Below are 112478 nucleotides of genomic sequence, written 5' to 3'. Positions count from 1 at the left end.
AACAGCCGCTAGCTCCCACTTTACAGCTTGAAGGGTATGTGTTGCCAAAGCAAAACAGTTTGGCATGGTGTCGTGGTTTTAGGCTGATCCAGCAACTAAACTCCAGTAAAGGGGAGAGGAGAAAAATATAATAGAAGGACTGAGGGTCGAGATAAGAACAGAGGGAGCACCCACCAACCATGGTCCAGGGCAAAAGCGACTCGGCTTTCTTTAATAAATTGTTTTGCTTTATGGTTACTTAAAAGGACAAAGGGAAACAAAACTGGTTACTTGAGATGGTAAAAAGAAACAAAGCCAGATCTTAAAACCGACACCTTCCTTCTCCCCCCCGCTTCCTTTTCCTCCCGGCTCTACCTCCTCCCCCCAGCAGCATAGGGGGGCAGGGACTGGGGGAGTGCAGGTCAGTTCATTCTGTGCTGTCACTCCTGCTTCTCTCTTAAAGGAGGAGGAGTCCTTACACCCTTTTCCCTTGCTCCAGTGGATCCCCTACTCACAAGGGAAAATCCACAAACTTCTCCAGCGTGAGTTCTAACCGCAAGATGCAATCCTTCCCCATCGGATTGCCCCAGTGTGGGCTTTACCACAGTCTTGGATTCTTAGGGAGTTGTTGCCACTCACTCTGGCGTGGGTCGTCACGCAGACTCCAGATGCCTCTCTACCTTGTCGTGCATCCCAACGCAACCGTTCTCAGGCTCAGGCATCGCATCTCCATGGGCTGCAAGTGGGTCTCTGCTCCACCGAGGCCGTCCTGGTTGCAGGGGGGCTGCCTGCCGTCTCGCCACTGGCTGCAGAGGAAACTCAGCTCCGGCACACCTCCTCCTGCTCCATCCTCACTGACCTGGTGTTGATGCAGCCGTTTCTCTCAGTCCTCTCCAGATGAACTCAGTCCAGTGGGCACCCCGGGAGCAGGGTGCTCCCTGAGTTCCCCAGCCGGCTCTGCCACCGCCATTCTCATTGGGTGGCGCCAGCCCAACACAGGCAGCTGCCCGTCCGGGAGCCAGGGAGTGGGAGCAGTACCCTCCTCCCTTCTCTCCTGGGCAAAGCAGCTTTTTTTTTTTTTCCGGTTCCTTTGTCCCGTCTTAAATAGGGCAATTTGCAGAGGTGCCGATTGGCTCAACCCTGAGGGGGATGGGAGTTCTGATCTGGTGGCCAGAACCAGGTCTGACCCGGTTCCAAAACCAGGGAGGTCACAGGGAGCAAAGCCCCTCTCCTGCCACCAGATTCCCCCCCCCCACCATCAAACCATGACACATGGCTATTCCAGGGTATGTCCTGTAAGCAATATGGAAAATAGGCAGAGCAAGAGCACAGAAAGGTACAGTGCTACTAAAGAGGCCTCCAAGTCCAACTCTAGCCATTGCTGGGAGGAGCAATATCTTGTGATAGGACCATAATTTAGCCATAACTATGTAACTATATTCAGTAACACAGGAAGGTGATGTCACTGTTGCCTTTGGTCTGTCCCCTCAGCTGATGAAGGTTACACGAAAGGTCTCTCAACAAAAGCAGAAGGCTTCGGTAACATCAGTGTAAGTTTTTGTAACTAAAAAAAAAATAAATTTCCAAAGCCCCAGCTCTAATCCAGCTCAGGATGGAAGCTGCTTTAGCTTGTTTAAACTGAGAAGATCCAGCTAGGTCCAGTTTTCAAATGGTATTATTACCTAAATTGTTTTATTAGGAACTAGCCACTGTCCAGACTGAAAGGAACTTTTCTATGCTTATGCTGGCATTGGTACTACACCCTGTGTTCCTCACACATGTAAGGCAGGTATGGCACAGCTGAGCTGTCTTTAAAGTTTTAAGCAAGCCAAAAGCTCTAGGGAGGTACCTTGGCTAAGGCTGTTAGGAGCTCTAAACCAGACAGTATAGACTACAGCACTTGGGCCTAGTTCTTGGGTTCCCAATGCTCCCTTCTAAGGGTAAGTAAGTGCACAAATGAGAGCCTGTGGGATAGACTCAGAAGCCAAGGTCTCTGCAAGCCTGCTGAAACAGGAGGTGCAAGAGTCAGCAAGTACAGCTGTGAAACACTGACAGGTCCCAGAACTGCCCTGACAGGAAAGCAGCCACTTTCCCCAGCAACCAATTACCAGCTATCTTGGAAAAAAAAAATCTGGAAGCAGGGCATGGGTCTGCAACACAGTAGAGTGACATAGGACAGGCTGGGATTGTAGCCTGGATGCCAAGCGTACCTCTTCCCTACAGCATATCTACCCTAACACTTGTAAGGATATTTACAGTGTAAGTAACTATATCCCAGTGAAACTGGGATAGAAAAAATACAATTTGCTACACTAAATTCTAGCATTGGGAGTGAGGGTTAACTTAAGCAACTGGGACACACCAGTACTCCAAGCCATTCTCTGAAGTTCCAGTTGCTTCGTCAGCTTGTCAAGAGAGACTTTCACAAGCCACGACCTACCCAGTGCTAAAAGTAGTGCTCACCACTGAGGCTAACCTGCAAGTTCTCCCAGACTTCCCTGAGTAGAAACAGGCCTTTGACTGTCACTTGCCCTCCACCATCCGGTTCTGCGTCAAGGTCAGCCCAAAGTACATTCAGTCGCTGAAAGGGAGAACAGAGTAGTCAAATTTAACACCTGGGAAGAAATGACTTACCTTGAGATATTTAAGAAGGGATAGTAAGTCCTTACAGAACATGTTTTTAAACCCCACCTTTGCACAGGGAAGCCCAGTACTTGCATCATAGAATCGTTTGGGCTGGAAGGGACTGTCAAAGACCATCCAGTCCAACCTCCCTGCTGTGGGCAGGGACATGTTTCACTAGATCAGGTTGCTCAAAGCCCAGTCCAACCTGACCTTCAACATTTCCAGGAACAGGGGCATCCACAACTTCTCTGGGCAACCTCTTCCAGAATCTCACCACCACCCTCATTGTAAAAAGTGTCTTAAGTCCCATCTGAGTCTCCCCTCTGCCAGTTTAAAACCGTTGTCTCTTGTCCTGTCACTACAGGCCCTGATAAAAAGTCTTTCTCCATGCCTCCTTTATATAATCAAAGGCCACAATAAGGTCTCCCTGTAGCCTTCTCTTCTCCAGGCTGAACACCACCAACTCTCAGCCTTTCTTCATAGGACAGGTATCCCAGCCCTCTGGCAGTACAGCTTTTTATCTACCACATTAACTACCCTGGAGCTGGTTTGGGACACCTGGAAAACAGTGCTGCACTGATACTGACTTGTTAAGCCTCACTGACCTGCTGTAAAGTGCTTTGCTACACTGCCACATCAGTCCTCTTCACATAATACGTACAATCTAAACCAAATACTGTTATTCAGCTTTAGACCTTCTGCCACTTTCTTCTCTGTGTATTATGGTCTCACAAGTGTCAACAGCACAGAAGGAGACAGCTGTAAAGAAAAGTCTTTATTTTAGTGCATCTCCTCACTGAGGCTCATTACCAACGGAAAAAAATTCCAAGAGATGGTCCTAGGACTCTTAACAAGCCCATCTCAAACCTCTTGTCTATGGAAGAGGAATCACCCCTGCAGGCAGGTGCGGGAAGCCCAGAACAGCAGTGCAGGGATATGCTTCCCAGCTACAGCCTGGTCACTCCATAGGCACAGAGTCCAGCTCATTCAGGAAGCGCTGACACTTTCCCATCAGGATCTTGATGGCTTCGCTCACCAGCACATCTGGAGGTAAGATACCCGTCGACTCCACTGAAACTGCACAGAGACACAAGTCAGCACAGCCACTGGGCAGCTGCAGCCTACACCTGGCTCCAGCATTTCTGTCCCTCATCTTCCCTTACACCACACTTCTGACAAGCCAGATCCTCACAGCCAGAGGAGAAGAGGTTACATTTGCCAGCAGGAAGCACAAACACATTCAACCCCAAAGCAACACCAAACCACAACCTAAGTATACACTGGAAAATGAACATATGAATGCTGACGATGTGGGGGGAAGGGGTGGGGGCCGAGACCCAGCTATACAATGCTGGCCAGTCTCTGCTTGTTTGCACAAACCACAGCAGGGCTCTATGTTCCGTGGAAAATGAGGCACTTACAGATGTAATGGTTTCGTACTCTCGCCAGGCGAACAAGGTTTTTCAGACCGTCATGACGGAAAACTTCTCTGCTGAATGTGTCCAGCCGTGCATTGGCTACTCTTGCCACCTTTTTTCCTAAAGGAGAAAAGGTGAAATGAGATGGGCCCTTGTCATCACAGCACGTGCTTACATCTCAAATATGCACTCCCCCATCAGCAAAGGCAGTGAAGTTACCAATATAAAGAACTAGCACATCCCCAACACGAAGCTCCAACTTGACAGAACTGGTCTTCTTGAACAGTTCCAACCCAAACACAAAGCTTGTACGTATTCCTGGACAGGACCCAAGAAGCCTTCTCCACGCTGAGGTGCTGCAAAGAGCAACCTTGCTGCCCAGACTTACAGACAGCTGAACAGCACTGGAAGCTGCAGTCAGTAGCTGCAGAGCTCTGCAAACAGTCACCCAATGCCTTAGCATTTCAGGGAGGTCCCAGTTCATCACCCAACACATCTGCATGTGACAGCCACTCATCCATAACACAAGGCTTAGAATAGCATGAACAGCTGCTGATCAGCAAGGCAACATCACAACATGGTTTTGCCTCTACAGGGTTTGGCTCTAGTCTCTAATCAGTCTCTGTTAAGGCTTGTAACGAACAAGGTGCTTAAGAGCAGGGGAAAAGTACCCTTGATATTCTGGATCTCAATGACTCCAGGGGAAAAGCACTTCTGCAACAACTCAGCTGCCTCATCCTCAATAGGCTGCAGGAGAGTAATGTCAGGAAGCAGTCGATAACTAGCTGTGGCCACAGGAGAAAACTTGGCATGATCTTTACCTGCACGAAGAGTTAAGAGTCAAGGATGAGCGCAGGCCTCAGGGAACGAAAATGCAAGAACTACAGCCTGAAGTTTCAGGGGAAAGCCAGTTCTCCACCCTTCCCCTTCACAAAACTGTGCCCTAGTCCAAGCACTTAGGCTCTTCCTCCCACTGCCCCAGGACCCATGACTCACCTATACCCTTGACACAGTGCATAAGCACATCTATCTCCTGGCCAGGTCGCAACAGTGCAATAAGGATGTCATCGTGAACAGGTCGGAAGTCAGCATCTGGAAAGAGGTCTGTCTGATTCCCCAAGGGCACCCATGTCATATGTTTACTGTACACTGCAAAGAGAAGCCACAAGCATCAGTCCACTGTTGTCTCAAAACAGGTTGTTGACATGTACAGGAATGGAGATGGCAAAAAGTAAGTTTAGCAGAATGAGGGAATTGGCTCACTCTGCTCACAGGGCTGAGAGAACAGAATGAATCCTGTCTCCCAAGACCAAAAAAGAAAAAACCAGCGCACCTATGTTTAGGAGCGATCTCACCTTTGTGATTGAAATATAGTTCATTAGGATCAGATGATTCCTTGGCTGCCTGAGGGTTTCGGCTGCATTTTATTTTCAGCTGGAACTGCAGAGTATCAATTTCTGTGCCTTCTTCATCTCCTGGGAAGGGGAGAACAGCATGAGCGTCTATGGAATCACACTTCTGCTCAGTTTACGTGACCTTGATTTCCTGCTTTGGGGAAAACCTTCAATATTTCTATTTGATCCAATACTCTCACCTTGGTTTCTATATTCAAAGAGTCGAGGGTCAGCTCGGATAGGGATGAGGCCCAAGCGATGAGCCAGAATTTCATCCTGCACAATGGATGTGTTGTTGTACACAAAGACTTTCTCTACAGCCATCGTTGGCACCTCAGGGAGACAAGATCAAGTCAGCATAAGATGACAGTTGAAGTACGTGTCTACAGAACATCCAGCTAAGGTGTCCCTTCTCTCCCATAAATATTTTCAGTGGCGTTTCTGCCAAACCAGGCTACCCAGTATACTCTTACACCCAGTATACCCCCTTCCTGTTGTAAACAAACAATCACAAGACGTGAAGGGCAGGTTGACCCACAAACACTACCAACAGCACCCTTAAGAGCAACAAGCACTATCGCTTGTGCTGCTAAGGCCTTAACTCTCTTGAGGCTCCTGGCGCACGTGCAGAACGAATTTGCGCTTCTCTTCCAAACCCAGAAGCTGCCTGCGAGGGCTGGCATCAGGCAGGACCCTCCCCACCACCCTCGGCCCCCTGCTCCTAGGCCGGCACCCGCGGGCCCGACCCGCAGCTCCCCGCAGCGCCTCGGCGACCCTCGGTCCCTTCCCCGCCCCACGCACCCACACCGGTACCTCAGCGAGCAGGATGCGGCGGAAGGCGTTGGCGATGGCGGCGTCGATGCCCACCATGTCGAACTCCAGCGCGCCCTCCTCCTCACGGATCACGTCCACGCGGAACGCCTGCACGGGACGCGCGCCGCGGTCACGCCGGACTCCGCGTGCGGGCGGACGGACGGACACAAACACACACACCCACACACACCCCCTCCCTCCTCAACGGGCGGCCCCCCACCTCCTCGAAGCGCCGCTGGTCCCAGGCGTCCTCGTAGCCGGGGTAGTTGCCGGGGAAGTCGGTGGTGTGGACCTGCGAGGAGGCAGACGGGCGGAACCGTGAGGGGGGCCGGGGCCGGCAGCGGGAGGCCCCGGCCGCCTCGCTCCGCTCTACTCACGTTGCGGACGCCGAACTCGCCCAGCACCACGCGGTCCCGCATCTCGTCCGTGCCCCGCTTGGCCGCCATGGCCGCCGCCGCCGCCAGCGGGGGGCGGAAGGGACGGCGCTCGCCGGCACGTGACGGGCCTCCGCCCGCCCACGCGTGGCGTCGCCGCTGCCGGGGAGCGCGGCTCTTCCCCGCAGCCGGCCTGGCCGCAGCCCCTGCAGCAGCGCATTCCTCCTGCCCGCCCGCCCCGCCGCCCTCCCTCGTCTTGTAGTTCCTCCATCCCGCTTGCGCCCTTCCCCGCCCTGCGCCACACACAAGATGGCGGCGGCGCCCGCCCTCCGCCCCCCCCGCAGCCTCGCGAGATCCCCGCCAGCGCCAACGTCACATCCGGGTGCCCCGCTGCTGGCGAGCGGCAGGAGCCAGCGCGGCGCGGGCCGGGTCGGGCCGAGCGCGATGTCCGCGCCGGGGGCGGCGGCGGGGGGCGGCAGCAGGAGCGGCGCCGCTGAATGGGGCGGCTTCGAGGACAACATGCAGGTGGGGCCGGGCCGGGGGTGGTGGCGGCGGCGCTGCGGGGCCGATCCGAGCGGGCGCTGACGCTGTCTGCCCCGGCGCAGGGTGGCGGCTCCGCCGTCATCGACATGGAGAACATGGACGACACGTCGGGCTCCAGCTTCGAGGACATGGGGGAGATGCACCAGCGCATGAAAGAGGAGGAGGAAGAGGAGGCGGAGGGCGAGGCGGGGGCCGCCGAGGAGGAGGACGGGGAGTTCCTGGGCATGAAGGGGCTGCGGGGGCAGCTGGGCCGGCAGGTGGCTGACCAGGTGAGCGCCGCCCCCAGCCGACCCCGGCCCCGGGGCGCCTCGCCTGCCCGCCCGCCCGGCCGCTGCCACCTCCCTTCTCTCCGCAGATGTGGCAGGTGGGGAAGAGGCAAGCCTCCCGGGCTTTCAGCCTCTACGCCAACATCGACATCCTCCGGCCCTACTTCGATGTGGAGCCCGTCCAAGTGCGTGCCAGGTAGGCGGGGTCCGGCCTGAGCCATCTCCTCCGAGGGGCACAGAGGAATGGGTGGCCGGCAGCTTCTTGCCAGCGAGAGGCTGGCGACCTCCCCAAAGTCGGCAAGCTGGGGTGGGCTCCCAGCCTTACAGCAAAGCTCAGGTGTGGGGAAACACACTGTGCTTTGTCCCACTGTCCTTAATGAGGTCCCACAGCCCCAGGTAGGCTGGCAGCCCTGTCATCCAGCAGAGCTGCTCAGAGAGGAGAAAAAAAAAAACAAAAAAAGGGGGGGCTTTGAGGTATCTTCAGCCTTTCACTACTTAGCTGCATTACGTGGCTTCTATTGGGTTTGTGATATAGCTATGTCTAAAAAGGCAAAGTTATGTGAGGCCGGAGGAAGAAAGGTGCTTTTCCTTCCTGTTGCTCTGTCGATGATCTATCATCCCTGAGTGGCTCCCTAAACGTTTTCATTTAATTCCTCCAGAAAAGTTAACATATAGACAGTAAGGTTTGTTTTCTTTAGTTACCTCGTGTGATGTTTTAGAAGGAATCTCTGTCCCCCAAGGCCTATCACCGCAGTAGAAAACACTGATGACAGGTGTATGGGATCTTTTACTTTTGAAGCATTTTGTTAACCGTCCTGTTGTCCTCTTTGCTTCTGATGTCATTCCCTGCTTTGCCGTGATGCAGACTGCTGGAGTCTATGATTCCCGTGAAGATGATTAACTTCCCACAGGTGAGTTCCCTTTCGCTGAATCAGACTCCGTGGCCCAAGCGAATGTCCCACAGACACCTTGTAAAACTCAATTAGTCCATGTTATTAAGGACGTGAGTTCGTTAGATTTTTCATCTGTCTGAAAATGTTAATAAACCCTTTCCTGTGGTTGTTCCAAACCCCAGTGTGCTATCTTTAGTGCTAGTACAGTTCTAGACCTGTAGACTTCACACAGCCCAGACTCTTCATTACACAACTTGTTCCGCCTGGCTCCTGTCAGCAGTGGCCTTGCTGTTACTTCACAGGTGGATGGGTGATAAACTTCATCCAAGGCACTTCTTGCATTGCTTGTGGTGGGGACCCGGTATTCAGGACCACTAACCAAACCTTCTCTGATCTGTCTCCTGTAGAAGATTGCAGGCGAGCTGTATGGACCCCTCATGCTGGTTTTCACACTGGTGGCCATCCTTTTGCATGGGATGAAGACCTCGGACACCATCATTGTACGGCGAGTCTCAGTGATAAGTTTGGGGTTTACTGGGCTCTGGATTGCTATAGTGACACTAGAAAGGAAGAGGAAACCTCTTCCATGACTGAATAGCATCTTGCTGAAAAGCAGATTGATTTGAGGGAGAACCGGTTGGTTTGCGGATGAGACGAAGGATGCGTCAGAAAATCTTGGTGTTCTGCTGCTCGGAGAGCTGAGATGTCTGTCACATGGCACCCTGGATGCTGCTAGTCAGCTATTTGATAATGCCTGGAAGGCTCTGGGAACTCTCTGTGGTGGAATTTGGGCACTAGCAGGTCACTTAGAATCATAGAATAAAATAGAACATATCTCGAGTTGGAAAGGACCCATAAGGATCATCAAGTCCAACTCCCTGCCCCTCACAGGAATACCTAACAACTAAAAGCATCATCCAGATACTCCTCCTTACTTCTCTGAGTCCTCCTCATCCTGACACTGTCTCCACAGAGGGAAGGCACACTGATGGGCACAGCCATTGGCACCTGCTTCGGTTACTGGTTGGGCGTCTCCTCTTTCATCTATTTCCTGGCATATCTGTGCAATGCCCAAATCACGATGGTGCAGATGCTGTCACTGTTGGTATGTACAGATGGGGATGCCCAAGATGTGGGTTGGCTGCCCAGTTTCAGCACGAGGGTGGCCTGTGAACTCTTCCCAGAGAATGAGAAAAGTCCTTGTAAATTGGTGGTCCCAGGTAATTGCACTGGGACAACCTGGAATTCCAGGATGCTCTTCTGACCATCCCCGGGTCACAGTGATACCACAAAGCAGCAGTGCCTTTGTGCGGGTCTCCTGCTTTGCACTTGCTGATCTGAGAGCCTGGTCATAAAAAAAACCCAGGAGATTCCAATTTCTCTGGGATCGAAGGCTCTTTCCTCTGTTTCCCAAGTTGTCACAGTCTCTGACATCTTTGTGAATCCTTCAGACTGAGTATCTGGGTGTGAGCTGCTGTTAAAATCGTTGTGCTGGTTGACTCTTTGGATTCAAATGAGTGGTTTGTTAAGCTTTGCCTTGATGAAGCGTTGCAGGCGTAGGCTGTTCATGCTCTTGATCAACAGCCCTTTGTGTGGGGCTGACGCTTGTAACTTGGATGTTTTTGTTTCATCAGGGTTACGGTCTTTTTGGACACTGCATCACTCTCTTTGTCACCTATAATATCCACTTCCACTCCCTATTCTATATCTTCTGGTTGGCTGTTGGTGGACTCTCTACACTACGAATGGTAAGAGACGGGCAGCCTGGGACCCTCCTACTCTGGGAACAAAAAAAAAAGGGAGGGAAGTGTCATTTGCTTTCTGTTTCTTGAGCCAGGCAGTTCGTTTCACAGTCAGGCTGCTGTGAAGAGCAGCCTGATGCTTCTGGGTCATTTGGCCATGGTGTATGGAGGTGACACTTGGCTTAATATCCTCGCTTGTTCTAAGAGCTGCAGGAGGTTTGCTTCCTTACAGCCCTGGCTGATGTGAAGCGCCATGCCTGTGCATCCTGAACTCCTTTTAAAAAGACCAGGCAAGGTTCACCTACGTGAAACAAAGATTACTCTGAATTTGGTGATGCAAACTGCAAAAAGGCTCTGAGCAGTGTTTCCACTGGCCCGTCCTCCTGTGTGCTCCTGACTGCAATGCCAGAGGCTCCGGTAACAGCTACCTTGCCTCTGCTCTCCATCTGTCTCCTAGGTTGCTGTGTTGGTGTCACGCACCGTGGGACATACCCAGCGGCTCATCCTGTGTGGGACCCTTGCTGCTCTGCATATGCTTTTCCTCCTCTACCTGCACTTTGCTTATCACAAGGTGGTAGAAGGTAAGCGAGGTTGATACGAAGACGTATCCTCTTAGATCTGGTGGAAGAGGAGCTGCTTTTTGTTCTGTCAGAGAGAAAGCATAGACCGTTTGGATCTGACCTCAGGGCATCTGTGCTAGTTTCCAACCCAAGAGTGACTAGAACTAGCTTTATTAGAGGAAGCTTTTGAAGTAGGGCAGCAGGTAGATGTGGGGTAGTCTCTGTGCGCTGAGTTTTAGTACTTGCAGTACTTAAGACCTAAGCTGTGAAGCAGGATGCTTGTTCTTTCCCCACAAGTGAAGTGTTACAGCACTGACTGTTATTGCATGCAGATGTCCAGTCCTTTCCTGAATCTTGCTGAAGTCAGGTTGCTTTTCTCTGGTCAGGAAGTGTGTTGTAAAAGTCTTTTTCCTTCTTTGCATAACACCTTTCTTATCTTGTATTGTACAATGCTGATAGTGGAAGCTGCATCTTCCCCAGTCAGTACCATTTACCAGGCTATACCTAATCAGGTCCCCTTTCTGTCTCTGTTCTTTCTGTCTCTGTTTCTTCACTCCTAATAAAGTCTCACTCTCTTTTTTTTCTTTTTTTTTTAAAAAAAAACTAAGAAGCAAGGCAGCCAGACCTGCACATAAATCTGCATAATTTGGGGATACAGCATCGCATTACAAGTCCTTTTAGATGTAAATACTGTTCTTTCCTGGATCCATTCTTAGGCCAAGGTTCTGAGCCCTGACCTGCAACTTTTCAGCAGGTGAAATAGGGTGGAACATATTCCAAGCAGTTTTCAAGGATGTCCAGGACTGATTATCTGTCTTGAGAGAGTAATTGACAGGGACTGGAAGACATCTGCATCAGTATGTGCGTTTTCTGCAGAAAACACCATGGTCTATGTTTGCGTTGCAGTGATAAAAATTCCATACTGCACCTTCACCTGCAGCTCCTGATGTGAGTCTGCAAGTGTATCTCAGGATGAAATGGTCTAAGAGCAGGGTCTGTGCTGGGATGAGATGGAGAGAAGACTTTATCAATCTGCCTTGGCAAAGCAGCATCCCTGGCAGTGTCTGCCTTTGGGTCAAATGGCAGAGGACTGGATTACCCTCAAAGTGAAAGGATCTCTGTTCCTCTTGGGAACCCGCAGTTTCCCTGCCCCAAGGACAAGCTCTGATATATATACCCTGTGGTCTCTGGATGGAGGTGTTCACTGGTGTTCATTCGTTGGGGCTAGATGTCTCCTCCCATTGCCTCCAAGTGCTTTGCATGTCCTGGGCCCTGCCACAGTCAGTCACTACCTGGCCAGAAAGAAAAGCAAGAAGAAACATGCCATCTGCATCTGAACTAACTCTTGCCGCTCTCCTGTTTTTTCTGTTCCCTGCAGGTATACTGGACACATTGGAAGGACCCAACATGCCACCTTTTCAGAGAGTTGCCAGAGACATTCCAGTTGTTTCCAATGCTGTATTGAACACAACAGCCAAAGCCCTTGCATTGACCCTGTAGTTTCACAGACTTGGACTTGCTTCTTTCACTACTTTCGGGACTACATAGGGCCTCTTAGGAACAGGACAGAACAGCAGGAAGAAGACTTGGTGTTGTTTTCCTGGACCTGTCCTTTGGGTTGCAGTTTTGGGAACCTGAGTGGACTGCACCTCAGTGACTCGGAAGAACTACACTCTTCCCTCACCCAGGTCTGGACTGTCTTGAGTAGCGTGGTTCTGTTGCCTGCATGATTAGCTGGGATTTCCCAGCACAGTATGTCCCTTACCCCTCTTTCCGCTTGCTGATGTAACCCCAGGGCTATCTGCCCTGTCCCTGTCCTGAAGAGGGAAGAATTAAATTGATGTTGGTGCTGAGTGATGTCTTACGCTTGAGCCTACTTGTGTAGGAGAGTGACGTTGGGTCTCTCTGTCTTTATCTGACCCGTCCTAGACTCAAAGCAGGATTCTTTGCAATTTTTTGCTGTCCTGCTTCAAATGTTCTGTGATACGTGGCCTATCTTGGGCACCTTTTCCGTATGGCACAGGAACTTGAGTTTCTGTGGAGATTTTCAGGAACAGCACGATATTTAACTACATTGGCATCCAATGAAAGGACAAGGGGAAATGGATATAAGCTGGAACATAGGAGGTTCTGCTTAAACATGAGGAAGAACTTCGTCACAGTAAGGGTAACAGAACACTGGAACAGGCTGCCCAGAGAGGTTGTGGAGTCTCCTTCTCTGGAGATGTTCAAAACCCGCCTGGATGCGTTCTTGTGTGATCTGATCTAGGTGGTCCTGCTCCTGCAGGGGGATTGGACTAGATGATCCTTTGAGGTCTCTTCCAATCCCTAACATTCTTTGTGATCTGTGTGTGTGTGTGTGTGTGACATTCTCTTCCTTGTCATGTTCCAGATGGATCCCTCTCTTTTGACTTTGTCCAAGCTGCTATCTCACCTCACCGTCCCTTCTCCTGTGTATGTCAGAAATGTATCTGTCCCCGTGCTTCCACAGCACCTGTTGTTTTTACCACCCTTCTGCCCATGTTGCACTGTAGGACAGCAGTTCTTATTGCAGGGACAGCGTGTTTGTGCATGGTCTTCTGTGGATTTTTCTATTAAAAGCCTAGTTCAGCCCACACTCACACAGCTTGCTCTCATGTCTCCCAGCTGTGGGAGTGTCGCCTCATTGCTCTGAGCAGGAGCGGCATCCTGCTCCCCGAGACACAGTCTGCTGTGTGCTGTCTGGCCTTTCAAGCTGAGTCTAGGCCTTATTTTTGAGGGGACTCCTGGAGCCTTAACAGAGAGTCTCTGGCAAACTTTTCTCCAGTGTTTTCATTAAATGAGGGGAGAAATGGGAGAGTACAATGGTAATAGAGTTTGGCTCGTTTATCTCCAGCATACTGATGCAGGAAAGCTCCAGTAAGGATGGGGAAGCAGAGCAGCCCAGCTTAGGCTTACTTGCACTGCAGTAACTCACAATTGCATAATTCATATGTAGCCTTCCCTCACTGCTCTAACTTGTACTGGTCGAAGAGTGGAAAGGTGCTAGCTGATACCTGGCTTTCACCTTCTCTCTCCCTGTAGCTCTGGATGACTGGGGGAGAGCAGCCACCCCTCTGAGAAGTTCATCCTTATGCTCAGGCTGAAAAAAACAACAAGATGTTTCCCCGTATTCCTGGAGTACCCACAAGTTAGCTGTGCACAAGGCAGATAGCATGTCAGAAGTGCACTTCTTTGGTCCCTTGCTTATGTTAGTGGGAGAGGATGCAGCTGTAGTGGCACTTGGACGAGTGCCAGGGTGCAATGAGAGACGAAGTTAGCACCAGCTACTGTCATCAGGCTGGTCATCTGCTTCAGTTAAAACAAAAATGTCACTGGAGAGGACTTGAACATTTTCAGTCACAGACCTACTTTCCACTGTTTGCATATTCCTGGGTTCATAATTTGTTCCCCTTCCAGCAGCAAGAAGCTTGTCTGCTAACAAACACATGCATAATAGACATGTTTTCTCTCACTCTCTCTCCCTCCTGCCACCTCCTGCCATGGGAATCTTACTTTGGCTGAAGAACACCACTCAGAGCAAGTTATTTGGGGGAATCAGATTAATTATTTGGGCTAGTAGTCTCCATATTCCTTTGGACCAACTTAACGACTTTAAGCTCCTAGAATTTCCATGACTCTCAAACTTGACAAAATGGAAGTGTTAGTTTGTGATGCAGCATGACTCTGGTACTTCCCTCTTTATAACTCCATGGGAGGTCAGTTTCTAATTCGCACTTCTTGCCCTGGCAGCCTAAAATGGGACTGTTTCTGTTGGTGCAAACTCTTCAAGCACAGGCAGGGGAGAAGGAAAGGAGAAAGAGACAATTGTCACTAGAATAAGTCCAGCTAAGAAGAAAAATCATGCTGTCCCAAACTGTCACTACTGATCTATGGACACTGTTGGAGAAGAGCTGTGCTTCTCTCCCACACCTAGCCATTTAGCTAAATCAGAGGGATGAAGCTGTGCTGTGTGTTTTCACTCAAAGCACAGAAGAAAGCAGCGAGTAAACTCTTCATCTTCCCCTGCAGAGCTTGTGTGTCGTGTCAGCTGGGGACAGATGACCAGGGTGACAACCAACCACCCTCTTGAAAGCTGTGGGGCTTTCTCTGTTCCAGTTCTTCAGCCCTGATTAATTCTCTGTGCAGCAGCAGCTGGAAGCTGAACTGTTCTGTACTGCCAGAAATTCAGTACTCGGCTGAGAGCTTCAGCATCTCCTTTTGCTGACAGAGAAGGATGGACTTTTGCAGGGAAATGCATGCATGCTGCAGTTCCAGGGAGCATGCTGAGCATGCAGCCTTAGTAAAGTCCTTGTGGCAGGGCATCTCAGTGCTTAACTCAAGTCCTCTAGTTATCAGGACAAGCCTTACAGCCCTATCAAACCAAACTCTCTCTGCCTTTGTTTCTTGCCATGGTTCTTGCAGCAAGTCTGAAATAATTTTCTCCCTCCTCCTCCCTTGCAGCAAATCTGAAATAATTCCCTCTCATCACCTCCCCTTTTGGGGAAGAGGAGCTCTGTGAGAACTGTGTAAGCCCCTTTTTATTAAATATGAAATAAACATATAAAGCTGTCAAATTAGAAAAAGGAAGATAAAACTGTATAGTAAAGCATCTATGACCTGCTCCTCTCCTCCGCAATACCCGGGAGTCCAACCCTTCTTACAGTCCATCCTTGTTGCACTAATTGTCACCTTAGTTGTGTTTTGGGTTACAGGTAGGTTGTTTCTTCTCCCATTTGTTCTCCTTCCTGCATCTAATCTTGCTCTAGCTGCTCCTCATCCACTGGTTTTCTCTGGTTTTGTATTAGCTCTTAATGGAATCAGCCTAGAGAGTCAACTCTCATTCCTTGTGCCGCGAGTAGGTAAACAGTAAACTGCCTTCCTCATACCTGCTGGGTAACCGCACATGACAAGGCAGCAATGTCTGGTTCTTCACAAAATACCACTGCCAGATTCCCCTCTGCATGGCCCTTACTTAGGTTTAGTGAGGCAAGGCTTTGAACCGTTAGCTCCTGTGCCACTTTTCCCAATGTATTTGAGCATAAAGCAAGGTAGGATGCTTGTCTCCTCAGTGTGCTCTTGCTCCTGAGAGCAGGCAGTGAAGAATGCTTCAGGGCTGCTGCTGTCAATTGAAGTGGGACATGTCCCAGAGGCTCTCCTCCAAGCACCTCTCTAATAATAGGCTGTTTAATGAAACATGGGTTAATTAGTGCCTGCAGGTAATTGTGAGGCGAGACTGAGTGTAGTCTTCCAGTCGACCTGTACAGATCAGCAGCTGGTGTTTTCTTGGTCACCCTCCTGCTCACCACTCTTGACATCCAGCCTCTGCCCGTCACAGCCCTGCAACACATAGAATGTCGTTCTCATCTGTACCGTTTAATGTGATCTTGGAGATCAGTTGCTTCTTTTTTGAAAGCCATCACCTGTATCACAGCTGGATGCTCATGGCTGCTGCTCATATCTCAGTGCAGATGTGTTGGTGAGGTTTGCAGGCACAGTAGCAAGCCCATGCAGCCCCGTGCAACAGGAAAACAGAAGTGTGTAGATAGCTCTAGAGAAAAGCAATGGTTTATTCAAAGGGCATGGTGACACCTACACTGAAAGTTAGATGCTGCAGCCAAAGTCTTAAAGCTGACGTCCAAGTCCAGCTTTTTACCTGCTGCTCCCCTTGTATCATTCAGAACCTAACGTGCAGCCCTCAGCTCAGGTGACCTGCTCCTCCGTTGCGATGGAAGAGAATTGCTTCACGTCACCCTCCACATCCTATTTTTCCCCTCACTTTCCATTCCCTCTCTCTTGCCTTGCTCTGCAAACGAAGCAGAGGAGCCTGGGTTTGTGCCAGAGTTAGTTACCCACCGGACTGGAATTCACTTGAGCACTGCTATATGCAGCAGCCAGATTAGCTACGTGCAGAAAGCTGCCTACTTAGGCGGTTTAACCTAATTTCCACATCACTGGCTTCCTTTTTCAGCTCAGTTGAGTTGAAAACACAGGGGCCCTGCTTCCTATCTCTCCAAGTACAGGATTACCCGACAGGGGAAGAGAAGGGACAAATCCCTCTGATCCATACCTGCAAATTAGCAGAGGGTGAGGTACAGACCAGGCCGAGGGTGCGAGCTGCATGCTGCAGGGATAAAGAAGCCTGCAGCACTTCCCAACCCCTCCACCTTTCACCAGCCACCTCCGAGCACCGGCTCTGTGAGGCTTGGGCCATAAGGAGCAGTTCACACCGATCTCGCCTTTAAGCCACGGGTTCAAGTTTGAGGCATAATAGCGGGTTTAAGCAAAAATGTGGCCGAAGTCAGCAGGAGGCTGCTGTTCCTCAGACCAAGAAACACCCAGAACTACACCATGGCCCAATGGCTTTGGCCCCTTCCCCAGGAAGGAGCGGGCCCAGCAGGGTGAGCCCTCCCGGGACTTATCCCACCCTCTCTCCCTTTCCGCACTCTGCAGCGCTGGGAACGCAGCCCCCGCCGACCTCGGCCCCGCCATCGCCTCAGTGCGGAAGGCAGGAGCCGGGCACCGCCGTCGCCCCTCACGGGCTTCGAGTGCCGCCGGGGCCCAAGATGGCGGCGGGGACACCGGGGCGGGATGGGGGGTTCCTCCACGTTCGCCCCTTCCGCGAGGAGACGATCCCACCCGGCGAGGGGCCGAGGGGAGGACGTCGGGCGGCGGCGGCCCGCCCCGCCCCGGGCGGCAGGAGGGCCGGTCGCGGCGGCAGGGAGGAGGCGGGGCGGCCCGGCAGGTGCGCACGGAGCTGGGCGGGGAGCGGCGGGGCTGCCCGGCCCCCGCCCGGCGCTGCTAGCGCAGCGAGGCGGTGCAGTCCGGTCTCACGGGGCTCGGAGCCCGGCGTCGGTCCGCATTAGCCCGCGCCGATGGCTCCCTCGGGTCTCGCCGCCCGCGGAGAGGTGGCGGCCCCGCCGGGTGGAGCGGGGCGGCCCGGCGGCCGCCGGTAAGGCTGCGCGGTGACGCCCCCGGGGCCACGGTGGGCCGGGCCGGGACTGCCCGGCAGCGGCGGCGGCGGCGTTGACGTCTGCCCCGGCCTGCGGCGCGCAGCGCGGCTCCCCCCCGGCGCCCAGCCGCCGCGACGGGACCGGCGGGCGGCGGCGGCGGCGGCAGGCGGCGGCTCCCCGAGCGGGGGGAAGATGCTGCCGGGGTCCATCCAGATCTCCGGGGAGACGCTGTCGGGGGCGGAGATCCGGGACATCTGCGAGAGCCTGCGGGAGAACTCGGTGCGGCTGCTGTCGCTGAGGGGCTGCCAGCTCTCCGAGCGGGACTTCGGGCACGTCTGCCGGGGGGTGGCCGAGTCCCGCTCCCTGGCCCAGCTCAACCTCAACCTGGGCATCGTCTCCAACATCAACCGCGTCAAGCAGCTGGCCGAGGCCCTGAAGACAAACCGCTCCGTCCAGTCGCTCTTGTGAGTACAGCGGGGTGGGGGGCTGCGGGGGGTGCCCCGGCTCCCTCCCGGGCGAGGATGGGTCTTTCGGGGGCTCGCAGCTCCAGGCCAGCCCCTGCATTTAAAGCTTGTCGGAGGAAAAATGCCCTTGACGTTGTGGAGGGTAACCTCTCGCCCTTCACTCGGCTGGGAGGGAGCCACCTCAGCCCCCACCAGCTGGGCACGGCCCTGGCTTTCCATCCCGGCCTCTCGAACCCATATTGCCCCAGTGGCAGGGGCTCCTCCTGCCCCGCTGATGACCCCTGCATCCCCTTGTCCCAGCTGGGAGAGGAGGGCTGCCGTAGTGGCTGGTTGACCCTTGCAGTAGAGGCTTTCCAGCGCTTTTTGCCCACCTGGGGTTAGAATTTGTCGTCCTCATTTTGTCTACTTCTCTCTCTCTGTTGGGTTAGTTAGCCCACAGGAAGAAGGCTGCTTAGTAATTTTCCCTTTTACCTGCACAGCCTCCATGGGAGTCCCCTGACAGATGCAGGCTTGGCCCTCCTCAACCCTGCTCTCTCCATCCACCCCTCACTGGTGGCTCTGGATCTAGGAGACTGCATGCTGGGTGATGAAGGCATCAACCTTATCTGTGGGCTCCTGCCACCTGACGGGGCCAAGTCCGGTAAGCACCAGGGGCTATGGGCTGCACAATGACCAGCGGAGCTTGACATGGAGCAGATACATGCAGCAGTAAACCCTCAGCCCTGGAGGAGGCAGGCTCTGTGGTTTGTCTGGGCTGAGGAATTTCTTTCCCCAACTTAAGCAGAAAAGCCAAGCAACAGGGGAGCAGTTCCCTTGGGGAGACGTGGGCTTTCTGCTATTGATCTGTCCTGCTGGCAGTTTGGAGCTCAAGGGCCAACAGGTTGCTTGTGTTTCATGATGGGAGCATTTGAAACTAGAGGAGGGGACAGCTTGGACTTTGAATTTATTATCTTGCATTTGCTTGTTGATAATGACCTTAGATAAATATATGGTGTGCCCCCACCTCAACACTTGGCTTTGTTGTCAGTGCCTGGGAATTGTCCCTGCTTGTGGATGTGCTCTCTGAGGGTGTAGTTGCATGGTCATAGCCTTAGTGCCAAGACTCTAATCTTTGTAGGAGATGATCTTTTGTGGTCAGAGGCCAGTGGGCCAGTTAAGCTGAGCTGGCATGTGCTGAGGTTAACACCACCCCTTTCTCCTGATTCTCAAAGGGCTTTCCATCTCTCCCCACTGTGTGCTCGCAGTGCCACTGATGCTGTTATCCCTGCTGGCCACCTCTCCCAGGTGCAGGATTCAAAGCCTACTGTCCCTGTTATCCTCTCTCTAACCTGTCACCTTGTGCCATGTCTTTCTCCTGGTCAGTCACCTCACACACCCCTTACTTGTTTCCGTTGTGTTTGCTATTTAAACTAAGTGGGACGCAGGTTGGGAGAGCAGAGAAATGGGGCAGCCACAGCAAGGGGAAATGAAGGGCTACTGACTTCAGTGGTGAAATATTTCACTGATCAGTGAAATATATGATGACGGTTGTCACAGCAAACCAAACCCTTTAGCCTGTCAGAATACAGGGGACATGACTCAAAACTGTCCTGGTTAGTTGAACTAGTTCCCCTGAGACTGCTTTGGTGACCCTAAGACTCTGGTTTGGCTTCTCTCTCTTCTCCAGGCCTCAAAGAGCTAACGCTGAGCGCCAACCCAGGCGTCACAAGCAAAGGCTGGGGACGCTTGGCCATTGCAGTGGCTCACAGCTCCCAGCTCCGCGTGCTGAACCTGGACTACAACCCCCTAGGTAAGCTGGAGGTGAGGGAGGAGGAGCAGGGGATGCTGCACTCCTGACTGATGGCATTTGTGTGATTTGTGCTGGTGGGTGACTGAGGACCAAGCTCTAGAAGGGTGGCAGAGCTTCACCAGTAGGATAGAGAAGTTTCTTGCATAGGGCCATTCTGATCCCAGCAGCGCGTTCACCCTGCCAGGCACTTTTGGCTATAGGGAAAGCCAGCCTTGCTGCTCTGCTTGTGCGAGGTGGCCACGTGCCTTGCAGGGAGGTGCAGAAAGGAGGTTGTCCCTTGCCTGCTCCACCACCTTTGTGGTCATGTTTGCTCCTCCACGTCTCCCCTGTTCCTGAAGCCCTGAGTGCTGACGCTGGCTTGGCAAATGCTGTACGTCCCCACGCTCCCTGTCATCTTCCCGGTGGAGCAGGGAGGAGGAGGAGGAGAGCCTGGCACTGGTTGCCATAGAAACCAACTCTCTCCAGCTCTACTGCAAGGTGGTGAGGAGGAGACCAGGCCATGCCTCCCTGAGCATCAGCTGGGCGCTCCCCTCCTCACCCTGGGCTCCTGTTTTGAAATGGAGCCTCTCCTAGGCTGTGTCTGTCTGCCCAGGTACCTCCTCTTGGGCAGGAAAGGCCCCAGGGTGTTACCTGGTGGCAGCCTGCATTTTTTTCCCCTGAGAGAAGGTGTTGCAGTCATACAGTATCTTGGAACTCCTCAGGGAATGTCAGGATAACACGCTGGAGTCTTGTCTCTTCACCGACATCAGTCTCTAATGCTTCTGCTCTTGCTGCATCCGTCTCCAAAAGTGCCCCCTTTCCAGGGCAGCAGTCTGTCAGCTGATGCAGGGTCCTCTGTGCAGCTCCAGCCTCCCCCTGGACTGAGGCTATTCAAGTCCTTATTCTGCATTGGGGATGCCTTGTAGGGACTGTTAGAGGTCCTCGCATCCTTGAGCATGAAGGAGATTTGGAAAGATATGTTTCCTTGGGGAACAAAACCAATTTTGCTGTGTTCCTTCATGTTCCCCCTGATAATCAGCGACTGCTCCCATAATCACAAAATGATGCATTTTTACCTTGTCTCTTTTCTCAGTTAACAGCTTTTTTCCACCCACCCCCCCAAGGTAAGTGAGATTTAGAGATTGTCTGATGGCAGAAATACTCAGAAGAAGTTTCCATGACAGCCCCAGGCGCAAGAGGTCATGTGGTATAACACGAGGGGAGGCAGGCCCTGCTGATAGCCCTGGTTTGCTTCTCCCACAGGTGACCAAGTAGCAGGGATGCTTGCCGTCGCTGTGGCCTCCAGTCGAACCCTCGAAGTTCTGGACTTGGAGGGAACAGGACTTACCAACCAGTCAGCCCAGGTATGAGAGCCTACAGTTACTCTACAGCATCACTATGTCTGAAGGGTATAGGTCTTGGCTGTCCATAGAGGCCCTAGGACCTATACCTGCCTCCATCTCCCTCTCTGAGTCCACCAGCTTCCCCCTCCCTCCCTGCACCCAGGGCTGCTCTTGCTTTCTCCCCCAGCCTGCTACGTTCAGCCACAGGAGGAGCTCATAAGCCACAGCTCTGACCTAGGGCTCCCGGATCTCCCTCAAGTCAGCAGGGAGGAAAACGTGGCTCTATATGTAGTTTGGTTTTCTTGGAAGAAGTAAGGGGTCAGACTTGTGACTGAGAATCAGGGCTAAAGCTCTGTGGGCAGATAGTGGCCAAGGCTTGGTAGCACAGGCTCTTCCCTCAGAGCCCCAGCTCCCAGTGGTAAGAGGGGACTAGCCTGGATATGTGGGAGCAACAGGGTGTAGAGCAGTCCGTTTAGATTGAGCCAGGAAATCCAGGCTCAGCTCTTCCCACAGAAAGATGAGAGGTCCTCAGACTCTCAGAAAGCCTGGCAAAGGGAAGTCAAAGCCAAAGGAAGGTAGAAGTAAGAAGAGGAGGGCTGGAGTTTGCAGGGAGACGCAGCTTTGAACCTCTGTCTGCTCAGTCCAGCTGCTGTTTGTGCTGCTTGTCAGCCTGTTTCTCTCTCTCTCTGCCCAGACCTTACTGGACATGGTAGAGAATTACCCCACAGCCCTACGGACACTCATCCTGGCAGAGAACAACATTAGTCCTGAGCTGCAGCAGCAGATTTCTGACCTGCTCTCAGAAGGTGAGGAAGAGGAGGAGACCGAGGCTCGTGAAGTCACAGCCAGGGAGAAGAACCCTTGGATCTGCCAGAACAGTAAGAGCTCTGGGACTTGGGCTGGGGGCAGGGGCTGACAGGCAGGATGTCTGGGGTGTTTCCAGCATCACTGGCCTCCTGTGGTGGGGTTGGTGAATGGGATCTGTCCCTTCTCCCTGTGAACTGGAATTCAGACAGTCTCCAGGTGTGACCTTCACGTTGAATAGTGTTGGGCTGAGCTGCCCTTGGAAAGGCAGCCTTCAAGGACAATGCAGTTGCTGCAAAGAGTGGAAACGGTACTTCAGAGGCATTTTCCCTGATGCTGCAGGAAGAAAATCTTTGTGCAAAGTCTTAAAACTCAAGGACAGGAGCATTAAAGATCTCGGGGGCCTTTGCCAGGTATCCTAGCCAAAACTCATGTCATTCCTCACTGCTTCCAGAACCTCCCTGCAATCCACATAGCTTCGGCTATTCCTATCTCTGCATCCCAAATGTGTGAAGGGTTAGCCAGGTGCCACAGCCTGTCTGTGTAGTGGCTCGTAACAGGAAAAAAAGGTATATTACAGAGATAGCAGTAGCATGTTGTGTATTGTTTGTATATATGATATTGTATATTGTCAGGTGTACCTTGTCATACTGCTGGTTTGAGGTTTTGGGTTTTTTTACCTTTAGTTGTCTTTCCCCCCCCTTCCCAGTTCTCATATCAGACTAGCAGCAGACAAACACAACCACTCCCTGGGCCTCAAAACATCTGGTTCCTCATTTATTAGAGCCATAAAAATCCTTTACTGACAGCTCTGGCTAAGTTTTGGATGCAGTTTCCAGATGTTGATCCCCAAAACAGAGATCCCACGCAGCAATTTTGAATATGTTAGGACTCTGGATCTGAAGCACATGGGCACTGAAGATGTCCTCACTCATATCCAGGAAAAAAACATTTTTTTTTTCTGTTTTAAAAGGCTTCTGGATGGGAAACTGGTACCCTGCTGAGTTTCTTACTTGCTATGCGTGCCCATCGTCTTTGCAGCTGATTCACTGGCTGTGGGGAGAGTCGTAGCGTTCCTGGCTAGTGCTCTGCACTGTCGCAGAGCCAGCAAGCTGCCCTCACCTTCCTGAGGCGGGCAGGGGAGAGCTGCACAAACCCTCCATTCATGCAGCACAGAAAGTCAGGGTTTCCAGGCTTCTGCTGCCATAAAATGGCTGCTTGCCTGCTGCATTCCCTGCTCTTGGGAAGGCACCACCACCACCACCCTACGCGGGTTTGGTTTGCTTGCAGCCTGCCAGCCCATCCCACCTGGACACTGTCTCTATAGCTGAAAGACACTTGGTGAGTGCAGATTTAGAGGTCTGCACAGGGGTGGGTAAGGGCATGGCTGAGTCAGCACAACCAGCCTCACCTGCGAGGGTATGTGAGGAGGGTTCAGAGCTGGTTTTCCTCTAGACAACCGAGATAACAAATGCAGATCCTCACCCTGGCTCTTGCTGCTGTCGCTGCCTTCCCCCCTCCCCGAACATCGATTCTGTTCTGCTGTGTGGCCAGAGTAGACCTAGTTACTACTTAATCTCACAATCCTCTCAGCAGTTTGCAGTGCTCTAATTCCTCACCCTCACCTCTGGAGCTGGAGTACAGCTCTGCGCTCTGCGGCAGCCCAACTGGCTAGTGTTTTTCTCCCTCTCTCGACACAGATTCCAGCTCCCAGATGGTCCTGATGACGTCAGGCCTCGGTGACAGCCTCTTAGCAGAAACAGAAATGTAGCTGGGCTACCCTGCCTGCTTCTGCCGAGGAGAGTGCCGGGCCTGCTGGGGGAATGTGCGTCTGCCAGCCCTGCTGCCTCCGGTGGGCTGCCCCAACTGTCTTCTCACGCCATTTCACGTCTTGTTGACACCTCCCGCGGCATTCTGAGCGCTGGAGCCTGGTCCGAGCGAATTTCTACACGCGCCTCTTGTCTCGTCACGCGCCCCGTCAGCCGCTTGTGATTGTCCCGTTGCTGCATGTGTAGCTCACGCTGCCCTGCCTCCCCCCCGGGCCCAGCTGTGCCCGCCGGGCACCGGCTGTATTTATTCAGATGTGTATAAGAGATGTTCTTTCTATTGCTCGTCCTGCTGTCGCGATGAGAGTTTTACGAAGGTCACAGACGTGGCACCGCTCGTGGTGGCGTCGGCCCCCGTCACTCCGCGCCCCCGAAGGGGGCAGGCGCCGCTCGGTACCGGCAGCCGCCCGGTGGCGGGAGCGGCGCCGGGGGCTCGGCGCGCCAGCAGGGGGCAGCCGCGCGCCGCCCGCCCCGCGCGCTTCCGCCGTCCTCGCCGAGGCGGGTTCTGCGCGGCGCCGGCGCGGCCCCGGAGGGAGGTCGGTCACGGCCCGGTTTGCTGCCCCCCAGGCATTCCCTCTGCCCCCCCCAGGCATTCCTCCTGCCCCGGAGCGTGAGGGCTGGGCTGGAGCCCGGCTGCGGGGAGTGCGGCGCCAGCTGTGAACCCTCTGGTGAAGGCTTCAGCCCGCTCCAGCACCGCAGGTTTCACTGCGCGCTGCCCAGTGCCCCTTGCCGGAGCCAGGCAAGCAAGATCGTGTTTCAGGGCTCTGATTAGGCCGGAAGATTAAATTGTGGCAGCAGCTGCTACTCGAGGGATCACAGAATAAAATAATTAACTACAGGGACAAAGGAACAAGAAACTCTTCCTGCGTTACTCTCTGCATGCACCTAGGTCAGAAGGGCACAGGCAGCGTAACTTGGGAGATGGAGCAAATTTCATCACAGCCCTCTGACCTCTGCAGCACCATTCAACATTAAAAGGAAACACTTCCAAATGCCTGTATCAGCATCCTACAGGAACTCCCTCTCTCTCATGTTTGGAGGGCTTCCTGTCTGGGGTATGTCCAATCAACCCCAATCCTCCCTCCGCACACAAAATAAAAACACAAAATACTGACACTATAGTGAATTACAGAACTCTTATGAACTCCAGGGAGGGGGTATGTTACATGTCCCCACATAACTCAGTTTCTGAAACGGAGAACTGATACTCTCAGAGCTGGGGCTTCAAGAAAACCAACAAGTAATAAAAGAATTAGCTACACCTCATCCTACTCCAGATTATCACCTGCCAAGACACAGATCAGACAGAAGGACAGCTAGCAAAATGCTTGAAATGGGGCAGACAGAATTTTACGAGTTAACACTGAGACTGCTTCACTGCAGAGGTTTTGACAAGCCTAGCCTTTACGTAATGTGAAAATTGCCCGCATTGTTTTTTAATGTTTCTCAAAGTTGCCTGGTTAAATAATCTGCCCATTTTTTAAGCCGCTGTCAGCTTCCAAGCCAAAGTGACACAAGTGCTGCTGTGAGCAACAGATTCCAGTCTACAGGCTCAGATCTTGGAGCTGACAGTCTACATTCAGGCCCAGAGAGCAGTTTCCAGAGCTTGGATACGATTACAGAAGTAGAACGCTGCTCATCCCACACATCTTCTCTCCCTGCCTGGGACTGCGCCTCTTCTCCAACACAGATGACCTTATTTGCACAAACACCTTGAACCAGGCTGTTGCCAAAGTGGGCACTGAGGATGACCAGTGAATTCACAGCCACCTGGAAAGCTTACAGGTCACAGGATCGCTCTCCCTGGTAGAGCGAACAGGTGGCACAAAGCAGTTCAGCAAACTTGGGACATTGTACCATAAGAAGCTCTGCTCCCTCGCATGCCAAGGATCAGTTTAGTCTAGGTCTTAACCAACAGAGAGAACACTATAGCCATCGCCACCTACTTTTAAAATAGTTTATTTCTGGTCTTAAAATATACATCAGTTTGAAAATTTCAGAAAAAAAACACATTAGTTACAGATTAACAGTCTGGAGTTGGGACACTAGAAGTGGGGTGAGCTCAAGGCCCCAGAGCCAATACTGCTGGAGGTGAGCAGGAGTGCAGAGGGCAGGCACCGTGCCCCCTGGGAGAGGGCTCTGCTCCTCTTGAGGCCACCATTCCCACTCAACCTCTGCCAGCAGCCTAATGCTGCGAAGCAGAAGTGTCTGGTGAAGCCTTGGGCACCCCTCTGCCACCCCTCCATTTCTCCACTGTTTTGCTTTTAAGTCTTCCTTAACCAAAAGCAGAGGGAGGCTGGCTCTGCCCAGCACCATCAGCATTAGCCACTTCAGCAAGAGTGGGTTTTATCCCCTGACCAGCATGCCAGGATTCAGGGCTGAGCCCTGAAGGACAATGCCTCTCCTACTGCCCAAGTGGCTGTGCTGTCCCACAGGCAGGCCACCAGCATCCTCAGAGCCAGAGGAGCTTGCTCAGTAAGCATCCAGCCACAGGTGATGTCCGTGAGGCAAGAGCTGGCAGCCACTGCAGGTGCAAGCCCTGCAACACTGCAGAAGAACAGAAGAAATGCAGCAGTGGAGCGGCTGATGAGAGCAAATACAAGGACACCACCACCACGTTCAGGACAGGGGAGATGAACACTTTGCAGGCTCAGAGGTGGCTCCCACTCTCGGTACCAGCCTGTTTGCACATGTGTTGAGTGAAATACTGTAGTGAAATACTGAGTCCCACCTCTCCCTCAGAGGGTGGCATCCAGCTCCACAAGCATTCGAGGTGGGAAACAGGGCGAGCGTGTAGGCAGCAGCTCTAGCCAGGGTACCTAAAGCAACCTACACAGCCGCCAGAGAGGCCTGCAGCTCCCTTTCACAGGCCCTGGAGCCTCCAGGCTGGAGCTGAAGCCCTGGCTGGCCCCAGCTGCAAGCCACAGGCCCTTTGCAAACAGGGGTTTGGGGAGGGCAGCAGGGCCCGCAGGCAGTTCTTTGCTGCACATCTTGCTGTATGCGTACGAACGGGAGCTCCCTCCTGGACAGAGGGCTGCTCTCCTACAGCCCAGTGAAGAGCCCTCATTGAGTAGGGTGGGATGACAAAACAAACCTAACTCAAAAACCAGACAGCGAGGTATGAAGGGAGTCATGGCCCAGGGAACCAGGCTATTCTCTGCCTCACACCCCCAGGGGAGCCAAGAAACACCACACAGATGAGGGCACAGGACAAAATTAAAACAGGATGCCTGGGCTTTGTCAGCCCTCAAAAAAATACCTACATCTACAGACCTCTCCCCTCCCCTCCCCCCCCAACGAGACAACGAGCACACAAGACTGAGAAGAAAAATCACACATCACGCTACACTAGGAAAAACACGGAGAGAGGCCCCAGGGAGGTGCCAGAGCCAGTCTGGAGCCCCCCGGAGAAGGGGGCCTGCGAGAAGGCTCTGGCAAAGGGCTGCTGCCGAGCCGTGAGGTAGTGCATCTACAGGGAGCAGCTCCTCAGCACACTGCCCTTGCATCCCTGCACCCAGCCCTGCCCAGAAAAAGCCCAGTAGCATCCCTCATGCCTTGTTCGCCCCGGGCGAGACCTTGTTCTCGAGTCTGGAGGCCAGGATCAGAGAGAAGCGCAGCTCCAAGAGCTGGGCCTCCTCAACACACGCACCTTTGACGCAGGCATTGGACTGGCTGCCAACGGCTGTGTCTGTTTATGCAGGGCGGGGAGAAAGAAAAAACAATACACCCCAAAACCAAAGGCTTGGAAAGAAGAAAGAAGCCCACCCAAGAGCAAAGCATCAGCACCGTTCAAACGAAACAACAGCACGGAGAGCGGGGGAAGAGGTGTAAGGGAGGAGACACACAAACACAAACCCCAGCGCCCAGCAGGCAGTGCCTCCCCGAACCACCCTGGCAGACGGCATCCATGCGTGGCCTCAGCGGGGGCCAAGTGCTGAGCCCGACGCCCGAGCCAAGCGACAGGGACCTGCAGAGGCAGATTCTGGAGAAGTACCCAGAGGGCAGCCAGGGAAAACAAAACCCAGCAGGAAAATGAGACACCAGCAATCCCAGCACATCCCCAGGGGCCCACAGCCATCTGCTGGGATAGTCCTTGCACCCCACTCACGGCCCCTGCAGGCTCCCAGGAATCAGACACCACCACACAGGCGCTCTGCCCTGTTGGCACACGTTAAAAGAGAGCAGAGCAGCTGCGGGCAACCAGCATGAGAGCACCCAAGGCCTCAGGTACCTGAGTGGGAAGGAAGATGTGAGCATAAAGAGGCACAGGCACCAGGACGAGGGGTACCAAGAACGAGCTCCGGTACAGGCACCAGTGTGAGGCTGTGAAGAGAGCTGCGAGTGTGCCAGCGCAGTGGGTGTGCTTCTGCACACTGTCCATGCTAGTACAGTGGGTCTGTGGTGCCAGAGAAGGGGCACCTCAGCTCTTCCAGGTAGCAAAAGAAGAGAATAAATACAAAATTTCAGAGCAGAGCCGCCCAGGAGGAGGGTACTACTGGAGGTTTCTCCCTCAGAAGGTGGACAGATGGAGGCATCTCACAGCTCTGCAGCGTGTGGTTGCTTCTTGCCCTGCCTCAGCTGAGAAGGTTGCCCTGCTCCTGGGCTTGTGTCAGGCTGTCCTTGCGATGCAAGTGGTGGACCCCCATTCTCTTGGGGCTGCGGTGCGGCCGACTGAAAGGAGGCTTGACCCTGCCTTCTCCACCTTCCTCTTGGGCACCTCCTTGGTTGCTGTCCTTGCTTCCCTGGAGCAACGTTTCTCTCTCCTCAGCTGGGCTCTCAGCCAAGACAAGGTCCACGTAGTCCTTGTGCTTCTCCGGTGAGGGGCTTCCAGGCTCAGCATTGCCTCCGCCACTTTCCTGCAACAGCTTCTGGGCTTCATCCTGGGAGAAATCTGTACCATAGTCTGAGGAGAAATGGCTCCTGCGGGCTCTGGACTCAGTGCTGTCTGTGTCTACGCTCGAGTCCCGGCTCACGGTCCAGCTGCAGCTCTGCGCAGACTCCTCACCATCTGAGTAAGCTGAGGCTGCCCTGCCCAGCTCCTGCATGGAGCGACTGAACCTCTTCTGGAGCTCAGGGGCCGTGTCACGGCTGAAGGCCGTACGGTTCATCAGCACCCGCTCCGAGGTAGGGGGTGCCTTGTCCACAAACATACGCTGCCAGTTGGCCAGCAGGTCCTCCTCAGAGCTGGCAGAGCTGGCGAAGGCGCTCGGGATTTGGGGAGGGCTGCTGAATGGGCTGCTCTGGGAAGAGCCATGAGCCCTGGCTGCTTTGGGGGACTGCTGACAGGAGCAGCTGGAGGCTGCCGAACGGCGCCCTTCTGAAGCAGGGCTGTTGGGGAGCGTCCGGTGCCTGTCGCAGCTCTCATCTTCGCTCTGTACCAGGCTGAGGGAGATGGCCTGGCGCGTAGCATATGTACAGTTGGGCAGGGGGCTGTTCTTTGGGATCCTTACCTTGTCCTCAGAGAACTCAATTACTTTGCGCCCAGGGTACATAGGATGGGGAGGTGAGGGTGTAGGGTAGGGGCTTAGTTTCTCAAAGGCAGGCACCTCCTCTGGCACGCTTTCCACACTGCTCTGTGGCTTGCAGCCACCATTCTGCTGCTTCCCCGCATCTCCTCCCTCCTTCCCCATCTGCCCCGCACTGTTGCAGGCATCAGGAGGGGCTCCGCTCATGTCCACATGCACAAAGACATCCTCAGCCATGGGACAGCTGCCACTGCTAGACTTGGCTGAATTCAGAACCAGAGATTCTGGTTTCTCCAAGACTCTGGCAATGACTGAGGTGGGCACAACATCAGATGGAGCCAAGGTGTGAGTTGCCTCTTGACCAGGGCCTGAGGACTCCTGTGTGCTGTGCAAATGCTTATTGACCATGTCCTGCAGCTCATAGGGAAGCTAGGGAGAAGGAAAAGGACATTAGAAAGGGGCTGTTGCACAAGCCATTTAGCTCCAAGTAATCTGCCTCTTCCAAGCAATCTGCTTATGTACTTTGTACTCCTTATCTTGACCCTAATAGTCACCTACCTTGCCTTGAGAAAGGTACCTCTTTTCAAAGTAAACCTGCCCTATGAGGGACTAACAAGGCTCCCTAGCTGTCACACCAGTCACGTTTCTAAGACATGGTCCACAGCCCCCATTTTGCAAAGAGAACAAGAAAAGATGGCACACGGGCTCAGTCTCCCATGCCTGTGAGCACAGAGACAAGGCCCAGTCAGTGCATGCTAGGAAGGGGTCTATTGATCTGTGGAAAATCAGCTGGTGGTTGCACTGAAGTGACTCAACAGCCCCCAGTGCTGGGATCTGCAGTGCTCCCCAAACGCGGTAATTGCAGCCACGCTGCCTTGGCAGTCTGCCCGCAGACCAGAATCAATGCCTTCCCTTGCTCCCACCAACTCCACCACCTCATCCCACTTCCTCGCTCTCTCAATTTCAGAGAGGCAAACGCAGGGTTTATTACCAAAGTTGCAGGACTGGGATCTCAGCAGAGGGTAAGCACTGCTCCTTGTTTTGCAAACGGGCACTACTGCTCTCCCCATCACCCTGCCAAGCTGCTCTCACCTTGGTCACCACACCCATGCAGAGTATGACGTGGAGTGCAGAGCTCCACAAGCCACTCAGTGGCACAGCAAGGTCTGTCTCATCACAGCCAGAAAGAAACGGCATCCAAAGCTGGGGAGGCAGGGTACACTGCACCACAACAGCTGGCTGTGAGGCAGACTGTCTGCACAGCTGCTCAGCACCAACCCCCCTCCAGCGGCAGCCACGTGGGATGCAGAGCTCTGGGGGGCAGAATTCAAAGCTCCAGGGAGAGGAGACAGCTGGGAGAGAGGTCAAGGTTACCCCAGCAGTAACTGATACACTGACCTCAAGAGTGCTAATTTGAGACACAATGGGGGAGGGGGAGGATGACATATTGGTCATCTGCTAATTTAAAAAAGACAAGCGCATGGTTTTGCTGAGAGGAACATAAGAAGGGATGGAGACTAGGGGTACAGTAAAGAGAGAGCCGAGCTAAGGGCCTGAATGATACTTCCCACCAAAGAAGTGATGCTACGAACGTGAAAGGCCTGAACTCTATCTTTGCTCATCCTGAGGCCAGGATGAGCTGAACAGACCCCTCAATATGGGGTATATGCATTGGTAGCAACTTCTCCTGTTCAGGAGGCTTAAAACACACCCTGAATGCTGCCTCCAACACTTCTCCTGAGAGTTAAGTAGTGAAGCAGGGCCAGACTACTGCTGCTTGACTCCTTATCTGGCAGCGTGGCCCTTCCATGTGGCCAGGTGAGGAAGGGAAGAGGACAGAGCAGGGTAAGAGAGAGGTCTGTCCTTTTGCCAGCTCCCATCAGGCACCCAGCAGGCTATCAAATTCAAGGTTATTGTGCTTTTTATAACAGCTCCTGGCTGAGCTGTGAAATGGAGCTGGCGTGAAAGAGGAGCTGGCAGAAGCTCTGTGCTGCCTTCTCAGTGGGAGTGGGAACAGGAGCCCCCCCACACCTCTATCTTGAGGCTGAAGGATGAGAGGCCAACAGCCCTGCAGAGAAAGCAAGATGCAGGCAGAGACCATTCTTCCCCACCTCAGCAGGACAGCTACTCACATCAGCAAACTTGTGGTTCCTGAAGTGGGACTTGTTACACTTGAGCAGCTGCACTGCAAGGTTACAGTCCTGTCGATAGCGTTCCTGCAAAAAAGGGCACAGGTGTGCAACAGCGTCAGACTGGTCCGATCTCTTACCCAAAAAGGCACCACCTGACCAGATGCTGCTTGAACAGAAGCAGGAGGAGGCATCTGATGAATCGCTCATGAGGGCACCTGCCATTCCCTCCTCTCCACACCCCTGTGTATTTTCTTACAACCCAGCCAAAGTGTCCCTTTCAACTCCAGCCCTTGCTCCAGGCATATACTCTGTCAGTGTATCAACCCCTTCTCTCTGTGGGGAGTTTAATGATCTCCAGAAGTCCCAGCAGATTTGCTATCCCATCCCAGAGCTCTCAGCCATGCCTGAAGACACTGCCTGATATCAGGCATCTTGCAGACAGACTGGAGGGAGTTGAGAGCAGTTAATAGAAACAAGCACCAGATCCAGGAACTTCTGTATTATTGGTGTAGGAAAGGCATGAGCTCCCTCCCAGCTCTAGAATAAATGACCCCTCCATTGGCACAGCCTGGACTCAGGTCAAACCCTAAGCTCAAAAGACCAAATACATCAAACTTGATGATCAGTTCTTCCTTGCTCAATCCCTTAGACTCTTTTCTGTTTGTCTGTCCCAACTGTTATGTATAGCTCTCACACTTCTCGTACACACTGAAGTCATTCACATGCTGCTCTACACTAATGACTTTGAACAAGAGGAAAACCCCACACCTCACACACTTCCATAGCCATTTGCAGCCCAACACTTACATTGAGTTCCTCCAGCTTATTGATGGTGGTTTTGGCATCAAGTAATTTATTAGTGAGCTCTACAATCTCCCAGTCCAGCGTCTTGCGGTCCATCTCTGCCTTCTTAATCTGGGATGCAAGAACACTAGGTGTAAATCTCCACAGCACAGAAGAACCTGGCTTCACCACCCACCTCAGCCCAAGCATAGCACAATGACATGTTCAGCTGGGATACAAAAACTTCCAGACAGACAAGGGAGACAGCCTGGCTCTTCACCAAGGGAGCAAACTCCAAAGTCCAAATGGAATCAGCCACTCTGCTAGTTACAGAGACAACAGGTTGAGTTTGAACCTCTTTAAGGCAGTATCTCTTCTTGCAGCACAACCATGTTTCCTCTCTGCCTTGGTTCACATGGTGCCTGGTGGAAAGCCAGTAGTTTTGAGCAATCGATCCCATCCTGCCACTGTCAGCAAAGACCTCTGAGCTTGCGATACCCAGCCCTCTTCTCTGGGGCAAAAGAACGAGAATACTGTCCATATCCAGCAGTCAATGCTGAACGGACAAAAGGGGCTTTCTGGCAGGGAGAGGGCACCATCTGGAAAGAGTTTAAGCCTTGCTCTTGTAAGAAAAAGGAGCTGTGTAGCTTCATCTGGAGCTCAGTTAAAGCCCTCCCTACAGCAGGCAATCCTGCCTCTTTAGACTCCCTAACAGTTCAGGTACAGGGCTGATAGACACCCTGATGAAACAGCAGAGAGGGGCAATAGCTCAGAACAACCCAGCCATCCCCTTCTCAAGAAGTTCTTCCAGCGCTGCCCAAGGGTGCTCAGAGGCTGTGATCACCAGGGCCCAGCTGCGCGTCAGGGGTAGTACAGCACAGTGACACGCAAGGGAGTAGGGGCGGACAACGCTTCCCACATACGCAATCTCTTCAGGCACCAGCACAATGAATATTAACTCAAGAAATTCAACCTAAAAAATCTCATCCTGGGCTACACGGAGGCAACCAGCATCTCAGCTCGTTTGACTTGCCTGCTCACAACCCAGAAGGGGAAGGAAAGGGAGAAAACGAGGCTCACAGCCATCCACGTCTCGTGCAGTGCCACAGCTTATGGGCACCACTTCCCAAAATGCCATGCTCCAGCTGGCTCAGAGTCAAATGCTCTTAAGATGGAGCACTGCAAGCTAGGACCTGCTGCATCTGCGGGCAGCTGCTGGATACCAGGCGAGCCCTTGGCTGGACGAGGGCTGGGGCCCCTCCATCTGGGATGGTGTACGTGGGACTGACAATGAAACCAACAGGCTGAGACACGTAAAGAGGAAAAAGAAAAAACACACAAACGAAAAGACGCAACTGCAAAAATCCAGCTTTGGCTGAGAGAGGCCTGAGAGGTGAGTGCGCCCAGCGTGTGCCAGCGGCAGCGTGGGGAGGAGAAAGAGAGAGAGAGGGGGAGGGAGAGAAAAGAAACAGCCATGAGTGTTATGAATGCACACAACAGACGTACACGCACATTGGCTCTGCTCTGACTGCTCCCGTCCTCCCAGAATGACCACCCCAAGACTGGCTGACACATTCCTGGCATTTTGAGAGGGACTGAAGCAACATGACGGAATACCATGCAATTATGTTATGGGGAACCAAAGCTCACGTGCATGACCAAGTAGGGGCTCACTAGATCAAGAAACCAGTTCATGACACCAGCCGGAACCAGGAGTAGACAGTCACGGCCAGAATTTCACCCCCTCACCCACTGCCACATCTGCTGGATAAAGCCAGGGCCCCTTCCCCCATCTGCTCCTAACACACAGGTCTCTCCCACCTCCTCTTTGTAGTGATTTAATAAGGCCCTTACCAGGGCATGCAGCTTCTCCTCCAGGTCTTGGTTGGTTCTCTGGGAAGCAGTGTAGCTGTTCTGCAACCTACAGAAACAAGATTGTATACATGGGAACAGATCTCGGGCACCTACTCAAGTCCTCTTCATAGCTGCCAAGCAAACCATCAACTCCACAACTCCAGAAAGACTGGTACTGAGACAACCAGGCATATTAACTGTGCCTCACCTCTGCCACATAATGTCCTCCAGGCCTCAAGTTACTGGAGGCAAGATGAGGTTGGCTGGGTAAAAGGATCTTGCAGGGGAAGTTGTGAATGACTTTGGAGAACTCCTCTGAGCTATGTCATGCATAAGCATGCAACCAGTGACTGGCATTGATTTTCTAACTGAGGTACTGTTCAGGTAAAGCGGTGATGTATTTTCTTGCAGCCATCAGTGGCTCTTTCTGAACATGTGGGATAACCATCCAAGCTGGATCTTGCCTGACATCCTTTTGTTGTCAGCCCCTCGTGCTGGCAGCATTCCTACACTGTACTCTGGAGGAAGCAATGGCTGCAGAGCCTCTAACTCCCCTACAGCCTGGGGACGTGCCTTTCTGAGGATGCAGCACACCTTTGATTTATACAACACGGCACAGCCTGTTCATGTCAGCTGAGGGAGTCCTTGGTGGGAGGGATCTCTCTCTCTCCCCCCTTCTTGTTTTCTTTTTCATACCTACGGAATTTGTCCTTGAATTTCTCCAGCTCCTCACGGTTCTGGCCCAGCTCCATCTCCAGGTAGTCCTGACCTGACTCCAGCTCCCTCTCCATTGCCTCCATTTTGTTAGTCACATACGTCAGTCGTCGGCGCAGCTCCTCATTCTCATGCTGCAGTAGCCTGGGACACACAGGAACAAGGTACCACTGAGTGCACAGGACTACCCCACACCAGCACCCCCACCCCATTGCCATGCTCTAGGGCCCAAGACCCCACACAGGGGCCCAGGAAGTCAAGAGACTCCAGCACACATAGCAGAGACTCAAAATCTCCCGGCGCAGGGGCAAAGAAGCACATGCAAGCTAGCCAGCCATGGCTCCAAGCTCCCTTTCAAGTTACAGTGCTTGAATAAAACCCACTAGCCAGTTGAGCTGCGCAGCTCCAGTGTCCCTCACTGGTGAATGAAACCCACTCAATAATTTATCCCAGTCCAGGTTAGGAGAGTTGAAGGCAAAAAGAGTAAAATCATCTTCTCCTCCCCTGAAACTGTTCAAAAGCCCTCACATCATTAACATATGGTGGAAAGAGGACTCCATATAGCCTTAAGTCCAGAAGCAGAGGTAGTGGGGTGCATTTACAGATGTGATCACAGCTGCCACCCTTCCAACTCAAACTGCTCCATTCCTCCCCAGCCAGGACATGTCTGGTGGTCAAAAGGATTTCCTGTTGTTTTTCATTCCTTTGTGCTCAGTTTCTCGGAGAAACCCAGAAGCACGGCTTCTCTCTGGCAGTGCAAACTTTTTCCTCACTATAGCTTGGAGCTCAGTGCTAGCAGCTGTCTGTGCCCCACACGACCACCAAAGGACTCAGCTCTCACCCTCAGTCAGCAACAGGCCTCTGCATACTGCTTCTGGTGGCTTACACCGAAACAGTGGCAACAACAAGAAGGGTTAAAAAAGGCACTCCTCTCTCCACCTGTACTAAAGGCTTCATCTCCTGCTTTCTTTCACACCCACCACCTCCTCTGCCTTCACCTGCACTAGGGGTCTAAGTTCCTTGCCCCTCCAGGGCAAGAGACATAACAAGGCAGAGGCTGGCAAGGCATAGACTAAAGCTCTGCCCACATGGCCCCAAGAAGATTGAAGATCTGAGAGGAGCCTGCAGTCAGCTTTACTGTGCAGGTGGCACAGACAGGATGTGAGGAATCAGCACCCACACAGTTGCAGTATGACAGGCATAAAGGGGAAGCAGGACACTTACTTCATCCTTTCTGCATCCGTCAAGGGTTCCTGCATAGGGAAAAAAAGAGCTGTGAGATTCTTTCAGAGGAGGAGTTGGTCTCTCACACTGTCCTAAAGGGCAGAGTCTTGGTTGCTAGACCCTACCTGTGACTCTTCCTCACTTGCTCTGACAGGTCATGCTAGGCAAGCTTAGAGATGCTAGCGTCTGTACACACCGTTCAGCTGTCTGATACCAAGACAGACTGTGTGCTCTAGTTCAGGGTAGAAGAGCTAGACTAGGAACCACCACACAAGCTAGGTAACTTTACTCTCCCATGGTACAGTCTCAGCATATCTTGTAACATCGTCACCTTAGTTGGTGTTACACCTTCCTCCACATCCACAGTTAGTGGGTGGCAGGAATCTCACAGGCCAGCATACACTGAGGATTAAATTGTCACCACAGCAATCACAACACCCTTGAAGCCTCACAAAAAGAATAAGAGAAAATCATTTGGGATCTGAAAAGTGCGTCTACCATTTACACCACCCAGATCATGCTGTGAAAAGGGTTTCTTTCTGCAGACCTGAAACCAGCCACTGTAACTATTCTGGGATAGCAGAAGAAATATCAAAGGTCAGAAAAGCCTGTGAAAGAAATTAACTTTCTGGGCAAGATCCCGGAATGGCTGGAGCAGGGACCTGCAGAACAAGGATGGCAGGGCAGTGACAAGAGCACACGGCTCAGCTATTCTCGCTTCCTTTGCACTCTTTGTGTTAACCCATGAGATGGCTGCTGCCTGCCAGGATGGCTGTGAGATATTTAATTAGCACTAGAAGCAACCATATTTTCTGTGAAAGCCTGAGGCTGTGACCATTCTCACAAAGTCCAAGCTGCCCATGGGTTATATTTGGTGCTCGGTACCAACAGCACTGCACAAACCCGAAGTGCTGCCATGCTGATTGTCCATTAAGTGTCACAGACAGCTTTGGACTGAGAGGCCATGCCACAGACAGTTGTGGATGAGGTGGTTGAGCTAATAGCAGTATTACAGAAGGCAAAACACCCCAGTCCTGGCCCTAAGACATCATGGGGTTGCTTCCTTCACCAATTCTCACTTTAAGAGAATAGTCCTCACCACCTGCATACATCCTCCTGTCCCTAAATGCAAAGCATCAATCCATTCTTTTCTTAAATCCCAACCTCATGTGGCAATTGGTTAAATCATGCAGAATTATCTAACAACGGCATCCCTACCCCCACAAATACACACCCAGCAGATTATAGTGACCAGGCAAAGGGGGTAATGTGATTCCTTTTAAAATGAAATGATGGCTCCAAAGCAGGCTGGAGAAAAGAGGAGAACGCTTACAAAGACCTGCAACAGCCATCATACAAAGTTCCAGCACCCCAAGACAGCCAGGCACAGGGCACACACAAAGCACTGGGAGTATCCCTATATCTCCTGACAAGAAACTGTCCGCCTCCTGCACACACCTGCTGTCCCACAGCCTGGAGGACCTCCAGGGAAGTCTGCAGTGGGGAGAACAGAACCAGCTCCTGCTTTCCTAACTCCTGGGGCCAAAGGGAAGTTGGTTCCTCCCAGGAAGGCATACTCAATCTGGAGCACAGCCATGAGCGACACCCACAAAAGAGCAGCTTCTGGTGAGAGTACCGCTCTGGGCAACTGCTCTCACTCTCTCACTGGCATTACAGATTAGATGAGATCCAGGTGGGGGCTTTCGCCTTTGTGAGACCCCTGTCTGTGAGCCGGTGGCCCTGGCACCTACCTTGTTTAGTGCCAGGCTGAAGGAAGGGGAGGATCTAGATGGGGTAGGCCCTTCCTCCCGACTCCAGCGTGTTGGAGTGGAGAAGGATCTTTTCTCTGGGTAGCTCGGCTCCACTGCACGCTTCTGATCAAGTTTAGCACACAGATGGTGTGGCTGTAATAGCCGTGAACAGGGACTGCTTTCATCCCTTCTGCCCTCTGCACTGCTTTTCCATGAAGACAGTGAGTGCTGCTGCCCAGAGGACGTCCCTGCCAGCCCCAGGTCTGCCAGCTGCTGCAGCTCATACTGACACAGATCTACCACCCTTTTCTCCAAGGAAAGGAGTTTTTCCTTACTGTCCTTCCTCCCAAGGGCAGGTTTCCTTCTTAGTCTGGAAGCTCTCTTAGCCTCTTCAGCACACTTTCTCTGGCACGAAGCCATTCCCAGCCCCTCACACTTCTTTTCTGCTTTTCTTCTGCTTGGGCAGGGGGATCTTTCAGTTGCAAGCTTGGTTTTGATGCCTTGCAGGTGACCTTCTCCTTGGCCTTCTGGCACAGAGCTTCTGGGAAGAAGGGGAGAGTTCTGGTCTTCTTCTGCTCTCCTGGTCTCTCCCAGTGACCGCAAGCGGATGGGACTCAGCACCCGCTGGGTAATCTCATCCAGGAATTTGGAGAACCGCAGTTTTTCCTCTGTGATCTTCTCCCTGCGCTTGACAGAGTCAGTGGCACTGCTGCTGCTGTGCTCCAGTGAGTGCTTCTCCCTAGGGCTGAGGCAGAGCTGAGGATCACTGTATTTGCGTGAGCCATGGCCACGGGAAAGCGTCTCTACTGAGCGGGACTTGCGCAAGCTCTCAGGGCATGGGTTTGTCATGTTGGTCTGCTTCAGGATCCCTTTGAGAGGCAGGTTCGTAGAGGAGACCCGAAACTTCCTTGGTGTTAGGACCTCAGGAGGCTCTTTAAACATAAGCGAGCGTTCCAGGCTTCTGCTCTTGAAAGAGCAAGTGGGATACTGTCTGTCATCTCCAGACACAACTGTCTCCATGCTACGGCTCACAAATTTGCCGAGGTGCCCACGACTGCGGTTTGGGCACCGCTTCCCACTTTGTTGCCCCATCTTTCCACCACGTGGAAGTGCTGGCGAGACGGTCTGGCTCTTGATGTTCAACTCTGCTCTGCACCCTGTCACTTCCTTCTCACTGCTGGACTCCAGAGACCACGATGAGGAGAAGTTCAGGTTGCAAACCTCAAACCTGTCTGCCTGCTTGAGCTGGCCTGCCTCGGTGTAACTAAACCCTGTTTGCTGGTGCAATGGTGTTAAGCCCTTTGCCACCCGGCAAGTCGTTACCTGACTCTGCTCAGCCAAGATCACTCCATCCTGGTCGTCACGAATGATGGGTACCTCATGACGGATCTCGCGATGCTGCGGGGGCGCCTTGCGGTAAGGCTTCTTTGATGGAGCTGTGCTCGACATCCTCCCACCTGCGTGGCTCCGAAAGCAGGTTACCTACCAACAGCAGAAAGTGCACAGAAGAGAGAGTCACAGGCGCTCCATCGAACCCTAGAAGTGACCCAGCAGGAATTCAGCTCCCCTCGAGTCCCAGAGCAGGTCCCCATGCAGAGTGCTAATAGAGCAGGGAAAGGATGTGGCCACAAGCCTTCAGCAGCAGCTGCAGGAGAGGGAGAAAAGTAAGAGGTAGCTGTATCCTTCTCCCAGCCAGTGAGAGCAGAGGGCTGGCACATCCTCTCCCCCCCTCTACACATGCTCACTCACGTAGTTTGTGTGTGTCTGGATTATATATAGCAAACGAGAACAGACCTCACAGCAGCATATTGATTAGACTCTTTAGGAAAGGCCTTTTCCAATATGGAAACTGCAAGCCTTACAGGCAGCACTGACAGCAGGAGTTATTGATCATGTGCTGTCACTGTCAGCAGGGACTATGTGGGAGGAGACTCCGGCCATTAAAGAGCCCAAACCCAGAACTTTTTGGCTTACACTGGAATTCCAATGAAGCAGACCACAGGAGGTTTGTCAGGAGGTACCATACCATTACAACTGTTCACTCTGTCAGAAAAGACACAGAGCACCCCCAAGTCACAGGTGGCATCAAATTAGAGAGCAATGCCATTGACATTAGTACCTAAGACCAGATTATGCAACATGTAGCAGCATCACTAGCAGATGATCCCTTTACCTTAGTCGCGCTGGGCAGGATTGTTCCTGCTGCAGGAGCAGGAGCAGTACAAGAGCCAAAAATGAGGTAGAAGGAAAGCAGCTATCCTGTACACACAGAAGAATCTTCCTTTCCACCACTTTGGGACTGCAGTGGAAGGTAGGAATACTTCCCCCCAGGCAACCAGGATTTCAGTCATCCCATTGTACACACGACAAGAAGTTTCGGAGATGCCAAGCAGTCCCTGCAGAGCTTGATACCAGACTTTCCCCGACGACAACACAGGTGTAGTTCACAGTCCCTCTACATTTGGGGTAAGTGTTCACTTCTCATTCCCCTTTCCCTTGCTGCATCCTAACACGGATCAATCCCAGCATCTCTGCAATCCTCAGTGCCTGATCTGCAGCACTTCAAAGTGCAGGATCTGCCTCAATTCAGACACCCTCTCCCCTCTTCTACAGGCAGGCCCACTTAACTTCCATTCACATACCTTCGAGGCAGTCAATGGATCCCACTGGGCCAGTGACCTAGCAGATGTCACTTGCTTTGTGTTTTGGCCAGTGGAGTTTTACATGTTAAGTGTTTAAATGGAGCCCCAAGAATTTTCTCCAGTTCTTATCCACTCTTGCCTAGCTGCGTCTTCTTGACACTGAGTCCCCTGGGAGGACTATTAAGTGCGAGGTGTCTGCACCAAACATAGAGTGGCTTAGGCCACAACAGACTTTACATATCACAGGAACATTCGCAAGCTATCCTCCACTCTGCTAAAAGCACAAGCTCACAAAAGTTTCTCATGCCTTTCCACAGACGTGAACAACTTCCTAGGACTAGCCTGTAAATCTCCACCATTAGAATGCTGGAAATTCACCCTTGCTGCAGTCATTCCCTCAAGGTCTCTTCTCCTAAGTAGGTAAAAAGATCTCTAATACTTTAGAAAAATCACATCCAGCATACCAAATGAACATTCCACTGCATCTCCAAGTAAAACAGATAGGTCCAACTCTGCTGAGAAGACATTTCTCCTCTTCAAAGAGGAATGCTGAAAGCCTGACCAGAAGTAGGTTTGTCAACACCTCACCATCAAACAGGTGATCTAGAGGATACTTTTGTAGCTCACAAGGACTCAAGCACTTACCAGTCTGGGCTCAAATTTGAAGCCTCATGAAGCAGGGACACTCACTCAGATGCCCTGTAGAAGAGAAGAAAATAGCTTAGCATCCATCAAAACAGCCAGCTTGAAATCTCATCCTGTAAATATGTAAGGAATAGGAAATGTTTATAACCAAGGACAATTGGATGGTTATCTCACTCTAGGTACCTGCCCCAACCCACATCAGATCCTCTGAAAGTAAATTAAATGAGGTTAGGATAGTTGGGTCACATAGTCCAGCAAGAGCTGGGAACGCACCTGGCAAGGACATGTCCAAGGCACTCAGGCAAGCAGGACCACACAAACTCAAAATTCATGAGGCAACAGCTTCAAGGGAACCTTGGTTCCAGGAAGGACTAAACAAACCTCCTGTGAAATGAGACCCTCCCAGCTAATCTTCCCCACCACTGCAGAGGGATGCTCACTGTGAAGCCTTTGGTACAGAAGCTTGGTAATGCTAACAATTACCTCACTCATCCTTTTAAGTCAGTGCTTCTCACCTACAAATAAACTGGCAAATATCAGACTCTTGTTTGAGCCAAAACATTACGTCCTTGTGCCTACAGCTGTGATAACCCACACCTCCACGAGAGAGGAAGGCAAGCTACACTCTGACTTCCAATAAGCAGCATGCCATGCTCGACTCTGCTGCTAACAGGCTTCTGTAAAATAGCGTCCAGCCAACCAGCGACACGACACAAGTTCAGAAACAACCTCCCTCTCTGTCAAAGCCCAGGGTATCCATCACTACAAGAAAAGAATTGGGTTGATCTGGGAGCCAGCTGTAAGAGTGTAGCTCTGTGGCCATAACTCTGCCGCTGGCACGAGAGAGACTTCAGTGAAGCCTTCCCTTCCCTTCCCTGATGTGCTTCTGCTGCTGTGCTGCTTTTTTCCTGCCAATGGCATCAAGCCCTGGGAGGTGTGATGGGAGCGCAGGGTGTGGAGCAGTTGTAGGCACACAAGGAGCGCCAGATTGAAGGTGAGCAGAACAGGCAGGCAACCAGGACCACGCAAACTCAAGCTCTGCCAAAACAAACTGAAGAGGTGCCCTAGTGCTGGCCCTGCCCCAACAAGCTGTCTGGCCCCTTTCCTTACTACAATGCTACAGTCGGGTCTTGACTAGCACAGGAAAAAACAGCTTCACAACAGCATAACTGCTCTGTGGGGCAAAACTGTAAAGTATGGGGGAAGAAAAAGAGAGAGAGGGAGAATGTGCACCTCCAGGAAGGACCAGGCCAGCGCAGTTTGAATCTGCTTTTCCAACAACTCCCAGCAGGAGCTGGTTCAGCATCAAGGCAAAATCACCAGCCACATGGGCTGGTAGACAAGCAGAGGCTTCCAGGAACAGCTGCACCCATGGGTCCACACATGTTTCCATTGCAGAGCTGCTCAGAATGAACTTGCCAAAGGCCTCCCTATCTCTCAGCACATAGTTTCTCAGGCTCAAACAGGACTGTCCTGCTTCCTACTCCACAGCCAGCAACTATGCTACCTGCCATCTCATCTCCACCTACCTGGAAAAGACACCAGGATTTGAAACCTACCCTCATGATTTGAGAATTTCCAGAGACACTCAAATACTCACAGTGCCTCCAGGCAACTTTCCCTCAGACAAGGACTTACAGATCCAAAGTGATGATGTGTCCAAACATTTCTGGTCGCTAGTCTCCAAATCAGCTTTCCCCTGTCAGCATCCAGCAGCATCTGGCCAACAGCTCCTGAAACATGAGAAAGGAAACTTGGTGTCAGGTACCTATCAGTACAACACATGGAAACAGTCAGGCATGCGCAGAGCAACCCATGGCCAGGTGTCAGAGCAGGAGTCGGCAGTAAACTGCTGCACCATCAAGCTACTATCTAAAGCCAGGACTCTCCAGTGAAATAAGCTCCTTGTCTTCACTGTGTTCTGGAAAAGAAAGATCTTTTAACCATCTCTCCTCTGAGCAAGATGTCTGTGCCGACCAGTAACTGACCTCTGAAAGGCAGCTGTTTTTTCTAGATGGCTCCAGGGGTCACTGCTTCCCCACCTGCATTCCTGTCCAACACCAGGAATCCAGCCTCTGTCATTTGGCTCCAACCACCCTGCCACACCAACCTAATTTTGCTGTGCAGAGTTCCCTGCACTGAACAGCCCAGTTAAGCTCTCCTTGCCTACAATACCTGGGCATCCTTTGCTACCACAGAGAAGGAATCCCAAGGTGGCTCAATTCACCACGCCTCTATTCAGAGAGAAGCAGGTACTCTCTGCAGAATAGATGGACTTTGTACTCCAAAGCAGAAACAGATATAGGTAATATCCAGAAATAAAAGGCGGCACTAATTCTGCTCACAAGTCTCTCTCCGAAGGAGCTTGCTGTCAAGCCCACATTCTGACTACCCTGGAAGAAGCTTAGCTTTAGCCTGGAGCTACAGCAGGAGGCAGCTCTTCAGCTAGTCTAATTAGCACTGTAATGCAAGAGGAAACTTAACCTCCTGGTCCCTTTTATCTGCCCTTTCCATCTCTCATCAGTAATGTTCCTTAACATTTACAGTTCTCTTCCTAGCAGGCTATCACCTGCAGTAACTCCAACTCTACTGTCCTCTTGCTACTACACACTGGAGGTTCCAGTCTCATTCCTAAGCTCACTGACAGTTACAGCTTCACTGGATTGGCTCACACTGATCAGCAATAGTCACATCTTCCAGGCAAACGACATGAACACACAAAGGGTCAGAAGACTGCAGCGGAAACTTAACAATTTGCTTTGTTAACGCAAAATTCTGAGGATTCCTCCAAATCCCACAAAGACAAAACACACAATCTCTTTCCTCTTCACGGTGAGGGAGTGCAGTTACACAGGCAGTATAGAAGCTTGACTCTAGCTGGTTCTACCAGAGAGCATCCACCCTCTCCACTTGCAGAGTAGCTATGTTCTCTGCGTGATCTGAGAAAAGCAAAACATTTACCACACATCAGGAACAGATGTGATTTAGCACAGAATTGCTTAGACTGTTCTGTGCAGGACCCACAGAACTAACAGCCACTTGGCATCCATGCAAAGCCACACCGCCACCTGTTCTGTTAGCATCACTTTGCCTCCAGTAACAAGAAAGAGGTCCGTAACATACCAAAAAAGGTCCTAAAATGAACTGTTCGGACAAAAGGGGAAAGCACTGAAGAAAAAAGTGACATCTGTAGACACTTACTGTCTTCCTGATACTTGGCAAGTCCCTTGAGGCCTGAGGTAGCTAATACTTAGCTTTGGTTCTAGGATACACACAGTTTCTGCCTGCTTTCTGCAGCTGAATGTTCCCTGCAAAAGGGCAGAGGACTTGTAGGGTTTTCGTCACTGTCACCTTCTCTTGTGTTGCCTTTTCTGACCCTATAAAACAGTCGGCTTACCAGTGTTCAGGCTCAGCAGTCTCCCTTCCTCAACAGAAACATGATGATTATGTTGCAGAGAAAGTTTCTTATTTCAGGTATTGTATCATCTTTCCAGCGTTTTCCTTTTAAAAGCAGCTTTTCTTTAAGCTTGCTTTTTATTCCAATAGATAAACTTGAATGACAGAGAAAATACATTCCATAACACAATCACAGCCACATTAGCTTCTAATACAACTCTGCAGAAACATTCATTGGCTATCACTGAGTCAGAGTACTCCAAAAAACTCCACACACAACACCTACACGTAAAAAAATTGTTGCTACTGTCTTGTGCCACCTATCTGCTGTGACAGCACAGCTAATCGAGAATTTTCACACTGTTTAGGCCAACGTATACTCCGAATACATACCCACTACAGGACATTGGCACATCCTGCTTTAGGAGGCAGCAATGTCTCTTCACTAGCATCATGAGAAGCAAAGGCAAGAGAAACTTGTCCAGTTGCCTTCTGCGCTTATAGATAGAGGCAACCTCAGCCTCCACATGTCTCAAGCCAGACTATGTAAGAAGCTGCTGCAGTAAGCCTGATCCAGATAACTGATCAGCGAGATGGATGATGCAATAACTGCATCAAGAGGTCTTGTCCAGAACAGAACAAGCTGTGTGAAGTTAAAAGCAGCACCTGTAGACTGCTGGTGCCAAGTACAATGGAAAAGAACTGCAAGGTTATTAAAGAACAGTTTAACATTTAATGAGAGAGATCTTTTCATTCAGAGAAGGCACCTCAATTAAAAGTGGCTACTTTGAGGCTTGTTTCAAAATAAAAGATGACAGCTCACAGTGCAGAAACTCGCATCTCAGTTCTGCTTGTATGTTAACACTCACGATTCGGATCAGAGAAATTGCGTTATAGTGACTTTCGGATTAAAATCGAGTTTCAGGAGGATTATTGCTCATTCCTACTCTTCCATACCAATTAAGCTTGATTGTTAGGCAGAAACCTCTGTTCCCTGCATGGGAACAATTCCAAGAGCTATCAAGAAAAAGAGATCAGGCTAGTTGTTGAACAACCGGCCATGTAATAAGCCCTACTTAACACCTAACATATTTCCAAAGAAAATAAAATCCCCAGACTTTACAGTCTTACATAGTTCTTGTTGAATGTAAATACTGCCGGACATATCATGTGTCTGTTATACCCACTGCAACCTGCCGAAGTCTCTTAAAAGTAATCAGAACTGCACTTTCCTCACAGTCCCACTCCCTCCTTCCACAATACAGAGATCCCAGTGCCCCTAATTCAGTTGCACTCCATATCCTTAAGTATGCATTTTATTAACTACTTTCTTTGCTGTGTTAAGAGTAGCTTAGCTTCCCTAACCGTTTTATAAAAGCCAGGACAGATCAGCATTGCCCAAGTAACACTAACACTGCTAACACGTAACTGGAACAGAACACAGCAGCTGATTAACATCTGAACAGGAACAGGACAGGAAGCAAAGGACCAGAATCCAATCCCCAGAAGGAATGTTAATGGAGAATAAAAATACCCAGAGGAGATCTTGATCAGGAAATGAACGCTAGCTTTCTAATGTATATAAAAGCATAGAACCACCTTTAATGGCTACATCTGAAATTGCACCAGAATCAGCTCGGCAGAAGGTCACCTGTCAGGTTACCTTTAGTACAGACAGCTACATCAGGGGCTAATGACAGCTTCTCATGCAGAAACACTGACACACCAGAAGCCTGTTTAGTTTGTTCAGTGGTCCCATTAGCTTGATCTCTTTATAAAGTTTGTTCAGTGATCCTTTCAACTCTCACAAGGTGGTTTAGATTAAAAACTTCCAGAGCCTCTTCATCCTTCCACCTTGGATTTCAAGTCCTTCCCCGTTTTGTCTTCTTACCTGTATTCTTTTAAGATCTTCCATGGAAAGACTTTTGGAGCATGTTTCTCAGATATTTAGAGAGATGTATACCAGGTCATTAAAGAACAACTCACGGAGATTAGTAGAACTCTCAAAAGTTCCTGAAAATAACTCTCTGGGCTGTGCTAGAAAAAGCAAATCTTAATACTCTAACAACATATATCTGGCAAAAAGCTGGTAGATCACATGAGGGGAATTTGGGAGCCATGGCCTTAAACCTTCTCAAACACAAGCTAGGGAAGAGCTACAGCAAGCAAACATTTGAAGAGAAGCGAAGGAGGGAGTGGGTGAACATTTCTGTAGAAAATCAGTATGTAGGAATACCCTTCCCAGACCTCTGTCAACTCCTGTGCTACGTAGGAAGGGAAGAAAAGGGGAAAAAAAATACGTTATCTTCCTAGAGCATAAAATCAAAAGGCATTTAATTAGGACAAGATAGAAGCAGCTTAAATTCTAGAAGCACTGAGAAGCGGACTCTCAGCCCCTGTAAGTATTGTCTAAGCCTCATACAACTCTCAGCAATTAATTATCAGCAGTCCTCTTGTTTCAGCCTTTGGCTTTGAAAGTTCTGGGAAAACTACAGTCTCCAGCTCTTCAGTGCCAGGGACCGAATGTCACGGAGCCATCCCTCTAGCAGACAATATAGCAATGCTAGAGAATGCTCCCTTACTGCAACCTATATACTTGTCTCAATACACTCTCCAAAATATCCCCTCTGTCTATGAGTCGCAGGGATGCACAGATGGCTAACACACTATGTAGTATCCACACAGCTGGACAATGGAGCAGAGCACATTATTTGCATTATTTACAGGGGACAGATGGAGAAGTTGTTGCAGTGACCCAGCCTACAGAGCATCTGCAATGTTGAGGAGGCATTAAGTCCAGCCCTGACGCTTGCAGGTACTGGCAAAAGCAAACTTCAAGAAATTAAACGGCTGTTTACAGCAGCCAGCTTTATTCTGAAATGCTATCGCTACAACCACGTTTGCAGACTGATTCACGTGCAAGTTTTATTCCTATAGAACCTTCATCCGTAAGCAGAAAACACAAGATGTAATGACTAGATTTATCCTTTTCAACAAGAAAGATAACTGACATCTGCAGTACTTATGTAGTAACTTCTTCCTTGGCTATGAGTTTTGTATGTGCAGAAGTCACCATACATACTGAGGCACATACTGGGGGCAGACAGTGACCACCAGGAAACAGCAACAAGACTAGGTCAAGCTTCACTCAAGCTCTGCCTAGTTGTAGAAAAGTCCAGCTCGAACCTGTTCCGCCATCTGAATCTTTTGAAACGTTAAACATTTGCAAAGGTTTTGAGATGTTGCTTTTGCTGCATACACAGCACGCTAACCAGGTCCGCAGGCACGTTTATTGGCAGGCTGAGGAGGAACTTTAAGATAACATTTCAGGGGTCTCACACCTACACTAGACAAGAAAAAGCCTGATTTATAAGGAGGAGTAATCTACTTAAATTGAATGCTATGGCTAAGAATCACCAAGTTCTACAAAGGCTTGCAATGATCAGTTTGCCCATCCTCCACCAACATGCACCACAACAGGCTCTTTCATTCCACCATCCCATGGCTGCAGCCAAACATGACACGCTGTTCAGCAGGCAATAAAAAGGATCAGCTTTTTCCCCAAGGTCTTGTCCACATACACACTGTACTAAATTAAATTGACTTAGAAAATAATGTAAAGCACTAAAACTCTCCTGAGTAAATGTTCTTAATTCAGTTTAAGACCACTTTACATTGAATCAACTTAAGTTAAGTAGATAGATACAAGACACAAACTAAATTAAGGATGCCTATACAAGAATGCTGCACTAATATAATCACAGCTGTTTCTAATCTGATTAAGTTAAATCAGTACAACCTCCCTGCAATGGCAAAATCCTTACCAATATTGAAGTTAACTCTTTTTCTGCCCTTTTCTGCTTCCAAAGAAGGTTTTGCTGGGTTTTGTGTTTGTTTTGTTTTCCTTCCAAAAAACCCAGAGTGGCATCTATCTCTCAGAATCAATGTAAGCTAACCACATTACACAAGTTATATTAAGATATTAAAGGTATTGACATTTATGACTTGAAAGTTTTACTGCTCCTATGCCAACTAAACATCATAACAATGCTCAGACCGGCATGGCATAGTATTTTCTCTACTCTCCCCAAGCAAGAGAGGAAGGCTGATCCCAAATACTTGTGCTGTACCTTGCTTCCATACACCCACACAGCTTTTGCTTGCTGATGTCCAACACACCAGCAGCAGTTCAGACACCAGGAAGGCAATGCTCCCCACTCTCTCATTCCTAAGGGTATGGCTCACCAACAGCTTATCTGAGCAAACTGGAGTGTGGAGTTGGAGCACGTTATCTAACTGCCCCCAGGCATGGTCTTACCACTGCCTTTCTTCCACCAAAATACAAAGTTCTCTTGCTAACTGTGGGGTAAGCTCATACACAAAAAAAGTCTGAGGTCACAGACCTAGTGTGCTACAAAACCACATTCTAAAATCACCTCTCCTCTCCTCAGTTCCCACAGCATTTCCCCTTGAAACATATTTGTCGAAATTAAATTCCAGCAATTCCAGAATTACGGAGATTTTTTTCCCTTCCTCATTCAAAACTATTTGAATTGTTCCTCTTGAATATCAAGACTTAATTTATCTTCATTCTTTTAGTAGTCTCACTTTCATCTCTACCCACTTCTTCAATAGGGTCTCTTCGAGCTCACTCTGACCTTCCTGACATCCACTCCAGCAACACAACCATCACCCTCTCATCACTGCCACCTTCTACTGCCACCTCTGAGCTACCATATACAGAACTAACTTCCTCTCTAGTGCAACAAGTTTTCCATGTTCATCACGGAAAGACAATAGCAAGACTCTTCTCAGAGCCCCTGGCAGAAAACTAAATCCCTCATTGACCTTCAGAAGCTAAATTGTACCACAACTCTGAACAAGATGGTGAACTGTCACTTCTGATGAGTACCAGCAGCAGCCATGAAATCAACCAGAGTTCTAAGTCCATTTAGTTTATTATTTCTTCAATAGAGCTATTTTGAAGCCTTGATCACATGGCAACATAGACTGTAGGTACACACAAGAGTACAGTTGCTAAGGGAAACACACTTCCATGTTTTCTATTTTACGAGATTTAAATTTCAACTCTCAAAGGGCAGCAGTTGTGTTTTCACAATAAACTGTTTGGTCATGAGTCTCAGTTCACTCGGATAGCTTCTAGCAATTATAAGGTTATGTGGCCCCATACTGACTCTAGGATTCATGCTCACCATACATACATGCAATGAGGAAGGCAGGAACAGTTTCCATTCCATAAGAAGCTGAGACACTAGGATTAAAAACAGCTTTGTGCACTGTTTTTCCATGAAATTTCATGTTAAAGAAAACCAGTCTCAGCTGTTATCAGAAAGGAACTGCAAGAAAATTCAGAAAGGCATAGCCTTATTTCTTGCACCTAAACCAAGACTGATCTGAGATAGAAAACTGAAAGAAAGTGTGCATGAGCTATAAACACCTACCTAAGAGCAACTGAGTTCAATAGCCTGCAATTCTTTGTAAGCACAACGAAAGCGGCAACCCGCATCCAGTAGTAGGAGAACAATATTTGTACTATACTCAATTCTCTCTGCTGCTGGGGTTTAATCCCAGCAAGAATCGTTTTGGTTTAATTAGCTTTTCCCTAGCAGATGGTCAGATGTGAGAGGCAGAGAATGGTACAGGCTTAACTGTTGGGTGATTGTGCAGCTGCATCTGTAGCTGAGCAGTTAAGCATGTCCAGGAGTGCAGCTTTAGTTTGCATGACACAGTCCATCTCTGCCACTAGCCAAATGTCAGCTCCCTCTTTCTCCAGATTATATATCAGAGGCACTACTCAAAGGCAGGCAAACAACTAACATCCAGTCTCACCACCATCCCCTTTCTCAGGCAAAACCCTCAAACTTTAATCAACTGAAAGTCCCCCTTTCTTTGGTGACAGAAGCACATTCAGAAGCATTGCCATGGAAACTTGAGCCATCCTCTGTGCTATTCATCAGACATCTTCTAGCACAGAAATATTTTATGATCTCTATGGCACTGAACACAGACAGAAGTCACTATAATGAAGTAAAATTACAGACTCCAGAATTGTGTGAGGATAGCAGTGGGTCATTCTTCAACCAAGCCGCCTGATCTTCGCTTCACCTACAACGAGCAATAGCTTGTTATAAGCCGGCAGAGAAAAGCGGTGTAGCGCTGACAGAAACAGAAGTGGTGTTAGAGGAATAAACCTGGGCAGCCAAAGGGAGTCACAGCCTTTTCCCAAAACTGATCATATCCTGCCACTTTACCTTGCTTTACATTTACGAATGATGTCGCTACTGATTCCTTTGCAAAGCAGGGTTCCTACTAGGCACAGATGCCTCCTACTTAACTCAAGTCACAGCCATCGCCTACTCTGGACGCAGCATCAAGTATTCCCCATCAACTTGGGGAATACTTGTCTCTGCACCCAGGTGTGACATGGAGTGTTAGAGCACCCACACCTACGCACTGGCAGTAGTTGTCTCAACAGGCCACGAAGCCAGAACCAGGAAAGGAGACCACTTTCAAAAACATGCTTTGGGCCTAGCAGATTCAGAGCCTGACCCACAGGCTCAAAACTTGTCTTAACTCTGTAAACAATGAAGCAGCGTGGCTCCTGAAGCACAATGTAACCCTGGAGCATCTTCTCTTTTGTGGTGTGACCCTAAAGTTAATCTGCCTCAATTTGCCTCATTTGTTGGGGTTTTTTGTTTAGGTGGGTTTTGGTTTTTGTTTTTTTTTTTTTTCTTTTTTTTTCCAAGCGTTTGTGTTGGTTTTTTAAAAATTATTCTCTTAGTCTTTTTTAGCACCACTGAACTGCTGAGAGATTTTATTCTGAGAGTTCAGTCAGAGAAATACAACATGGTTTAATCCATCTTAGGAAAAACAAACAGATCCACCCATCCATCTTTCATTGGTCACCTGTATAAAGCATGCAACTGGCTATGGCTCTTCTCTCCCCATTCATTTGGCACTCCAGTCAGTCCTTTTAACAGAAGGATCCTAACCACAGCAGAGGGGACACACACCTCCACCCCCTGCCCTACAGGCTGTGTATGAGGAGGCTGCCTGTCACCAGCACTCACAGGCTGCACTGCTTGTCTTTCTGTATATGCTGCATTGTACCTCCTAGGTTGACCTTCCTCCCTTGGGGAGGATAACCACAGACAGCCCACCTGAGACCAAGCAGGGTTGCTTCAGCTCTTCCCTCAGACACAATCCCTCCTCAGGGCAGAATCCGAGCTCTCATCAACCATCTCCTTCCACATTTGACATCATTACTAGCACCACTGTTGTTCTTCAGCTGGAGCTAATAATGAGCATAAATTGTCCCAAGGGACTACTGCAGCCAAGGCCCCAGCACTTTAGTTTTACCACAAGGTCAGCTTGTCCAGACTAGTGCTACATCCCCTGCCCGGCATTGCCCTTGTAATTGCTGTTATCCTTTGGGATAGCATAAGCCTGTTAATTATTCTGAGGTTGAGAAAAAATATCTTTTTAGCAGTGAAGACAAGCTCTTCACCTCCACAGGACTCCTCCCTGTAACCCCCCCCCATAAGTAAGCTCTATGCAGGTCTTCAGAGAGAAAGCTGAGAATGAGATAGTCGAGCTGCAGGTGAAGTCATCTATCCTCAAACGGGCTTCAACTGAGAGCAGAGGATGATCAGCCCCAGATATCCTAAAGAAAGCAAGCCATCATGTTCCGGGTACCTTTTTTTTTTTTTTTTTGTCAAGTGTCAGACTAAACCACTCAAAGAGCTAGCAACTCACCACTTATCCAAGGGCAAAGACCATGGACAAATGCCAGTGTATTGCCAGGCAGATGTTACAAAGATAAGGTGTTTGTCCAGTGCCGACAGCAAGCTGTTTGCTCATGCCTTCAGCTTCATGCAGCTGCACGAGCTCAGCTTTACAGAGTCTGTGACTCTGGACTAAGGAATGTCTCAACTGGAGAAATTCCACATCTGCCTTTGGCTCAAGACGCTCCAGGATCAGACTAATTCTCAATTTTACTGTTCAGCCATAGCCCTTCTTTCTGCTCCCTGTCCCACCAGGGGGAGATGTAGCTACTTGGTGACGGTTACTGCTAGAGCCAGAGAAGCCTATCTCCCCAGCAGAAATGTTTGGGACTGGACACCGAACCATAGAGATCTGGATTCCTACGCAGTCCTGAAGGCCAGTAGGGAAGCCAAAACAAGGAACTAGTCACCTTCTCTCCATAAAATATTAAAACTCACTGACAGGAAAGAAAAAAGCCAAGAATCAGCCCTTCTTCTTCCTTAGCCCATGTCACATCCATTTCATTCCAGCTTCCTTACGCTCTTCCTGGCAATCGGAAAGCAACAGCAGAAGCAGTATTTAATCTTAAATGAGACCTCCATTTTTGCAGCCGTAGCCTATATGGCACAACAAAGCTGAAATTCCCAGTGATTATACAGACTTAAATGTTCTATCAATAACATTCCACATAACCCATTTTTAGACTTATATTTTGCTACACCTTGTGTTGCCACAGAGAATATTGTTCAGTTTGACACTGCAGAACAGAGGAAGAAAAACGAAGATTCAGGCAACACACTTTCTTGTCAACACGCAAGCCCTAAAAGTCACGTACGGAGTCAGTTACAACGAGTTTGAAATAGAACTCACAGTTTACATGAAATCTAGAGAGAAGAGAGCCCAGTGTGAACAATTTCCCTCCCTTTCACAATCGTAAGAGTCTTTTGCAACAAGTAACATTCCCCTAATCATCAATCATTGACATCCTGCTTTGAAAAGTGATACACCCCTCTCAAGAGGGGTGGCATGGACCAGTTTGCTAACAGTAGCTCTGCAGCAACTGAGCCAAACACTGTGGCAGCAGCTAAAAAGGAAAAAACCATACTATAAAGCCACAGCACTTCTGAAAGCCAATACTTTCATGCCTGCTACTGTCTAAGGATGGCAGTAGGGAAGTCTTCTGCAGAAGACTAACTTTCATACGGAAATGACTGGCAACTCACAGAATTTCACGATACTAGAAATTGCCAGAAGGAAAACTGCAAGTCCGGTAATGAAGTGAACCACCCAGGGGTTACCCAGGACACAGAAGATGTTCTGCTGTTCTTTCCACAAGCCTTTTCTGTGGTCTGTCTATATTGACGCTGCCAAAAGGGACCATGTCTTTCACAGAATCATAGAATCGTCTGGTTGGAAGAGACCTTCAAGATCATCGAGTCCAACCATTCACCCTGCACTGTCAGGGTCCCTAAACCATGTTGCTCAACACCAAATCTACATGGTTTTTAAACACCTCCAGGGATGGGGACTCCACCACCTCCCTGGGCAGCCTGTTCCAATACTTCACAACCCTCTCTGTAAAGAAATTCTTCCTGGTATCTAACCTAAATTTCCCCTGGCATCACTTGAGGCCATTCCCTCTCGTCCTGTCATTCATAACATGGGAGAAAAGACCGACCCCCATCTCCCTACAACTTCCTCTCAGGTAATTGTAGAGAGCAATAAGGTCCCCCCTGAGCCTCCAGAGTAAACAGTCCCAGCTCCCTCAGCTGCTCCTCATAGGACAAGTTCTCTAAACCCTTTACTAGTTTCATTGCTCTTCTCTGAACCTGCTCCAGCACCTCAACGTCCTTCTTGAAGTGAGGGGCCCAAAACTGGACTCAGTACTCAAGGTGTGGCCTCACCAGTGCTGAGTATAGGGGGGAGATCACTTCCCTGCTCCTGCTGGCCACACTGTTTCTGACACATGCCAGGATTCCATTGACTTTCTTGGCTGCTTGGGCACACTGCTGGCTCATGTTCAATCGGCTGTCGACCAGCACCCTCAGGTCCTTCTCTGCTGTGCAGCTTTCCAGTCACACTTCCCCAAGCCTGTAATGCTGCAGGGGGTTGTTGTGGCCCAAGTGCAGGACCCAGCACTCAGTCATGTTGAATTTCATACAGTTGGCCTCAGCCCATCGATCCAGTCAGTCCAGGTCCGTCTGTAGAGTCTCCTGACCCTCAGGCAGATCAACACTACCTCCCAATTTAGTGTCATCTGCAAACTTGCCAGGCAAACAAAAGACTTACATAAAGAGCACAAGGATGGGTTGCATGATAGTGGCATAGAAACTAGTGACCATTTCTCACGGACATCATGTCAAGGATCCCAAAATAATGCACCTGCATCCTGATCTGCCATCCCTCACCAAGCTTCCAATCCTCATCTCTTGAGGCACCAGCCAATAGAAGGAAGCTTTTCTAGAAGAAGCTGGAGCAGTTCAGCTGCAGAGCATACGTGTAAGAACATTTACCCACTGACTGAGGATAGCACTCCTGCCAAGGTTAAATCCCGGAGCCATTCCATCTCCAGGCAGACATCTCACGCACAGTTTGTACTGAGCAGAGCTTGATGGCACGAGCCACTCAATCATCTACTGATTGCCAAGAGCACACAGGCTGCAGCAGGGACAAGCCAACCTTAATTGGCCTTATCAGTGTAAATTAAACCCTACAACACACCCAAGCAAACAGCCAGTTCCTTTGGAAGAGCAGGAATGAGTTATTTTGCTGCAGCTATAAAGGAAACATTGCTGCTAGGACATGCCCCTGGAGTGACTGTGCCGCTCAGCTCTCCCGCTGCATTCCTGGGGTTGTTTAGCATGGACTCAGCTCCAGCCTTTCCACAAGCAAGAAGTCTGAACCCTGAATGCCATCTGCAAACACAGCCAGACTCCACCTCCTGCATGCCTGCAGGCCACCAGGTGTGGCCAGGAATGGCACAAGCTACAAACTAAACACACCTTTGATGTGGAGCTGAAAGCATGTAGCCAGGGGGCATGAACAGCACGCCGCCAGCCGCCGTGCTGACTCCCAGTGCAGGAATGTGGCTGCAACCACAGGCCAAGGAAGGCAAACCCATTGCATTCCTCACCAAGCAGGGAAGGAAAACAAGCATCAAGCCCACACACCCACCACGCTGACACCCGCCACGCTCTCCATGCATGCCAGCCCTGCCACTGCCAGGACCCCAACAACAACTTCAGCCTCGAATTCATCTGTGGGAGAGTCCTCGAGTTCTCCAGGGAACTTCTTGAGCCACAGGGCAAGAGAAACAGAGCAAGGCAGAAGATTTATCAACTCGGCATGCAAGCCATGGGGAGAAGAGCTGCCACCAGGACTGGGAAGTAAGCATGTCCCAGGTCAGGAACAGAGAGCTCTGTGCTCAGAGCTCTCTCAGCTCAGAGAGCCTGGGAAGGGAATTTCCCCAATTTTTCCGATAAGACAAGGGACAAACATAACATTGAGCCTTGTTGAGAGCTGAATAGTAAACTGACTTTTGGCATCAAGGGTGCTTGGAAGGATCCAGGCCTTTTTCCACTTCCAGGAAACCACTCTACCTTAAGTCAAGCGACTTCTCTGAGACGCAGGTACTTCCCCACGACCCAAAAATCCTTTTGTAAGCACTCTTCCCACTGCCCACAGAAACAGAGCTGATCTTCATTGTACATTATTCTCCCCCTACAGCACTGACGCCTGGTCACTTACATGATCAAGAGAAGAGAGACTGGATGTACAAAAACCCAAGACATCAGGTAACCTCTTATCTTGGGACCTCACTACTTTAGAGTCACAAGCAGACCCTATGCTTTGGTCAGAAAAAACACTACTCCTCCTTCACACAGCACTGCTGCAAATCCCAAAGCTTTCCAAAGAATTCACGGTTCCCAAACCCAAAGCGACTCAAAAGGCAAAAAGATGAAGATGCATCAGGAGGTGAAGTTGTCAGCAGCATTCTCGAGTCCACAAAAGGAAGGCTGTATTCTGACCTCCATGTTCTGAATATGCACTTAACTTTGTGTGATACAACTAAACATCAACACGCCCCTAAAAACCCATTGCCCAGTGCTAACGGCCAACTGTGACACTTAATAACCAGTGTTCTCTCAGCGCCAAGCAGGGAAGTCAACGCTCTCATAAGCACTGAAGCACGAGTATATCCCACTTGAATTTACACCAATAACCAACCCAAAGGCTGCCAAAAAGAGCTTCTGTCTGCTGTGCTTCATAGAGTAGGTTCTAAACTTCATCAAAGCACAGGGATGTCAGGAAGGAGCAGAATTTCGTAATGCAAAATGACAGAAACTATTTAACATGTGGATATGGTAGAATATTGTGCTGGTTTTGGCTGAGATCGAGTTAATTTTCTTCATAGTAGCTGGTATGGGGCTATGTTTCGGATTTGTGCTGGAAACAGTGTTGAAAATACAGACATGCTGTCGTTATTGCTGAGCAGTGCTTACACAGCATCGAGGTCTTCTCTGCTTCTCAGGCCACCCCACCAGCTGGGGTGCACAAGAAGCTGGGAGGGGACAGAGCGGGCCCAAACTGACCAAAGGGATGCTCCATGCCATATGACATCATGCTCAGCATATAAAGCTGGGAGAAGGAGGAGGAACAGGGAGACGTTCAGAGTTACAGCGTTTGTCTTCCCAAGTAACCGTCACGCGTGATGGAGCCCTGCTTTCTCGGAGCCCTGAACACCTGCCTGGGAAGTAGCGAATGAATTCCTTGTTTTGCTTTGCTTGCGTGCACGGCTTTTGCTTTACCTATTAAACTGCCTTTATCTCAACCCATGAGTTTTCTCATTTTTACTCTTCCAGTTGCCTTCCCCATCCCAACCAGGGGGAGTGAGCCACCGGCTGTGTGGTGCTTAGCAGCCAGCTGGAGTTAAACCATGACAAATACATACTCCCTTCTAATTTCCAAGAGGCAAAGAGCACACACTCAGAGAGAGAGCCCTGTGCTGTCACTGCACAAACAGTGTCAGCAAATTCAAAGAACACCAATGAAGGGTTGAAACACTGTAATCTCTAGGGAACCTGGAAGGCAAGAGGTCAATATAGCCACAAGCTCCAGAAACATGTCAATGCATCTAGCAAGCTGCCAGAGCAGAGACAGTTCATAAGGCTGTGGCCTGGCTGTTCCACACCTCCATGTGCATTTTCAAGGCCCTCACCAAGGAAAGTGGTCTGGTATTAGGTAATGAGAACAGACCAGATGAAGTCCAGCATACTTTCCCAAGCCCATTAAAATTCAAGGCCTCAAGCTATCTATTCCCTTCCAAGCCAGCAAGGTAGGCTGCAGCAGTAGCTCCAGTACTTGGAAGAAAGAGGCATGAAAGGCCAGATTTACCAATAGATTTATATCCAAAGATATAAATAGAAGCCTGGCAGGATTTACAAAAGCACCCAAACAGATTAGGTGTCTAAATCACTGCACACAGGAGACACGGCTTCTCCAGTTCTAACCACTCCATACCTCTCCAACCCCAGCCACCACAAGAAAACCCATTTCAGACAGGACGGAAGCCCCTGCTGCTCTTTAGGTTGCCAAGGGCCATCCCTGTGCAATCCGCTTCGATGGTGACGGCACCCAAACTCCCACAAGTCTCAACAGTGCAACCCGTGATGGTTGTAGCTCTCGCAGAATATAGGTTTGCCAGCTTCCCGGAATAGGAGCTGCCTTTTCAGCTTCTCCTCTCCCTTCCCCCACTGTATCTTTATTTTTCATACACTTAATACTGTTTCAAGCTACAACCCTCACCCTGCCACTGGTGGGCGGGTGAGTGGGGGAAAGGGGCCCTTTATAATTGTAGTGTTGCAATCTGCCAGCCCGGCCAGGCGGCCTGTTCCCGCCTGCACTGTATTAAATACCTTATAACTGATTACACCCCCATGGGGCATGATTAGCAGTCTTCAGAGAACAAAGTCTACTTTCATAAGAATAAGAACAGACACGTACTGCTAACCTACTACACAGCTGGGCAGGTGAGGAAACAGGGGAAAAAAGGCGAGGGGGGGGTCAGGGGGGAAGAGTTAACTGTACTGCTACCTCTATTCTTTCCTTCCCTCCCCTATCCCAGCATCTCTGAGCTGAGATTTCCACTGCCCTGAATTGTTCCCTTCAGACCTATCCCAAAAGATTCAGGTAACGTAAGCTCATAAACAAACTGCTGCCTGTGGAAGTCAGGCAAAATCCTAACCTAGAGGTTAGGTAAGGCCTTGAGGCAAGCGGGTTGAGCTTTGCTCTGGGTGACAGCAATCCTTCACACCAGTTCCCAGGAAAAGGGAAAGGTGAGTTCCAACAGCATCATCAAAAACAAGGGGAAGGAGGGAAAGCTCGAAATACGATCACATACCCACGCCCCTTCTCTAACCTCTGTATATATCTGGAAAGTCTATGTAAGTGAGAGCAAAGCATCTAATTCAATCTGGAGGTTAAAAGCTTTCCAGAACCAACTGTTTGTGTTTTTTTTTCTTGGGGGGGAGAGAGAGGCAGCAAACAGGAGAAAATCCCTCTCCATCTGAGATGGATAATAGGGATCCTCAAACATACACAGTCCATACTCATTGCCGCAACAAAGAATCAGCTTGATGGAAACTCAGCCAATCTGACATGAAATGACCTATAACTCATTAGCAGGTGCCTTCCAAATCTCAAATGCCCACACAAACAGCCACAAATATATTTGGTGCTATCTGGCCTCCATCTCAGCAAAGCACAAAGAGTCAAACAGACTCCACCGCCTCTCACCAAAAGGATTAAGAAAAATGAAGGCAAATTCTAGGCCCTCTCCCCAAACCTATGACAGAGGAGAGCATAGCAGGAAGCTCCAGGAAAACATTCCTGTTTCAGAGGGACACCTGTGCAGTGGCTTCAACAAAACAGTTAAGAGCTTTTCTAACTGTGTCATTTTGGAAACAAGTCACCTGCTTCATCTAGATCCCACTTGCTTTGCCTACAGCCCCATAAATGCCCGTGGTACAGTCTGGAAGCACTTGTGTTCAGCTGATGCATCTAGAAGGAGGCGCCTTGCTGACACATTCCACCCAGATTCTTAACCAACCCACCCGAAAAAGGATTTGTTGATGGAGACACCAACCCAGCTAAAAATGATCTACTTACATCTGCTTTACTCAGCAGCTGGTCCTTCAGCCAGCACATAGGAGGTACCTGAACTATACTGTCGAGTCTCATTTGTACAACAAAAAAAATCTGCATATTCTCCTTATTACAGAAAGACCTGAAGGCATCAACTGACTTCAGGCTCTGATATACTCGACATTGATGCAAAAGCATCAATACATTTAGAGTTATCAAACCGATCATGCTTCCAAGTGTGGACAAATGGGAGGTTTCACCATAAACAAGTTAGTCATCAGAAGCTCCTGAAGGTAATTTAAATTATTGCAGCCAGTACAAAAATAGTTTGACTTCGGGAGCTGAATTTGCAAAGTTGTAATTAATCCAAGTGACACAGTAAAACTTTTTATAAAAGCTGAAAATTAGTTGTGAATCCTCAGATGGCCCTGTATATAATTTGACTCTGCTACCATGAGCTAGCAAAAGAGAAATCACCCTTCACATGGGAAAAAAAAAAAAAAAAGATCCAAAAAGCCTATCATCCTTCAGCTCCTAAGAGACGGTAGTAGTCTGCTTGCATTTTGTATGTACATACACACATGTACAGTATATAGAAATAATTAATAAATAAATAAAATTTAAAAAAAACCACACAGCTAACAATGAGTTGTTCAACGCCCCACCATGCTGGGCAGCTATCAATCAGACATCTGAGCTCAAATTGGAACACTGCAATCTAACGCTCTCCCCTGGCTGCTGTACCCTTCACAGATATCCTGCACCCACCCTCCATTCCCAGAGTAAATTGCCTTCCACTGCAGAGAAGCACTCCCGCTATTCCGATACCGGTATTCACCATCAGGGCAAGGGGCCCTAATTTAGCCCCGCACGGGCCTTCTGCAAACTGCTAATCCCCAATACACAGCTGTTTTTCAAATGCACGGGCATGAGCAAACCGTAAACGATTTATGGCGCGTGGCAGGAAGACTCCTGGCTCCCTGCGTAGGCGGGGTTTTGGGACAAGATCATGCTTGGACTAATGTTTATATTGCAAGTTGTCAGTCGGGCAGTAAATCATCTCTGGAGCTGCATAGTAATACAGCTCTCCCCATCCAGCTGGAGTCTTGGCGACACTGAATCCTGTTATAGCCATTTCAGATACACCTGGGGACCTATTTACAAAGGCATCATCTAATCAAGGAAGAACGGACACACTTATAAGGAGAATCCACAGAAATCCTACAGCTCAGTAAGGACCATTTGCTTTCAGGAATCAATCAAACCTGGTACAAGAAGCTTCTCAAAAATGACACTCTGTGCTAGTCCTAGAAGAAATTGGATTGAGTGTCTACACAGACAGCTACTAACAGAGTATATTGCTAGCAAAATGCAGTTACCTGAGAAAATCCTTCTCAGCAAAGTTTTCATTTCCCAGTATTTACATAACCATAGTGCAAGGAATGCTTAGAAATTCAATTCTAAAAGTTCAAGAAATATATTTTGCATACTTCAGTGCATGAGACACTTTCTGTTCAGAAAAATGAAACCACTTAAAGGTAGGATGCGAACTTTAAGTCCATTCTCAAGAAAGGTTACATAAACCAACTCTAATTTTAAACAAATATCCTGCTGTTTTCCATTATTTTCTTTTCCTGCCATTTGAAAGGGCAGTGCACACAACACACTGAGTATGGATCTCCCACAAGTAAAAGGGAAGGAGCAAGAGTTCTCAATAAGGAAAAAATGAAAAATAAAAACACACAAGAAAAAACAGAACAGTAGAATTAACTGCAATCACTTTTCAGTTATGTGAGAGAGATCAGATTTCAACTCATCTCCCTAGAATATTTTTAACCTTCCTGTTGGGCAGCAGCAGAGTCCTTACTAATGAGCAGCAAAGCTGCAGGATGAAATCTGATTTAGGAGACAAGGAAGCAATGCATCTTTGGGAATTGTACAGAACTTGTGCAGCAAGACATACCCAGGTCTAAATGCAGTTACCCTGAGTAGCATATGCTAAAATAATGGTCAAAAACCTTACTGCCACAATGATTATCTAATTATTACCTTGGGAAAATAACTTAGATTCTTTTGAAATAAATGCTATAAAGTAAAACCTGCCTAAGGCTTTTTATGAGCCTAAGTATAATTCTCCAATAGCTAGAGAAAGTATCTCGTTTGTCCCTTTTGATTTCAGAACCATTCATGCATGAGTGTTACATTAATGCAGCTGGACAACTGAGACTTTAAACACAAGAGTAAGAAAATCCAGTTCTGATTCCTACAACATTGCCAAAGCCAGCTTTATTGCAGAGCCAAATACAAATATAGAACCCAACTAAAGACCCAGTAGTCACTGTGGGACTCTCAGTTCTGAATTTGCTGACCTCTACAAATTAGAAAGTTAAACCAGTTCTCTCTTGTCACTAGCAGCAGGTCAGATCCTCTGCGCCTAAAAACCAGCCTAACGCTTGCAGGAAAACTTACGTTCTAATCCTCACCCATTTCACTTTCTCAGCATCAGAAAACTTCTGTGAAAGTCAGTAACCCTCTACTCACAGCCATTACGCCTGCTCCAAAAGGGTTACGTTGTGCCTTAGAGCACATGTTGTTCCCAGAACAGCCCACCGGGAGGGTATTCATATACGGATCTCAAGGTTTGCATGACCTGCTCCTAGTTCCGAAAATACACACACACTCTCTTTCCTTCAGGAGTTCTCCTGGTGTTAAGGCAGACATTACAAACACCTTTTAATGCACATCTCCGTACCACTGCCACTTACATTTACTAGCCTAACCATCAAAACGAATTTATGCCTACTTGACCAAGCAGCACTGATGATTTTGTTGATCCTCAGTACAGACTGGACATGAGGACAGTAGTACGTTGATGCTCATGCTACAACATACCGGATCTCACTTGAACGGCCTTAAAGCCCTTCCTTTCAACCGCCTTCCAGACTAAAGTCCACTACCAGACTGCAACGTGGAGAGGCCAAACTCCACACATTCTTTTTCCTCGTACAAGCAAAGGCAAGAAGCACAAAGCACTTTGCCTGACCACTCGACATGAAGAGACAATACTTAAATGACTTCACATTCGTGAATAAGATAGTCCTCATCTGTGGACTGTGCTATCTTTCCAATGACCCTGCCCTCCATCGGCTTAAAATCCTCGACTATCAGGCGTAATCAGAGCAGCTGGAGTGCTTCGTGGATTTGTTTTTCGGTTAGTGGGTTTTTTTCCTAATACAGTTATCACAAAAAGGAAGGTTAGTGGCCAACACAACAGAGCAAATAAGTGTGATTCAGTATCTTGCCTCTGACACAGACTAATACAAGGTGGTTTAGAAGATGGAGCAAGAAGCCCCAGTGGACAATTATGGAAGAAACTGCCCTCTCTTCAAACCTTTACCTGTTAGAGATTGGGTTATGTCTGAAAAATACACCTTCTAAAACAAGTTCTTTAGCTAAAGCAAGTCTGAACATTTCCACTCATAAGTGCTTGATCTTTTCTGAATCCCGCACAGCTCTTAGCCTCAGTGCTATTATGTGGTAGTGAATTTCCACAGATTAGACATCATGTGAAAATACTTTAAAATCATTATTCAGTTTGATGCCTATCAGTTTCACTGAATTGCTTTCACCTCAACTGAAGAATACATTCCAGCTCCTTCACCTCTGCACAGCAGTCTTCCTCAGGCTTGGCACCTAGCATTGCTGAAAAGCAGAGGAAAATTGAGCCCACCCAAGTGATGCTTATCCTGCATTCCAACCATTGCAATCCTATTCTCACACTCCTACACGGCCTTCCACGCCATTTCCTTCCTAAGCGCAGCTCCCAGGAGGACACTCCAGAGAGGGTGGCTCATATCATTCCAAATACGAGACAGCCTGCAAGCCTCTGCTCTTGGCTCTCTCTGTCTGAGCATATTAGCAATAAGATCATACATGAACATCCTGACAACAAAAAAGCACAATTTCCGAGTCTCAAACAAACAAGAAGGCAAAAAAGAGAAAAGGTTAAGTAAAAAAGATTCGGACAGATAAGGCACTGCAAGCTGTGGAAACAAGCAAACAGCTCCTGGGAAGGGAAGAAAGGAAGGCCTCAGAGTGCCCACTTGCCTTAAACAAGGTATGGCCTGACTTGCACTCTACATCAATTTCACCATGCTACAGAATACACAGGACAGTGGATCTCACAGGGGTCTGCTTCATTCTGAAGTCATGGCTTGGAACATCCTTTTCATCTCTCCTTCACCAAGCTTTACTATAGCGTTCAACACCACAGTATCCAAGCATCTTACAGACACTTAGGAACACTTCCTCAAATCCCCAATAAGATGGGCCTTAATCGTATTTTGTGACCAAAGAATGAAGAGCAAGTAACACTAATGATCTGAATATGTTCACACAATAGATCTACAGCAGAAATTAGGTATCCTACATCGCAGTTCAGAATTCTGACTGTAAGGTCATCCTTCCCCTCCAGCCAGCTGTAAAGGTACTTCAATTTTAAAAAGTAACATTCTCCCTACTACAGTTACAGACTCAGCCAATCTAGATCTAAGGAAAAAGCCCTCAGGTAAGGGAACTGGCAGGGAAACAGGATGCGCAATTTCATGCCCTAAAGCACTAGCCCAGTTTACACAGATGACACACATAGTTCCTTTGCAGTCCCCAGTGAAATAAATTTCAGAGAGGATCATATTTACCCAGTTATTAGTGACTTGAAATACACACAGCTAGCACAAATGCCACAGGCAGTCACTCCCTCCGTAGCTCAAAGGCATCATATAAAAAGGGGATAGTTTCCCAACCAAAGCCTTCAAGTAAGGAGATAAACACACCCAGCTTCGACCTTAAATTTTCCTCACAAAGCATCAACCAAGTCGAACAGCCAAGCAAATCTGGTTTATTATAACAATTTCAATTCCTAACAATCCCAGTCAAAAGAGCAGAGATGAGTCAAAAAGGTGTCAAGAAAGATACTCATTTCTCAGCAGAGGAATCCTGTCCTCAATCTGTATCACACGCAGGATCAGTTGAAAGCCCTACATGTTGCATTGGTCCTAGCAACATCAAAGTCATTAGCCACCACTACATTATTCTTGTCATATTGTGCTGTAAAAGCTAGGCCCTTGCCAACAAGGACACAACAGTTAATTCCTTATGATGTATACTCCAGAGTTATTTCTAGTGACCATATTGTAGACGTAGTGACACATGGAAATCTCACCAAGTCCAGTTTTCAGTGGATCCTCCATAAAACACAGCAGACGTTTTAGCAAGTTCTCACCTTTAGAAAAATCATCAGACTCCAGGATTCACAAGCATCAAGTCTACTTCAAACAACTACTGAAAAATACAGTCACATTTTACTTAAACTTTATTTTGCTATTGTCCAAACAGCTTGGCTATCATCACCTTTTTAAAAACACTTTATATGCTACATCAGCTGCCACAAATCCTTTCTCCAAGCCAGCTCTGGTACAGTTCACAACAGCACATTGACCAAAAATCACTCATCGTCCCACCTGACTTTATTTATCCTGCTCTGGGACAAAAAGGAGGCAGACTTGCAAAAGACTACACGTCTTTCAAATCTATAGTCTATTTCCCCTACATACTATGCCACATGACTGTACTGAGAGTGGATGGCAGAGATATGAATTAAGGGTTTGAAAGATGCAAGGCAAGTGACTTAGCAGCAGTCAACAATCTACTTGAAACAGATTGGAAAAGAATGCAAGGTCATCTTTGGTTCAGAAAGCTGGTTTAAGGAGCAACAGGTCTTGGCATGTAACTCATCCCCACCTGATCCAATGCCTTGTTAATATTAAAGATGAAAATAGCCATGGGCTGCACTTTGGAACTCCACTGGCCCTGTTGAAATGCATTCCCATGATTTCAAGAGCACTTGGTGCCTGGAAAGGCACAAAAAGCCAAAAGCTTCTGATACCACAGCCTGATAACACAGTCTTCTGATACCACCACCTGTTAGCTTAAATGCTGATTTAACATCCAGAAGCTGAAACACACTGTATGCAAAGCACTGTTGGGATACATATGCTCTCTGCAGCGATCCACTAAGAAGGGGAGAAAAGAGAAAGGCATTGTGCTAAAAGTGATTTGACAATTAACTCAAAGTTATGAACAACTCAAAGGACCCAGTTGCTGGGTACTAAACAGCTGCACCTCCAAACTGGATCTCAACAGTGAGGTCAGGAGGGGACAGAAAGGCCAGCTGTACACCTGCACCACCCATCAGAGTACCAGTTAAAATACAGGTGGAAAAAACAATGTTGTGGAAGAAAGAACCTAACAGAATACGGGATCACTAGAATTACCTAACTTTGGCATCACGATTATTTCAAAAGCAGGATCATTGGAAAGGATTTCATTGGGATTCTGGCTGGCTGGATTACACAGAGAACATAACTATTTCAGCACTGACAGAACAGACTTTAGACTGCTTCTCTGGATGACGTGTAAAGAGCACTGGCTTGCATATTTAATTGAGCTTTTCTTCACAGGGACTCTTACTGAATTTTTCAAGGTCAGTCCCATTTCATTGACATTCCTGGCTTCTCAATTCAAGCAACGTAGGCCTACTATGATACAGAGAACATCACGTGGAGGGACAGTTTTTCAGGTATGTGATTCACACATTCTCAAAAAAATTCAAGTAGCGGGACCAAAAGAGCACAGTCTGACTCAGCATCAGCTCATTCCTGGCTTTCTTACCTGTTGTCTGATGCTTCAACAAGGATTCATTGCTTCCTCTTATGCAGGGCCTTTATCCCAGTTCCTTCTCTGAATCTGTAAAACAGAGATGCATACCTCTGAAAAGCTTTCTCTGGCACAGAACTATCTACATTCGATGAATGATTCTTTCCAATGGACAACATCCACCTGGCATCTCTCAGATCTAGGTCATTCTCAGCCTTGCCAGACTTGTGTATCATTTGCACAACCTGATGCCTACCGACGCAACTTCCTGCCCATCTAAAAATCTGTTTATTCACACTCAGTCTTTTACTCTGCACTGTGCTGCGTGCTCAAGTCCAGAGCCAGATGCAGTTCCGTACTTATTGTTCACCTGTTTTTCTTTAAAGTCTTCCCATATTACCAGGGGCTGCTCACTAATTCTATAGTAGGAAGCATCTGTTGCACTAGAAAGAGTGTCCAGGCTGGCAGAGAATTTCCCATTCCCCCCTGCCAGGTTTGGCACCAGGGGAGTGCTGCTCCCTCCCTTCCAACTCTGCCTCTGTCAGTTATGCTCTGGTTCTTTAACACACAGATACATGCTGGCCCAGACTTGTTCTGCTTTGCAGTTCCTACATCAGCTACGTTCCCTGCACAGATACTGCTTTCTCATCCCCCGCACCACCTTCCTCTCCATCACCCAGACAAGGCTACACCCTGAGTGGACCCGCTTCAGCCCGCCGCTTCCATGCCCACTCTAATCGCCACCACAGGTCTCCCCCCGGGAGGGAGAGCTTCCTAATGCCCTGACGGCTGAGGCTGTGGCGCTACCAGCCTCCCGCACCCGGCCCCCACCTGCCGCCCGCCCAGCCCGGCTGACTCCCCCTGCTCACGGTGCGATCCGCCCGGACCCGCTATCCCCAGGGGATCCTACGCCTCCTCCCGCCCCCGGGCCACACACGGGGACAGGGAGAGCCCCCCCCGCTCGCAGGGCGCCAGCCCGAAGCCCGCCTGGGAAGGCCGGCGAGGCCCGGGGGCGAGGGGGGCCCCGCCCGGGCCCGGGCTCGGTCCCCAGCCGGTCGCGTTCCCCGCTCCCCGCCCCCGGGGCCCCAGCCCGACTCTGACCCGGTCGGGCTCGGCTCCGCCCGGGGTGCCAGTGACTTTGCGGCCGGTTCTGCCCCGGTTCGGCCTCGCCTCGAGCCCGCCCCAAACTTTGCCCCCGCTCGGCCCGGCCCCACGCTCTCGCTTCAGGCCGCCATTTTGCCGCGGGGCACGCCGGGTAATCCGGCGGAATCCCCACGCCGCAGCGCAGCTGCGTCATCGGGCGGCACGGGAGGGGGCGGGGCCGGGCGCTGCGGAGGGCGGGCGGTGCGGCTTCCCCGTCACCACGGCAACGGCGGGGCGGGGCGGGGGAGAGGGGCTGCGGCTGCGGGACGGAACCAGCGGGGCCGCGCAGGGGCGGGGGGGGCAGGGCGAGTGAACCTGAGTGCCGGCGCGGGGGGTGGGGGGGGTGAAGGTTGGCACCGGTGCCCTCCGAGGAGGAGGAGGCGGCGAGGCGGGCGGTGCTTCTCTGTCGGCGCTGCCGCCGGGCCAGCCGGGGTCGCTAACCCGCCCGGACTGGTGGGGTCCCGGTCCGTGGTAGCAAGCGGCGGGTGACAGCTTCAGGAAGGTCCACGTTTGTCTGGGAGAGCGTTGCCAGGCTGTTGGGGCTCCTTCCCCGACAGACCTCATGGCGACGGCCCCCCTCCGTGCTCCCCAGTAGGAGGAGGTTCCCGTGCGGCCTTCGCACGGCTCTGCCAGTGGGGTGTGGAGGTTCATATTCAGTAAATCCCCCCGATGAGACAAGCTGGTCCAAAAAGTACCACCAAGGGCATGGCACAGGGACAGACAAACAAGGACCCATGTGCCCTCGGGTAGGAAAGTGGCAGGGTTGAGATGTCTTCAAGTGTATTGAAGGGTGCGGGGCGGGCCGACAGGCTGTTTGGCTGCCTTTCGCTGTATGGCTCTGCCAGAGGCCTCTCGCCTGGCTGGGGAAGGATGCAGAACCTGCCCCTGCTCCTGTCCCTGTGTTTGCCTCTTGAGTCTCCAACAGAGCAGCTGGGCTGCAGCCCTTGGTCACCCCACAGGTGACCTCTGAGGTTGTGCCGTTGAGAGCAGACCTTGAAAAGAGGCAGCTAAACCCCTGAGTTGATGAAGATGACAGAAAAAAAAAATAGTATAGGCTGGTCACAGCACCACAGAGCTTGTGGGTGTGCTCAGGACCCCCGAGCGGTCTCATGGTAACTGCAGATGATCTGCTTGCTCTCTTCAGGTCTTTGCCAGCCAGGACAATTCCCTGGGAGCCAGTGTCCAGGATTAGCTCCTTCCCCTTGTTACGTGCCTCAGTTTCTGAGAAACATCCCGACGGTCTGGGGCATATTACAGCCTGTCACTAGGGAAGGATACTCCCCCTCTATGGGGCCAGGTGGAGAAGGAGAGAGAGAGTAGTAAATGGAAAAATCCACCTAAAACCTCCAAGGACAATTGCCTGCTTCTTAAACGAGAGGGGCTAAGGAGAGCATGTACCAGTCAAGGCAGACAAGACCTTGTCAAACCTGGAAGCAATTTGGTAATGTGCTTTGGTCTATTTGCAAAATCTTCCACTCTATTGTTCTAGCCTTAGGACTTCAAGAAGTCAATACATTCTAATTTTGAATCAAATTGCCCCATTTATTCCACTCTGAGCTCACACAGGTGTTTTATCCATTGCCTCTCATGCCTGGTGCATAGATTTACCCTCTGCTCCCCTTCCCTATTATTGTTTCTTTCACAAACATCTCCTGAATTGATTATTCACGTGGTAAATAAGGGTGCCTAGTCCAGAAGCAATTTGTGTGGTCAAGAAAAGTCCTGGTAGTATGCGGATGATGTTCCTCAATGTACTACATTTACAAAGCCTTCAGATTTGCACTCAGGTAGTACCAGGCTCACAGCGCTGCAAACTGCCCAAACGGTCCCCTCTCTTACACAATAAAAGACAGGTGCTCAGCAGGACCCCGCTTCCATGACCTTGGGAATATTGTGCAAAAACGTCTGCTGCACACCCAGCAAGTGCGATCTGCACCATGCCACGCGTCAGCCAGGGATATTTCAAGAAAGCCTTTGGTACTTGTGCCCCCATAAATTCTCCAAATCCTCCCTGTGCCGGAGTCGGATAACAAGCAGAAGGACAATGGCTCCAAGAATCCAGGCTGCCCATCTGCTCTGCACTTCCAGATTCTTGCTTCCACAGCGCCAGCTGATGAAATTTTCATAGCTGATGAGGTTTCTCATTTCCACCAGGCCTTGCTGCCTTGGAGCCTTCACACTTGTGGTCTGTTCAGGTTTCTGAGGGTGCGCACTGATGGCATCAATGATTAGAGTCCTTTGCTTTCTTTTGGTGGCCTGTCAGAGTAGGATCTTCAGGCTTTTTGCACGTCTAGGTGAAATAAGCCCCACAGGAAGGAGAGAGTTTGGTTTTCAGATGGTCTCAGCATTCACTGCTTCCATTAAACTCAACTCTTCTCAAAATCAGATCCCAAGGTCAGACAGCCGAAGGGAGACAGGAACTGAACTCAGGATGCCTGAACACCAGTCACCTGCTCTGAGAACTGAAAAACATTATTTCTGCAGATCCCGAAGGCCTTGATTCCCAATCCTTCTCCCTCTTGATACACATCCGCCCTGCCTTTTTCCGTATCCGGTATGCTTGTGAGCTGGACTTACCACTGCCCTGAGCCCAGAGATGTGACATGATGAGGAAGCATGATGTTTGGTTACATTATATTCATTTATATAACACCATTAATGCCAAAGTGCTGCTCCTTGCTCGAGCCAGTTGCTCGCTAAAGCCTCTGAAGTTCAATTAACAAGCACCAGGTAATCTAACACTTGACTCCAAATAATCCTTTTATTTTAAGGGGCCTCTGGCGGATGTAAAGCCCTCAGCAAACAGTCCTGGAAGTACATTTGAGATTCTCTCAAATACCAGCTGAATTTATGACCCTTAGTAAAGAGCAGGGAGGAATCTCTTCAAAATACTTTCCAGCTGGCAGCACTTTATATAGACCCCTGTAACTGTATAAAAGGAACCCCTGGAGGGGCAGGTGCCACCCTGCGGAGGGACAAATCTCTCTAAAGTGCCTACGGTCTTGGCTAGTGAAGAAGTAGATGCCAGAAATAATGTCTCCCCACCAGAAGAAGGCAGTGGATGCTTGGTCCTCTCTAGTTCCCCACCAACCCAGGTCAAGCAGCGAAGGTGGTGGGTGCTGGACCACCCTTTGGTGGCTGGCTGAGAGGCTGTCATCTCCTCGAGAGTTATGTGAAGTTCTGTTTCCTCCGGCTTGGATGCTGCAGTCCTGAAGGGACTTAGGAAACACTCACCTCCTCTGCTACTTCTCTGACTCCAGCTGCACAGTGGATTTCCTGGCAGATCTCATCTAGGAAACCCTCAGAGGCAGAAGAGGTTTCACGGATGGGCTGAGTCCACCAAAACCAAAAATCCCGAGATGTATTTTGAGCAGAGATTGCACTCTGGGATATGCCAGTACAAGAGTAGCTCAGCACCTAAACCAACAGCATCTTGGGAACAATAAGATCAGCGAAGCATAGCCTGCCTGGGACAGCCAAACAAGTCTGTGGATGCAGAATTGGACAGCCAAACACATCCTGCCAGTACGCCTGGAGCATGCACCTACCAGAAAAATACAACCCACTAGTAAAGCAGTTGCTAACAACACCCATGTGTATAATACAGTCCATCCCACTGCATAAGAGTGAGGGTTGGGACTCAATTTTAACATGAAGATGCAACCCTCAAAAAACAGGCAAACACTTTGCTGTAAGGATCCCCAGCAGCAGCAGCTGAAGAACAGAACTGAAGAACTGACCCATCCCAACCTGAAGTGCTGTCTATCTTATGGGACTGCCTAAAGGCACCCATCGCGGTTGGGACGTAATTGTGCTGGGCACTGCACAGAAAGACAAGCAGACACAATATCCTGCCCCCGAGGCTTGAATCTCTGAATCTCTTGAATCTCTCTCAAAGCGTCTCTGTGAATACAGGACGGAGGATGAAGGTAGAACTGGAGAGTGACAACAGAAACCCAATGTTGCAGTACCCTGGCGCTTGGCATGGCTTGGCGGTTTCTTGCCATCGTGGGGTTTGTGCAGAGAGGGGGGCACAGCTCATACTGGTGTTTCAGACGTACATAGGGGCACTTCCCCTGACCTGTATACTTGATGAATACATTGCACATCAACACTTCCCCATTACAATTGCTGCCTATGCATTTTTTTTATATATTATAAATGCATATGTATAAAAATAGAATAAAATAAATAGATATCAGTGACCCCTACTGGTCATTTCTAAGTAGCCACAAAATAATGCAGCAACAGCTGGCTCTTGCTTCTTGCCCTGTCCCTAGTGCAGTCTTTCCTGACGGGGCAGGGAGCGCAGAGCCTGGCAGCGGTGCATTCATATTCTCTGCACTCGCTTTGCGCCAGCTGCATCACTCTCAGGGGAAGGCAGCAGAAATCAGGGTCTTTGGGCTTCAAGTATTTGGTTGTGGCATCCTCCTCATCTCTCTGCTCACCGCTGGCTCCAGGCCACACTCACCCGATGAACGGATCACGGCTCTTGCACTGAGCCCTGCACAGATGCCTCCAAATCTTGCTCTGCATGGCCCCAGGGCTCTGCGAGGGACTAGGCTGTGATTTATACAGGGTATTTTGCCAGAAAAATCCAGTTCCCAACTGGGACCCACACCATGGTTACCATTGCTCCTTGTGGTGAGCTTCCTGCAGGAGGAGCTGCCCCAGAACTGCATAGTTTCTTCTCCCGGCAGCCTCGCCCAAGCTCCGCCAACGCTCCCTGTAAAGCTTTTGCCCCAACGGGTGCTAAATCCAGCAAGGGTGCTGTTGTGTGACAGAGACTGGAGGGCAGCCACCCTCCCATGCCAGCGACTTAACCTGGTGAAGGAGTGGAGAGAAATGGCACATGTGCCCGACAGGCAGGATGGCTGCTGCAAGGCAAGGCAAAACCTGTGGGAAGCAAAGGCTGAAGTTGTGGTGTCAGCCTCAGACCCAGACTGGAGGGGCTCTACCTCTCTTCCCCTTGGCCAAAACTTGTTTAGCTTGTCATGCTAATAGAGTGTTTGAAATGAACTGAATTAAAAGTACATGGAGAGGAAGGGGAGGATGTCTCACGGGAGCGGACGGGGAGGTGGCGGAGGGGTTAGGTGTGACGCTGGCTCTCCTTGGTGTGCGCAGGCAGATGGAGCTTCGTCTGGGTGTGTGGCAGAACGACTGGAGTGCGAGGGGAGGACACTGCCTGCCGGGGTATCAGGGATGGCACTTCACCATGGTGCACAAATTGGGGGAAGGAGCTAATCCCCTAAGCCCTGTGAGGGCAGAGCAGGGACTCGCGGGCTCTTTCAGGTAAAGGCACGTGGCTGTGTGTTGTCTCTTGAGGAGCCCTTCTGCATGCCTAGCGCACGTCTCCCGCTCGGAGAGACCTCTGCTTTTTTGTGAAATCTGCAGCACTGCTCTCCTCATGCAGCTCTCGTTGTTTATAGGGACGGGTCCAGGCAAGCCAGGGAGGAATTACCTTTCCCTAGGACACGCTTGGTGCTTGGCTGAGCACACTGCTTCCCTGCTTCACAGGAGCTGCTGAAGGCCAAGGAGCCAGTCAGTCTGCAATTAGCCTCCCCCTCAACACTCGTCCACATCCCCTGGGGCTCCCAATTATGGACTCCTCTCCTCTGCACCCAGGGTTCAAGCCTTTCTAAGCACAGGCTGTAGTTTCGTAAAATGACCTTGAAATTCACTGCAACAGACTCCCCTGACAGGTTTCACTGCAAATGCCAAGATATGCCAACCTTTGTAAATATCCAGGAGCAAGCTCAGGGGCAAGCACCGAGGAAGCTCAAAACATTTGCTTCAAGAGACTCCCATTAAATCCTTGCATGCTCCTGGTGAGAGTAAGAGGTTTCATTGCTAGAGTTGCCAGCTGGAAAGGAAAAGGGTATGGCTGGAGGTGGGCTTCGAGGCACCCACGAGTGTGTGCCAGCAAAGGGAAAGCCTGGCAGACATCTCCTTCTGGCTCCAATCCTTCCAGACCTCCTTCTGGAAGCAGAAGGCAGGTGGGGGGAATGGGTACACCCCCTGAAGTCTGTGCCCTTGGGAGAGCCTTGACATTAGCTGTCACACACACATGTGGAGGGAAGCCAGAAATCAAAGGGCAAAACAAGATCCTACACCTTCTCAGTGAACTCTTGGGGGTTTTTTGAAGGGGCATGACTCAGTCTGTTGAGCTGTGGGGGCACAAAGTAAAACATCTTTTTTCTAGCCGCCCTCCATATATATCTCAATCTCTTTCCCTCCCTCTTCCAAGTCTAAACTCCTTTTGCATTCAGTATTTAATCTTTCTTTTTCTCCTGGTGTTTTGTTGTTTCTTTGGGTTTTTTTTTGTCCCCTGGTGGCTCTTTCCTGTCTTGGACAGAAGTACTGAGGGTGGACTCAGGGAATCTGTATCTCAAAATAATGTGTGACTTAAGCTTACTTTTCCAGTTCCTCACAGAAGGTTTGGAGGCTACCAGGTACTGAATTCAAATTCATGACGATGACACATGCACTCTCCTACACTCAGAGGACCTGTTTTAGTGGAGCAGCCCAGCAGACAGTCAGATTTTAGCTAGTCCCAACAGTGCAGCTGCCTGGAGGCCAATGCAGGGTACAGTCACCCCTCAGGAAGCAGCAGCCCTGATGATGAGGGACTCCCCGCAGCTGGCTCAGACCAGAGGAGAGGCGAGCTGGTGGTCAGAGGCTTGGACGCAGGCTGACATTTGGCTCTGAACAACCAGGAATCACCTCTCCAGGACATCTCACAGGGATCATTGGAGTATCCATATAGTCCATCCCTCCTTGGCTTCGGCAATGGGAAACATATGCTGGGCCACCCCTCTGTCCACTGGGTAGGTATGGATGGTGCCTCCTCATACCCAGCATCCTTCCTCTCCCAGGGCTGGGTCTGCACAGCTCAGGGAAAGGTACGAGCATTGCTCTGCACAAAATTACTGAAGAACCCACCCTTGTGGGAAAGCTGCTCCTTACTCCATGGCCTAGAGCTCATCTTCAGTGCCCTGGAGCAAAGATTTACAGCTCTTTGCAGTTCATTCCTATTTATTTTTGCTACCTATATAAATATCTAGTCATTTTTTAAATGAATGGAATGCCTTTTCTTGTTACCCAGTAGCAATGAGTTCCCCGAATCATCGGTGTTTAGGATAAAGGCAATCCTTCTTGTCATTTGTTTTGACTGCACTTATTTCTGATTTTGCAGTGTGTCCTGAGAGGCCACAAAGGATGCAAATAAAAGAGGCTCATGCCGAGCCTAGGCAGTGTTCCCAGGGACTCCAGGGTCATGGGGAATGTGACACTGGGCTTGTGCAGCATTCCTGGAGGCTTTGGTAAAACACAAAATACATCCCGGGGTAGCCCAGGGTGGCAACCCTTAATGCAGTACTTAAACAGAGGAGGGTGAATCCCAGGGCAGCTCCCATACGCTGAGACACCCCTTGCAGAGCCACCAGGCTAAAGGAATTAGGTACTTCCCTCCCCAGTGCCATTTCTGGTGGCCTCAGCCACCAGACCTAGAAAGGTTTGAAAGGCTTTTGGAGGCTGAACTACACTTTTGCCACCAGAGAGTGAAACTTAGGGCATGGCAACACAGAATAGACTCATCAAGACCACAGCTAGGCCTTTTCTCCATCAGTCCTCAGATCTGCCACCAGTCGCACTGTTGAGTGTATGCGTTGTCGTCTGTCAACTCGGGCACACTCCACAGAGCAGCAGATCATCAAAATGGTGCAAACTGGGAGGGAAGAGCCAGGAGGTTTTCCACCTTCGACCTTCACCCTCTCTCTGCTTCTCTTCCATCCACCCCCTCCACTTTCCCACTGCAGGCACAAACACCTACTGCCCATGGAAGCTATTTCTAAGCAATCCTGGGCATCTGGGGAATGAGGCTCTGAACAAATATTGGAGCGTGCGTGTGCAGTGAGTGCACACGCACACACACACGCACACAGACACGGTGCTGCCGCGGAGTCAAATATAGACCTTGGGGAAGGGGGAACAATGGCTGGGGTTGGGTTACATGGCTGCAGGGCCAGCGAGCTGCTGATGTTTGTTGTGGGCTGGGGTGGAATGGGAAAAGCAAGGGGGGTGAGATGGGGGAGACCATTTGTTTTAACCCAGAGACCCTGGGCTGGTGCCGCGTGTAAGACAGAGAAGGTGACCCGGAGCGAGAGCTGCGGGAGAGGATGATCATTTGAGTTGGCAGCTCGGAGGTGTTTGCAGTCTTTCTCCAGCTGGTTTGTGCTGCTTCTCTGCCTCCCTCGAGGAATTAGAGTGGGCAGGAAGCGGTGAGTTTCTCCAGGCTTCCGCACAGAGAAGAGTTTCTTTCTCTCCTTGCTCTGGGGAAGGCTCCTCAGCGGAGGAGAAGAGGAGACATCACCTGTTCCCTCAGCCCAGCATCTGCTCCTCGCCCCTGATGTCTGGCTGCCTCCAAGGTGCAGGTTCCAGAGGCTGGAAGAAAGGGAAGCAGCTCCAGCTGGTTTTGACAGGTAATTCCTCCCTCTGGCTGGGAGTGGTGATGGAGTGTTGGAAGGACGGCAGGGGAGGGAGCCTGCAGCTAGCATGCATCAGGGGGGAGACTTTGATGACAGGTCATTCCTGTTCCCACTCCAGGTCCCTGCTTTGTGAGATGTCCTTCACTGGAGGCAAAAGCAGTGGAGGGACTCTTATGGCTAGGAAAAAATCCTTCCTAATTCTGACCCAGCAGCTGTTCCATCTGAGACGCCTCTAGGGATGGCATGGCAGAGATCAGAGCCCAGTAGGGCAGGGTCTAAGCCAAGCGCAGGAATCCCCTCCTCAATGCCCACTTCTTGAGTCTGCAAATAAAGCTGCTTTGCTTGAATCACCCTGGGCAGCCCAGGGACTGCCAAAGCAAGCCTGGGACTCAGGATTGTGCCCAGGGATGGGACAAGAGCCCTTCAGTGCTGAGGAAGGAGCACATCCAAGGTTCATGGTGATTGGAGTTCCCTTCTAGTCCCTTCCCCTCCTCTGTACCTATGTTTTTTACTCCCACCTGTCCCTGCCTGCTTCTGTCTGATACTCTCACACAAAACCAAACCTCAAACCCCAAACCCCATTTCCTCAAATACGCCCGTTTCACCCCCTGTGAAATCCCACCCTGGTTTCTGTTCCCCATTCCCCCTCCTCATTCAGATCTCCGGCGACCAACTTTACCTCCTAAGCCTGGACAGCCCCCATTCCGTGCCATGGCTCTCACCTCTGAGAGAAGCGGCACAGGGAGAACCCACTGGCTGCAGCCTAATCCCGTCTCCGTCTCCCACAGCGCTCATGTTGTGGATACAGATACTTATGTGCAGGGATCCTCCGCAAGCACCCTCCTACCTGCCCATTCAAATGCACACACGTCCAGAGGGTTTTCTTTGGCGCGTTTAACCAAGTGAGGGTTAAGAGCACCCAGACGCTGTCGTGCAATGGCGTTGCAGCGCTGTGTGGTTGTGACGGGGGCAGATACCCACAGAGGACTGCAAGAGCAGGTGAGAACATTGTGGGAGGTGGTGGTGTACCTGAGACAATCGGTGTAGGCGGTAGGATTTCAAGGAGGAGGTGAGGGTGAGGCTGAGCAGCCTACACTCAATGTTGGATGTGCCACCAGTAAAAACCTGGCCTTCAGCTGTTACTGGCAAAGCAAAGAGTGCAAGGCAGGTCAGAGGAGAAAGGTAGATTCTCCCAGGTTCTAGAGCTGCAGTGACTGAAGGAGAGGCTGTCTGCTTTTTAATGAAGCACCAGGAGCTGTACTTTGGCCTCAGCCTCCCTCTTTCCCTTTTGCCACAAGCCCCAGGTACGATGTGAACCAGGACCTCAGAAGCAGGCTGAGCTCGACGTGAAGGATCGGGGAATGAGAATGGATAGAGAACCACAGGAAACATCACATAACAGGGCTGGTGCAAACTTGTCCCATAAATACCCAAGGAGCTAACAAAGCAGCCTGAACAGCAGGAGGTTTGGACCTCTCTGACCCTCAGGGAACCTGGAGCAGTTATGTGGGGTGATGGAGACAGAAGGAGGCAGGCAAGGAAGGGAACAGTGCTCCTTGCTGACGGGAGAGCAGGAGAGAGGCTGGAAGGAGGCAGCTCCTGCGGCAGTGGGCAGGGTGGGAGGCTCCCATGTTATTGCTCAGTGGGGTTGTGTTGTCCAGACCTGCTGAGGATGGAGCAAGCAGAGGTCCACAGCCAGAGCTGTCTTTGATGGGGCCGCTGGCTGTTGGGCTGTCCTGGGGTGCTGGGGTCCACAGTGCCACTCATGGCTGCTGCAGGGTGCGTGGTGCTGACAGGGTTGTGAGGAACTGCAGAGGGCCAGGGGGACTGGAGAAGGTGAGAGGAGGGAGGGGGTGAGCTTTGTCTGGTGAGGTGAAGCATCCACCTAAGTACCAGGAGCATGTGGTTCTTCCTCCTGCCTGGTGGAAAATAGCAAACTTTGTGGGGTGTAGGGGTGGAAGAGAGCTGGCTGAGGTGAACTCGTAATCTAATTGAGGATTGCTAGGACCTTTGAAGGTGACAGATAGGATCTTGTGAAGTAGCAGAAAGGCCATGCAAGGTGAAGAGCAGAGTGGGCAGCTGTTCCTCCCGAAGATCCAGCCCTTCTCCCAGGGTTGTCTTATTGTTCGCTGAGGCGCTGGTGTCCATGTCTTGTAAGCAGCAGTGAGAGAAGTGCCAGGGACCACAGCTTTGTCGGATGGCTTCTTTCTTATGGGGTGACCACTTCGTGTTGCACCTCTAAGGATGGGGCTTCTTAACCCCACGGTTTGCCAGTGGAGGTGCGTTAGTGGCCCCTGAAGCCGGCAGGGAGGGGCTGCAGGAGGCGTTTTCGCTTACTTGGGATAATCTGGGCGAAATGAGGGCCCGGATCACCCCGCACCTATTTCTGAGAGAGGAACCAGGCTGCGTGCGAGGCGGAGGTGCCTCGCGGGAGGCCGGCTGCAGCGGGCCGGCGGCCCTGCCGAAGCGTGTGTGTGCACTGGCAAAGGGGGCGATCGCTGCAGCCCCCCCGAGCTCGGGTAGGGTCTCCCTGGCAGGGCCGCGGCCCGGGGGGGGGGCACCCCTAGCCCGGGGCACCCCTCCATTCTCTGCGGGCCGCTCCTGGGGGACTGGACCTCTGAGCCTCGCCAGAGGCAGCGCCCCCCGGAGCGGTGCGTGGCGGGCGGGCCGGCGTGTGGCCGTGTGGGATCCCCCCCCCGCCCCCGGCAGCGGGAGCAGGGCAGGGGTGAGCGGGCAGGGCGGGCCGGGCCGGGGGCTGCCTGCGGTTTGGGGCGGCGGGAGGCGGGATGTCCCGGGGAGGGAGCGGGGATGTGCAGGCACACGCAGCCGCTGGCAGGCGGCCGGGGCTGCACGGCGGCGGCGGCGGCGGCGGCGGGCGGGCGGAGCGGCGCGGCACACGCGGCGGCAGCTCCCTCCGCAGCCCCGCGCCTCCCCAGCCCCGCCGCCGCCGCGCCGGGCATGGCCGCCCCCCGCCGCCGCGCCCCGCGATAGCCCCACGACCCACCGCGTCGCCGAGGTGAGCAGGGGGGCCGGGGATGGGGGGCAGCGCACGGCGGGGACCGGCAGCCCCCACCCCGGGGCCCTCCTGCCGCCGCCGCCCCGGCCGCAGGGGGACCGGTGGGGCCGGGGCGGTGCGGGGCTCCGCGAAGCGTCCTCTCTGGCCGGCCGGGGGGTCGGGGGGAAGGCGGGCACCACCGTGGCTATGCCGCTCCGGGGAGCACTGGGGTTCGGAGAGGTCCCAGAGCCGCGGGGGAGGGGGGGGCAGGCGGGGCGAGGCACAGCGGCGCAGCATCCCCCTGGCATCCTACCCTGGACCCCCAGCCCGGAGGGGTCCCTGATAGCCCCCAGTCTAGGGGGCGGTGCCTGATAGCCCCCCTCCGGGGGTTGTCCCTGGTAGCCCCCAACCGTACGAAGGTTCCTAATACCCCCCGAGGGGCAGGTTAGTAGCTCCCGAGGGCGTCTCTAATAGCCTGCAGCCCCTGGGGGGCTGGTAGCCCCCAACCCGGCCAGGCTCTAGCGGAGGAGTGGGACGGAGGGAGCTCCTCCCGCTGTGTCCCTGCGACCCAAAGCCAGGCCTGCCTGAGTGCTGCTCGCACCTCCCTCGGGCACCGGCTGCCCCCCCGGATGCCCCTGGCACCTTGCTGGGGTCCGGGGAAGCCCCTGAGTGGGTGCCGGGAGCAGCGCCCGTAGGGTGGCTCCATCAGGAGGTCTGAGAGGCTGCATCTCCAGTGAGGAGGCTGTGGGGAGCAGTGGGGGAAAGGACCTTTGCAATGACATGTGGTCAGAGGTTGAACTCCTCACAGCCCTGAAGGAACAGGATACCAACCGTTCAGCCCTAAATTATTTTGTAAGTTTCATAGTAACTGCTTCACCCTCCCCTGAAATGCAGCAGCTGTTTGCCACTGCCCAGGGAACCGTGTGGAGGGAGGATGCAGCGGTCCATGCTGGGATTTGGCTGGGATAGTGACAGTAATATCCTGTAGCTCCTCTGAAAACGCGTCCTTTGTAGGTGATGGTTTGTTTGCTGGAGAGATGCTTCGAGCAACATCATTGCTTTTTTGTGGGCTATTTTGTCTGGTCCAGGCACGTGAAGTCCGTAGTAGGAACCCTAAAACCTCTTCCTGCAATGCGTGTGTACGTGTGGGTGGGAGGACTTCTCACCCCATCTGAGAAGTCTTTCGTGCAACTCTCGACCCAACACAACCCTCCCGAGCTAAAGAGTCAAGCTGAAAGTAGAATAGCCTCTGTCCATCAAACCCACACAGCTGGATGGAGTCTGCTGCATATCTTAACCCCTCCCATCTCATTATAGTAATATATTTATGATATCACCTTCGAATTTCCTGCTCTTAACAAACCCAGAAGGCTGGGAGGGAATGAAGCATTTTTGGAAAGTATTTAATGTTACTTCAAGAGGGCAGGAGGCGGTTGGAAAAATAGGATGGGTGCAGGAACCCTGGGCTGACGGGGCTCTCTGCAGGACAGCCGAGGAAAAGGACCGCACCTAGTGAGAGGTGTGTGTTTGCCTTTCCTACCTGGCGCTGCAGCCCAGGTCTAAGTGCCTATCACTTCACTCCCTGAGTCTGGAAGGGGCTGCCATTTACCACCGGCTCATCTACTAGATCTACTTGACTTTTTGCCCTCCTGAAGGACGTGAAAAGCAGCCTGGGCACTGTAAAAAGACTCACTTCATCTCTTCATTTGAGCATGCAGAGGAGGGACCTTGCTTAACAAGAAGCTGAAGCCCCCCAGACCTAGGGAGGGAAGACGAAGGTCTCCACAGCTGGACTGGTGTTTCTGGAGGCTTCTGCTCTCTTGACAGCAGCTAGCAGGGGCAGGTGCTCCAAGATGCAGTGTAGCAGCCTGAGCTGTTACACGCTCAGGATTGAATGTGTGCACTCAGTTCTTCCATACACACATTTTAAAAGGGTTTTTGGTTCTTGGTGCTTCAATGTTGCCTTAGAGGAAGGAGCCTAGAAGGACAGAGAGGACTACGGTGACAAGTCTGTACGAAATTGGATGTTTCGACTCAAACCTCCCAGGTAGCAGAGAGGAAGGGATGCGTGAAGTGAAGCTGCAATGTAAGCCAGGGGATTTTTCTGAGCTTACTCTTTTTCTCTCTATAGGTGTCCATCTCGGTGGGGCCACACTGACCATGCTCAGGAGCTTCTGTCTCCAGCTCATGTCCTTGGTTTGGATTCTCTTGGCCCATCACCAGCTTGCCCAAGGTAAGTCTGTGTAGATATGGGTCCTTCTCTTTTATATCCATCTTTCCAAACCTGTCCTTGGCATTGTTGAAGTCTTCTCAATTCTCCATGCAAAATAGAGTTGGCCTGGAAGACTTGAAAATGCTGCTCAGCCCTCCAGCACCTGGATGGTGACTCATGGCAACTGTAGAGACCGCCGCTCTGATGCCCATAGGGGTGGCGGTGCCTGAGCGGACTGGCAGTGAGAAGTCCCATTGCTCTGTCACTCACAGTTAGGCTGAATGGGTCCCTGAGCTGATGAGCCTGTTTGGAGAGGCAGGGCGAGGGGGAAAGAAGATCCCAAAAGCGAATGGCTAATCCTGGATCCCGTGAGACAAAATCCCTTGCCAAAGCTTAGTTTGCTCTTTCCCTGCTCTGGAAAAGCAACGAATTCCCAAAGCCATCTGCCAGGAGAGACGGTTACAAATAGGAAGGGCGACGATACCCAGGCTTGGGCTGAGCAGTCCCAGGATGCTGCTCTAGCTCCACAGTGGCTTGTTTTGGGAGGCTCTTATCCTAAGCAGTGGGACCTGCTGCCTCACTGCAGCAAAAATGCGTGCATGGGGGATTTCTCCCCCTGCTTGCTTCCTAGGCAGCACATCACGCAACTTGGGGAAAGCCTGAGCATGTCTCTTGGTGTGGGGGCTTTAATCTGCCTCAGTTTGAGATGGAGGGGCTCAGTCAGGTAAGGGCATTCGTCTCCTGGCCTGGCCTGGGATCACACCGGGATCCTGGAGAAACCCCCTGCCTCCTGACGTTTGCTCTAGCTCTACTGCCCGTGGAGCCAGAACAAGCCAGCTCCCTGTCGGGCTAACATGAAAGCAAATGATGGGGGAGAGGGGAAGGTGGAGACGAAAGGGGATATCTGGATGGAGAAAGCAGGCCAGTGCCGAGTGGAGGATGAGAAGCGACACAGCGAGGCCATGGCTCAGTTACAGCTTCTGTTGCCTTTAAATAAATAAACAGAACTGGATACCTGGCCCATGCAATGCCCAGTCCTGCCTCTGCACACCGGCAGGAGAGTGCTGGCAGCTGGGTCCTGAGGAGGGCAGGAGCCCTGACCAGACTGCTCCATGCCAATAGCTATCCCTAGGGATGAGTATGTCCTGGGAGATAAAAAGGAGCTATTCTTTCCATTGCCATCCTCCATCCCTTTGTGCCCCTCGCGGCACCTGGCCCTGACCTTTCCCACAATACTTGCTGCATGACTGTGGGACCAAGGTCCCACGTGGGTCAGGCACTGTTACACAGGTTGCCTTAATGCATGGGCAACCCCTGCTTTTGCCCAGAAGGGCCCGAAGTCTAAGGGAAGCAGCAGTGAGAGGGTGGAGAAAATTATCAGAGACTGGGTAGTCTTGAAGCAGGGTCCAATTTGTCAACAGAGGCAGTTATCGATGCTTGGGTGACACTGAAATCCTCATCTCTCGTGTGGTATCTAGTTGTTGAAAGGAAGGTCCCCCACCTTACAGTTCTGGGGAAGAGCAGGCTGAGCACTTAGGAGGGAAAATAAAGCTGTGAGCCAGCAGGGCCACAGGCAGATGGCAGATCTGGAGTCATCTGTGGTCTCTGCTTAACCCAGTTCCACCCATCTCTTGCCTTGTAGGTGATGACTGCAGTGAGCGCTGTAATCTCGCCCACGGCTGCTGTGACCAGGATGGAAAGTGCAGGTATGGCTTGTCCTTCACCCTCTGCTCCTGCTGCCTCTGACCATAACTGCTCTCCCTCCCTTGATGCTGTGTCCGCTGTGCCTACACCCCTGCCTCGAGTTGAAGCACCTCCTCTTCTGCTCACCCACACCTGGAGTCGACGGCTCTGCTCCCTTTTTACCTGACACCCTATAGAGTGGGAAATTGTAATCCCTCAGCCTCTCGCTGGTCCCCTCCAGCCTTTGCTCCAGTGCTTCCAGGGCCCCTTCTGCCACACACTGACTGATGTTGTTCTGCTGAGCCCTTTTTGTCTAGATGGGAGCTTAGGACAGCCTGGGCATGCCTGGGTGATGAGAGGCAGCCTTCAGGTTCCAATATGATGGGGAAAGTCATCAGGCAGCAGGGCAGGCTTGCAGGGTGGCCACCTTGCTTGGCCCCCTCACTGGTTGAGACGGGCATGCTCTCCCTGGGGACATGGAATAGAAGAGCTGCTGGCATGCACATAAATGTCTGAGGGCATCCAAGGTCCCCTCTCAGAAGCCTGGGCTGTGGTGGCAATCTCCGTCTCTTTTCATAAAGGACTCATCAGCAAGCTGGGGGCTACTGCAGCATAAGTGCATGCACGATCCCTGCATCCCACCTCCAGCTGGTGTCCAGATCCTGCAGGGGCAAAACTCAGAGCGTGACCCTGCACTTCAGCCTGGGAAACAACCACGTGGCTGCCCAGGGCTGCCATGGCCCCGGACACTGCCTCTCGTCCCACCGTAGGGCCACCCGGAGCCCCCATCCTGCAGGGCAGTCCTGGGAGGAGCAGATTGCTTTGGGCTGGCCTGAACATCCGTGCTGGAAGGGGACAGACTACCCACCGCTACTCTGTCCTCCTTGCTGGGGCACACTCAGCCCCCTTTTGCAGTACGACTCCCAGTGTCACACCATGCCTGGGACACTTGTTCTTGCCTAATGGAGCAGATGTGGCCTTCTGGTGATGGCTGGGAAGCTCAAGGCTGGGACATCTGCACAGCACGTGGCCATAACCGTATCAAGGAGCATCCAACTCTGGTTTTGCTGGGTCCTTGGTTGCAGCTGCAAAGAGCTTGCTCCTCCCTGAGCCTTTTCAGCAGCTGTGGCTAGTCCAGGGAGCTCGGTGCTGCGAAGCCCTGGTCAGAGACATTGTACTTGTCTATGCGGCAGGTGGCCCAGCTACAGGTTTTTCCAGTGGAGGCACACGTGAGTTGCTTCTCCAGATTTCAGGTCACTCGCAGTTAGCATTTGCTGAACCTTTCAGCAGCTTGGCAGTACCCTGTTGAAATCACCCTAAACCTCAGGGAGACTTGGCTGCTTACCTGGCCCTCTCCCTGGCAATTTTTAGGTTGGCCATGTCCCTTTTAGGGAAGGAGAAGAGTTGATGGTGCTTGCTCCCTGTGGGTACTGGGGGGTAGGGGTGCCCTGCCCATAGCCCTTTGTAAGCTCATGGCTGCCCAGGTATGAATGCATTTCCCCAGACTCTTATCAGGCACATGGTATCACCTCCATTCCCATCAAAAAGCCTGTAATTAATGTACGTATTTATTTTTTTAACCATTTTCCGCATCTCTTTGGAACAACTTGCAATGACAATCACCAGTCCGAGTGTGAAAGTGCAGCCTCGGACTGGCCTGGCAAAGCCACAGTCACTACACATCACGCTGAAATAAGCTCCAGCCATGAAAATGAACCTCCTTGCTTACTCTAGAGACCACGTTTTTGTTAGGTTTAGTTTCATGCTGTTTTGAGTATAGCAGCCCCTGCTTGGGTTTTATCACGCTGCCATGCCCTGTCCTCCTGCAGGTGCGATCCAGGCTGGGAGGGGGAGTACTGCGAGGAGTGCGTGCGTATGCCGGGGTGTCTCCACGGAACGTGCCACCAGCCTTGGCAGTGCATCTGTCACACTGGCTGGGCTGGCAAGTTCTGTGACAAAGGTAAGTCATGGGCTGGATGTCCCAGCCTCTGGTGCTGAGGGCAGAAGCCCAGCACATGCTGCATGGATGGGTGAGCCAGCATAGCCAGAAGCCATCTGGGTGATGCCGCCTGGGCTGTGGCGGAGATGGGATGTTGCTTGGCTGCCACAGCTGGGACTGTCCCCTTCCTGCAGAAGAGGTCAGGATGCCAGCACCAGCTCCCTGGCTGCGCAGCAAGAGCTGCCATGACACCCTCCAGCCTCAGGAAACGGAGCAGATTAACTCATTGCCTTTCCCACGCTGCAGTTGGACTCTGGGCAGCACCTCCTGCTTCCCCCAGGGCTTCCTGCCTTCAGCAGGTGGATGGATTCCCCTCCTCCAGCCTGAGAGGCTCCTCTGTGCCACACACGGGGTCTGCACTGGCCGACCAGATGGCATGCGCAGCATCTTCACGCCGTACAGATTTGCAGGACAATTTGCTTTCTCCGCACCCCTAAGCCTGTGCATTTTGCAGACTGTGGTTGCGAGACACCACGTAGGCACTGCGCTTCTATTGCTGCAGGTGCCCTTTGGAGTGGAGGGAGGAGCTCCTACCATTTCTCCTTCGTCGCTGGATTTGACAGGCTGTATTCAAACTGAATTGGCCACATCACTCCTCTTTTCTCACTAATTCTTTTTCTTTCCCCTCAGACATACACATCTGTGAACACCAGTCCCCATGTCAGAACGGAGCTCAGTGTATCTACGATCGAGATGGGGAATATTCCTGCCTGTGTCCAGAAGGCTTCCATGGGAAGGACTGTGAGATGAAGACAGGGCCTTGTGAGAAGGCAGGGTGAGACACAGCAGTGAGACTACAGACAGCATTAGCTTCGGATCACGCATTGCTAAGCAGTGGTCCAGCTTGGCTCTTTATCTGTGGATTTCTGTGTGCTAATGGAGTTAAGCCAAAACCGTCTTTGGTTTTGGTTTAGCTGTATGCACCGCACGGTCCCACCGGGGCAAGGCCTTTGTTGCAATCTGAACAGATTCCCATCCCTTGCTGCTGTAGGTGCCTTTGGGGAGCATCAGGAGGGCATGTTTCCTCTTCGGGTGATTTAGCTGAAGACCCTCCCTGGTGGGTGGTGGGCCTGTGCACAGCCACAGCCTTTGAGGAGGTCCCAGAGCCTCTCACTTGGGGAGTTGGAAACTCCTGCCCAGTCTTCTCCTTGAGATAGCTGCCCCCATGGAGAGAGTTGGTGCTGGACCCACTGGCCATGCGAGCAGCTGTGCGTTTTTACCTCCCTGGGGTGGGGGAAGCTGCTTGCTCTCCAGGGCCATGACCCATCCTTGCTCTCTGCGCGCAGGTCTCCGTGCAAGAACGGGGGGCAGTGTCAAGACGAAAACGGCTTTGCCAGCAACTTCACCTGCCGGTGCCTCGCTGGCTTTGTGGGGGCTCTCTGTGAGAATGACGTGGATGACTGCCTGATGCGTCCCTGTGCCAATGGTGCCACCTGCCACGATGGGATCAACCGCTTCTCCTGCCAGTGCCAGGTAGGCTTTGAAGGGCGTTTCTGCACCATCAACATCAATGACTGCGCCAGCCAGCCATGCAAAAACGGGGCAAAGTGCTATGACCGCGTCAATGACTATGACTGTTTGTGTCCTGACCGTTTCACTGGGAAAACCTGCGAGATCTCCGTCCCCGAGCCCACCTGGGCTGCTCCCTACCACCCTGTGGACCATGAGAATGGTGGGAGTGTGAAAAGCACCACCAGCGAGATGCCAGGGGTGACACAGCCAGAGCCTGTCAGGACCGTGGTCACGGGGCGGCGTGTGGCCAACCACAGTGAGAAAGAGCCGGGGGGGGGGTTGTTGAAAATCTCCGTGAAGGAGGTGGTGACCCAAAGGGACTCCGGGCTGAGTGAAGCCCAGCTGGTGACAGTGCTGGTGTTCGGGGTGCTGACAGCAGTGCTGGTCCTCATCACCGTCCTGCTAATGCTGAGGAACTGGCAGAGAGGCCGTCAGAGGTCAAACTGGTGCCAAAGCCCTTCTCAGGCTTCAAGGAAGCTCCAAGACCAGGAATGTCAGGTGGGCATGCTCAACACTGTCCTGATCGAGCCCAGGAAGACGACAGAGCTGTGAGCTGCGAGGACTCTTGATGGCAGCTCATCGAGCAGGCAAACCCCTTGAACTGCACCCCGGGGAACTGTGCCGGCACGAGCCAAGCAACAGAGAAGGGCTCCCAGGGCAGCGAACGCGTCAATGAAACCTCTGGGCATCAAGCACTGGTTTGATGGCCCTGCTTGGGCCCGAGCCGTCTCTTGCCCAGCCAGTGCGGCTGGCACCCACAGGCACCTGAAAGGAGGGATGCGTTGGGCCAGCCCTGCAGGGCAGCAGCAATGTGTCACTTGTGACAGCCCATGCCATGCAGTGCTGGTGTCATCCGATGGAGCGCTCAGAAATGGGATGGATAGTGCTGAGGAGAGCACAGCCTTCTTGCAAGCCCAGATTCTGCCAGACCCTTTGTAACTCCTCTCTGTGACTACTGGAAGGGGCTTATGTCCTTGTTTCTGCTGGTGTTGGGATATTTCTTCTGGGGCCTTCAGGACGGTTGTGGCTGCACAGGCCTCGCTGCCCCAGCACTGGATGAGGTGGCTCCTGGCTGTTTCTGGAGGCTGTCATTCCAGATGCCATGTCCTTCGGGAGTGAGCATAAACCATTGCTCCCTGGTCTTGTGGTTCTGTGAGCCAGTTCAAGGAGACTCTGGAGATCATCTGGAGTCTCTTCGTGGCCGCCTTCTGCCCTGGGTGATGCTCCCTCCTCTTGCTGTCAGTCTTGGGGTTACAAACATGTTCTGTACTTTCCTCCTGATGATCCAGGGGTCTTCTCCCCCCACTTACCAAGCCGTCCTTTCTGCTCTGGCTGCAACCGACCAAGCTCCTTCCCGTCTCCAGCGTGCACCTCTGCCTCCCTGTTTGCTGACGAGGAGGAGCACAGCCAGCTCCCCTCTGGGGTGTTCTGAGCCTGAGCTGGTCTTCCTCATATGCCCTCACAGGTGAAACTGGAGATGGACAAGGCTGGAAATGTGCTGTGGCTGGTTCAGGAGCAATACGAGATCCAGATCCTCCTTTCCTCTCCCAGTCGCTCCAAGGCAGGCAGCTAGCACTAACCTCAAATCAGTCATTGTAGCGTTTCTTGATACAATAAAGGCTCAGCTTCCCACAGTGGATGTGAGGACAGGCAACCAAGCCTGGGATGACCACAGGAAGTAGATACGACAGTCTTCTCCACCATTGCTAAAGCACAACTAAGAAGCAGTAGATGGCCAGGTTTGCTTAGCCTTTGTACTAAGTCTGCTCCTGCCTGTGCTGGTCTGGTGTGCAGCAATCAGCATCTCTCTGCCAGGGCCAGGGTTTTCCGTGCCTCCTCCTGGGCACAGAGGGCTAAGCAGTGGGGTAAAAAATCCCACAACTCAAACCGGACTACTGGCCTGTAGGGTTGCAGAGCTGGGTTCAAGATAGTAAGATGAAGAGAACAGACAGAGGAGTGAGCACTTAACCAGGAGGGGGACCTGGGAGAGGGGACTGGGGCTTCATCAGAAAGATTATTTTTTTAATACATGGATGGATGATGTACCTTTATCAAATAAAACAAATACAAGCCCAGAAACAGCGTATCAGAGAATCATAAAATAATTTAGGTTGGAAGGGACCTCTGGACACCAACCTCCTGCTCTCAGCAGATCCAATTAGATCAGGTTCCTCAGCTACTTGTTCTGGATGAATGTCTCCATCACTTCCCTCAAGAATGCAAACCCAGGTTGTGGCACAGGAGTCATCTTGCCCCATGCTCTGGCTGCAGGGGTGGAGATGGCTCTCACAGCCTCAGGGGAAGGAAAGGGACCTGCCTCAGGACAGTGTAGCAAAGGTGTGTACCTGCTAGGTGTTGCCTCAGTGCTGGGGAGAAGGGGAAAACCCAAGACTGAGTCCAAGGGTACCCATGGGAAGAGCAAGCTGATTCTAAAACTGAAAGTAGATGTGGGTTTGTGCAGCTGTGAGCAGGGCAAGAGTGATAGGGAGTTTCCCTTGGAAAAGCAGGCTTGAAATAAACTAGCCTTAGAGGCCTTTAATGCAATCACGTTCTGGCTCTTCAGGGGAAGGCCTTCTCCATGGTAAGCTGGAGGAAGAGCAGCAGGGTCCCTGGGTGCAACCTTCTGGGCTGTTTGGAGAGGTCAGTGCCCCCTGAAAAAAGGAGGGAGGAGGTAGGGTTGTCTTTGTGCAAAGAGGGCACCACTCCTGTATCTCACAAGGAAGTCTGTGGCTGACGGAAAAAGAGGACAGGGACCTGAATAACGAGCGTCACAAGGATGTTTCCACTTTATTTTAAATTGCACATGTGAGACTAAGTCTCAGACTAGGAGTCACCAGTTCTTCTGTGAGCAGAAAACCCCTCTGTAATCTCAAAGGGGAGCCTTGGAGTGGAGCAGTATACCACCAGCCATGCTTGCATGGCCCTAAACACCAGTTCTCATCTTCCCTACTAAAGGAAAGGCCACATCCTCCATCCCTGAGGACACACAATCACTGTCTGCAAGCTGGAATAACCCCCTCCCTCACCTCAGCAGCTCCTGGCCCTGAAGGGACAGGGCTGGTGGCCGAGGCATGAGGAAGGCAGACACAGAGCCGGGAGGACTGCCTGGGCTCAGCCCAGGAAGTAGGTCACTGCTGCCCGCTGTGCAGGAGGTGCTGGAACAAGGAACCATCCTTCTTGCTTAGGCGGGTGGGTGAATCCAGCTCTGCCACTCTTCCAGCTTGCATCACCAGCACGCGGTCTGAGTCCCAGATGGTGTTCAGCCTGTGGACAGCAAACGCCAGGACACAGGTTGGTGGATCTGAGGAGAAACCCTGGATACTGCTTCCCCTGCTGTCAAGGGACAGCCCAAAACATGCCCAGCACCAGGATCCACAGAGCTTCTCCCTGTGCCCTCAGGGCACACTGCAGTCCAGCTCCCCAGAGAGCCTCTGCACACTGCTGAAATGCACCATCTCTTAGGAGAGCACAGCGATGCCTTCCAGGTTTGCTGGGCATGGCAGGGGACCAGGAGCACAGAGGGAAGCTCTGTGGAGGGAGGTCTCAGGACCTGCCTGATTCTCAGGTTGCACAAGATGTCTCCATTCCCACAGAAGAGTTACTGAGTTGCTTCTGTTTGCCCCTACATTTCCTCACCTGCCACCTCCTGAGAGCAGCAGAAATGGACTTGTGCATCAGCTGCCCTTCCCCAGCAGTCTGGCATCTTTGCTTATGCTGCCACCACCAGTGGATTTGTAGTTGCTGCCAACCACAGCATCTGCAGCACAGGTATGCACCCAGTTCTGCCCAGAGTGCTAGCAGGGCAGCAACCTCTGGCCCTAGCGAGGGAAGACCGGGCAGCAGGAATGCCTTTGCACAGTAGTGCACTGTTCAGTGCGAAACTACATCCCTACGAAGCTGCAAGTCACAAGGAAGACACTGTACAGTATTTGAGCAGGTAAAAAGTGTTATGGAGTTCAGGATTCTGGTTACACGTTCATCCCCAAAAGAGTGCCAAGACTGCAGCACTGGAAGAGACTTGGAAGGCCAAAGGACAAGCACTGAGTCACTTCCAGGCCTAGATTTCACCCACCCAATTAATGGTTCACCCAAAGCTGAATAGCATGGAAGAACTGAGTACAAAACAACCTCATTACCACCTCTCCCTTCTTACTAGTCTCCCCCATCTTCCTTCATCACAGGGAAGAAGGGCTGGGGCCATCTGCAACCCAGTCTTGCTGTTTTGCCTTCTGCCGCTCCTTCTGCTGGTTCTCCTCTCTAATTACTCCACACTTCAGCCCACAGTGCCCTTCCTTACCTTTCTACTGTTTATGCATAATATTCCTAGTGTAGGAACTACGTTCTCTTCACAACCCTCCTGCCTCCCTCCTATTTGATGTATTTAACAAGATCCACTTGATTCACTTGCCAAGTCCAGCCCACTCTGCCTGTCATCCATCACTCCCACTCTGTGCAGCAGGACACCTGCCCCTGCCACCTGTGCATTTGATTTTTAATTTTGTGGTAACCTTTATCCTTTGAAAACACCCTTCATACAACTGCATAACCCATAATCCTCCTCCAAATTCTCCTCCACTTGGCCAGTGGGAGCACTGCCTAACCCTAACCCATCCCTTGTCAGTATCCGCAGTGTTCATGTTTTGCCCTCCTCCTTCCACCTGTAACCACCTGCTGCCCCTAACTCTTACACTAAATCTCTCAGCTGTGGGGCAAGCACTGCTGTCCTGTCCAGCCCGAGCAGTGCCTGGCCTGCCACCATCGGGTGCAGGCTGGAACCAAAACTCAGGGGTTTGGAAAGCAGAACTACCCAGCGTTCTTCCTCCCCTGGCCAGGTGCTGCCTGCAGCCCTTCGCTGCCGGCTGTCCTGCAGTGCCCTCTACTGAGCCAGAGACACCTGCTTCTTCCCAGTCTCCACGCTATTCCTTTCTGCAGGGTAGTTCTCCATTGCTCCTTGCCCTAATTTGGCAGAACCACAAGGTCCGATTCACTCCCCTGGTCCCAGTAGGCAGTGTCCAGGAAGAGCCGTCTGCCATACGATACAGCGTTTTGCCCTTTAAACTGTCCCTCAATTTCTGGGTACAACGTTTTCACATCCAGTTGTTCCCAGTGCCCAGGGGCTAATAAAGCAGAAAAGGCAAATGGGAAAGGTCCAGCCTTTTGCACTTGAAAAGCCTCATCACGGAGACCTCCCTGCTCAGCTCAAGGCTCAGGCATGGTAGGTGCAGCCACCACTCCCTGTGAGCAATAGGATGAATTTAGGCACAGAGCGCTGCTTCCTCCATACCTGTGAGCAATCGTCAAAACAGTTTTGTCAGCGAAGCGCTGGCGGATGGTCTGCTGCAGCAGCTGGTCTGTCCTCGGATCCACGCTGGCTGTGGCCTCATCAATGCACAGCACCTGCCAGGGACAGAGAAGGGAGCTCCCAAGCACCGTAGGGTAAGACCCCAATCCCTGCCTGGGGACAGTCCGAGAAGGTAACGCAGGACATCTGTTCCCATCACACCCCAACTCTGGAGCACTGTGCTCTGCTGTCCCCGCACAGCCATCACCAGTTCGCCCTCCCCCTCGCTCCGATGGAGACAGGGCACTCACCTTGGCCTGCGTCAGGAGGGCTCTTGCCAGACACACCAGCTGCCTCTGTCCCACGGACAGACTCTTTCCCTTCTCTCCCAGCTCGCTGTCCAATCCACCTGCAGGGGTCAAGCTCAGCAGTCACCCCACCAGGTTCTGTGCAGGGCCCCAAATGACTCCTCCTGTCTGGGGTTTTGCCAGTAGCACTAAAAATCCCAATCCTGCTCAGGCCTTGGGAACTGGAGCCTTTACGCTTGGACATAAGCAACATCTGGCACAGAGACACCACGCTCACCTAGAACAAGAGGCTAGCTTGTCTCTCAGGCTCTGCTCCAAGACCCACAGGGACCTGGTCTCATCAGCAAGACCCCACCACCCACTCCATCACCTGCCAGTCCCTTGCCACTAAATCTCAGGCAATGCCACTGGGTCCTACTGACCTGTTTCCACTCTGGTCCTAGTGTGGCCTCACACAACCAATTCCCTACTGCATCCACCTGGCCCCTTTTCCTCAGCTACCTGACTCAACTGAGGCTTTCTCCCCTCTCCCAGTACCAGGGCTCACCAGCTGGTTCTTGCTGGGTTCAGACTCACCCATCTGAGTAACAGCATTCCGCAGGTGGCACTGCTCTAGCACCTCGTGGAGCTCAGCATCTGTCCATTTTCCCTGGGGGTCCAGGTTTTCTCGGATTGAGCCACTGAACAAAAACGGATCCTGGGGGATGATGGCCAGCCTAGATCTGCAAGCAAATGAGAGCTGAGGGCAAGTTCTGCAGAGCAGAGGCCTTATTTTTGTTTTCCTGGGGTAGGGTGTCTTGGCTTGCTGCATATCTTAGAGGCACAGAGACATGGGTCACATATTCAGCCTGGTTTACTTAGCACAGCTGTTCAGAAACACAGCCAAACCACTAACAAAACCACTAACAGCTCTCAGCCTCCAGGCCCCTCCCAGCTGCCCTCCACTCTGCTCAGCCCCCTGTACCTCAGCTCCTCCAAGCCCACCAGCTGGCTGTCAACACCATCCAGGAGAATCCGGCCTGATTTCAGCTCCAGCATGCGAAAAAGGGCCAAGAAAAGGGTGGATTTTCCAGATCCTGTGCGACCCACAATCCCCACTTTCTCTCCGGGGTAAATGGTGAAGCTCACATCATCAAGTGCATTGGGCAAGCCTGTTCGGTAGGCCAGGACCACATGCTGGAATTCCACAAGCCCCTGGCTTGGCCAGTCAGCAGCAACCTAAAAGGGACACCTGGGTGAGACAGGGTATGACTATGACCCACCGTCATCTCTAGCTTTACCTCCCCACCGGCCAAGCCCCATCCATCCCTTTGGACAGTTGCTTGGCTTCTGAGCAGATCCAACATTCAGCCCAGCTCCAACTCCAGCCTCCTCCTAGCCTTGTTCTTCTCTCATGCTTGGACTTAGCACCTGTTCTGCTCTCCTACCCCTTCTCATCATTCCAGCCCTCATCAACTCCTGCCAGAGATTACTCCCCACTCAGGGGATGTACTGGTAAAGGATGAGCGATCAAGGCTGTTTCTGTGGGTAAGGGCCCTCCACCCATTCACCGGAACACTGTGATGTCCCCAGAGGGCAAGTGCAGGGCACAGAGCCAGAAGATGAGCCAGTCCCTGAGAATATATTTGAGCTTTTACCTGGATCTGTTTATCCTGAGGCTCCACAGGGATGTCTGTGGTGTATTCCTCTGTCCGCTCCACACTCACCATCATGGTCTCTGTCAGAGTGAAGCTGGAAATGAGGCCTGAGAGCAGGCTTGTGACAGACAGGGCATAGGAGAGCGCCAGGCCCACAAGTCCTGCGAGGACAAAAGCATAAGCAACAATGTTATTGGCAGGCAAGGAGCTGGGATCTTGGTGGCAGGACAAAGAAAGAAGGGAGAAATCAGCACTCTGGAGCCTGGGATCCCACTCAAGGATGAGGGCACACAAGAGGAGGGACAGGAGCTGAAGCACTACACTGTGGGTGACTTGTAGAGGGACAGGGAGCAGGAGCTCTGGATCTTACCCCAGTGTAGGAAGACGTGCAACTCTGGGCTAGGAAAGGGGGAACCCCTGGGCCACAGCCTACCTGGATTTCCCAGTTGCTTCTGGTGCTGGATGATGGCAACTCCTGCAATAGCAGTCACCACAGCGACTCCAATCATCTGCAAGCGGATGTCCAGCCACTGCATCGCTGTGTTACTGGCAAAGAGGCAGCGCTGGTTCTGCTCTAAGCGCAGCCGATTCTCCAACTCAAACCTGGCAGGCACACAAACAGAGGTTCGCACCACTCGGCCTCTACTCCTGCTGCCCCAGAGCAGCTGCCACCTTATAACCAGCTCCACATCAGGAAGGCTCTGGTCTATAAAGCCAAAGCCCTGGCTTTCTGGGTGCTCCTTCTTTCCACTCACCTCTGTGTTGCCCGCATGGCTCTGATGCTGCTCAGTCCTGAGAGGGTCTCTGAGAAGTGAGTGTAAATGGGAGACAGGGTGACACTGTAAAGGCGCTTGAGCTCCCGGGATGTGCGCCGGTAGTAACGCTGGATGGAGAAGTAGAGGGCAGCCAGAGGGAGCAAGACCAGACCAATCCAAGGGAGTCCATAGGTGATTATCACCAGCATACCCAGGAGCCCATACATGTTGGCCAGGAAGATGTTGAGGATAAATGGCAGGCTGTCATCCACACAGTACAGGTCTGAGGAGAAGCGGTTCAGGATCCGGCCTGTTGGTGTCGTGTCAAAGAAGGTGATTGTGGCCTGGCAACAAGGGACCAGAAAGTAAGAGCCAGCCACCTGCAGCAAGATCCAGCCGCAGAACAGTGCCCAGGAGAGCAGGACCAAGGGATGCAGATAAGGCCATAAAGAAGTGGCCACCGCAGCCCCTTTCCTTTCCTCAGCTGGAGGAGAAATCTCAGATTCCAAAGCCAGCATCCACTCACAGCCATACAACTCATGTTGTTCACATGGTAAAAGGAAGGAGCCCTTCTGTGACGAATGGCAGACAGCTACCAAGATAGCAGTCACTCAGATACTATACTGGCCCACCAGTAGCCAGTGAGACAACCTTCTAAGCCTATCTTCCAACCCTCTAATTCTAACTCTAGCCCAAGGACCCAAGGAAGCCCAAATCTTAAAGAATCCTAATGGGCACATGCCAGCATCAGCCCTAAATCTTGCTTAATGACTCCTTCCAATCTTATCTGAATATGAGCTCATGATCCTGCAAAAACTACTTTGATTCAATTAGCCCTCATCTTGGCTATGTATCTAAGCCTAGTGAGTGAACAGATGCAGGTGGCAGCCCTAAAACACCCCTCCATGGAACAGAACAAGTCTTACAGGACACATTTTGAACCCTAGCTTATTGGCTCCTTGTGCTAGCTGTGGAGCAGCTCTTTTTGGATATAGTCCTATGGGCTGCTCATCAGCCAATATCAGCAGAAACGCTAATCCACCTCCCAAAGCCTTACTCCTAACTATGAGAAGAATGTCAAGGCAGAGCGAATTGCAGGAGCCCCGGGCCTGCCCTGGGCCTTCTGACCATTACCTTTAGAGCCCTCTGGAGCAGTCGGTTGTGAATGACAATGGCAGCATGGGTAGTGCCATAAGCAAAGAGGAAGGCCCGAAGAATGGTGAAGAGGGAGTTGGTTGCTGCAATGCTCCCATAAACTATAAGGTAGAAATTCACATCCAGTGAACCATTGGAAGGTGTTGGGCTGGTTTCCAGAGCTTGAATAGGGGAGCTGCAACACAGGAGGAGGAAGATTATGAATCTGCCAAGGTCCCCATGACAGTAAACTCACAGACAGCACATGAGAACTCAGGAACATACTGAAAGGGAAACCAGGATACTTCGACCTGATACTCTTGTGAGAGTCCACCCTTTGTCATGCTGGGACAAACAGTGATTACTATGCAGCTAGGTGTCTTCCATCATCCCCAGGGAGAAGGCATTTGGGCACGTCATCAGGTCAGAAATTTCAATTCTTTGTCTTTGCCAAAGCAGCCACACAGATTCCCTGCAGCGGGGTGGTCAGTTTATCCCTGCGCTCAACAAAGATCTTCACAGGAAATGCACTTAAGTGCAAAACGGGAGTGTGTTTCCAGCTTCCTTCAGCACCTCCTGACTAGCATTCACTTACACAAGCCCAGCAATGGAGAAGAGAAGCAGCTCTGGGGAAGGCGGGGAAGCTGAGCAGACCATCACAGAGGTATCTGCTGTTTGGGATATGCTGGAGATCCAGTGTGACAGCCACCAATCTGAGATATTTCTGGATGCTACAGAGAAAGACAGATCGCATAAAGAGGGATTCAAATCAGCAAATATGAAGCAGAAAAGCTGGAGAGAAAGCTGCTGGACAACTTTTGTTACTGTTTCACTGCCCAGTCTAGTCTTCCCCTGCCTTCATTCTCCACTGTTAGTAGTAAAGCAGGAGCAAAGGAACAGCCTTGAGCTGCAGCAGTGAGACGCCAGATCCTGTTCCCACATGTGCCCCCTCCCAACCATGCTACTTTAGCTTAGAGAAAAGACATTGGAACAGGTTGCCCATAGAGGTGGTGGATGCTCCATCCCTGGAGACGTTCAAGGCCAGGTTGGACGAGGCCCTGAGCAACCTGATCTAGTTGGAGATATCCCTGTTCCTTGCAGGGGGGTTGGACTAGATGACCTTTGAAGGTCCCTTCCAGCCCTAACCATTCTATGATTCTATGATTCTATGAAAAGGGGTCTTCCTTCTCCAGGGAGAGTGATCAAACCTCCAGCCTCCTCTTCCCTGGACTCCACACAACCAGGGAACGAGAGGAGAGGAACATCTAAAGAGTGATACGCTGCTGGACCACTGCCTCACCTTGCATCAGGAGCAGTGAGGAGAGGATGGACAATGCACAGCAGCTGCCCACTGCCAGCCAATATGCCTTGTAGACCTGAAAAGCCACTGCCCCTTCTTTCTTCTCTTCCTCCTTGCAGATGAGATGATTGTTTTTGGTTGATTCTTCTGCCTGTGCCTCTGTGGCCTCTTCTTGGCCCAGTTCATCAGGAGCTGTGGAGATGGAGACAAAAGTAAAGGTCAGCACAATGCAAGTTCCTCCTGCAGCTACTCCTTGCTGTGAAGAGAGCAAGTCTAGACTATAAGGGAGACTTTTCTTCCCTCCTCTCTGCCCTTTCAAGACAGGCGCATCAATCCTGGCAGATCTTCATTCAAAGCTGGACCACAAGTGGAAGAGCAGATTCAAATATGCTCCAGATACTTGGGCCTCCTCTCCCTGTATGCACACATTACCCACAGATCAGCACTGCCACAGCAAAGCAAGGTGGTGGGAGCTCTGCTCTAAGGCCAGCAGCCATCAGGTACAGGTTTGGTCTGGATGCTCAGCTGAGCTATGCTGCCCCAACCACCCTCAAGCTTGCCAGGTATAGACCTTTATCCTTCTGTCGCTTGTCCATATCCTTGAACTTGGGGAAGGCTTCCACAAGGGGCAGGATATCAGCTGGTGCGCCTGTGAAGACAGACATGCAAATGCTTCAGAGTTTCTGAGGAAAAGATGACAGCTACTCACTGCCTCTTGATATGAAATGGCCCAGTTTTGTTCTTGAATAACATTCCCTATTTTCTCTCACAGCATCTGCACCCTTGAAGGCCCTTTTTCATACAACCTGCTATGGCCTTCTGCCTTATCCTCTCCCCATCTCTAGGGCTTGCGCTGCTTTATCTGTCCATCTGCACTTTCCCTTCTACCCCATCTTTGCCCACATGCAGTGTCCTCAAGCTCTTTATCATAGGGTTCCCCATTAGTTAATGCTACTCCCTTATGTCCGTCTTTTCTCAGGCCATTCCAGGACCGGCACATAGGCACAAAAGCATGCCTGAGAAGACAGCCAGCGTACCTGTCTTAACTATCCTGCCATCGTCTATCAACAACAAAGCATCTGCCTTCTCCAAAAACTCCATCCTGTGGGTGCAAAGGATCCTCGTCTTGTGTTTGAGAACTCCGAGAATGCATTTCTGCATAAGATGGTTGGCTACGTCTGCATCAACAGCAGCCAGGGGATCATCAAGGAGGTAAAGCTCTTTATCCTGAGAGGGAGAGAAAAGACAAGGATACAGCTTCTGGCCCTGCCAGCGCAGGCAGTGCTGTAAAGAAAAGTGCAAGTGCCTCTGTGTGGCACACCACCAGCACCTTTAGGCCAGCATGATGTGGTTTAAGACATCCTGCCACAGCACATTGCACAGCTGGGTCCTTCCAGCTTCTTTATATCTGACTTGGCACTGGGCACAATCTGTCACAGCATGACTGCTTTGCTATTTACCTGGTAGACAGCTCTGGCAAGGGCTATTCGAGCCTTCTGTCCGCCACTGAGTGTCACACCATTTTCACCCACCTCTGTCTGGTCACCTGCTGGTAAAATCTGAAACATTCAAGGAAATCCATTTAGAAGGGACAGGAAACTACTGGGCACTCAAAACCAGAACACTGAGGTCCTTCTCCTGCCTCTGACAGCAATCCCTTAGGGTGACATCTTACTGAAAATTAAACAATGTAAGACTCTATGCAGTGGTTCTGCAGACAACTGGCAAGCTTGGCTATATTTATGCCACTAGACTCTCTTACATTCCAGAATAGGATTGCCACATCTGAACTACCCACTGAGAGCAAGTTCTGGTCTGAGATAACTCTGATATTATACCTGGGAATTTTCTGGGAAAGCAATAGCTGTGCCTGCACCAAAATCATGCCCATCCAAACAGTTTAGCAGTAAAAATTATTGAGTTTCAGTAGCTGCAAATATTTACTTCTTGATTTAGTAGCAAAGGAATAGTGTGCTACTACTCAAATAAATATCTTGCCTCTATAGAGTATTCACAGCTCCTGCCAAAGCAAACAGGAGCTCCCAGCGCTTGGCACTTCAGAAAATAAGGCATCAGGTTATACACTGGGTGGAGGCAGCTAGCTTCCTACCATGTATAACTGCAGGTTCACTGGCTAACATGTCCACAAGCCTCAAACCTAGAATACATGTATTACTGCTAAGAGGACCATAGACTCAGTCCTTCCAGATCCCATGGAAGTTCCTTCTGATCCAAAAAAGCATCAGCTGCTGATAGGTTCTGCCTGAAAAACCCAGCAATCATCAGCTCTTCAAGAACATCTTCTTTCCCCAGGATCAAGAGCTTTTGGTTCAGCAGAAGAAACCATCCAAAATGCTACCAGGAAGACTTCACACCTTAAAGAACAGTGGGGCCAGGTATGGTCTGGGATTGGTAATCATAGTAATGTGGTCTGACTGGGACATTGGAAAAGCAGGCTCAAGCCTGCAAGAATGAGAACCGCCCCCAGTGAGGGTTAGGCTGGATGCAAAAGCTGGCCAAGGAGGCCCAGGCAGGTTTACAGTTTCGGCACTCACATTCAAGTCCTCGGAGAGGGCACAGGCCTCCACCACCTCCTCATACAGTCTGGCATCATATTCCCGCCCAAAAAGGATGTTCTCACGGACAGTGGTGAACTGGATCCAAGGCTCCTGCGTGGCCAGACCAAATCCTTGCTCCAGGTCACAAACATAGACTCGTCCACCTTGTCTGCAAGCACACCAGAGGTGAGTGGAAAAGGCAACAAAGAAGAACAATTGGCAGACCAAAACAACCTAAAAAGAGAGATAGGGCTTGATAGTCCCTGTCTGCCATGGCATGGAGGGATCAGACAGGCTTTAGGCTACTTACTTAATGAGCTCTCCAGTGATGGCTGCAAGCAGAGAGCTCTTGCCAGAGCCAACCTTCCCAACAACCCCCAGGAGCATTCCCTGCAAAGGGAAATGAAAAGGAGCAACCTGATGTGCTAATGCAGGGTGGCTCGTCCAGATTTCCTCAGCTGCACATATCCTGTAAGAAAGCTGACTGCTCTCTTAAACTAGGACTATCTCACAGGTCCAGTAGCAGAGCTGGGTACAGTTGTTGGGCAAACCAGACTCCTGTTATGGCACGACACAAGTCTGCAAGGAGTGTTAACAATAACTGAGTTACTCTGGAAGCAAGCTTTGTTCCCTGCCCAGTCCTCTCCTGCAGCAGTGGTAGAAAGCAGAGGGAGTTGGTTCATCTCCTGTTCGTAAAACATGCCTGAATCTCCTTCAGGAGAGTCCCTCTTGACTAAGAGAAGATTTTGACGCATGGGTCATAAGACCAGGAAAACATGAAGACATCCCACCCCTGCTCTCTATTTGGCTTCTCTAGTGCCATTCTTCTCAGTTACCTCCTGTGTCCTTGCTCACCTTTCTCACTGACAGGTTCTCAATGTGCAGTTGCAGAGTGCCTGTGGATAACGGCTGCCCGGTGCCTTCCTCCTCAACTGGCGCCCATGAGAAGGCTGCACATCGCATGTCCATGGCAGTAGCAGTACCTGAAGGGCTATCTGCAAGGGAAAAGCAGCACAGCATTGCACTACTATGAGAAGGTCAGAAAACAAAAGGCACCTGGCATCACAAATTCTATCAGCTTTGGTCCTGTATGGGCACCATCATGATGCCCTGGACACAACCACAGAATGAGACGCTTGCCTATTGACTTGCCCTTAAACTTATACATCCTTTCCTCCAACCCTCCGGTCTCCGACACCCATCAGACACATGTAGTGACCTGCTGGCTGCCAGGGAGACACTGTAATGATAATCTGGTTTTATTATTGCAAAAGGTAAAAGAATGGCAGGGAGTTGGCAAAAGGCAAGGAAAGAAAGAAAGGGAAATGAGATGGCTCAGGAGAGGGGCACTCACTCAAGCCTTTCTGCCAGGTAAAGCCAAGGTTGTTCACGGCTTTGGTATCAGAGGAGCTTAGGAAGAGGAGGGAGCAGCTTCTTCTAAAGGGGCACTTTATGGCAGGGCTCCGTGGGGACAAGCAATGGGCTACGGTTGGTGAAGAGAAACGTTACAGTCTTGTCTCCCGTTTTCCACCAAAATGAAGTGCTTTCACTCTGCCTCTGACAACCAAACGTCTTGAATCATGGAGTGGCAGCCAGCTGCCCTCCACTACTGCCTCTGGGCCTCACACCTCAGGTCTCTGCTCTGAATGTCCCTTGCCCAGGGTCCCAAGCCCAGCAACACCCTTCGCCCTTACCTAGAGCATAATAAGCTTCCAGGTCTTGGTCCATGAGTTCAAGAAAACGCTGGATTCGATCCAGGGAAACTTTAGCTTCCAAGGTCCCATTCAACACCCATGGGAAGCTGTTGAGGGGGAGAATGAGCATCCCAACAAGGGCCAATGCTGTGAACACCTGCATGGGTAAGGAAATAGCCATGAGTTGGAGGCAGTAATTCCTTTGCATCTTGTGTCCTCCAAACAGCTTCATCAGTGAGAGCTTGAAGAGCTGAGGGGAGACACAGGCTGGGTTTATTTCCCAGAAAGCCACCTCAGGACTACAGCTCCGCTGTAGATTGCATTCCGCGTGAGACAAAGTTGGAGCTCTCCCCACTATCTACTCACCTTTGTGGCAGTGAGCTGGTGACCCAACAGGACATAAGTGATGAAGATGGCAATGGAGACAACAACAGGCAGTGCTGCCCACAGATACACGCACACAGCATCCAAGTACTTGATGGCTCGTAACTTCTGCAGCTCCTTAGCCCGGCAGGCATTGATCCTGGTGCTGAAGTGCTTCTCCCAGGCGTAAAACTTAATCACACGAACGCCACACAGGAACTCTGTCATTAGCTGCAGGCAAAAAGGAAACGCACATAGAGCAACCAGTGCCTGCCTAACACACCAAACGCCAGCTAGGCATCTGCGCTGGGGCCAGATGGTATCTCTAGCCTGCCTCCTGCTAAGCACCAGGCTAGAGATACCAGGAACCATTTATTGCTAACAAAGAAATAAAATCAAGGCTCCAGCCTAGATTCTGTTTACCTGTGTTGACCTGACAGTGCCTTGAGATAATAATGCCTGATTCCCAGGCCTGGTGCTTCCATGACACAGCTAGTCTGTGTCCAGAGCCTGGCTGGCTCACACCCAGCAGCTCAAGTATCCCTGCCACATGCTGTTCTCTCATTCCTGCTTTCAGGTCAGCATGTGCAGAGCAAGCTGAGATGCGTCTGTTTACTCACATTAAAGAAAACTAAAAAGTGAGAGTTCATTCAGCAAACCAGTCTTACAACAGTTGGAGAAGACCCAGCATACCCCATACAACTAGATGCACCTTCTGTTGGGAAAATCGAGTATTTTTAAAGCTCCCAACAGTTCTGACATGGAGCTGATTTACATTTCATGCTTCCAAAGCACGATGGAAACAGCAAGTGAAAGTGCTGTTTCCTCACTTTAGAGACACAAGGCTAAAAGGTAGGAATCAAATGTCTGACGTGGCGAGGAGAGAGATAGCGCTGCAAATATGCAGGAAACAGTGGAAAAGATGACTGAAGGTGCTAAGCTGGAGTGATATAAAACCACTATGTCCACGATCATTGCATTCATCCAGACTGCAAGCCACCTCACCACTGATAGCGTGACTGGAGTAATAGGATGGACGCATTTCTAAATGAAGCGATCAGGAGTCCTACCTTTACTACACACTGAAAAAAAACCTGCAAGGGAACCTGAATTAGCCCAGAGGGCAAGACAAGCATTAGAGGTTCACTGTCTTGTAGGTGGTGAAACTGCATCACCTTGAAATACTTTCGAATGAAGTGCATGTGTGTGCACCCCCTTTAGCACTTTTCCCAGCAGTTGTGACTCAATTAATATGCTTGGGATCACAGCAACTGGCCAAAAAGCCAATGTCCTAGGGACAAATGGGAAGAAAATACAGTAACAAACTCAGAGAGTCACCAGCTGCCCCTCACCTTGACCCGTGTATCCTTGTGTTTCAGCATCTCCTTGTTGTTCATCAAGATGCGGTCAGCTATGACCTTGTTGACGGGCACAAGCAGCAGTGCCAAGGCCAGGCCCCCCAGAAAGGCGACCCCCACTTGCTGGTAAAGGAGGTAAAGGGTAATGGCAAACTGGAAAGGCAGGCTCCACACCTCATGGAAGCTGAGGCAGAAGTTGACCAACCTACCGGTGTCTGTGCTCATGAAGTTAACAATTTCCCCCACGGTGAAGCGGGTAAGGCTGGTGCTGCTGACACGCAAAGCCTTGCGATAGATGGCAGAGATGATGGCAGCCCGCATCATCAGCATCACCTTGTTCACCTCGTAGCTGAACTGGTTCCGCAAGAGAGCGCCTAGGAAGGAGCCGGCAAAGAGCCCAAAGGCATAGAGCATCCCATGGCTCAGGGGCTCCTGCTGTGACTCCATGAAGTTCACCAACAGGTTCAGAAGCAGAGGACCTGAGAAACCCAGCAGGTTGCCAGCCAGCTTGAGAAGTCCAAGGGAGTAGAAACGAAGACCAAAGGCTGCATGAAGAACTGAGAAGAGTCGCACGGCCTCCTGGGCACGGTGCAAGTTGTCCGGGACATCACTACTCCCATCGCCTCCAGCAATGATTGGGCTAGTAAGAGACACCGTCTCCTCCTCTACTTGGTGCAGAGCTGCCGCCTTCTGCCAGCAAGAGTAAAACTGATCACAAACCCTGGCAGCCTGGAGCTGGCGAGGAAGCACATAGACATCCTGTGGCTGGTTCAGCTTCCGCTGATAGCCACATTTCATAAGAGGGTTCATCCAAACATAAAAGAAGCGTGAGAGCCAGCTCTCACCGTCTTCTGCCACTCTCTGCTGATAAGCCACTGGGATCTCTGGCTCTGAGATGAGCTGGTCTTCCTGCCAGGAGCGATTGATGGAGAGCAAGTCTTGCCTGCCAGTGGTGGGTAAGAGGTAGCCGATCACATAGGCGAGCAGAGAGACCAGCTGCAGACAGAGAATGGCAAACCTGGAGGAGGCAGCAGGGTGGGCAGGGGACCAAGCTGTCCCGCTTTGGTAGTACCACACCAGCGTGATGACAAGGGAAGGTAGGGGTAAGAGAGCGAGGACAGCCAGGGCCACAGGACCCCTGGTAGAGCCATGAATGGACCTGAAGAGCATAAGAAGGGCGAGGCCATGTGTAAGCCATGTTAGGGCAGCAGTGCCATTTGCCAGCACTTCCAGGTACACAGGGCCCAGCTCCTGCTGAGAAATGGTGGCTGGGATGGTATCAGCAAGGAATAGGCCAGCAAGTATGAAGGAAGTGGCAATTCTGCATCCCCAGCCTGGCCTGCAAGGCATCCCAGAGCCGGATCTAGAGGAAAGAGCAGATAAAAAATTAACAGTTGAAAATCTATCACCTCTCAGTCAGTACTCTTTCTGCCTCCCCTCTTCCCCACTTTATCTGTTCACTCTTACTTAACCCTCCTGGTAAATTTGTAACTTCTTCAGACTGTAGGCATTGCTAAACTACATCAGGTCAATATAGCCCAGTATCTGATTAATACCAGAGATTCAGATGCTACCAAAATTTCTCTACCGAAATTTGTTTGCAAACTGTGATATTTTGTGGACAGATTCCAATTCTTGAGGATTAAAAAAAATTAAGCTCTTTAACACAAATTCTGGAGGATCAAATTCTCTACGTCCCATCTCTGATCCTTGATTTCTCTTGTCTTTGCGGTGTTTTGTCTAGAAACATTATTTTTATCACTGTTGGTTTCAGTGATGCTGTGTATGTAAAGTCCATAATCTATTGCCCAACAAAATATTGCATTATTACTTGAATCATTATAATTCATGGCCTTTCAATATCAGTGAATTTTGCCATGCTTATGAACTTCAGAAGACGGTTAACAGGAAAACAATTTTTGATTTCTCTGAACCCCTTGTTACCTTATAGACATGTTTCATGCCACCCTGGATTTATATGCTCTCCCAGAAGATTCCCAGTTTTCCCAATCCCCATTCACTGAAATTCTTCTGAATTATTTTCTGTGATTTTATGCTCACTACTCTATTCTTTCTGGATTCCTTTCTGCAATGGAGGGACCAGAGCTCTACACCATACTCTGAATTAGGATGGATGCTGACAAACATAATAGCATTACAATATTGTGTCCTAGTCTAATTACATACTCATCACATTATAGGGAGATCTAATTTCCAGCCTTTCCACTCCACCTCCAGTCCTGCATAATAATCAAGAGTTAGACAAGTTAGTTGCCATACCTTGGAGTGCCAAGGAAGCAGGCACTGACCATTGCAAGGATCACATGAGGAATCACATTTAACGTCAGCTGATTAAAGCAATGGCCAACGCTGCCACGAACCCACACAGGGAGTGGATCTTCTGGGCTGGTTCCACACAAACCAGCCAGGATGTTCTCCATCCTTTGCTGGGAATTGAATGTGGGAGACAAGAGCTCCTAGGGTAGAAAAGAAAAAATACAGCATGAGGTACAAAACGAAAAGAGTACAGCCCCAGTATGAGGTGGACTGTGACAAGAACTGAACATAGAGCTAGAAGCAACTTCCTGGGTCACGTGGTTCGTGCCCTGCTATTGCACACTCGTTATCGTATCAACTACTTTACAAAACGATCAAGCTCCAGCTTAAAACAAATTATGTTGTTTGTTCCTTTAAGTCACTCTGGGACCTCAATGCTCTGGGAATTCGAAGCTTTCTGCTTATTTCCAGGGTGACTTTTTCCCATGGCCAGTTTATCCTTTGAAACTAAGATCAGGAAGCATTTGCCTTTCTAGTGATCACTCTAAAAATATTTTGAGCTCCTTAAACAATAATCCATCAATTATATTTCCATCTTCAAAACAATTCCCACAATGGTACTCCTTAAGACAGTGTGTAACATTAAACACCCTCCGGATTGCAGGGGAGGATGCCTGTGTGCATCCAGAAAAGCAGGCAGCACCTCCAAGCTACACAGGACAGGGGAACCGGTGGGACCCCATCCTTGCGTACCACCCCACGGACTGAAGCACACCTGGGAAGGCCTCGCCTTCACAGCGATTTCTCTTCGCACCAGCTGGTCCTATCTCCAGCCTGGGGCTAGCTGAGAGCCACAGGCTTGGAACGGGCCCGAGCTCGGCATGCACGAACGGGGCAATGCAGCACCGCAGCCGGGGGACTGGGCCCTGTCCTGGCGGCCCTCCCAGCATGCACCGGTACAGCTCCGCGTACCGGCAGGCCCTGGCTAAGCTCCCGCCTGGGGACCGCCTCGCCGGGCCGAGCGGCAGGCCGGGAGTCCGGCCCGCGGCCTGCAGCGGGCGGGACGCCCCGGAGACCCCTCCGGCCCCTCCCACCGGGGCGACGCGCAGCCCCTCCCCACGCTGCCGCCGCACGCCGAATTTTGAGCCCCGCTCCCCGCCGTACCTCGCCCCGCCCCGCCCCAGCGCTCGCCGCACGGGGAGCACAGAGCGCGCGGGGCCGCCCCGTGCGCCCCCTGGAGGCCGGGAGGACGCGCTGCAGCCCTGGCACCGGGTCCGGCCGGAGACGGCGGGAGCTGAGCGGCCCGGGGCAGGGGGCCGGGACCAATGCCCAACCGGCGGGCAGCGAAACGAGGGCGCGAGTCAAAACCGGGCGATCCGGAGCAGGGAGGCCGCTGGGGCGCGGGAGCGCCAGGCCTCGGCAGCGGGCTGCGAGGGAGCCGACGCACCAGAGCCCACCGCTGGGGAGCGGTTGGCATCTCTTCTCGGGCAGTTCCAGCTCGACTGACTTAAGAGCGCCGAGCTGCCACCAGGTAGACGGCGAACCCAAGGGAGCTCAGAGATTTGGTCAAAAGCGTGAGGCCGATATAAGGAAAAGTAAACAAATTAAACATGTGCAGCTCGTTCAGACGTTATAGAATCATAGAATAGAATGGTTCGGGTTGGAAGGGACCTCAAAGATCATCTAGTTCCAACCACCCTGCCATGGGCAGGGAAACCCCCCACTAGACCAGGTTGCACAAAGCCTCATCCAACCTGGCCTTGAACACTTCCAGGGATGGGGCATCCACAACATCTCTGGGCAACCTGTTCCAGTGCCTCACCACCCTCAGAGTGAAAAATTTCTTTCTTATATCCAATCTAAATATACCCTTTCAGTTTAAATCCATTATCTTCTGGTTACAAAACAAACCAAAAATCAATCCCCAGCCTTTAACAAATGTGATTTTGCCCAAAAATTCCTCTAGCTCCTTCCTGGTGATCTTATTTATCCCTCCCCTCCTTCTCCTACCATCTTTGGCCCACAGTGGCTGGCACTCCGTGAACATTTTCACACCCACACATACCAGGCACGGGAATATTTATGCACCGCTGCGCTTCTGGAGGTCAGCACCGGCAGGTACAGCCCAGGCAGTACTTTACCAGTATGAGTACTTTTATGGATACAGCATTCATTGATATTACAAGAGCACGTTGCCAACAATAAATCACTATATGCGAAGTGACAGAGCTCTCCCAGCCAGGTACCACTAGGAACACAGATAAAAAAACATCGTCATTAACCAGATACAACCACCTGAATAACACAGGCTAAAAAAATTCCACTCAGTTTTACCTGTGTTGTGTTCAGCTGACTATGTTTGTCCAGAGCATAAACACACACGAGCAGCATCCCCAAATACAAGACTCAGCCTTTATTACAAGAGCACGTCGTGCTGCGGGTGAGTAAATGCTCAACTTTCTATTTCAGAGAAAACGAACCTGACAGGACATCCAGCCTCCTCCCCTCCAGACTGTCATGTGTAACAGGAGGGCACAGTGAATGCCACCACACCATCTGGCAATTTTAGCTGCTACTGGTGATTTTACAGCAAATGCTCTGGATACTCCACTCTCCCAATTGCTTCCTCAGTACTGTCTTTTGCCAGGGAAAATTAGTGTATCCCTGTAAATAATTCATCGCAGGTAGCAAACTTTACTTTCAACATGCAGCTCATCAGAGATACAATAATGCATTCTCTGAGCTCAGAAGTGTTATTGGTGGGGTGCTGAGGGAAGAAAATAGCAGTAACATTCCTGCCTGAGAAAACAGTGATCTGGCTGAGGGAGTGTGAAACAGCAGAAATAACAGCTAGAGCTTGGAAGCCACAATACCCTCTCATCATAGTTTACATGAAAGGAGCAGGAGGAGAGCGCAGTTTTCCTAAACCAAGATATATCCATATCTCTTTGTTTAATTGTCTCTGAGGATTCTGATTTCTTGCAGCCCTGAAAGTAATCTTCGCCTGTGTGTCAGAGTTGCAAGGCTGCCTTTTCGTGACCAAGCTAGCTACTGATACTGTACACTGTGCATATCTGGCCAGTCTGCTCCTTCTCCCACAGGTCATCCAAAGGTTTCTAGAATAAACTTTCCTGTAGAGGCCTTGATAATAAGTTTTAGGTCCTCTCCGCTGAAGGAAGCTTCCCTTAAAAAAAAAACAACTGTGAAAGCCGCAAACCCTCATGACACAAAATAGGGGATGTGTGAGGCTGGAGCATGAGCTGCACACGAGTGAAACTTTCAGATTTTGTGGTTCTCATCTCTTATTTATATCCAAATGAAAAACAACCAACCAACCACTTCCCCTGACTTAAGACACCAGAGAAGTTCTCAGATATCAGGACAAACACCATCCTCTCTCCCTTGAGCTACTCGTTCTCAGAGCTTTTCCATTTCAGCCACATTGCGTTCTAGCGTTCTCCGTTTTCATGTGCTGAATTCCGCTTGCTCGTCTTTCCTGACTTCATGTTCAAAACCATGAACTTTCCCACTTCAACTGGAGGACGGACAGCTTTCAGATGTCACAGATCCCTTTTTGCTCCAGATAGCATTATCTACACTCATGGGAAAACAAACATGAAGGGTATTGAAAAAAAAAAAAAAAGAAACCCTAGGAGAATACTAATCCACCCTAGCTGATCTGAAATCACTGGTACCTGTTCCACATAAGAACATTTAAATAGAAGCAAGGCAAGAATCTAAATAAACATTCCTCCTTTTGGGGCTTCCTTTTGGCTATTTCCCCTCTTCCTGAATATTGCTGCCTGTGACATTTACTGCTATGTATTTGACTGATTTAAGAAGCGCATCGTGTGGAGTACAGGCTTCTGGGTAGTATCGCTTACAAAGTACCTTGCACACTATAAATAGTCATACACCTGACATTTATCAAAAAATCAGAGCATTCAAAATGGATAAAAAGAAACCAACAACAGGTTTAATTTAATCCACCCCCACAGGCCAATGCAGGCCAGGTTTTATTCATTATCTATTACCCAGACTTTTTAATGCTCTAGATTGATATACCCACAGCAAGGAAGAGCTATCTGGCAAAGGCAGACTGCCCCCCGCCCTTCTCTTACGAGTTTATTTTATGAGATTACTTAACACCCCTCCCAGGGCTCGGAGGCAGGGAATGAGTGTAGGCTGCATGCCCATTCTGCTTCCCAGGTAAAAGTAAATATTGAGCTGAAACAGAAGCCAGCTTAGACAAGCCTTAAATTCAGAAATATCAACCTTGTAACTATAGATGCAAACTCTCTGAAAGCAATTGTCTGTTTGGACGCATCTTCTGTGCTCCCAGCCAGGGCTCTGCTATCAGCTGAACCATCCTCAAATTCCATGATGTCATGACGAAGGAAAGCTTGATTACTTGGCTCAGTCCAAAATTTTTCATGAATGGGTTGCTTTGCCTGGATCTGAAGACACAACATACACATTTTGTCCTGTTTTCCAGGGGAAAAAATAATACAAAGGTCAGGAGATGGAGGAATTTCTTCCGCCATACCTTGTCACGAGAACACTAATTTTGTCATTAAAACAGAGAAATTGTCTTTGTTCTTACGAGTAGCTTAGCCATTTAACATTAGAAGGAGTGCTGCATGGTTGTCTCATGCCCTTGGATCTAGTCTTGACTCAGATATAAGAAGGTAAAACATTAAAATTAAAGTCTTATGTTTTTCTCTGTTACTGTACTGCTTTTTAAGGTAATGATCCAACCTGAATTAACTTCCATTCTGATTTCTGTTTACTTGTTCATGCTGTGTTACTGCTATCTTTTCTCATTCTGTTCTTTATTGTCCTCAATGTCTTTTGCTCCTGTGACTGTCTTATTTGAGGCCTAATGAGAATTCAGAAACACCTTATTACCTCAACATTGCCCTCAGCATCCAATTAGTTAAAGTCTCTCCAAGCAGCAGCTAATTGCATGTTCAAAGATGAACTCTGGAATTCCACAGATGAGTTTGGGAGCTGAATTTGTAGCAGAGCAGACTGACTGGCACCTCCTTTGTCCAGTGAGAGTCCAGAGCATCAGCCACAGGAGTATTACAAAAACCTTTGCAAAGCAGGTAAGGACCTTGCCTGACTTTTTCGGTCCCCGAGACAAACTGTATAGTTCCTCCTCTTGCAAAGACCCGAAAACTCTCAATTAGCTCTGCACCACTGGGCCCAACTTTCGGTACTGGTTTTAAGAATTATTTAACTGAATCCCACTATGGGTGCTCAGTCCCTTTAAAAACTTAACTGAGTAAGGCATGTGACTGAAAGATGACACTACAGCTAGCACAGAATGAGTTCATAAACTGTAATTGTAAAGCAATGCTCAGTAAGATGACAGGGTGCTACAAATGCCAATGAGCACTAGTCAGTCAAGAATTTTTCTCCAACAAATGGAATTTTTCCGTGCTGAACTCTTTTAACACCACAACACATACACCCTGTTTGCTTGCTTTCTACCATTTGTCTCTTGAGCAGTTTATTTACTGATGTGCAGATGGATGTTTTAATGAACTTTCTGATTAGTTATTGCTATCTGCATTACTTTACCTTCCAAATGCCACTAAAATCTATCACCAGAAACCACCAGGACATCTCCTGTAGAGCTCCTTTGGATACAAGGCCAAAAGAAGATAGAAAATATTTTCATGTTCTGGCATTTTGCAAAGCTTTTAGGCACTATATGCATAACTTTAGACAAACTCTGACAGAAAAAAAAAAAGTATTTGCTGGGTGTCTTGGGTTTGTGGCTTTTTACTCTTGACTTTTGAAATCAAACTATGGTTTAAAACCCCTTTTTTAAAAATTACGTAAAGAAAGCAAGAGCATGGAAGAGATGTCCAAACCCAAACAAGTCCATTTTCTCCCTCTTGCTAGGCTGTAAAAACAGCCTAGCAAGTAAGTAAAGTGAGTAAAAACTTACATCAGTGGTAAAACTGAGCACTTGACACAGATGCCTGACACTAACACATGAAAACATGGGTTTCCTTTTAATGAAGAAAGAGAACACATTCGCGATAATAGTATATTTCTTATAGTGATAAACTGCTCAGATGTGATCTTCGGTACAAAACTAAAAGGGAAATTCCTACACACACTTCAGTTTTGTAGTTATCATGAAGCCCAACTCTCTACCTCTCCAAGCGTGACTGAGTCTGCTGCTTAGGGTGGTTAGTTGAGTATCCATCACCTCCACCATCATCACATTTTGCTCCCACCAGAAACAGATCTACAGTCTGCTGGGCATCTTCAAATATGAAATTCTTATCCCAGGATACTTATCATAGAATGGCTTGGCTTGGAAGGGACCTTGAATTAAGGTCACTGGTGACCATTATCAACTGTAGGAGAGAAGGGGGAGGAGTAGACAATGGTTAACGGAAAATAAGACAGTCTTTACATAGCTCATGCTTACTTTGATGATTGGCACAATGGAGCGTATTTCCTGAGCCTGTGTAGTGGTGCACTCACTCAGAAAACGTCAAGGTGGGGCAGTTACTTTTAAGACACAGTTGTACCCTACCACTCCCAACAGAAGTAACTTATTATAGTATGGGAGGGACCCTCACCCATCAGGCTGCTGCTCTTTGTTGCTGCTGGTGTAAGTCATCTGTTTCAAATGGTGTGTTCTGTTGTAGCAAATACATTCCCAAAAAAAATACAGGCAAAATTTCATCCAAGGCAGGAAAAATTGTCGAGGTCTTCAATTACAAGTCAATTGTCATCTAGCTAATAATAAAATACAAGTCTAATGCATGAAACTTCTCCCAGTTTCTAAACAAGATATATAGGCTCAGGAATTTGGGAAATGGAGAATTTTATCAGAACCTTCATTTCTCTACATTAATTTCTTTCTACTGCTAGCCCATTTCAGTTAATTGAAAACACTTCCTCCTCACCAGAGACAGCCCTCAGCGTGAAATAAGAGTAATGTTTCATACCTCACTTACAAGAATCGAAACTGCCATACTCACTTGCCTGCACTAAGCATGGCTGGTAGCAGGTGCTCAGGTGAGGAGAGGGAGGAGGCAGGAAGCAATTCCTCCCTGACATGTCATCCCAGCTCCTGGCAGCCACAGCATGGAAATTTGTTCAGAAGTTTTCTGAGCTGCAGGCTCAGGCTCAGCTTCGCCTCACCGAGCAGCCAAGGATTGCTCTTGAACACGCTTCTGCTTAAGGACAACACTCATACCGACAAGCTCCACCGCACTGTGCAGGGGAGAAAAAAAAAAAAAACAACAACAAAAAACCAAAACCAAACCAAAACCAAAGCTCTTTTGCCTTTGGCTTCAACCTCGAGGCTGCTGTGGCCACAGGCACCCCAAGCTGCCGCAAGGCCTGGCCGAGGCCCGCTGCCTCATAGCCCGCTCCTCGGCGTTTCTCCCCAGCCCCCGCGAGGGAGAGGTCCCCCACAGCCCCCTCGGCCGCCCAGGCGAGGCTCCTTCTCTCCATTCCCACCGCCCGCTCTCTCGCCCACTCGGGCTCCCGCTGAGGGGAGCGACACGGCGGGAAGCCCCAGAGAAGCAAACGAGTTTGGAGCAGCCGCCTGCGCGCACTCCGCCGTATCGCAAGCGACCGCGAACAGGAATGGGAAGGGAGGCAGCGGCGCGCCGCATCGCCGAGGGGGAGGGGGAGGTGGGGGGGGGGGGGGGGGGGGGGCGGCGGCGGCGGCAGTACCCGCCCCTCCCCGGGCTGCAACCCGCCCCCCCGCACGTG

General features: G+C 50.8%; 6 protein-coding genes and 1 long non-coding RNA gene across 12 annotated transcripts; 3 read left to right on the top strand and 4 right to left on the bottom strand.

Moving 5' to 3' along the window:
- Nucleotides 1-2566: 2566 nt before the first annotated feature.
- Nucleotides 2567-6675, bottom strand: POLR1C (RNA polymerase I and III subunit C). Of its 3 annotated transcripts, none has more exons than XM_086631651.1 (9): nt 6607-6675; nt 6450-6521; nt 6230-6337; nt 5584-5749; nt 5378-5524; nt 5019-5171; nt 4694-4843; nt 4026-4142; nt 2567-3681 (listed from the first exon to the last, which is right to left on the bottom strand). In XM_086631651.1, exons 1-9 carry the CDS (start codon nt 6673-6675, stop codon nt 3563-3565), a joined length of 1101 nt encoding a protein of 366 aa, XP_086487777.1. In that variant the 3' UTR covers nt 2567-3562. The 3 variants fall into 3 exon arrangements, with proteins under 3 accessions (XP_086487777.1, XP_086487778.1, XP_086487779.1); XM_086631652.1 differs by having other exon boundaries at nt 5378-5497; nt 5617-5749; XM_086631653.1 differs by lacking the exon at nt 4694-4843 and having other exon boundaries at nt 5378-5497; nt 5617-5749; nt 6607-6655.
- A 372-nt stretch (nt 6676-7047) lies between these two features.
- YIPF3 (Yip1 domain family member 3) lies at nt 7048-12471 on the top strand. Its single transcript, XM_086628208.1, has 9 exons — nt 7048-7128; nt 7209-7415; nt 7502-7608; nt 8278-8323; nt 8713-8805; nt 9279-9410; nt 9940-10053; nt 10505-10628; nt 11986-12471. Exons 1-9 carry the CDS (start codon nt 7048-7050, stop codon nt 12105-12107), a joined length of 1026 nt encoding a protein of 341 aa, XP_086484334.1. The 3' UTR covers nt 12108-12471.
- A 5299-nt stretch (nt 12472-17770) lies between these two features.
- LRRC73 (leucine rich repeat containing 73) lies at nt 17771-23728 on the top strand. Its single transcript, XM_086628198.1, has 6 exons — nt 17771-18042; nt 18522-18682; nt 19709-19831; nt 21074-21174; nt 21848-22031; nt 23658-23728. Exons 1-6 carry the CDS (start codon nt 17771-17773, stop codon nt 23726-23728), a joined length of 912 nt encoding a protein of 303 aa, XP_086484324.1.
- Nucleotides 23729-25753: 2025 nt separating this feature from the next.
- Nucleotides 25754-67201, bottom strand: TJAP1 (tight junction associated protein 1). Of its 4 annotated transcripts, XM_086631649.1 has the most exons (13): nt 67133-67201; nt 66047-66121; nt 42632-42726; nt 40994-41047; nt 39030-39188; nt 35956-35984; nt 34714-34875; nt 34018-34084; nt 33520-33549; nt 32188-32295; nt 31381-31464; nt 29101-29677; nt 25754-29028 (listed from the first exon to the last, which is right to left on the bottom strand). In XM_086631649.1, exons 5-13 carry the CDS (start codon nt 39153-39155, stop codon nt 28358-28360), a joined length of 1854 nt encoding a protein of 617 aa, XP_086487775.1. In that variant the 5' UTR covers nt 39156-39188; nt 40994-41047; nt 42632-42726; nt 66047-66121; nt 67133-67201; the 3' UTR covers nt 25754-28357. The 4 variants fall into 4 exon arrangements, with proteins under 4 accessions (XP_086487775.1, XP_086487774.1, XP_086487773.1 ...); XM_086631648.1 differs by lacking the exon at nt 33520-33549 and having other exon boundaries at nt 25754-29677; XM_086631647.1 differs by lacking the exons at nt 40994-41047; nt 42632-42726; nt 66047-66121; nt 67133-67201 and adding an exon at nt 37707-37869 and having other exon boundaries at nt 25754-29677; nt 39031-39279.
- A 13614-nt stretch (nt 67202-80815) lies between these two features.
- On the top strand, nt 80816-86613 carry DLK2 (delta like non-canonical Notch ligand 2). The gene is made up of 5 exons (XM_009992076.2): nt 80816-80888; nt 82510-82573; nt 84380-84510; nt 85180-85324; nt 85836-86613. Exons 1-5 carry the CDS (start codon nt 80816-80818, stop codon nt 86611-86613), a joined length of 1191 nt encoding a protein of 396 aa, XP_009990378.2.
- Nucleotides 86614-88852: 2239 nt separating this feature from the next.
- ABCC10 (ATP binding cassette subfamily C member 10) lies at nt 88853-104922 on the bottom strand. The gene is made up of 21 exons (XM_086631645.1): nt 104730-104922; nt 102444-103812; nt 101095-101322; nt 100729-100885; nt 99890-100029; nt 99345-99424; nt 99032-99203; nt 97937-98035; nt 97514-97703; nt 97048-97125; nt 96477-96668; nt 95772-95907; nt 95177-95372; nt 94043-94386; nt 93721-93890; nt 93288-93448; nt 92615-92868; nt 92227-92372; nt 91654-91751; nt 91346-91458; nt 88853-89325 (listed from the first exon to the last, which is right to left on the bottom strand). Exons 1-21 carry the CDS (start codon nt 104888-104890, stop codon nt 89190-89192), a joined length of 4620 nt encoding a protein of 1539 aa, XP_086487771.1. The 5' UTR covers nt 104891-104922; the 3' UTR covers nt 88853-89189.
- Nucleotides 104923-108680: 3758 nt separating this feature from the next.
- Nucleotides 108681-111046, bottom strand: LOC147529270 (uncharacterized). The gene is made up of 2 exons (XR_015222916.1): nt 110898-111046; nt 108681-109210 (listed from the first exon to the last, which is right to left on the bottom strand). It is a non-coding gene; the product is annotated as an uncharacterized LOC147529270 (long non-coding RNA).
- Nucleotides 111047-112478: the final 1432 nt, after the last annotated feature.

The sequence above is a fragment of the Tauraco erythrolophus genome, chromosome 2 (genome assembly GCF_009769465.1).
Source record: "Tauraco erythrolophus isolate bTauEry1 chromosome 2, bTauEry1.pri, whole genome shotgun sequence".
Lineage (NCBI taxonomy): Eukaryota > Metazoa > Chordata > Aves > Musophagiformes > Musophagidae > Tauraco > Tauraco erythrolophus.
This window is presented reverse-complemented; position numbering and strand designations above follow the sequence as displayed.

Excerpts from the sequence above, each read along its gene's own strand:
- POLR1C (XM_086631651.1), bottom strand. The coding sequence starts at position 6,675 with ATGGCGGCCAAGCGGGGCACGGACGAGATGCGGGACCGCGTGGTGCTG. Across the intron at positions 6,338-6,449 it reads ACCAGCGGCGCTTCGAGGAG|GCGTTCCGCGTGGACGTGAT; the intron begins GTGGGGGGCCGC and ends CGTCCCGTGCAG. Across the intron at positions 4,844-5,018 it reads GCACTGTGTCAAGGGTATAG|GTAAAGATCATGCCAAGTTT; the intron begins GTGAGTCATGGG and ends CTCTTCGTGCAG.
- YIPF3 (XM_086628208.1), top strand. The coding sequence starts at position 7,048 with ATGTCCGCGCCGGGGGCGGCGGCGGGGGGCGGCAGCAGGAGCGGCGCC. Across the intron at positions 7,129-7,208 it reads GCTTCGAGGACAACATGCAG|GGTGGCGGCTCCGCCGTCAT; the intron begins GTGGGGCCGGGC and ends GCCCCGGCGCAG. Across the intron at positions 10,054-10,504 it reads GACTCTCTACACTACGAATG|GTTGCTGTGTTGGTGTCACG; the intron begins GTAAGAGACGGG and ends TCTGTCTCCTAG.
- LRRC73 (XM_086628198.1), top strand. The coding sequence starts at position 17,771 with ATGCTGCCGGGGTCCATCCAGATCTCCGGGGAGACGCTGTCGGGGGCG. Across the intron at positions 19,832-21,073 it reads CCTGGACTACAACCCCCTAG|GTGACCAAGTAGCAGGGATG; the intron begins GTAAGCTGGAGG and ends CTTCTCCCACAG. Across the intron at positions 21,175-21,847 it reads TTACCAACCAGTCAGCCCAG|ACCTTACTGGACATGGTAGA; the intron begins GTATGAGAGCCT and ends CTCTCTGCCCAG.
- TJAP1 (XM_086631647.1), bottom strand. The coding sequence starts at position 39,155 with ATGTCGAGCACAGCTCCATCAAAGAAGCCTTACCGCAAGGCGCCCCCG. Across the intron at positions 34,876-35,955 it reads ACGGATGCAGAAAGGATGAA|GCTACTGCAGCATGAGAATG; the intron begins GTAAGTGTCCTG and ends TGTGTGTCCCAG. Across the intron at positions 34,085-34,713 it reads TTCAAGGACAAATTCCGTAG|GTTGCAGAACAGCTACACTG; the intron begins GTATGAAAAAGA and ends TTGTTTCTGTAG.
- DLK2 (XM_009992076.2), top strand. The coding sequence starts at position 80,816 with ATGCTCAGGAGCTTCTGTCTCCAGCTCATGTCCTTGGTTTGGATTCTC. Across the intron at positions 80,889-82,509 it reads CCATCACCAGCTTGCCCAAG|GTGATGACTGCAGTGAGCGC; the intron begins GTAAGTCTGTGT and ends CTTGCCTTGTAG. Across the intron at positions 82,574-84,379 it reads GACCAGGATGGAAAGTGCAG|GTGCGATCCAGGCTGGGAGG; the intron begins GTATGGCTTGTC and ends GTCCTCCTGCAG.
- ABCC10 (XM_086631645.1), bottom strand. The coding sequence starts at position 104,890 with ATGGAGAACATCCTGGCTGGTTTGTGTGGAACCAGCCCAGAAGATCCA. Across the intron at positions 103,813-104,729 it reads TGCTTCCTTGGCACTCCAAG|ATCCGGCTCTGGGATGCCTT; the intron begins GTATGGCAACTA and ends TCTTTCCTCTAG. Across the intron at positions 93,449-93,720 it reads GAAGCAACTGGGAAATCCAG|GACTTGTGGGCCTGGCGCTC; the intron begins GTAGGCTGTGGC and ends TTGTCCTCGCAG.